This window comes from Rhineura floridana, chromosome 3, assembly GCF_030035675.1.
Source record: "Rhineura floridana isolate rRhiFlo1 chromosome 3, rRhiFlo1.hap2, whole genome shotgun sequence".
Classification (NCBI taxonomy): domain Eukaryota; kingdom Metazoa; phylum Chordata; class Lepidosauria; order Squamata; family Rhineuridae; genus Rhineura; species Rhineura floridana.
Window position 1 is genome coordinate 187,343,796 of NC_084482.1, and position 117,418 is coordinate 187,461,213.

General features: G+C 42.8%; 2 protein-coding genes across 9 annotated transcripts in view; both read left to right on the forward strand.

Moving 5' to 3' along the window:
- The first annotated feature begins 5,870 nt into the window (after positions 1-5,870).
- On the forward strand, positions 5,871-103,490 carry FAM107A (family with sequence similarity 107 member A). 8 transcript variants are annotated; one of them, XM_061618759.1, is made up of 5 exons: positions 5,871-6,577; positions 49,994-50,057; positions 73,646-73,820; positions 90,579-90,735; positions 98,471-103,490. In XM_061618759.1, exons 1-5 carry the CDS (start codon positions 6,554-6,556, stop codon positions 98,576-98,578), a joined length of 528 nt encoding a protein of 175 aa, XP_061474743.1. In that variant the 5' UTR covers positions 5,871-6,553; the 3' UTR covers positions 98,579-103,490. The 8 variants fall into 8 exon arrangements, with proteins under 8 accessions (XP_061474743.1, XP_061474748.1, XP_061474745.1 ...); XM_061618764.1 differs by lacking the exon at positions 5,871-6,577 and adding an exon at positions 21,459-21,476; XM_061618761.1 differs by lacking the exon at positions 5,871-6,577 and adding an exon at positions 46,875-46,937.
- Positions 103,491-107,282: 3,792 nt separating this feature from the next.
- The window catches only part of LOC133380776 (zinc finger protein 883-like), a 17,246-nt gene continuing 7,110 nt past the window's right edge, over positions 107,283-117,418 (forward strand). The window contains exons 1-3 of the mRNA XM_061618768.1: positions 107,283-107,882; positions 112,233-112,419; positions 114,732-114,876. Coding sequence (XP_061474752.1) covers positions 112,345-112,419; positions 114,732-114,876 — 220 coding nt within the window. The 5' untranslated portion in view covers positions 107,283-107,882; positions 112,233-112,344. The remainder of the gene's footprint in view (positions 107,883-112,232; positions 112,420-114,731; positions 114,877-117,418) is intronic.

A 117,418-nucleotide genomic window follows, 5' to 3' on the forward strand; every position in this document is an offset into this window, starting at 1 on the left:
TCCTTTTTGCAATTTAAAGCTGAAAATAGGAAGAGAGCAAATTTTAACCTTTGCTCTTAATATTGTCCCTTCCCCGGATATAAATCTAATTGTTGTTGTTGTTAAATAATAATAGTAGTAGTAGTAGTAATCTCCTTATGCCCTTTTAAAAAATATTTACTTATTTATTCAGTCAGCATTTCTTCTCTCTACTGCCAACAAGAAGAATAAAAAATTGTCCCGGAACAGCTTCAAATAAAGTCTCAAATGAGAAAACTCCAATGAAGCCCCCCAAAAGGCATCCTAAAAACATCAGTCTGGAATCAGCAGCCAATAAAACCTTTTCCGAACAATCCAGTTTTAACCAGCTAATGAAAAGTTAGAAGGAAAGTAGCCGAGTGCATCTCCCATTGCCACTTCCTCTTCCACATACCAAAATAATGCCCCAGTGGCCACATCATGTGGTTCCCTTGGCTGTGTAATTTCTATCTTTTGGTAAATGTTTGAGCTATTACAGCTGCTCATTTCTGTGAGTTTTAATTGTGATGGCACTATCAAACAAAACTCCTGCTGCACACATGCTTCTGCCTCCCAGCCATAGACTGCTTTTCTGGAAATAACAAAAGTCACTTGGAAATGGATTGGGTGTTTGGTAACAAACATTCCCATCCTCTACCCTGAAGACAAAAATTCTCGGGGTATAGTGACAATTATTCAAGAAGACACCGTTTTATCTTCTAACCAGCAGATGGAAATCTCCCCTTATAATGAAATAGGAACAGAGCAAATGTTAAAACTTTTGTCATAAGTAGATAGAAACATTTTCTCTATTTTTGTAAAATCACCAGGCATCTTGCTTAAGACAATGTAGGCTAAAGAGAAGCAGCTCATTCAGTATTAAGCATGTTTCTATCCCATTTATTTAAACAGGAAATAAGTAAGCACATACTTAATTCTCCCACTGAAATCCATGGAACTTATACATATTTTGCTTATATAAATCTTTATGTGCTACTTCATTTTATTTATTTATTTATTTATTTTATTTAATTAAGCTTATATACCGCCCAACTAGCAACAGGTCTCTGGGCGGTGAACATTAAAAATACAATAAAAATAACACAATACAGTATATCACAATACAAAACTGTACAAAAAACTGTACAGTCTAAAATCAAAATATAATAATTTAGAATTAACAGGAATTAAAATGCCTCAGAGAAGAGAAAGGTTTTAACCTGGCGCCGAAAAGATGATAGTGTCGGCGCCAGGCACACCTCCTCGGGGACACCATTCCATAGTTCGGGGGCCACCACTGAGAAGGCCCTAGATCTTGTCACCACTCTCCGGGCTTCCCTATGAATCGGAACCCGGAGGAGGGCCTTCGTAGTAGACCGTAGTGTACGGCCGGTTCATATCGGGAGAGGCGTTCCAACAGATATCATGGTCCCGCGCCGTATAAGGCTTTATAGGTAAGTACCAACACTTTGAATCTGGCCCGGAAGCATATTGGAAGCCAGTGCAAACGGGCTAGCACAGGTGTTATATGCTCAGACCGCTTAGTTCTTGTTAGCAGTCTGGCCGCCGCATTTTGCACTAGCTGTAGCTTCCGAATCGTCTTCAAAGGTAGCCCTACGTAAAGCGCGTTGCAGTAGTCCAGACGCGAGGTTACCAGAGCATGTACCACTGATGTGAGGTCCTCCTTACTCAGATAGGGACGTAGCTGGGCTACCAACCGAAGTTGGTAGAACGCATTCCGAGCCACCGAGGCTACATGAGCCTCAAGTGAGAGGGAAGAGTCTAAAATTACTCCCAGACTACGAACCTGCTCCTTTAGGGAGAGTGTAACCCCATCCAGGACAGGGTATATATCCACCATCCGATCAGAGAAACCATCCACCAACAGCATCTCGGTCTTATCAGGATTGAGGCTCAGTTTGTTAGTTCTCATCCAGTCCATTCATCTACAGATGGGGATGTGCAAAGTGGCTCACAGACATAACTCCCATATGGATTCCCCATATTTCTCTCATCACCCCCATTAGCTTCTGATTATTTCCTTCAGAAGCCCCCTCCTCCCATTCCTCTCAGGATACACCACCAATGGCCCCCATCACATCCCCTAATACTTCCCTCAGGACATTTCCCTTCTCCCCACAAAACAATCCCCCTTTGACATGTCAAAGACTCCTCTTAAAATTTCTGTCAGGAACCCCAAGCCCCATTCTCCTTCCATTGCTTCGTTTACGTGGTAACGCCAGAAGCCTTCAACTTGCATGGGAAATATTCCTATGGTTGGTCACCATCATATGTTTGTGGTATTCGTACACCTACTATGGGCCAGTGGCAGCTGGTGGCTCCATGTCAGTGGGGCAGTGGAATCCGCTCTGGGTTTTAGTCTGAACTTTCAAGGAGCTGTCCTTGAAAGTTTGGACTAAAACCCAGAGCGCATTCCACTACACCACTGCCATGGAGCCACCACTGCCATGGGCACGTGGAACAGAACTGTGGAGGAGCCACTGGGATGTGCGTGGAAGAGAGACTAGGGCCAATGGAGCAATGGAGGCATAATTCCTTCTATGCCCCCAGTACTATTACCATTTTATTTATTACAGACATTTCTGTACTGGCCTTCAATAGAAATTCCCAAGGCATTTCAAAAAACCAATTAGGATACAGGTAAAACAAGGTGAAACTATCATGAAACAAAGACTGAAAAGGTTACTAGAGCCAGTTGTGTGTGTGCAAGGCTAAAAGGTCTGGGGATTTCCTCCAAAAAAGAAGTATTTCCCTGGTGCCAAAAGAACAGCAGAGTAAGAGTGCCAAGTGGGCCTCTCTGGGGAGAGCATTCTGTATTATTGCAAGGTCTCTTCCACAAAATGTGTGAAAGTGGCCCCACACAAGTTTCTGTCAACAGTAGAGAAAATTTGCCTTTAATAAACAATAAATATGAAAGGCCCCTCAGAATAACAGGAGGCAATGAAGATCCACATGTGAAGAAGCAACAAAATATTATGTAATTACACTTAGGAAAAGGCCAGGTAATAAGGACGAAAATAAATAAATAAATAAATATTTTAGTGGGCCACACAAGTGCCCCAGCAAATAAGTTTGCTATGTGGGAGAAATCTTAAGGGGCATTTAAGGGGCAATCTCAAAAGAAACCAGTCACATCCACACCATATATTTAAAGCACATGGCTTCTCCCAAGGAATCCTGGGAACTGTAGTTTACCTCTCACAGAGCTACAATTCCTAGCACTCTTAACCAACTACCATTCCCAGGATTCTGTGGAGAAGCCATGTGCTTTAAATGTATGCTGTGGATATGCAAAAGTCTTTGGCTTCACTGCCTCTTTCCATACCACCCTGCCCACTCTGAAAGATCAAAAGGAGAGGCCCTTCTCTAGATTCCATGTGGAAGAGAAGCATGTTTGATCAAGACAAGAGGGAGGAGCTTCTCAGACCACATTCAAGCCATACATTTATTCCACTATTATTCCACTTTAAACAATCATGGCTTCCCCCAAAGAATCCTGGGAACTGTAATTTGTGAAGGGTGCTGAGAGTTGCTAGGAGACTCCTATTCCTCTCACAGAGCTACAATTTCTAGAGTGATTTAGCAGTCAGTCCCTCTTCCCAGAGAACTCTGAGAGTTCTAGCTCTATGAAGGGAATAGGGGTCTCCTAACAACTCTCAACACCCTTCACAAACTACACTTCCCAGGATTCTTTGGGGGAAGCCACAACTGTTTAAAGTGGAATAATAGAGGAATAAATGTATGGTGTGATTATGGCCTTAGTGACTGCACCCAGATTGTGAAATGCCTTGCCCTGTGAACTATAGTCAGCCCCCGCCCGCACTGTTTTTCATCGCTTTGTAAAGACCATTTTATTCTAACAGACTTTTGCTGTGTGTAACAGATAATGTTTTTGTGCTTTGATTTAACTGTTGTTCCTGGCTCCTTGGCTGGCTGCTTTATATCGTTCCTATAATATAATTAAGCTGCCTTGGGTGATGCTTTTGTACCAGAAAGTTGGGACATAAATGTTTTAATAAATGATACTTAAAAACTAGATTAGGGGCAGACAAGGTGGTGCCATCCCAGAGTTGTACTATTGAACTCCATCGTTCCTGACTATTAGCCATACTGGCTGTGGATGATATGAGCTGTTGTCTAACACTATCTAGAGAACACCACAATGGCTACCTCTCACTTAGATAGGAGGCCAAGTTCAGGGGAAAGGTGCCAGTTATGCATTGCCCCAAAAGAAGATATGTATCACCAAAAACAGAGATCAAAAGAGGGCACCAATTTGCATAAAAGTTGCATATGGTTTGCCTAGGTGCAAATTTAGAAATCATGAATATCATTTAAACAGAAATGCAAAACATCCCACCATAGCGGGGAAGACACCAGGTGACTTGTGTGTCTGCTCAGTCTACTGACCAGGTGCTACTAACTGCTGATGGGCAACTTCACTCTTTTTATGGTTCCTTATCTTTAAACCAGACTTGGACGGGACATCCCTAAAGTAGAGGACATCTTCAGATAGAGGGCTGTTCTTTTGCAGCCCTACAAAAAAGAGGACTGTCATGTATAAAATAGGATAGGTGGCCACCCTACTTAAAAGGTACATTATTATTTCTCATTATTATTGATTAAATTTATATCCCACCCTTCCTCCCAAAGGAGCCCACTACTGGGGCTAGATCAAAATTTGGCCACTTTAGTTAAGTGTTCACAAAGAGGTAGTGTACTATACATAAAAATGGTTTCCTGGATTTGGCTGTTCAAGGGACACAGGTATATGCACTTGGAGAGGACTTCTTCTGCCTCCCCTGCTAAAACATTTGATGCCCCATTCTGCCATGGTTCCCAGTGGGAGGGGGATACTGATCACTTACAGACTCCTTTAGCTCTGTCTTATCTGCCTTTCCCTACATTCCATGTACATTGTGACTGGTAGGGCAAAAGGCAGATAGGTCCACAGTAGGTGAAGCTAGAGCCAATGATTGGGGGAGCCAACTACTTGTAGCATTGTCCCTTATCCTTCTCCCTGTTGAGTTTTACAAAGACAACACGGAAATTCAGGAGAAGGAATCTGACAGGCAGTGCCAACCCCTGGAGTGGATGTAAGTAAGAAGGCAGGCAGGATAGGCACTGGCTGAGGCCAGGCAGAAGTTGGTGGGACACTGCCCTGTGCACCCTAATGGACCAGCCTCCACTGTGAATCCACAGTAAGGGAAGAGGGAGCTGGCAAATGCCCAGTATATTGCTGAGTGGTGGGAAACACCTACACAAACACATTAGGGACTTCTAATGGATCCCTAATGTGTCTGGAGCCCTTAACTTTTGCTACAGCCCCCTGAGGTACCATTTTTGAATGCATTAGGGGAGAAGTCAGGGGTAGAGCTTTTGAATGTGATTAAAGGTTCCTTTTCCTCCATAATTTGAGCACTGGGACAAATAATGTTTATGGCTGAGGTCCAGCTTAGAGCACATGCTTTTAATCACTATGCCGCATTAGTCCTACCATACAGCATGGGACTATGAACACAGTTAGCTTGCAATCCTTTACCCAGTTACCTAGGAATTGAACCTTCATAGAACTCCACAGGACTTTCTTCTGAGTAGACAAGCATAGGATTGTATGTCAAAACCACATTCAGTAGAGAGCTGTGTCAGTCCACTCAGGCTGCATTGCTCTATGGCTGTGGCTTGCTTGCTGCCTTCATGTTATGCAACTCCACACTTTAAGCTTCTCTGTGGCAGCAGCAAGAATTTGGGGGTGGGGTGGGTAGGGAGAGAGTTCAGGAACCGCTTGGCTGTCGGATCTCTTATACGCCAAGTAGTGGCTCAGACTTGATCCAGCAGTAACCCTTTTTCTTGTATTTCTCCAGAAGTGGGTCTCAACGTGTTTCTTTCCCAGAGTCTCTTGCCAAAGCTTCACTGAAGAAGTAAATGGAGGGAGGGGAGAGGGAGAGAAAATAGCACAAACCCCCCAAGCAAGAAAAGCACTCTTGCTGCTGGGGCCCAACTGTGCTGTGCAGGTTGAATTCCTTCCCAGCTCAGCTTTGCATTCTGTGACATCTTGCTGTGTCAAGTCTGATTACTCTAATCTTCGACAGGCTTTTTCAAAAGAAGGAACTCTGCTTAGAAGCTGGGCATGATCAGCATGAAAGCTGCCTTTGTGTGTAGCCTCTGGCAGTGTGCAAGGCAGTTGTTAGGTATATGAGAAAAAATGAATTCTTTACATGCCAGAGTAAACCATCAAGGGAAAACTTTTCTGCTCATCACCTTGAAGATCCTGCTGCTGCTGCCACTGCTGCTGCTTCTCTGCCTCTCTTTCTCTGTGAGTGAAATGGGAGTGCAAGGCGCTGCATGTCGTCAGCACTATCTCCGGCATGGGACACAGGATGTGTCTGTCCACACATAGTGGCATTGACAGCATGGCACAATTATAAGGATCCACTAAAAAACTCCAGTACTGTGTCTTTTGCTCACACACTGCAAAAAGCCAGGAGAGTTAAATCAAAATCACTGCGGAGGACGACACAGAACTCCTAAAATCATGGGAGCAGCTCATGGGAAAAAGGTAATACTTTTGTGCTTTGTCAACATAGTTTTTAGATGAGACGGCTCTGCTTAGCTAGCCTTTACTGGGACTGACGGACTGAGATGGTCGTATTAGCATGACTTAAGTGCCAAACTAGTTGTTACTTTAATTCCATAGTAAGCAGCTATGTATGTGGGATTTTTAAAAATGTAATCACAGGTGCAAAAGAAGGTGACTATCATCAGGTTCATGAGAAGGGGAGGTTTATCCCTTCCTTCTCGTTCCCAGCAATGATCTAGATGGATGTCATCCCCCTGCAGCACAACAATGAAGCTTAGGGGAAAAGCTCCCATTTGCACCAATTGACGGGGTGGGGGATGGATAACTGGGTGCTGCAGTACTGGCCTGATGGCGTTCTCCCTCTGCGCCTGTATTAAAATAAAGAAAAGGCGCAGATGTAATTGCACACTACACAGTAAGTTTGGCCTTAAGGAGCAGCCACTATATGGAATCTAGTCACACCTAGGACCCTGCCAGACATCCTTTTAATTGTGCATTCGTGATGACTTGCGTACATGATGCTGTTGGGGCGGTTATATGTGATTTCGCTTTCAATAGTTTGTGCCTGCAAATGTTTTGGGGCAAACATACTGCTTCGTTTCCAGTCAGTGCATGTCCCATAATTTCCTCATGAAATATTGTGATTTTGAGTATCACAATTGTTCCAGATTGTTTCTTGTAGACAGCAATAATGCAATAACTTTGAGGAAGCATTGGAGAACAACTAAAAATGTGGAATAATGTATGGATGGTCGAGTACAAATCCACTGTTAATGTACTGTTATGTAATCAGCAGAGCTTGGAAGATTACTTTTTAAAAGTAATAAATTACAGTTACAATTACTTGGCCAAAAAAGCAGTAATTACAGTTACAATTGCTCTGAAAGTAACTGATTACTTTACTTTTTCTCAAAAGTAATCACTACAATTACATTTCAGTTACTTTTTAAAAAAATGCCTACAAGGTGCTGGCCTTGGCTGCTTCACATCTAAGTAGCCTAAAACAATATTAAAACTAAACACACACACACAGGGGGTAGTAGAAGGGTTCGAATCCCCACATAGCCATGAAGCTCATTGGGTGACCTTGGGCCAGTCACTGCCTCTCATGAAAACCCTATTCATAGGGTCACCATAAGTCGGAATCAGCTTGAAGGCAGTACATTTATTTTTTATTTTGAAGATGATGATTATGATAATGCAGCATTTCAAATTAATTCTGTATGACAAGCATTCCATGCCAAGCTTGGAAAACCAAGGAGGAGGTATAAAATGTAGACAAAAATACTTTTGACAAAATGCCGTTTATCCTTTATATCTATATCTATAAGTAACAATACAGCTGAATGATGTATGTAAAGTATTTTTTCTCTTTCCCTTTTTTATTAGTATTTTAGTACTACTGCTAAAGTTCTGATAAAATAATAAAGCATTCATTAGCCAAATTCAAATGATTAGAACACATCACATAAATTCCACTGAAGTTGGAGTTTTTGCCATAGAAAAGGCAAAAAATACATACCCTATGATAGCCCAATAGACAATCAGAACTAATATAAAACCCTATTGCTTCTCATTTGCAAATGTTGCAAGATCTAAGGTAACTCTAGATCATGTGAGTTCAGGTGATGCATGTTATGTAAATTTGTATAGATATTAGCAGAGATTGTCAACAGTCTGAGATGTGTGTGTGCCAATGTGTGTGTTTACCTAAGTGGCAGGCTTTTACTCTGCACTGAGATCACTGAGACTTAAGACTTAGTAAAATAAGAAAAACTATTTTATTTATAGAAATACATAGTAGATGGGAAAGGCATACCTAGTTCTAACTAACTTGGAGGCGCAACACTCAGGTTTGGGAGTTGCCCTCCTGGCTCAGGAGGGAGAGAGCAGAGACAAAGGTGTCTCCTCTCTCTTGGATTACTTTATTGCTTAACTGCATTCTGTGTTTGCCTCTGTAATTCTCACTTTTTTTACCCACTGTTTGAATGTCTTTTGGGAATGCCTACTGATTATTTGTTATCATTTTGGGCTGATTACCTTCAGCTATTATCTCACCAAAGTTGCATACACATGACAGATTTAAAGCACATTTCCACCACCACCCCAAAAAAGAATCCTGGGAACTGTAGTTTGTTACGGGTGCTGGGAATTGTAGCTCTGTGAGGAGTAAACTACAGTCCCCAAGATTCTTGGGGAAAAGCCATGTGCTTACATGTATGGTATCTACTGGGAGAAGTAAATCCTATTTACTGCTATGGGAATTACTTCCAAGTAAGTATGCTTGGAATTGCAGCTTTTAGGTCATTTTTGAGCAGGGGAAAAATCTTAGCTCAAGCATCTCAAATTGCTTGTGCATTCGCTTTAAATTGAGATGGGAAACCCGTGGCAGTTCAGATGTTGTTGGACTTCAACTTCCATCATCCATGACTACTGGCCATGCTGGCTGGGACTGATGGGAGTCACAGTACAACAACATCTAGAGCAGCCTTTCCCAACCAATGTGCCTCCAGATGTTGTTGGACCACAACTCCCATCAGCCTCAACCAGCATTACCAATGGTCAGGAAAGATGGGAATTGTGGTCCAACAACATCTGGAGGCACACTGGTTGGGAAAGGCTGATCTAGATGGACACAGGCCTCCCATTCCTGACTTACAACATTTTTATTATTATTATTATTTAATTATTTAATTATTACCACTTATTCTGCTAATGCACTCACTGTTTAAAATAGGGCCTTATTACACAAGATGAAAGGGGATGGAAAGGAAAAAAGAAAATAAACACAAATCAGGTTCCTTGGCCATATAAGGAGGCAGTTTAGGAGAGGGAAATCCAATTGGCAATTGGTCCTAGCCAACAGAGTGGGGCAGGGTGTCTGTCTCACTACTCTTTGTGTGTCAGCCAGATGAAATGGCTAATGATGGAGACAGTTCTGGAAAGGGAGCACAAGCAATTTAGGACGTTTCCCAATGATCTGTTGATTGAGAATTCATCCTGATTTGTTTGCAGGGAGTTTAGATGACATCAGCCACTTAATGAGCATTCATTCCGATTTGTTTGTGGGGACGCTAGATGATGAATCAAAGCAAGAATTATCCCACACTTTCCAGTTCATTTCCTCAACTCTTTCCTTATCATAAAAAGTCTAATCTTTTGGGGAAGTGAGTTTTTTCACAAGACCTCTCAATCAACAATAACTGTGCTACCTGAACTTGCTGATACATGACTGAATCCCACCCCAAAATAGTGACAGCCTGGAAGTGCTCTTAGTCCTAGCCAGATGGAGGGGGGCCTGTCAGTGGCGTCACTACAGGGGTGTGGGGGGTGCAGACCACACCAGGTGACACCATCAGAGGGGGGTGATTCTCAGCTTTAATTTTCAAAAATTAAGTTTCTAGGTGGTCCGGTTCTCGAGATAGACATAAAAACATCAGCCCACCCATTAAATCTTTTTTTAAACTACTGTATAGCACTTCATAGCTTTAACCCTGCCCGTTCAGGATTGCAGCCAATCAGTGAAGTGTTTGTTTGACCTGTGGCAGTGTCTAGTAAACCTCATTGCAAGGCCAGGAAATGGTGGTTTCCCTGCCCCCGTTTATCTGAAAATCTCATAAATTGGGTAAGTATATACATTTCAGTTTTTCCCCCTCTTGTGTGTAGGAGTCAGATCCTGGGCAGTGTTTTGAAAACCTTCCCAATACTTGCTTTTGTGGGAGTAAAAGCATTGCTAATCCCATATCTCCAGAGTAAATCCCATTGAATTCAATAGGATTTACTTTTGAGTAGACATGGTTATGAATGTGCTGAAAATCAATGGGACTTTGGAGTGAATGTAAAAAATTGTGTTTGTGTTCTCTTTCTGTCCCCCCCCCTCCAGTCCTATTTTAAAGCAAGTAGGCAGAGCTTACTTAGGTATTACCGTTTATATTCTGTAGGAAACGAATACTGATTTTTTTAAAACTAATACTGATTTTTCTGCAATGACCAACTGGTTTGACAATAAACTATTATATGGGCTGTATGTATTTATACATCTGCAGTGTGTGTGTGTAGTCTTTCCAACAACCCTGTGAGGTAGGGTTGGAAACCAAGGCAGCTCACAACAAGAAATAAAGCCATTTAAAATCCAATAACCATAAAGCAAGAATAAACAGTTGGAAAACATCCTAAAAAGGCATGATTCTGAATTTTGGGTTGGGTGAATGAAGTTTATTTATTTATTATTTGATTTATATCCCACCCTTCCTCCCAGCAGGAGCCCAGGGCGGCAAACAAAAGCACTAAAAGCACTTTAAAACATCATAAACACAGACTTTAAAATATATGAAAACATCTTTGAAAATATTTTTTTAAAGTTTTAAAAAAAATTTTAAAAAAAGAAAAGGCTTAAAAACATTAAAAAGCAATTCCAACACAGACTCAGACTGGGATAAGGTCTCAACTTAAAAGAACAAGTTGAAAGAACAAGTTCCTTATCACTTGAGGCTGTAGTTCTCTGCACACTTCCCAGTTTGAGTAAGCCCCATTGAATACATTGGGACTTGCTTCTGAATAAACAAACATCAGATTGCACTATAAATATATTTACAGATTGTGTAATTCATAAACATATTTGAGAGTCATGTTTATGTTTTGCAGTGTTTTGCACCGTCTGCAGCATGTATGACTATCTGCCTGTTGGACAGAAGTCGTGGGTGTGCTCTCGGTGCAATGAGCTCCTGGCTCTCCGGGAACGACTTCATTTCCTTGAGGCCAAGGTAGCGGACCTGGAAAAGCTGAGAGAGGCAGAGAGGTGTGTGGAGGAGGCCTTCAGGGACGTTATAGCCGTGTCCCACTCCAACGATGATAGCTCTCCTGCTATCATGGAGACGATGGTCTCAGGGAAGGAGAGCATCCAGCTGAGGAAGAGGGAAACGATCCCTTAGAAGGGACCCATTCCTTGGGGGATGAGCAGCTATCCTGTCGTGCTGAGGATATATCTCCAGGGGGTGGAGGGATCCTTGTAGTGGGTGATTTGATCATTAGGAACATAGACAGTGGGGTGTGTGATGGGCGTGTAGACCGCAAGGTGTTTTGCCTGCCTGGTGCAAAGGTTGCGGATATCACCCGTCATTTAGATAGTTTGGTAGACAGTGCTGGGGAAGAGTCAGTGGTCGTGGTGCACGTTGGCACCAACGACATGGGGAAATGCAGCCGTGAGGTCCTGGAAGCAAAATTTAGGTTGCTAGGTAGGATGCTGAAAGCAGGACCTCCAAGGTGGCTTTCTCTGAAATGCTACCGGTTCCATGCGCAGGACCAGCCAGACAGGCCCAGCTTTGCAGTCTCAATGCGTGGATGAGACGATGGTGTCAGGTGGAAGGGTTTGGATTTGTTAGGCACTGGGGAACATTTTGGGACAAGCCGGGCCTGTACAAAAGGGACAGGCTCCACTTGAACCAGAATGGAACCAGACTGCTGTCACTTAAAATTAAAAAGGTAGCAGAGCAGCTTTTAAACTGACTGAGGGGGGAAACCCGACAGGAGCTGAGGAAGGTCCGGTTCAGAATAAACCTCCCCCCTGGGATAAAAACCAAAGAAATGATGAAATTTTAAAAGGGGTAGGCCTAGAAGTAGGCATTGTGAGAGCAGGGGCACAGGATACAGAAGGGCACAGGATACAGGATACAGGGGCACAGAAGAGCAAAATTACCACAGGCCAAACCACAAGTGCCAAAGACACTTGAAGAGAGACACTGCTTACAAGTGCCTGTACGCTAATGCTAGGAGCCTCCGAACCAAGATGGGAGAACTGGAGTGCTTGGTCTTAGAGGAGAGCATTGATATAGTGAGCATAACGGAGACCTGGTGGAATGGAGAAAACCAGTGGGATACGGTTATCCCTGGATATAAACTATATCGGAAGGACAGGGCAGGACGTATTGGTGGCGGAGTCGCTCTATACGTGAAAGAAGGCATTGAATCCAGCAAGATCGAAACCCCAAAAGAGGCAGACTCCTCCACAGAATCGCTGTGGGTGGTGATACCATGCCCCAGGAGGGACTTAATACTGGGAACGATCTATCGTCCCCCTGATCAAAATGCTCAGGGAGACCTTGAGATGAGATATGAAATTGAGGAAGCATCCAAACTAGGAAATGTGGTAGTAATGGGTGACTTCAACTACACAGACATAGACTGGCCGCATATGTGTTCCAGTCATGACAAAGAAGCAAATTTTCTAGATATTCTAAATGACTATTCCCTAGACCAGTTGGTCATGGAACCAACCAGAGGGATGGCAACCCTGGACTTAATCCTCAGTGGGGACCGGGACCTGGTGCGAGATGTAAGTGTTGTTGAACCGACTGGGAGCAGTGACCACAGTGCTATTAAATTAAACATACATGTAACTGGCCAATTGCCAAGAAAATCTAACACGGTCACATTTGACTTCAAAAGAGGAAACTTCACAAAAATGAGGGGATTGGTAAAAAGAAAGCTGAAAAACAAAGTCCAGAGGGTCACATCACTCGAAAATGCTTGGAAGTTGTTTAAAAACACTATATTAGAAGCACAACTGGGATGCATACCGCAGATCAGAAAAGGTACCGCCAGGGCCAAGGAGATGCCAGCATGGTTAATGAGCAAAGTCAAGGAAGCTCTTAGAGGCAAAAAGTCTTCCTTCAGAAAATGGAAGTCTTGTCCGAATGAAGAAAATAAAAAGGAACACAAACTCTGGCCAAAGAAATGCAAGAAGACAATAAGGGATGCTAAAAAAGAATTTGAGGAGCACATTGCTAAGAACATAAAAACCAACAACAAAAAATTCTATAAATACATTCAAAGCAGGAGACCATCTAGGGAGGCGATTGGACCCTTGGATGATAAGGGAGTCAAAGGTGTACTAAAGAACGATAAGGAGATTGCAGAGAAGCTAAATGAATTCTTTGCATCTGTCTTCACAGTGGAAGATATAGGGCAGATCCCTGAACCTGAACTAACATTTGCAGGAAGGGATCCTGAGGAACTGAGACAAATAGTGGTAACGAGAGAGGAAGTTCTAGGTTTAATGGACAATATAAAAACTGACAAATCACCGGGCCCGGATGGCATCCACCCGAGAGTTCTCAAAGAACTCAGATGTGAAATTGCTGATCTGCTAACTAAAATATGTAACTTGTCCCTCGGGTCCTCCTCCGTGCCTGAGGACTGGAAAGTGACAAATGTAACGCCAATCTTCAAAAAGGGATCCAGAGGGGATCCTGGAAATTACAGGCCAGTTAGCTTAACTTCTGTCCCTGGAAAACTGGTAGAAAGTACTATTAAAGCTAGATTAACTAAGCACATAGAAGAACAAGCCTTGCTGAAGCAGAGCCAGCATGGCTTCTGCAAGGGAAAGTCCTGTCTCAGTAACCTATTAGAATTCTTTGAGAGTGTCAAGAAGCATATAGATAGAGGTGATCCAGTGGACATAGTGTACTTAGACTTTCAAAAAGCTTTTGACAAGGTACCTCACCAAAGACTTCTGAGGAAGCTTAGCAGTCATGGAATAAGAGGAGAGGTCCTCTTGTGGATAAGGAATTGGTTGAGAAGCAGAAAGCAGAGAGTAGGAATAAATGGACAGTTCTCCCAATGGAGGGCTGTAGAAAGTGGAGTCCCTCAAGGATCGGTATTGGGACCTGTACTTTTCAACTTGTTCATTAATGACCTAGAATTAGGAGTGAGCAGTGAAGTGGCCAAGTTTGCTGACGACACTAAATTGTTCAGGGTTGTTAAAACAAAAAGGGATTGCGAAGAGCTCCAAAAAGACCTCTCCAAACTGAGTGAATGGGCGGAAAAATGGCAAATGAAATTCAATATAAACAAGTGTAAAATTATGCATATTGGAGCAAAAAATCTGAATTTCACATATACGCTCATGGGGTCTGAACTGGCGGTGACCGACCAGGAGAGAGACCTCGGGGTTGTAGTGGATAGGATGATGAAAATGTCGACCTAGTGTGCGGCAGCTGTGAAAAAGGCAAATTCCATGCTAGCGATAATTAGGAAAGGTATTGAAAATAAAACAGCCGATATCATAATGTTGTTGTATAAATCTATGGTGCGGCCGCATTTGGAATACTGTGTACAGTTCTGGTTGCCTCATCTCAAAAAGGATATTCTAGAGTTGGAAAAGGTTCAGAAGAGGGCAACCAGAATGATCAAGGGGATGGAGCGACTCCCTTACGAGGAAAGGTTGCAGCATTTGGGGCTTTTTAGTTTAGAGAAAAGGCGGGTCAGAGGAGACATGATAGAAGTGTATAAAATTATGCATGGCATTGAGAAAGTGGATAGAGAAAAGTTCTTCTTCCTCTCTCATAATACTAGAACTCGTGGACATTCAAAGAAGCTGAATGTTGGAAGATTCAGGACAGACAAAAGGAAGTACTTCTTTACTCAGCGCATAGTTAAACTATGGAATTTGCTCCCACAAGATGCAGTAATGGCCACCAGCTTGGATGGCTTTAAAAGAAGATAGACAAATTCATGGAGGACAGGGCTATCAATGGCTACTAGCCGTGATGGCTGTGCTCTGCCACCCTAGTCAGAGGCAGCATGCTTCTGAAAACCAGTTGCCGGAAGCCTCAGGAGGGGAGAGTGTTCTTGCACTCGGATCCTGCTTGTGGGCTTCCCCCAGGCACCTGGTTGGCCACTGTGAGAACAGGATGCTGGACTAGATGGGCCACTGGCCTGATCCAGCAGGCTCTTCTTATGTTCTTATATAAATATTTCTTCATACTGTGTCCCAATAAATATTTGATTTCACACTATGGTTGTAGATGATTTTTTCCTCTACATTTTAAGTGTGCCCTTCTTCCTGAGGGTGGTCATTGTTCTCCGTTGTTTTCATCCTGAGGGGAGGATAGGCTGAGAGACGGTGAGTAGCACATTTAAGGTCTCTTCACCTCCCCCCCTTTTTTATTTGTATTTATTTTATATTTCTCCAATATCTTCCCCTGTCTGTTTTTATGTATTCTAAATATTTTTAGATTAAATCAATAGGAAATCATAATTGTGAACCTCCCTAAAAGCAATTTACCTATCCTTATGTTTTGGCAAAGTGATGGTGTAAAGGCATGCTGGTAGAACAAAAGACCATGTTTGAGGCATGTTACAAGGTGTTTGAGGCATGTTACAAGGTGTTTGAGGACTTTGTGACACATTACTTTTTGAGACCTGTAGATTCATGTTGGAAAGAACACATGCACGTATTGAATGGTGGCTTGGGTGCTGTTTTTTCTGTCTACGATGCATGCGTAGGGAAGGTGATACATCATCTGGCAGCTAGCTTCATAACGTGAGAATGAAAAACATTTGGATCACCATTCACTTGTTTACTTTTCTCACTATTGAGACCACTTCATATATTACTTTTTCATACACAGAAATTTAATCTTTGTATAGGAAAAAGTATTTTGTAAAATGTGAAGGACAGTGGCTGCCCAGTCAGTATAACCACTGTACAAGATCTACTCAGCAACTGTAATTACCTTTTTGTTTTGAGTGCCCTTTTGTCTGGGTCTTGGTTCAGGTGTGTATCCAACTTTGATGTGCTTATGGAAGGGGTGTGCAAGTAGTGCCCCCCCCCAAGTGTGGAGGCTTGGACAAACATTGTGTTATGGAAAACCAAAGTCTGTGTGAAAGTACATATTTGGGAATGCCATCAGTGTAATCCTAAACACACTTAATAAATAGTATCGAACTTGCACGTCACAAAATATATTACGGTCATGTCCATAAGCACCAGGAGGGTAGTCACCCAGGGGATCTTAGTCCCTCTGCTTTTTTGGGAGCAGGGTCCCTATGTCTCCAAGTATCCTACAGTCAGCATGAAAAGGGAGTGTGTTAGTCACTGAGAAGAGTCTTCTAATATGCTTCCTTGCCTTTCCTGCTGATTGGAGCCAATCAGAGTGAAAGGAGGTGAGTCAGCCACTGAGAAGACTCTTCTCAGTTGCTAACGCTCTCCACTTACATTCTGATTGGCTCCTAGAGATGTTTGTTGTTGTGAGAGAATGCATTAACAAAGATTTCATTCTTAATCCAGGAGTAAAAAAGGGTGTATGTGGCTGCAACTATCATGAAGGGACTCTGCACTTCTGAATTTTCTACTAAACAACTGATAAATACCTATGTAACTTTGTGTCTGGAGACTTATTATTAAGAATCACTTTCCATAATTGTAAGGAGGTATGTCCACACGCATGCATCCCAGGCACCGAAATGAGGGGTGAGAGCAGCATAGGGACATAAGCAGATGTCTTACACCAAGGGTTCCCAAACTTTTCTTCTACATAGACCACTTGAAAATTGCTGAGGGTCTGAAAGTATCTGAAAATTTACTATGGGCATATGCAAGATAATTAACTCCCATTAGTGATAAGAGCAAAAATTTGGACTGTGCGTATGATATTGTAATTTAAAGGTGTAATTTTAATTTTGCTAGTTGTTTATGTCACTACTATTGCCATTACATTCAGTGATATACAGGAATTACGATTTACGAGTAACATTAGTACAAAAAACATTACTAGGATTCTGTATGGTCTGGTACGGGAGGAGGTCCATGGGGGTGACACCATGAGTTACCGCACTGGGTGACACCAACGCTAGTGACGCCACTGGGGCCTGTCTTCCTGTCTCATCTCACTTTTTGACTTTTGCTATGTGCTTCCCATTTCTCCAAGCAGTGTGAAGTACTAAGGGCAGGTTCACATGGGTCATGGTTTCCTTTGAGGGACAGAACGGTAGAGTGATGACATTTTTGTAATATTTGGATGATTTACAAATAGACAAGTAAAGCATGGGTGGAGGCAAGCCGCTCACATACTCCCACTGAACCTCAGATCTACCACCCCACATCCAATATATCAGAAATACCTGCACCACCACCACAGCAGGATACCTGCACATACACTCAGTGCCTTCAGCTAAACAGTTCTCTCTGACTGCTCTGTCTCTATCTTACTCTGTCTCCCCAAAACTGCTTCTTTGGTTAGTTCACATGCAGAGACCTTATCTCCACCCTCTCCCCTCAGCTGGAGTGGGTTGGTGGGAAAGGTATTCTAAACAGCTCCAAATAGAGTGGAGGCTGGTGTGCATTGGGACTGGTGGGGTGGAAGGTAGGGAGGCCAGCAGTAGATGGAGCCAGAGCCAATGACAGGAGAAGCCACCCCCTGACTGGCTGTAAGAAAGAAGGCACGGCAGGTGGGGTCTGGCTGAGGGCAGACTGAGGCTGATGGGGCAGCTTCCACTACCCAAATGTAACTTTTCCTCATAGACCAGTTCATCTGGTGGTGAGAAGGAGAAGCAGGAGATGCCACTGCTGGCTTGCTCCTTGGCTCTCCACCTGGCAAGCAAAACAGGTGGTAGCTATTCTGGAGCAGCCGGTGACAATGGTGGTGGGGAGGTACACTCAGTAAGGCAGCAGGGCCCATAATGGGTGTCTTGCCCAAAGGCGGCACTGGATCTCTCCTTTTAAAAAAACTGCTCTTAGCCCTTTACCGTCATTCAGCTTGCCTCCTTTTTATTTTGAGGGAGAGAGTTATTTTAAACAGAAGCCTATTAGCGGAGCCTGCCATCCTGATCCGACCTAATCCCATTGTCTGGAGTCTTCGTTCTTTCTTAATACTGTTTACCTGTCAGAGACTTGAAGGACTTTCATGTACTCTCAGTGCATCAGCCCTGGTGGGATGCCCCTGCAAATTAAATTGTTTCAATTACAATTGACCTATAAGCAGATCAGGACAGAGAGAAACGTTTTTTTTGGTTTGTTTAAGTTGGGCAGATGTGGCCTCCAACGAGTTTTAAAAACCCCAACAAGCGGCTTGCAAAGTGTTGGGGCACTGGGCTACTGAAGGGTAGGGGAGGCATCCTTGATGGTGCATACACCATTTGTAAACATTTAAAGGTAGATGATGTTCCTGTACTGGAGTTATGCTGTGAAAGACAATGGTAGCCTCCAAAGAATGTGAAAAGCTATGGAAAAATGGAAATGGACTGCCTTCAAGTCGATCCCGACTTATGGTGACCCTATGAATAGGGTTTTCATGGTAAGCGGTATTCAGAGGTGGTTTACCATTGCCTTCCTCTGAGTCTGAGAGGCAGTGACTGGCCCAAGGTCACCCAATGAGCTTCATGGCTGTGTGGGAATTCCAATCCTGGTCTCCCAGGTCATAGTCCAACACCTTAACCAAATAAAAACAGGTCACAAATTGCATGGGCATGTTAGGGGACACTTAATGTGTCACATACACAAAAATCCATCTGGATGCCAGTGACATGCACCCAATCATATTCCACAAAGCAGTGAATGCACTGAAAGTTTTGGGGTAGGGATGGGGTGGAGTATTGCATTTTGGGGGGGTCTGGACTCTAGATACAAAGTACTGAAATCCTTGGCGCCAATGTTGGTTTCCCTCCCAGGAAAAACAGCAGGTTCAGATGGCAATTTCTGATCAAACAGCAGTTCCTCAGTCCCAATCTTTATCCAAGTTTATGCACCTGTTATTTTTAAAGAAAAAAAGACATATTAAATGAAAAACAATATTGGGAGGGGTTGGTCTCAATAACTGTCAGAATCACTCCTCCAATCCTTTGATTCTCACTGTTAAAAGAGACTGCTAAAGAAGTCAAACAGAGTGGACAAGCTTAGCCTGGGAGACTCCTTTTTGTTGGATGGATGAGACTTTGCATAACTAAAGAGATGGCAAAGTACAAGGGATATTTTGCCACAGAAACTAAATAGTTGGACATGTTGGAAGTGGGGCAAGAGCAACTCCTGTTTTGTTCTTTTGTTTGTGTTCCAGAAGGGAGATAGAGTTAGGGTCCTCCAGATGGCTAGGCTTGCCTACCTTTACCTGTGATGCTCTGACTGACTTCCTTCTGTCGCAGACTGATATGTCTTCAGGAGCTTATCTGCCCCTCCTCCTTCCGCCCTTTCCTTTTTTCTCTTCTTCGACTGTCCAAGAGAGAGGAGACACCTTTGCCTCTGCTCTCTCTCTCCTGAGCCATGAGGGCAACTCCCAAACCTGGGCGTTGCGCCTCCAATTTAGTTAGATAGAACTAGGTATGCCTTTCCTATCTACTATGTATTTCTATAAATAAAATAGCTTTTCTTATTTTACTAAGTCTTAAGTCTCAGTGATCTCAATGCAGGGTAAAAGCCTGTTTTCTTAGATAAACGCACATACACTGGCACACACTGACACACAGCATCTCAGACCGTTGACAGTATCTACTAACATTTATACAAATTTACACAACAGGACATCCTTCTGGAGGGAACCTGACTGGAGGGGACGTCACCAAAGTGTATGTGTATGTGTGAAAGAGAACAATAGACTGGCAGTCCTGAAACTGCAGTCTGGAAAAGACACATGGAGGCCAAATTTGTTCTCTGTGATGAATCCAATACTATGGCATTGGGGGCTCCCCTAGAACTTGAAGGGAAGAGCAAGATCTATTGAAATGTTCATTTGCTTGCAAACAAATTAGAACTCTGCAAAGCACTTTGTAACACAACTCAGCTGCTATGTGAACCCAGGTTGCACTAAGCAGGGCTGTAATGATGTTGCTTTGAGCACCTATGGGAGAATGTCATCCTCCCAGTATCCTGGATCCAGATCATTTGGAACATTAATGGTCAAAACCAGCACTTTGAATTGGGCCCAGAAACAAATTGGTAACCAGTGCAAATGGAATAATATCAGAATTTCATGCTCTACACAGTAACCCCCCGTGAAAAGTCTGGCTGCTACCGTTTGGACGATTTTCAATATATTTTGCAAAGCAGCCCCACATTACAGTAGCCTAATCTGCATTCATTGTTACTATGCCGTGAAGGACTGGCTAAATCATTTTCATTCATCTAAAGAGAAAAATGTTTATAATTTCCTTAGGGATGGGAGAGAATTTTGGTTCAGTTTGCATTTAAAGGAGAACCAACCTAATCTGCACTTTCCAAAACAATAAGCAACACCCCTCAAAATTCAGATTTCTGAGGCTTGCGTTGCAATTCTCCAGCCAAGTAATGTGTACAAAAATGCATATATTAGGGTGAAGTGTGCCTCAAAATGCATTGTATTTGGGAAAAACTGCTTGCAAAAATGTGTAGGAGAAATGCACACTAAAATGCTGATAAATTTTCATGATGAGCTTATTAAAATAAATATAACAAACTGATATGGAACTGTGGAGAACAGAAGGTAAGATTGTAAAAATGAGAAACAGAGAAACCGAAACAGACAGATTCACCCATACCAAAGTTTCTTTTACCACAGCCGCCCTGGAGTTATTTTCAGTTATGTAAGTAAGTAGTAAGTAAGTAGTAAGTTTGTGTGTATTTTAGACTGGTCTCTGACTGTAGTAAATTACTTACTTACAGTTACGTAGCATTCTAGCCCTTTTATCAGGAGGAACACGGTAAGCTGCCTTATCCAAAGTCAGACCATTGTGTCAGCTCTGCACTGAGTCAGCAGTGGGGGTTGGAAATTCCTGGGTCGTTAGCAGGGAAGGGAAGTCCTTAGCCGGCAGACTGGTTGTAAATCTGCCAGGCCAACGAGGAGGGAACCTGATAAGGGCCAGGCCTGCCTGAAGCTTACTTGCCAAGTCAGGAGTCCAGAAGCGAGGTCAGTAGAGGTCTGGGATCAATTGCCAAGGGGTCAGTCCAAGAGATGCTGCAGGGAAACTAGGTATACACGAGCCACGCCTGATGTTGCAGTCAGCAACAAGCTGCAGCCAAGGTGTGCCTTATAAAGAGCAGGGTTGACAGCAGGTGTGAGCCCTCAGCGTTTGGGCCTCAAGGAGACACGCCTGCCTCTCTTCTGCCTGACCTTCTGCTGTCTACGTTCTGCAGGTGAGGGGGGAGTATCCTGTTCACTGTCTGTGTCTGGCTGCAGGGCCTCTGCTGTATCTGGGGTGCTCTGCAGCTGAGGGGGAGAAGAAGCTGGATTCTCAGGAGTCTCCTCCGTGTCTCCTTCTGGGTCTGCTGCTCCTGGGTCTGCTGCTGTTACTCCTGAGTCGTCCTCATCTGAGGAGTCCTCTGATGGGGCCATGACACATTGGTCCATCTACCTCAGTCTTGTCTACACTGACTGGCAGCAGCTCTCCAAGGTTTCAGGCAGGAGTTTCTCCCAGCCCTACCTGGAGATGCCGGGGATTGAACTTGGGACCTTCTGCATGCAAGGCAGATGCTCTGCCCCTGGGCTATGGCCCTTCCCCTTATCATCTTTCAATTTAAAAAAAAATTGGTCTCTCTTACTAAACAGAAAGGAGAAATAAAACCAATGATACAAAAGTTGAACATTTTCACCCCAACTACAGGAATGCATGTTCCTTATTTGGGGGGGGGGGGTAAAAGCAGACAAGACCAGTGTTTGTGGCAAGCAAAACAGAAAGGCCTCTTTTCATTCAACGGAGCAGGCAAAGGGGAACCCTTAATGTTTCCAAGGGATTAGCTTGTAATGCCAGCCACTTAGACAGCTTGGTCATGAGTTTTGTGCCAGAGTTTTGGAACTTGGGACGACGTTACTAAAAAGAGAAAACAAAGAGAGATCATTACTTAAAAGGCTGAGCCATTCATATGCCCTTCTTTTAACTTGCTTTATATAATTCGCGTCTGGAAAGCAAAGACTCAACAATGAGGAAAGAGCTCCCCAAGTTAGGAAGGTGGGCAGACCATGGATCTTCAGCTTGAGTGGATTGGTTTGGCTTCTGCTGAGCATCTGGCATGGTGGGAATATTATTGCGGGGACATAGCGACAGGTAGGATCAGCAGCAGGAGCTGAGCAACATGGGCAACTGCCCAGAGTTATTACGCTGTGAAGGGGTCTGCTCCAGTAGCTGCTGCCAGCCAGAGAGCAAGTGCTTCATTTTATTTTTGTTTTTCTCTAGAATCTTAAATTATAAGGATGTAATCTTAAATCTTAAATTACATTCATGGTGGGTAGCTTGGAGGGTAGCTTGGAAGCTCTGGGTAGCATGGGACTAAAATCCTGGAGAGCTTCAATTCATGGGAAATGATCTATGAGTCTGTTATTTGGATGGTGGTGGTGTTCTTGCTTAGATGAAAGTATTTACCATATATGCATTCATAGGAATCTAGGAGTCATCTTTTCAAACCTGACCCAAATACCTGCAGCATTCCAGCTTAACTACCTCTGCAGTTGCCAGCCTACTCTCTTCCTTGGCTTTGTGAAACTCCCTCCCCGCTCCATAAAAGATATTTATTTATATATGTCCCACCCTTTCTCCCAGAAGCAGCCCAGGGCGGCAAACAAAAACACTAAAAGCACTTTAAAACAACTTAAAAACAAAAGACTACAACATATTAAAACAAAACATCTTTAAAAAACAACTTTAAAAACATCTTTAAAAAGCAATTCCAGCACAGATGCAGACTGGGATAGGGTGTCTACTTTAAAGCCTTGTTGAAAGAGGAAGGTCTTCAATAGGCACCAAAAAGATAGAGATGGTGCCTGTCTAATATTTAAGGGGAGGGAATTCCAGAATGTCAGTGCCACAACACTAAAGATCCGCTTCCTATGCTGTGCAGAATGAATCTCCTGACAAGATGATATCTGCAGGAGGCCCTCACCTGAAGAGAACAATGATCAACTGGGTATATAAAGGGCAAGATGATCTTTCAGGTATCCTGATCCCAAGCTGTGTAGGGCTTTGTACACCAAAACTAGAACCTTGAACTTGGCCTGGTAGCTAATGGGCAGCCAGTGCAATTTTTCAGTGGGGAGGTGATGTACTGGCGATACCCTGCCCCAGTGAGCAGTTGTGCCACCACATTTGGCACCAGCTGCAGTTTCTGCACCAACCTCAAGGGCAGCCCCACACAGAGCACATTACACTAATCCAACCTGGAGGTTACCAGTGCATGGACAACAGTGGCCAGGCTATCCCGGTCCAGAAACGGCCGCAGCTGTCTTACCATCCAAAGCTAGTAAAAGACAGTCCTAGCCACTGAGGTCATCTGGGCCTCTAATGACAGAGATGGATTCAGGAGCACCCTCCAGACTATGAACCTGCTCTTTCAGAGGGAGTATGACCCCATCCAAAGCAGGCAATTGACCAATTATCCAAACTCGGGAACCACCAACCCACAGCATCTCAGTCTTTCTAGGATTCAGACTCAGTTTATTGGCCTTCATTCAGCCCACAACCATGTCCAGACACCAGTCCAGGGTAATTTATCCATCTGATTAGGGACCCCTACAGACTAGGGATTTTTGCAGGTTTATTCTGCAACATGCCATTCATGGAATAATAGTGCATTAGTGGTGGATTTATACTGGACCATTCTTTTCTAGTTGTTCTGCAATGCTTCCCCAATGATGCTACGTTACTGCTGTCTGGCGAGTCACTGTTGCGCTACAGCACAACAAGAGCAGGACAAAAAATAAACAAGAACATTTGTGGGATGAAAAGTTACAGGACTTTAGTCAGAAGCTATGGGACATGCACTGATTGGAAATGGAGCAGTATGTCCACCCCAAAACCTTTGCAGTCTCAAACAGTACTGAAAAACAGGATCACACATATCCATCCCAAAGCATCATGAACACAAATCATGAATGCATAATAATAATAATGATGATGCAAATTAATCCAAGCTGCTTACAGCAATGGTCCTCCAATTCTGAAGAACGTATCTCATATTTCTACTTCTTGCCAACAAGCAGCCCCCTGCACTTCCAGAGGGTTCCCAGTCCCTCAGGAATGGCTTTTCAGGGAGAGAAAAGGGCTGCTGTTTGGGAAAGGAGACACAAAAATCTGGCTGTATGAACTGAGCTCTACTAATGGCCTCCATGGCAGGCATAAAATAAAAGGTGTACTCATTTATCCGCTCCGATGTCTGAAGGCCTGCTAGCGATGCACAGCCAGCAGATGGCAGTGCAATATTTTTATTGTTTCCATATGTCTGCTGGCATGGTCAGTTGCATTGCCCGGGCAATAAAAATGTGTCCAGCAGATAGTGATGGATTCCTCTCCCTCAGGCATGGAAACAAAACAAGGCCTGGTGGGGTCACGCAGAAGCCACACACACAATGACAGACATATACTTACTTGTGCTGCAGTAATATGGGAGAGACGTCTTGGTGGGGGTACCCCAGTTTTGGAATCTGAGTTATGGCTGGCACCCATTTTTTTAACCGTTTGATGCTACCTGAAGACCCATACATTCTGGTGTGTGTTTTTACAGAACACAGTATTCTTTAGCCAAAGCTTATCAAACCAACATCCAAAATACTTGTACTCTACTGGTCTGGCACCCACGGGGACAATGTAAAAGGAGAAACTGGCCAGGGGGCCAAATGGCCTGTTGGCTGTTAGTCATGGCACATGTTGTGACACCATGGTAACATAATACCATGATGAAGCTCATTAATGAGGCATTGTGTCTGCTGTTAATGTGAAATCATAACTTTTCTGCTATTAAAAACCATTTAGGCTTGTTGTTCATTTTGCTAAGCCCCGCCACAAACTTCACATGAGCATTACTGTTCCCAGCTTGTCCTCTCTTGAACTTGCTTGCCCTGTTACTTCCCAGCATGCAAATTATGGATTTCTCTCTCTCTCTCGAAAAATTAGAAGATCAGTAATGCAACATTACAATAACAAGCACTCAGTGCTTTGAAGAACATTGTGCCATGTGATATCAACTGAAAACTACTGCGTGTTGAGGTCAGGGAATATAGGTAATATCTTTATGCATCACTTAAAATATAAGCAGATGCCTCACTTACACATCTTTGTATATGGAGCAGGAGACAGGAAGGACAAATTGGAGACACTGCAGCTGGCTGACAAAGGGAAAAATCTATGAAGGGCTTAAAGTCAATGTGAAGAAAAGAAAGACAACTGCACGAAAATGGGCTTCAAAACTTCACCATGCTATTTGTAGGCGGTGAAATGGGGGTGGGTGGGTTTTGCTGAATATTCTTGTGAGGGAAGTGAAATTCCCTTAGTTTTTCTCAGAAAATTCTTCTCTGCGAAATTTCAGTTCATATTGGCTTAAATGCTATTATAGTTCATGCTGGTACACAAATGGAGCAATGGGTTAAGAGAGGATGGTTGGAGAGAGTAGGAGGCCAACCCCATTGTTTCCTTCAATGTTGAAAATGATGGGTTGTATTCATCTAACTTATATGCAGAGTAGACCCATTGAAATTAATGGACCTAAGCTGGCCGTGGTAATTACTTTCAGTGGGCCTACTCTGCGTATACTTATACGAAGTTAGATGAATGCAACCCATTGGCTTTGTGGGCACCAGCCAGCGGGGAAGATCTGAAAAGTGTCATTGTGTCCAGGGTGCCACACTGGCAACCACTGGGCTGGAACTGATGGTGTCAAACTGGAAACTGAAAAACAAACATACTTTAAACTTAAGTGACGGAAATTCATTTTGTAGTTAGCACCCAAATAACCTGTAGCATTTTATATACAAAAAAAAAATGAAAAGGTTAAAGACACTTACTACTTTGTGTGTGTGTGTGTGTGTATGTGTGTGTGTTTGTTTTGGTCCTAGCTCACTGCAGGCAGTAAACCTTCAGCTGAGGAGCCAGGGAAATCACCCAGCATGCCCACTCCTAAGGCCCTTCCTGTCCTTTAAACTTGGAATTGCCTTTCTTTTAGGGTTGCCAGGTCCGTGGCCTGAGACTGATCCTTTAGGAAAAGAGAAAGTCAGCCAAGTGCAGGTGTTCTGTAATGAGAAAAACCACAAGGTGGAATTCTCCCTTCCCCCTGAACAACTTTTAAAGATACAGAAGACCTTTTGAAGGCCGGGCCTGGCAACCAAGAGGTCTTCTGTATCTTTAAAAGTTGTGCAGGGGGAAGGGAGAATTCCATCTTGTGGTTTTTCCCATTACAGAGTTGCAAGAACACCTGCACTTGGCTGACTTTCTCTTCTCCTTAAGATACAGGATCAGTCTCAGGCCAAGAACCTGACAACCCTACTTTCTTTCCATTAGCATCATCCTCTTTTCCCTTCCTTTGCAATATCCCGCCCTGTGCTAAGGATGTCTCATCCATGTTGTGACATGAAGCCATTTACCTGTTTATAAAGCTGGAGAGAACTTAAAGGAGCTGAGTGAGTGTGAGCAGTCAATGATTTGGCAGTACTTATAACCTGAGAAGCTTTCCGGCTGGGTGCCAGGTCACAGATCTTGCTGCCAGATGTTGATGGCTTCTCTCACTAAAAATAAAACAACAAACTCCTTTGAAGCCATTGCCACAGTAGTGACATAACAGCCCTTGTATGTTAGAGGGCTTCAAAGCTACTCACCAGCACTTGGGTTAGGATATCCATGTTTTGGATCTCACAAGTTCTTAGCCTGACACCCAAGAGATACTCATCTTTTCAGTGGTCTTGTGTAGTGATGCATTCTGAGAAATCATCCAGGATCTCATGTGTACACAGAAATACCTTTGGTTTCAAATAGGGGTGAGCTGAAATTTCTCAGAAAAGCATTTTCTGACAATTCTTTTAAAATCATGTGTGTATGTATTTATAGGATTTCTCACCTGCCTTTCACCATAAGGCCTCAGGGTGGGTTACAACAGTAAAACAGTAGAGTAAAACAGTTACAATTATTAAAAAAAGGAAAACCTGTTCCTATCAAAATAGAACAGTATGGGGGGAAATGAAAAAAAATTAAAAAATGAAATGGAGTGCCTTCAAGTCGATTCCGACTTATGGCAACCCTATGAATAGGGTTTTCATGGTAAGCGGTATTCAGAGGTGGTTTACCATTGCCTTCCTCTGAGGCTGGCGCAAGATCACCCAGTGAGCTTCATGGCTGTGTGGGGATTTAAACCCTGGTCTCCGTGGCGCAGAGTGGTAAGTGGCGGTAACGCAGCCGAAGCTCTGCTCATGGCCGGAGTTCGATTCCAATGGAAGGAGGAAGTCGAATCTCCGGTAAAAAGGGGTCAAGGTCCACTCAGCCTTCCATCCATCCGTGGTCAGTAAAATGAGTACCCGGCATATGCTGGGGGGTAAAGAAAGGCCGAGGACGGAACTGGCAATCCCACCCCATATATATGGTCTGCCTAGTAAACGTCGCAAGACGTCACCCTAAGAGTCGGAAACAACTCGCACTACAAGTGCGGGGACACCTTTACCTTTTACCTCCCAGGTCATAGTACAACACTAACCACTAAATATAGATATGGTACAGATTCACCATAAGTCGTAATTGAGTTTAAGGCATATAACAACAATGTGTGTGTGTGTGTGTGTGTGTGTGTGTGTGTGTGTGTGTGTGTGTGTGTGTGTGTGTGTGTGTGTGTGTGTGTGTGTGTGTGTGTGTGTGTGTGTGTGTACACACTATGAATCAGTGACCTCCAATAGCATCTGTTATAAACCATGCTGTTCAAATCTTGTAAGTTCAGGTCTCTGGCTTCCTTTTTGGAATCAATCCATCTCTTTTGGTCTTCCTCTTTTTCTAGTCCCTTCTGGTTTTCCCAGCATTATTGTCTTTTCTAGTGAATCATGTCTTCTCATTATGTGTGCAAAGTATGATAACCTCAGTTTCATCATTTTAGCTTCTAGTGACATTCAGGTTTAATTTGTTCTAACACCCAATTATTTGTCTTTTTTGCTGTCCATGATATGTGCAAAGCTCTCCTTCAACACCACATTTCAATAATTGATTTTTCTCTTATCCGCTTTTTTCACTTTCCAACTTTCACATCCATACATAGAGATCGGGAATACCATGGTCTGAATGATCCTGACTTTAGTGTTCAGTGATACATCTTTGCATCTGAGGACCTTTTCAAGTTCTCTCATAGCTGTCCTCCCCAGTCCTAGCCTTCTTCTGATTTCTTGACTATTGTCTCCCTTTTGGTTAATGACTGTGCCAAGTGGTATTGATAATCCTTGACAAGTTAAATGTTCTCGTTGTCAACTTTAAAGTTACATAAATCTTCTGTTGCCATTACTCTAGTCTTCTTGATGTTCAGCTGTAGTCCTGCTTTTGTGCTTTCCTCTTTAACTTTTATCAATATGTGTTTCAAATCATTACTGGTTTCTGCTAGTACTATGGTGTCTGCATATCTTAAATTGTTGATATTTCTCCCTCCAATTTTCACACCTCCTTCATCTTGATTCAATCCTGCTTTCTGTATGATATGTTCTGCATATACATTAAACAAACAGGGTGATAAAATACACCCGTCTCACACCCTTTCTAACTGGGAACTAATTGGTTTCTCTGTATTCTGTCCTTACAGCCTCTTGTCCAGAGTATAGGTTGCGCATCAGGACAATCAGATGCTGTGGCACTCCCATTTCTTTTAAAGCATTCCATAGTTTTTTATAATCTACACAGTCAAAGGCTTTGCTGTGATCTAGAAAGCACAGGGTGATTTTCTTCTGAAATTCCTTGGTCCGTTCCATTATCCAACATATGTTTGTGATATGATCTCTGGTACCTCCTCCATTTCTAAATCCAGCCTGGACTTCTGGCACTTCTCGCTCCATATATGGTAAGAGCCTTTGATGTAGAATCTTGAACATTACTTGCAGTAAGGCAATAGTTCAATAATTATTGCATTCCCTGGGATCCCTTTTCTTTGGAATTGGGATGTATATTGAATGCTTCCAGTCTGTGGGCCATTAGTTTCTTTTCCATATTTGTTGACAAATGTTTGTCAAAATTTGAACAGATTCAGTCCCAGTAGCTTGTAGCAACTCTATTGGTATGTCATCTGTTCCTGGTGATTTGTTCCTTGCAAGTATTTTAAGAGCAGCTTTCACCTCACAATCTAAAATTTCTGGTTCTTCATCATACAGTTCCTCCATGAATGAATCTGTCATCCTGGCATCTCTTTTATAGAGTTCTTCAGTGTATTGCTTTCATCTTCCTTTTATTTTATCTTGGTCAGTCAGTGTGTTCTCCTGTTGATTATTCAACATCTCTACTCTTGATTTAAATTTCCCTTTAATGTCTCTATTTTGGAATAGGGCTCTTGTTCGACCCTTTTTGTTGTCCTCTTCTATTTCTATACAATAACTATTATCATTATTATTATTATTAGCATTTATTAGTTGCTTTTTTCCAAAATTAGGACTCAAAGTGAAGTACAAAAAGGAAAACAAAAACAGATTGCATATGAAATAGCTTACAGCAAGTCAAACAATGGCAAAAACAATTTCAAGCAAAATAATACAACAATCAGAGCTTGGAAGATTACTTTTAAAAAGTAATAAATTACAGTTACAATTACTTGGCCCAAAAAAGTAGTAATTACCGTTACAATTGCAATTGCTCTGAAAGTAACTGTTTACTTTACTTTTCCTCAAAAGTAATCACTACAATTACATTTCAGTTACTTTTTTAAAAAAACTCCTACAAGGTGCTGGCCTTGGCTGCTGCACATCTAAGAAGCCTAAAACAATATTAAAAATAAACACACACACACACACACACACGGGGTAGTAGAATAAAAAAATTTATCCATAAGATTAACATAATGGCATAACAGAATCTCACATCCCCCCAAGCAATGAAGATACCCCAACTCTTGAAATCAAATTTTACACTTGAAATGCTTTTATAATATGTTTCTATTATGTCTCAAAAGAACAAGATGCTCAAAGAGCATGTCAGACAAGGAATGTCTTTTTACAGTCATTACGTTGCCACCAGTACTGAACAGGCGTTCTACTGCGGCGCTTGAAGGCATGCCTGTGTTGTGCTGCAAAAAACACCGCAGCAGACGTGGAAAGCCATGGAGTGATGACACTTCCCTGCTGGGAGACCTCAGGTACCTCACCAGTTCCTCCTCAGCAGTGTCCACTGCTGACTTCTTGCCCTGGGGCAGAAAGTTAAAGAAGTCATCTTCTAAGTCATCTCCTTCCTGGTCTTGATCTGAAGACTGATCACTGTCCTCATTAAGTACACCCATCTTTATTTCAGCTTTCAACAAGTCTTCCATTGTGTATCTAAGAAAGAGAGAGGATATGTTAACACATATATGTTAGGAAACCATCATCTGCTCTTCATTTCCTGATGCTTGTCATGTCCCCTGGTTCAGGGTCCAGCCTGAGCCTGTGGATGATGACATGGAAGGTAGGAAGGTGACCAAGTCACCACACTCATGGGGCAGCACAGCAGACCCTTAAGGATTACCTGCAGCAACCCAAGGTTGTGATGAGGAGCCCCAGGAAGAAAAGGCCCAGCCCCTGCCTACCACCTTAAGCCCTCTGATGCCTCCCTTGAGACAACGTTTCCCTTGGAGTAATCCACCCAAAGGGCTTCCCTAATGTTCTTACTTGTTGGTATGGGTGGTGGCCTGACACGATTCCAGCCAATCTAGTTTGAAGCGAGGGTGTAGGCAGGCTGCCAGAAGAAGCCTCTTGTCCTCCCAGATAGCTGCAAACTGCTTTCTTAGGGCTTCGCGCACACCTCTCAGCAGCTGAAAACAGTATATGTACATCTCTGGTTTGTTTTCCAGTCCTTCTAACTTGCGGTCCAGATTGCAGAGCGTTGGTAGCAAATACCCCATGAACATGCCGTTCTCCCGTTGCAGGATATCTAGGGACTGGGCTAGTGGCTCCATAATCTCTGTGTATTCCTGTACCACTTCAATCTCAGCAGCTGTGATCCTGGACAAGGAGCAGCAGTCCATTATGGCATGCATTTTTAGTGGCACAGTTGACAGGAGCTCATGTAGTTGCTTCAACGCATCAAAGGTGGAATTCCACCTGGTCTTATTCGGTACCTTCAGATACACACCACATTGTGCATGGATATACTCAGCAATCTGGGCTGACTGGTTCTGCTTGGACCACAACTTGCTGCACTTTCCCATCAAGGAACGAAATTGTTTCTTGAAAGGACCAAGAAGACTACTTTTGGAGGAGTCAGAAAGCATGGCCTCTATGTCTTGTGTTGCCACAAGGTTGAGGGTGTGGCTAGCACATCTCTGGTGTGGTAGTAAAACAAAATCCTCTCCTGAGTCTGCAGCTTCTTCCTCTGCCTCAGGTCCTGTGTCCAGGATCTCACAGATAGGCACAAACTCCACCTCAGCCTCCTCCTCCTCCTGGTTATCACCATGATCGTCACTGGTGCCTGCAGCTTCCACTGGTTCTTTGGCCATGAAAACTCTGAACGCTTTCACAAAGTTGGAGCCATTGTCTGTAGTAGTGCACATAACTTTGTTGTGGATCCTGTACTGCACATGTACATCATGCAGTGCTTTTGAAAGGACATCGTATGTATGGCGCCCCTTCAGACGCTTACAAGCCAAGGCCCCGACCTCACGTTTCAGGGTAGTTGGGTTGATCCAGTGGGCTGTTACCCCAAAGTAACTCTTCTTGCCATTGGTCCAACAATCTGCAGTGGTTGCTATATATGCCACAGCACCCATTCGGTTTGCAAGAGTTTCTCTCATGTGGCATGCTCTCTTCTCAATTCTGTCTCTCAGAGTCTTGGCACATATGATGGTGAGATCTTTGGGGAGTCCAATGCGAACCAGATTAATGAATGATGGTTTGTCCACAGTCTGAAGTGGTAATGTCTCCTCTACAATGAAATCAATGATTCTCCTGTCGAGATTGCTCTGGGTGACAGGCTCCCTGCCAGATCCCCACCTCTCAAGGGTTGTCTGCTGTTGCTTCAGCATTTTGGGAGGAGGGGTGTCATGCATTGGTTCAGGAAGGCCACATCTCCTTGCCTTTATTGCTTCTTCAATTGCTCTCAGCTTCTCAGGGTGTGCTCTCTGAGGAAGAAGAACAAAGCATGAATCCAAGAAAAAATGGAAGAGGAACTTCACAATTTAAACATAAATAGACAATGGACACTCTTTGAGGACCAGCATGACAAAGGCTTACCTCAAAATGTTTCTTCACATTGGATGAGGAGGAAACAGCTGATCTCAGATTTTGGATCCTTGGAAGGCAGTAATTGCATCGTACAACAACATTTTTCCCACTCTGGCTCACAAATGTACAAGCTTTCTCAAAGCCAAACCATGGTACTTGCTGTTCTGCAGATGTGGCTGTGGGCAACTGGCACTGCTTCATGCCCTCCTCCTTCTCATGCACAGGGCCTCCTTTCTGAACCTCACTTTCTAGTTTTGCCTCCTCAGGATCAACAAGCTGTGACTCAAGTGGCCGCACTAACTGACTGCTGCTCTCAGCAGCAAAACCTGCAACAGGCGTCTCTGTAATAAACAAGAGATAATGCTCCTATATGGGTGAACTTCAGCTGTGATGTGCCCCCATCTCTTCCCCATGCTGCAAGATCCCCCAGTCAGAGCGGAAGTAAGCAGGTCGATAGCACAATTAAAAGAGATCCTATTTGCATCATTTTTGCTCACTGAATAACCCTGCCTGGGCCAGTCTAACCTACTATCTCACAGGGTTGTTGTGATAACAAAATTAGACTAGGGTTCAAATCCCCACATAGCCATGAAGCTCACTGGGTGACCTTGGGCCAGTCACTGCCTCTCAGCCTCATGAAAACCCTATTCATAGGGTCACCATAAGTTGGAATCAACTTGAAGGCGGTACATATATTTTTTATTTTGAATATGATGATTATGATAATAAATATGCAGCATTTCAAATTAATTCTGTATGAGAAGCATTCCATGCCAAGCTTGGAAAACCAAGGATGAGGTATAAAATGTAGACAAAAATACTTTTGACAAAATGCCGTTTATCTTTTATTTCTATATCTATAATTAGCAATACAGCTGAATGATGTATGTAAAGTATTTTTTCTTTCCCTTTTCTTTTTTATTAATATTTTAGTACTACTGCTAAAGTTCTGATGAAAGAATAAAGCATTCATTAGCCAAATTCAAATGATTAGAACACATCACATAAATTCCACTGAAGTTGGAGTTTTTGCCATAGAAAATGAAAAAAGCATATAACCTATGATAGCCCAATAGACAATCAGAACTAATATAAAACCCTATTGCTTCTCATTTGCAAATGTTGCAAGATCTAAGGTAACTCTAGATCATGTGAGTTCAGGTGATGCATGTTATGTACATTTGTATAGATATTAGCAGAGATTGTCAACAGTCTATCTCTCTCTGGGACTGGGAATCTCTCTCTTTCTCACAGAACATGAGTTTGAGAGCTGGGGGACTGAGAGGAGGAGCTGCAAGGACCCTACTTCTCACCTCATCTCTGCCAAGAACAAAAAAATCAGCCTTAAGCCATTTATTATACGCCTAATGATTTTTTTTATTATTATTATTATTACTGAGACAGTTTTTGTCCCACATACAATTCAGTCTTGTGATTAAACAGGACAAAAATACAAATAAAAAGAAAGATGGAGTTCAAATAAATATACAATAAAAAGCTAGCCGGCATTTTAAAAGGCAGGAGTGCTCTGTCTGGATAAATACAGCACACAGGTATGCATAGGAACAAGGGGGAGAGTTCAAAAAGGGGGGGAAGGAAGAGAAGTAGCCAGAGCTTGGAAAAGTTACTTTTTTGAACTACAGCTCCCATCAGCCTAATCCAGTGGCCATGTTGCCTAGGGCTGATGGGAGTTGTAGTTCAAAAAAGTAACTTTTCCAAGCTCTGAGTAGGCCAAAGTTTCAGAAGTGCCTTGTGATTGATGGAGGGGGCGGCAACGAGGCAAGGAGAGGCAGGGGGGCAGAAGAGGCCATGGGGGGTTGGGGGGGCAAAAATGCCACAGGGGGCGGAAGGGGCTGCGGGGGGGCACGCACACACACACACACAAATCATCGTCACTCACCTCCACAGCTCTTCGCCGTTCTGCTGCTGCCTTCTCCGTTGTCCTTGCCCTGGCTTTTTCCTCCGGCGTCCATTTTTTCCTCTCAGACGCTAGCAGGCCCTGCCTATTCACCTCTCCCCTCATGCCTCCTAACACAGATCACGAGGGAAGAGACAGTCTGCGCAGAGGTCCAATCAGTGTGAGGCACATGTCTTGTGTTAACCAATCACAGCCAGGAGCTGACTTCCCCTTGTTCCCGCCCCCAAGTAACGTCCAACCTAATGTGGAAACGTTAAAGTTGCAGCTGAAAAGTAGGGAAATTACTAGTTGTTCCGTTACTTGCCAAATGTAATGGAATTACCCACTCATTTAAAATTGTAACGAATTACAAGTAACTCGTTAAAAATAACGAGTTACTTCCAAGCTCTGACAACAATAATAGAGAAAAAACAAATGGCAAATATAACAGCAACACAAAAACCATCCCAACACTATAAATATAACATAACACATTGTAACAATCCTATTACACAACTAGTCAATATGGCAAAAGTAGAAAAGAAGTAACTATTGTAATAGTTCTCTTTGTCCCTACGTAATAGTTGCTGCATTGTTACATTTAGGGTTCTAACCATGTTTCCATCTCCTTTTGCTGTTGCTTTCCTTCTCTCTTTAACCATTTTAAGAGTTTCTTCAGTCATCCATTGAGGTCTTTCTCTCTTTTTAACTAGAGGTATTGTCTTTATGCATTTTCCCTGATAATGTCTTTGACTTCAATCCATAGTTCTTCTGGTTCTCTATCAATTAAGTTTAAAGCCTCAAATCTTGATCTTTATATTCTTCTGGGATGCTATTTAAATTGTATTTTGGCATTATGATTGCTTTGTTGGTCTTCTTTAGCTTTACTCTGATTTTCAATATTACCAGTTCATGATCTGTACTGCAGTCTGCTCCTGGTCTTGTTTTCACAAAAAGTATGGAACTTCTCCATCTTCTGCTACCAATTATATAATCAATTTGATTCCTATATTGACCATTTGGTGCTGTCCATGTGTATAGTCCTATTTTTGGTTGCTCAAAAAATGTGTTTGCAAGAAACAAATTATTGGCTTCACAGAATTCAATAAGTCTTTCTCTTGCTTCATTATTATCCTTTAAGCCCCATTTCCCCACAATTCCTAGTTCTTCTCTGTTCCCTACTCTTGCATTCCAGTCCCCCATGATTATCAGCACATCTTGTTTTGGTGTGTGATCAATTTCTTCCTATACTTCTGCATAAAATCTTTCCAATTCCTCCTCTTCTGTGTTTGCTGTTGGAGCATAGACTTGGATGATGGTTATGTTAATAGGTTTCCCATTAAATCTCATTGATATAACTCACTCAGACCTTGCATTATAGCTCCTAATTGCTTTTGCTACATCATTTCTCACTGATAAAGCAACCTGTTACTTCTTAATTTCTCATTTCCTGCATAAAATATTTTGCAGTTGGCTGATTGAAAATGTCCCATTCCTGTCCATTTTAAATCACTGACACAAAGTATTGTAATGTTGATATGTTCCATTTCTTGCTTGACAATTTCCAACTTTCGCTGGTTCATGCTTCTCACATTCCATGGTCCTATTGTGTGCATCGTACAACTCCGGACTCTCCTTTCACATCTGTGCGCATCAGCCTCTGGGCTTCCTTTCGGCTTTGACCCAGCTGCGTCATTAGTCACAGTGCTACTCATACTTGTCCTTTGTTCTTCCCCAGTAGCTTGCTGAGTGCCTTCTGACCTGGGGATCTCATCTTCCAGCACTATCTCAAGTTGCATTTTGGATACTCTGTTCATAGGGTTTTCGTGGTAAAGGTATTCAGACGTGGTTTACCATCACCTTCCTCTGAGTTTGGATGCATCTTAGTCTGGTGTCTCAGCTTTGACCATTCCTCCATGGGTGTCCCTGCTAGGAGTCTAGCCTCTTGGTCTAGACTCCTGACGGCATTGCTCTCAGCTTCTTTGACACTCCCCTCACCACCTTACGGTGGGCATCATGTGTGTGTGTGTGTACATGGACCACTTTGAAAAGACTGTATAGGAAAACTCAAAGTGGAAAAGAGAACAATTACTAAAAAAGGGCAATTAACATAAAATTGACTTCTTTATATGCAACAATGTGATTAATGCTCCTTTTTTCTTTTGTTGTGTGTTATGTATTATTTTATACTGTTCTGATATTTGTATGGCAAAGAAGAAATAAAATGTTAAAAAAATAAAGGTAAAGTAGTGTATATTTAGCATATGGAAGAAGCTGTGCAATGAAGATGTTAGGTGCATCTTTCTGGGGAGGGAGTTTCACAGTTCTCAAACTGCCATTTCACACTTCTTGGAGTGGCAGAACTACCACTTTTTTGAGTATCTTCTGAATGACAATTCCAGTCCTTCCTTGGAAAATGTAAGAAGGAGAACATCAAAAAGAGCCTTGCTATATCAGGCAAAAGGACCAACTAGTCCAGCTTCCTCTTTGTACAATACTCAGCAAAATGGCCTCCTAAGTTTCTTCATTTATGAATTTTGGACACAATGTGGATCCATTTTAGTACTGTTCAATAGTATATTAATATCATTGAAGTAAGAAATTGGTTTGTTCCCTACTCCTTCCAGCCCTCCAGTTTTTCCACTCTTTAGTGCATCCCTTCCTTCATCCACCAATGTGATCCAAAAATAGAGTTTCACATTCCACACCAAGTAAGTCACAATTTCTCAGAAGAGGGTTTTCTGAGAAAAACTGTTAGAGAATGTCATCTCCTCCCCCAAGAATATTCAGCAAAATGTCCCACCACCAATTTTGCCACCCACAAAGAGTGTGATGAATTTTGGGAGGCCATTTTAATGTATCCTGGTATCAAACAATCAACAGACATATTCCATGTTAGTATGACATTTTTAAAAAATATTATACATTATCACTTCCCAGGAAATCCTGGGAATTATAGTTGAAAGAGGGACTAGCAATATCTGGGATAATTTTCAGCATCTACTCAGTCTTGAGGTGGGGGAGAGCCATGATTGTTGAACTGGCATAAAACTGATTGTATTTGTAGCACAGATACACCCTGAGTAAATAGTGAGGATATAAAGATAGTTCAGCCATGTAGAATTGACCACTTGAGTAGGGTGTGTCCGCTGCCCTCCCTGAGGAGGGGCCATAACTTACTAGATTGTAGAGCACCTGCTTGGCATGCAGAAGGTTTCAGGTTCCAGACAAGTTAAAGAAAGGTTCAGGTAGCAGATGATAGGAGAGACCCTGAACAGATTCTGGCAGTCAGATTAGACAATACTAGGTTCAGATGGACAAAGTCTGCACTGGTATAAGACAGCTTCCTATGTTACTGCTCTGCATGCATTCACTGCAGCCGGGTGAACAGAGTCTATTCATGTACAAGATGTTCAAGAAGAGGAAAATTGATTTTTAAACTACTCTGGAAATTGTAGCTCTGTGATGGGAATAGGGGACCCCTAACAACTCTCAGCACCCTGAAAAAAACTACAGTTCCCAGGATTCTTTGGGGGAAGCTATGACTGTTTAAAATGGAATAACAGTGGAATAAATGTATGGTGTGAATGTGGCCTTTTCTACTTAGAAATAAGTCCGGCAGTTCCTACTAAGTCCTACTCAGAGTAGACCCATTGAAAATAATGATCCTAAGTCATGTCTATCAACTTCAGTGGGTCTACCCTAAATAGGACTAGCACTGAATACCACCATAAGTCTCCTTCTGGCTAGTAATGTAAGCTGCCGTTGTATACCTACTAACCTGGGAATAAGTCCAATTGAACTCAATGGGATTTACTTCTTAGTAGGCATGCATAGGATTGCAGTGTTATGCACCTTAACACAGTAATACCTCAGTTAACAAATCCTCCAGGATGGAAGTTCCTTTTAAGGAAGCCTTTTTTTAAGGTGAAACACATCAGCTTTGCTTTGCAATGAATAAAGGTTGGAGCCTGTGCCTTTGCTTTAACCTGAAACTGAACAGATTCTGTCTTTGCTTTGCTATGACTAAAGGTTCAAGCCTGTGCCTTTGCTTTAGAGTGAAACTGACCAGACTGTGCTTTGCTACAATAAACTTGTGCCTTTGCTTTGCTGGGGTGGAACTGATAAGCCTGTGTGTTTGCTTTGCATTAAAGAGATCTCTTGCTTTCTCCAAGGGCTGTGGACGGAAAGATCCAATAGGATTCAGAGGAGGAGAAGGAGGGGAGGGGGTGCCAGGTAGGCACCCTTTAAAGCCCCTGTTGAACTTGTTCCCACCATCTATGAGTGGGTGTAGGAACCTAACCCCTATTCTTTCCATGTTATTCCTATCTCTGATACCAGAGTTTCTATTAAAGAAGTAATGTCCAGGAATGCATCTACTTTGTTAACTGAGGTATTACGGTACTTCTTAATCTCCACAGTCTATCTGCAGTTCTTTTCCCAGTTCATGAGATCAGATTTTGAATAGCAGCATAATATAGTTATGACAACTTATTTTATATGGGCCTGAATCTATTCAGAACACTCCTGCCATGGAGCAATGAAGTCTGCATTATTAGTACTTAGATTATGTGCAGAGTGACAGCTGGCTTTATTGAAGCAGTCTCAATCAAAGCAAGAATGCAAGCACAGATTACTGACTGCATTCACTGCATTGAATGGTGACTATGCTAGCCAGGTGTACGACAATTATCATATGATTAATACTTAGTGTAGGGGAGGCGGCATAAAGCTTTGGCAATGGCATCACACACTCTCTTTCAAGAAAGACATTAAGGCATGAATTTGTGTGGAACATACATTTTGCAGCTATTGCTGCTGGCAAAAATGAAGTGGAAGGAAAAAGAAAAATGAAGAGGAAAAGAGGTTGCCAAATATTTACTGCTGTTAGTCCAATGTTGAAACAGAACTGAAATGAAATTTTGGCGAACTTTGGAATGCAAAAATTTCCCACATTTGAAATTATTGGATTAATTCCTGAGATTCTTAACAATCCTTCTTTGCTTATTGGCTTCCCCCAAAGAAACCTGGGAGCTGTAGTTTTGTTAAGAGTGCTGAGTATTGTTAGGCGACCTTTATTCCCCTCACAGAGCTACAATTCCCAGAATCCCCTGGGATGAGGGGCTGATTGTTAAACTACTCTGAAAACTGTACAGTTCCCAGGATACTTTGGGAAAAGTCATGACGATTTAAAGTGATGTAATACTGCTTTAAATGCAGAGTACAGATGGGGTCTCTGTCATTTAAAGGAACCTGATATGCAAATGTTTAGCAGGTGACTTTTTCTTGGAATTGAGATAGTTGGCGGGAAAAACTGTTAAAGGTCTTAGGAGGAAGGCCTATTAAGATCCCGGTAAGCTTAATCACAGGGGAGTTAGTAGGGGGCATGTAGAAGGGAAGGAGGGTACTTAATTTGGCCTGCTTGTAGGTGTGAAGTTTTCTATTCAAGCAGAAGTTTATACTTAATCTTTTTCATATCCCATCTTTCTGTATTTTCATATAAATAAGGTGGCTGATAGAAAACAGTAAAATAATTACATCATGAATTGGGGAGGGAGAAATTGCTAAAAGAACTTCTAAAAGGCTTGCTGAAGCAATACAGTCTTTACTGCTTTTCTAAACACAGGCAGATGCACCACTCTTGGGAGGCTGTTCCACAATCTTGGTGCCACAACCAAAAAGTCCCTTTACCAGGGCCAACCCAAGATATTATGCTCCCTGAAGCAAAAGGAGCAGATGCCCTACCCCACCCATTTCACAGCTTAGGGGAATCGAGAAATAGTGGGGAGATGACTGCCACCCCTGGCACCTGCCTCATTTTGCCTAATCATAGGGCCAGCCCTATCTTTCATACACATTCATTTCAGGTGGCAGGGAGATAGAGAAGCAGGCCTCAATGGTTGAACAGATTTCTCAAGCAGACTCGTATATCTGGTCCCAGGCTATTTAGGGCTGTGACCCTAAACACACTGACTAGGGAGTAAGCCCCATTTAGGCACAATTTCTGAGTAAATGTGGACAGGATTGCAGTGTCAAAGATAACAACCATCACCTTGAATTGAGCCTGGAAAGAGACTGGTAACTGGTCAAGTTCGAAAACGATCAGCTCTGATATGTATGTGTTACCATTTATTTATTTAGTGAGTCAGTCATCAGGCACAAAAGCTGGGAGATGTAATATCTACTTCAAATAATAATATCTTGTTCATCTCCCCACTGTACTCTTAGCAGCAAATACAGTCAAGACACACACACACTCTCTCTCTCCTCTCACTCTCACACTCACACACACACATCACAGGAGCACATTTTATTAAATTCATTGTAATATCCTGATTTGAAGCTAGTTAATTAACTTGCTCCGGGGGGGGGGAGTTGTCATTCACTGCAACAGTTTTAAGCAGATGACTCAGTGGTGTCACGCCACCTCATGTCACGCTGTATCCTTCTCTACAGGAAATTTGAAACGTTCATTCTCAGAAAAACAAGTTACAAGATCATTTTTGATAGAAGAGAATAATAAAACGGTTGGGTGCTCTCCACACATGCCCACCATTGTCCTTGTGTTTCATTAACTTTGTCATAGGTCAGCCCCTTCGGTATTTATTTGTGTATTTAAAAAGTCTAGATCACCCTTCCATATAAATATACCTAGGGTGGCACACCATAGTAAAAATAATAGACATGGATAGATTTTAAAACTTGCAGCAATAAACTCATCACAGTTTTTAACAATTTAAGTGCCTGGGGAAATAAGATCTTCACCTGCATCAGGCAAGTGTCCCTTGGGACAGTATTTCATAAACGGAGAGCCACTACTGAGAAGGCTCTTTCCTCAGTCATCACCCACCTCACTCGTAGCAGCAAAAGCACTCAGATGGGGGGGGCTCAAGTGGTGATGAGGATCTCAGTATATGGACAGACTGTTCTGCAAGAGGTAGGCATTTCTTCACTACCCACTACCCACTACCACTACCCTGGTCCCAAGACATGTAAGGCTTGAAAGCTAAGCATCAGCGCTTTGAACTGTACTCAGAAACAGACTAGTAACCAATAATGTAGCCGTTAGCCAATATCGTAGCCTAGGGTTTGCCAATCTTTTTTGAATACAAGGGCACATTTAAAATTTTGTGAGAGTGCTGGGGCACCAGTCACAAAATAGCTGCTATGGGGCATGGCATAACACAAAATGGCTACCATGGGGGGCATGGCATCCAGAGCTTGGAATAGTTACTTTTTTGAACTACAACTCCCATCAGCCCCAGCCAGCGCCATGCTGGCTGGGGCTGATGGGAGTTGTAGTTCAAAAAAGTAACTTTTCCAAGCTCTGCATAACACAAATGTATTTATTTATTGTTTAATTTATATCCTACCCTTCCTCACAGCAGGAGCCCAGGGCGGCAACTTAAAGAAAAATTATGGTGAAGCTTTTCCCATTATTTGTTTGTTTGTTTGTTTATTTCCAGCCCTTCCTCACAGCAGGAGCCCAGGGCGGCAAACAGAAATGCTAAAAACACTTTAAAACATCATAAAAAGTCCTTAAAATACATTAAAACAAAACAACGTTAAAAACATTTTTAAAAAGCTTTAAAAACATCTTTAAAAACAAAAAGGGTTAAAAACATATTATTAAACAAAACACAGACACAGACAAATACAAATAATTGTATTTCCATACTAGAAAAGGCTTGATCTGTCAAATTTCTGCCTGGCATGCTGCTATTAAAGGCACAAGAATGCTGTTGTTTTCCAAATGCCAACCCTAAACCAAAACCTAAGCTGCCTTCCTGCACCCACTTACCTGGAAGTAAGCCCCATTAAACACAAGGAGACTTACTTCTGAGTAGACATGTAGTGTAAGTTAACAATACAGTGAATTCTTAATGAGTCCCTGATCTTTAGCTCCTGCAAAGCAGAAAGCATGCCTAAATCTCTTTGCAAAATTTTCACATTTTCCTGCTAGAGGGAGGAGGATTCTTTAACATTCACCCACACTTATTGTGTAGTAGTATTTGCAGAAAAAAAATTCTAGGCACTACCTTATTTCAGATGAACCCATGCATTCTGGTTGCTAGGAAAAACAGAAGAGCAAACAATGGAGATTCCAAAGACTACTAGGAAAAAGACAAAAGCACGAAAAGTGCACGAAAAGGGATTGCAAAACAGCAGCTGTTTAAGATCCCAGGATTTCCTATTGCCTGGTGTCCAAACAACTCGCTTATCAATCACAGCTTTGACTTCACTCATTGGTTAATAACACTGACAAACAGAAGGCTCATTTTACAGAAATTACTTTGAAGGGTACCTGCACATTTTGCTCCATACCCTTTTTTCCAGAAGGATTAGAGACTTACTTTTTTACATTTTGCTCCATACCCTTTTTTCCAGAAGGATTAGAGACTTACTTTTTTACAAAAATGGAAGTTCAGATTCTGGGCTACCTGCAGGGCATGCCATTGAAGGCCTTTGTGAGCACCATGGCATCCATGGGAAATGGGTTGGGGACCCCTGATCTGTGTCATGCAACTCTCTTTCCCAAAAGGTGTGTGTGGCATCTTCACTGTGCAGTTTTTGGTGAATACTAAATATGCACCTCTTTACCCTGGCTTTTGACACCCGTGTGTTTTCAGGACGCACCCTATTCCTATGATTGTAATTTGTTTTAATTGTTTTCAATATTGAATTTTAAACTAAGCTGCTCTGGGACCTGCTGGTGAAGGGCTGGTAATAATAATAGTAATATAGAAAGGCCTAAAGGACTAAATGTGGCTCCCAGGACTGAGATTCTCCACAGCTGACCTAATGGTAAGGCCAGCCATGATTCTCTCCTCTCCCTTTGTTTCCCACTCAGTTGAATGGCGAGTTTCTCAAGGCACATATGTGACCATTTATGGTGCTCTAAGAACAGCAAAAAATAAATCACATCCACTCTCTCTATATAAAGCACATTTAAATCACATGGCTTTCCTACCCACCCACCCCAGAATCCTGGGAACTGTAGTTTACCTTTCACAGAGCTACAATTCCTAGCATCCTTAACAAACTACAGTTCTTTGGGGGGAGCCATGTGCATTAGATGTGCTTAAAATATATGGTGTGGATGCGACCTTAGTTCACCTAAACTCAGGATCAGTTTCTGTGTTGCAGAGAGGAAATTTTTGGCGTGCTTTTACAAGCAATGTGTATATTTCCTTCGGATATGTGGTCTGAAACTGATAAAAAGAAATGGGCATGAGATGTCCTCCTCCATGGAAACAGCTATTCTCATTGTGCTGAGATATTTAATAAAGATACAAATAGGGCCAGAAGCACTGTACAAAGTGTCTTTCAGCCAGCAAGCATTATTCAGCAAGCCAAGTGAGACCCTGCACTCTACCTGCAGATAATAAGGGAAGTCCTAACAGGGGGAACATGCTTCTGTTTTGTCACAATATTTGGTGTTGGTTTTATAAATCACAAATATCCATATTCAGGAACCAGCATTCCCTGGGCCAAATCAAACCTCACCTTTTGAGGGTTGCTTCATCAACCCTGATTTAATCTTTTTAGTTAGTAGCTGTTTTAATTAGTAGTGTAGTGGCCAAATCAGAAGTGCAGGATCCCTTCATGATAGTCACATCATGCCCCCTCACAACCACGCCCTCTTTCCCTCATGTCCCTTATTCTCCATGTTGTCTCCATCCCAAGAAGCCAATCAGCATGAAAGGAGAGGCTGTGTGTTAGCTGGCTGATTAACCTCCTTTCATTCTGATTGGCTCCATCTGCATGAAAGGACAAGAATTCTTCTCAGTGGCCAACATGCTCCCCTTTCATGCTGATTGGCTCATACATAGGGATCTGGCTGGAACCCTGCTCCCAAAAAAGTAAGGGGTCTATGCCCCCCCCATGACCCTGGATGACTACACCCCTGGTTTTAATTGTTTTAAATATGTTTTGATTACTTGCTTTTAACTGTTTTATTGATAATTTTAATGTTTTTTGTAAACTGCTTAGAGGTCTTTTCCATCTATTCCAAACCTCTTTCAGCTCAGTCACATGACCTGGCAACCTGGGAGAACTTATGCCAGAGTGGGTAATCAAACTCTGTTTTACAGGGTTCTTTTCCCGCTGCTAGGCTTGGGCTGGCTCAGCCAGTAGTAACCCTGCTCCTGAACTGTTTGGAACAGGGGTAAATTATGCCAGTTGTTGTAGTGGTTAAGGTGTTGGACTACGACCTGGGAGACCAGGGTTTGAATCTCCACACAGCCATGAAACTCACTGGGTGACCTTGGGCCAGTCACTGCCTCTCAGCCTCAGAGGAAGGCAATGGTAAAATCACCTCTGAATACCGCTTACCATGAAAACCCTATTCATAGGGTCACCATAAGTCGGTATCGACTTGAAGGCCGTCCATTTTCAATTTAATAAAGTACGCTGGCTTCCTATACTTAGGATTTCTCTGTGAGTCTTTTTTTAAAAACTTTTCTCCATCCCACAGGCCTTTATCTTTTCATTTTCTCTCACCAATGCTCCCATAGCTTTCTCTGTTGCTCCAAATGGCTGCTGGTGCCCCAGTTCTGGCTCCTATGATTCTATTTTGATATTGCTGTAATGGCAAACATGCATATAAAGAGACATAGTTGGGCTAGGGCTCCACCCCAACCAGAAGTACCATGTGAATGGGACTGTCGATGGCACTTTGTTAATAGGTCAGGGAGTGAAGGTGGCTCACCCCAACATTTAGCAGTGTAACATGACTTGGGCATTAATGGACAGAACTCTCTTGACTTGGAAGAAATGGACGAGTCGAAAAAATAGAAGTTTGCCTTGATAAGGTCACCATTCCAACATCATCACTCTTTGTTGACCTGAAAGTAATTGGAGCAGCCTACCACAATCAGGTGCCTTCCAGGGAGCTGTAGTCCAAAACATCTGGAGGGCTGAGTTAGAGAACCTTTGATTAGGTACTCTTAGGTGTGAGTCAGAGCATAAGCATCTGAAGAAAAGAGGATGTCTATCAGGTAGAGGACCTTTTTTAGTTACGGCACCTTGCTTGTGGAAAGCTCTCCCTGGGTAGGCTTACCTTTTGCCCTTGCTAATATTTTTGGGCACCAGGCAAATATCTTTTTCTTTCCCCAAGCCTTTTAACCTCTGATGACCCCTGCCATCCCCACTGTGATTGTTTTTACCACTGCCTTTCTGGATTTTTATTAGTTATTTTTAAGTCACCCTGGAAATATTATTATTATTATTGTTGTTGTTGATGATGATGATGATAATAAAGCAGGAGCCCAGGGCAGCAAACAAAAACAGTAAAAACCCTCTAAAAATAGACTTTAAAACATATTAAAACAACACATCTTTAAAAACATCTAAAAAAAGCAATTCCAGCACAGAGGCAGACTGGGACAAGGTCTCTACTCTACTTAAAAGGCTTGTTGAAAGAGGAAGGTCTTCAGTAAGCACCGAAAAGATAACACCAATGGCGCCTGTCTAATATTTAGGGAAGGGAATTCCAAAGGGTAAGTGCCTACTATTGGCCCTTTGAATCAAAGGGGATGGGATAGAAATGTTTGAAATAAATAAACAGAAGCAAACAAGCAGAAAGTGAGCAAAGAAATGACAGAATTTTGGGCAGATTACAGGCTTGGGAAGGAGTTCACAGAAGAAGGAGGGGCAAGGGAAAGCAAAGGGGAAAATAATCAGGGGAGATTCAGCAATCTAGAGCTCAGAATTGTACACTATTATGGAGCCATTGTGGCATTTGTAGCATAGTGGTTAAGAGTGCTCGAGTAGGAATCTCCACTCAGCCATAAAACTCACAAAAGGAACCAGGAACCAGCATTTCTCACTCAGCCTAACCTACCCCACAGGGTTGCTGTGAGTATAAAGAGGGGTGCACTACGTACACCATCTTAAGCTTCTGGGAGGAAAAGTGAAATATAGATATAATATAACAGCAAGAGCTTCTGACATAGGGTGACCATGCATCCTCCTTTAGAGAGGAGAGGAGAGAGCAGGGGTGTTGACGTTGTCCATCAACAATTAGCACCTGAATAGTAGATGGAGCAGGCAGAGCAGGTCACCTGGTCACAGTCTCCCCCACTATGATGAAATGTATTGCACTTCTATTTAAACGATAGTAATTATTTCTCAATGTGCATCTATACATATGCATTGGCATATGCAAATTGGGACCCTCTTTTTGTGTGTGATGCATTGACTCTTTTTTGGCAATGTATATTCTGGCTGCCCTGGAACCAACCTCCCCTTTCTGCTTCCCTTTACAGATGCTTCTGGAAGGCTTAAGCTAATGATGCCTGGGCAGTCCAGTTAGTTCAGCTGTGCATCACCCAGTTTCAGCAGGGCAACCTTGAAGCTTGGTTCCCAATAGACTAGCAGGAGCAAGGGTAAAGTAAGGGATTGATTGTTCAGTAAATGAACGGGACTGTCCAGATCTCCCCAGCTTTCTAGGACCAGGCCTATGAGAACCTACGTGTTCCCTTCATATCTCAGGATAAGAGGATTGCACTGCCTGTGATATTAAGTTGCAGAATTCCTGTGATTTGAAAAGAAACTTTTATGGAACATGACATGCCTGGTAAGTCAGCAGGGAGAAGGAAAAAAAAGGTTTGCCAAGGTTGCTGCAACCATCTTAGGAGTGAGCAGCAGTATTTGTCTCAGGGTATCAAGTGCAAAAATTCCAGTTTCATAAGTACTATTGCAGGAAGAAAAGTCCTCTAACCATGAACAGCATTGTCCACAGGAATAGCTCCCGATAAACATCACCTAGCAACCAATAGCACTGACACACAGTAACCTTCAGGGAGTCTTGGAGAAACACAAAGCCTTTTTGTCCAGAAGTCTTTAAGAGCATAGGTTGGAATTGTTTTCCTAATTTAGATGCCAAAATGGGGTCTTAGCTCATGTAACTTCTAGAAAAACAGGTTTTTTATGTGAAACCCACCCCTGTTAACTCCTGCTCAAGGTTAAAAGGGCTGAGGTCACATTCCTTACCTTGTTTACTCTGAAGCAGCCATCCCACATAAATAAGTGGAATTAATCTGGTGTATGCACAGAGGAGAATTAAAACTCCTTTCTCTCTCTGGAATACTGACAATGGCTTAGGATGTCCAATAAATCGGGTGAGCTACAGACATTGCCTGCACCAGCTCCACCCACCAACATTTACATTTACACACACCCTTCTGGAGACTTCCTTTATAAATAGCAAGCCCTCCATCTGATAGTACAGGAGTTTTGTGTTAAGTAAACTAAGACTTCCTAGTACAAGAAATTGGGTCTGAAACAAAATGCTGCAGCATTAAGTGCTCCTGTTCAGGGTTCCAGCCAGCCAACCAGACCCTGTTTCAGAACGCTCCATTCCATTTCTATGTCCCCTCCCTAATGGACACATAAATGTTCCATTACTACTGAACATACTCAGTCCTCAGTGGACTACTGGGAGGGTCTCCCCATAAGCTCCCCCCACCCAATTTTGTGCATTCAATGTAGTGGGCCCAAGGCTGCAGAACTTCCTTCCAACTGAGTTTAGACAGGCACCCTCCTTGTTAAACTTCAGGCATGTGACTAAAACTTTCTTAGTCCAGCAGACAGTTTTAAGATAGTATTTGTTTTTATTATGATTTTATTGTTTTATTGCTTTTTTTCTGTATGGCTTCTTTTTATGTACACCACTTAGAAATGCAAATGATTAAGTGGTATCTAAGTGTCTTAAATAAATAAAAATAAAATCATTTCCCAAATACTTCTGATACCTCCCTCTCGTGTGTAGATGGTGCTGTTTTGGCCATATCAGAACTAGGCTGGGCCTGGCAACCAAGAGGTCTTCTGTATCTTTAAAAGTTGTGCAGGGGGAAGGGAGAATTTCACCTTGTGGCATTTCCCATTACAGTGTTGCAAGAACACCTGCACTTGGCTAAATTTTCTCTTTTCCTAAAGATACAGAATCATTCTCAGGCCCTGAGCCTGGCAACCCTAATCAGAACTGACATATGGAAAATGAGTTTGCTGTTAGTATACACAACAATGAACCAGATACAAGCCTCTTCCTTATTTTGGTACCATGTCAAGGAATTTTTGAAAAATTATGGCTGCAGTCCTAAACACTCTTAGTTGGGAGTAAGCCACATTGAATACAGTGGGATTTACTTCTGAGCAGATATGCATAGGGTTGCACTATAAAGCTGTGATTTTCAACACACTCATAGAATAATAAATCTCACTGACCTGTGTAGGACCTCTGAGTCAACATATTTACTACAGTAATACCTCAGTGAACAAATCCTTCAGGAAGGGAGGTTCTTTTAACAAAGTCTTTTTAAAAAGGTGAAACTGACCAGCTTTGCTTTGGTATGGATAAACTTTCAAGCCTGTCATGCCTTTGCTTTAAGATGAAACTGACCAGCCTGTGCCTTTGCTTTGCTAGGGTGAAACTAAAAAGCTGGTGTGTTTGCTTTGCATTAAAGAGATCTCTTCATTTTTCCCAGGGCTGGGGAGGGAAAGATCCAATACCATTCAGAGGAGGAGTAGGGGAGGGGAGCGGGTGGGTGCTGGGCAGGAACCCTTAAAAGGTCCTGTTGAACCTGTTCCCACTATCTATGAGCGGGTGTAGAAACTTATCCCTATTCTTTCCATATTATTCCCACCTCTGGTACCAAAGTTTCTGTTAAAGAAGTAACATCCAGGAACACATCTGCTTTGTTAACTGAGGTATTACTGTGTTGCTCTTTAACTCAGGTGTATGACTTTTACGTACAACCCAGAAAGCATACTTTGCATAGCAAGTACATCATATGTATAAATTAGGGCAGGAGTAACCTTTGTGGTGACTTCCAGGTGTTGTTGGACTACAGATGGGAGCATTAGTCCCAAAATGTCTGGAGAGCTCCATGCTGATTATCATTGAATTAGGTTTCCAAGTAGGCATGGGTAAGAATTTCAATTCAGTTCATATTTGAAAGTGAATCTATCAAATTTTCCATTTCTGAAACAATATGGGAACTGAAACACAGCCATCCTTCAAAATCTGCACTTATTTGAATTTTGCGATACAGTTTGCCAGCCAAACAATGTTTACAAAAATGTATATATTAGGGGAAAGTGTGCATAAAATGAATATATGAGTGAAAACAGCATACAAAAATGAATTATATGATGAGAAATGGCTTGCAAAAATGTGTATACTAATCAAAATTGCTGGCAAAAATGTGTTTATCAGGAGAAATTTGCACTAAAATCATTGGGATTTTTTAATTTAAAAAATCACAAATTGCTACAGAAATGTGGAGAACTGAATTTGAGACTGGAAAATGAGAAACGGAGAGAACTGAAATTGACTGATCTTTCCATCCCCAGTTTCAGGTTTTGATTCACTTAAATAGAAACCCCATAAAGCCCCAAATGGTTTGGCGCTACAGACTTTATAGTCTGATGCCCTCCTCCCCTATTATGTCTCTCCAAGATTCTTAGATCTAGCAAGAATGTTCTGTGGATTATATAACATTTGGATCAAGCGTATACCATGACAATGATAAGGATACTATTTAAGTTGTAATTCATCTCCCAAGGTTTGGGGTAGTACTAAGAATTTTAATAAAATAATAGACAAACTGCATTTCTCTCTCTTTTTTGTAGAAAGAATACTCTCCTCAGTCCAAAGGTCATAAGAAAAATGAAAAACATGTTATCAATGGTTCAGGTGAGTATTTCAGATACTTTGAGTCTAGGTCATGGTGGCTGCAGCTGCATCTGGGCCAGAATTTCTCAAGAAAACAAACCTGAGAAATTTTCTGAGAACTTTCTTTTTTAAAAACATAAAAAGCATAAGAATTGCCCCCTTTCCCCGCTGAAAGCAACACAGGAAGCTGCCTTATACCAAGCCAGACCATTGGTCCATCTTGTTCAGTATTATCTACACTGACTAGCAGAAGCTCTCCATGGCTTCAGCAGGGGGCATTCCCAGCCCTGCTGGAGATCGGAACATAAGAAGAGCCTGCTGGATCAGGCCAGTGGCCCACCTAGTCCAGCATCCTGTTCTCACAATGGCCAGCCAAATACCGAGTATTGAACCGGATACCTTCTGCATGCACAGCCAATGCTCAGCTTTTGAGCTGCAGCCCTTCTCCATTCACAGCACTATGCCAGAGGTGCAAAATTCCATTGGTCCTATACCAGTTTGCAGTTAAGAGGAAAAACTGGATTGAATGGCAAGGGAGGATTAGGGCCTTAGTCAGAATCCTGTGCTCACCCAGGAATTAGTCCTGCCACTAACAAATGTGTAATGTTAGGTCTGCAAAAGAGGCGGTGTAAGTTTAAACTCTATTTCTTTCAATGGAAAACCCAAGGTGCCTGTTATACCCACAGCCGCAACAGAGAGCAAGATTCTGACCAGTGGTACAACCAACCATCTGACACCACTAGGGGCATATACACTCTAGCTAGGGAACATTGAGCTTATATCAAGCACTAGTGCAGGGGTAAGCAATGTGCTGCCCTCCAGATGTCATTTGAGTACCTTGGCCATGCTCTCTGGGGCACAGGTGACTTGGAGTCCAGCAAACATCGGAAGGTACCCCACTAGTAGCTTGTGTCTGGTTTATTCCTAGAACCCCTACTGTAAATTTATTCATTTTTACATCATTTCTTTCCCAGTCTTCCTCCATAAGTAGTTCAGAGCAGCGTACAATAAAGAAAGAAAATATGAAATGACAAATTGATAGTAACTAAAATATCTATCGAGGTCAAATGCCTCATTAAAAGGTATAGTTGTGACTGCTCCCCTAACTGTAAGTCATGAAGGAGCCGTACCCATCTCCCCGGGACATTAGAAGCAGGAAGCCACCACAGAAAAGGCCCTCCAGCATGTCGTCACCTTAGAAGGACCTCTGAAGAAAATCCTAATTCTTGGGCAGTGTTATATAGAGGAAGGCAGCCCAAGGAAGGCAGCCCATCAGCTAACCGTGCTGTTTAGGACTTTATAGGTAAAAAAAAATCAGCATTTTGAATTGAGCTCGGAAACAAATAGGCAGCCAATGGAGTTGGTACAATAGTAGAGTAAATGCTTCTAAGCCAGGGGTGTAGGACGTGTACCCCCCAACACAGAGGATGTTTTTGGATTCCAACTCTACTGGCTGGGACCAATAGTCAGGGATGATGGGAGTTGTAGTCTAATAACAACTGGAGTGACACAGGTTCACAGCCCCTGCCCTCTGCACTAGGGACGGTGGGACAAAGTCAGTTTGGTTCACATTTTCACTCAAAACTACCTAATTTGCATGCCTGATAGAATAATACAAACCAAAACACAGCTGTCCTTCAAAATTCACATTTCTCCAAGGGGAAATTGTGGATAAAAATGCATGTGTTTATGAAAATGACATATAAAATGCATAATTGTAGGGGAAACTGCTTGCAAAAATGTGTATGTTAGGATATATGCACACTAAAATATTAATGTATTTTTGTGAGTTTATTTTTTTAAAAAAAACATTGCAAATTGATGCAGAAATGTTGCAAAGCTGAATTTTAAAGACTGGAAAAAATTAGGAACTGAAAGAAACCAAAATCAACAGGTTTGTCTAGCTATACTCCATGTTGTAGGATTTACACAGGAACACCAGGTCAGAATATTTGTCCATTTATCCCAGTGTTATCTACTCTGTCTGGCAGCAGCCTTCCAAGATCTTAGACCAAAAAGGGTCTTTTCGATCCCCTGCTACCTGAGCCTTTGAACTAGAGATGCCCAGGATTGAAACATTCTACCACTGACCTGTGATTCCTTCCCTACTATTTTAACACTAAACTACCACTGGACAAGCAGTTTCCAGCACTGAAAATAACCACTAGAAAGATATAGCAGCCAGCTGTTTCTGCCTCTCATCAAATGCTTAGAAGGGGTCAGTGCAAATAGTTCTGGATCAGAATGTGATGAGTTCTGTCCTCTGGAAGGAGAAGTAACTATGTGGGGTATCCTTTCCAAAGTCCATAATATAATATAGGTAGCACTTTTTCTGTCTGTTTCAGCATAGAGGCAAACAAAGAAGGACCAGCGGTACTTTAATCCCCACTGATAAAGGAAGCTGATCGATACAGAAGTACCTCAATACTTGTTAGTATGAGAATAAACTCTGTTTGAAAAGGTTGACTGTATGCACCCAAAGTCAGTAGAGGGGCTGTGGTTCAGTGGTAGAGCACATGCTTTGTGTGCAGAAGGTCTCAGGTTCATCTCCTTTTCATCTGGGCATCTCCTCTTGAAAGGATGTCAGATAGCAGGTGCTGTGAACTGCCTGAAACCCTGAAGAACTGCTGCTTATCAGAGCAGGCAATGGATGGGTGGTCTGATTAAGAAAAGGTGACTTCATCTCTTCATAAGCAGCTGCTGACCTTAGTTGCAGAACATCAAATGTTGAGCCTTGGTCCCAGATGTTCGTTAGGGAGTTTCTTGAATCATATAGTATAATGACTTCACTCCCTTCACAGCACAAGCCTCTGTTTATTTTATTTAAAACATTCATGTGCTGTTTTCCTTGGAATGATCAGTGAGGCTTGCACACACATAAAAACAATATCAACAACTATAAAACCACAACCCAGTAAAAATCCACATTTCTGCTAAAAAAACCAAGCAAACCCCAACCTGAATTACTGAAAGCCTTTTGAAAAAACAGTGGCTCTCAGTGTTTTCTAAAAGCAGGCAAAGATAAGTGAAGGCGAGCCTCTGTCAAGAAAACAGTTCTATCAAGATGTGAGACTGCCACACAAATGTAGTTGCTCAAGGTTCTAGTACAGTAGAACCTTTATAGCAGTCTTCCACAATCTGTGGTCCTCCAGATGTTGCGGCACCACAATCCTCATCGTCCTTGACCATTGGCCATGCTGGCTGGGTCTGCTGGGAGTTAGAGTTGAACAACATCTGGAGGACACAACATGGGGCCAACTTTTGATTTATTTATTTTTACTACATATGACACTTTCCTTCTCTCTCTCTTCTTCCATTTTTCTTCTTCTTCTACAACAACAGCAGAAGCAGCAGCAACAGAGAGAATGTACAACCCAGTTGAGGTCATAACCCACCTACTAGTTGCAGGTGATGGGAAAGACCCTGCTTAAGACTCTGGAGAGCCATTACTAGTCAGAGTCAACAACAGAGATGTGTTAGAATTCCAGATTTGGTACGGAATTTTCCATTAATTCACTTATGCTCAGTCGCTGAGGATTGGATTTTAATGTAGTGAATTTCCACTGCTATTTTTGAAAATGGACTTTTTTTAAAAAATCCACCTTTAAAACAATTGTAAAAATGATAATTTATCAATATTTCCTTTTAAAATACCATTTCATTCAAAATATCAATATTCCTTTCAAAATATTGATATTAGTATCTATATTTTTCCGAGCGAAAATAACCACGGATTGATGCCAATGTTAGGTTGTTGGAATGCTTTTGAACTGGCACCGGCCAACAGATCCCATCCTAGTCAGCAATACCAGGTTTGATGAACTAACAATCTGAGCTGATATAAGGCAGCTTCCTATGTGCTGCCTGGATATCATGCCATCCTTGTGGGTGGTACCTGAGCTCTTAGATCGGAGTGGCTAACCTGTTGGCCCTCCAGATGTTGTTGGACTCCCATCAGCTGCAGTTAGCTTGGCCAATAGTCAGGAATAATGGGAGCTGCAGTCCAACAACATCTGGAGGGCTCAAGGTTAGCCACGCCTGCCATAGACAAGTGAGATGCTCCCCAGGTGATGGATGGCTATGGCCACATAACGCTTTGTAGGTCATCACCAGCACATCAACAGAGCTTCAGAGCTACCAGGTAGATAATGAAGCCAGTACAGAAGCATTTATATGTATTGTTCTGACACCCTAAATTTGCACCTACGCAAATAAGTTATCATGTGCAAAATTGTGTCACTGGCCTGCACCCAAATTCTTTTAAGTACCTAGCAACACTCCTACTCAATGTTCAGTGGGTTACAGCCCAGAAGCAGGGACTCATCAGCTTAGTCCAGTCTGACTAACAGCTGTTAAGGCCTGTTCAGTGGCAGAGCACAAGTTTTGCATGCAGAAAGTCCCTGGTTCAGTCCCTGGCATCTCCAGGGAGGACTGGGAGCAACCCCTACCTGAAACCTTGGAGAGCTGCTGCCAGTCAGTATAGACAATACTGAGACAGACAGGCCAGTGTTCTGACTCAGGATAAGGTAACTCCCGATGTTCCTATTGGCCTCTCTGTCAGGATGGGGTTTATCGGGCATCTGTAAGGAAAGCAATCCCTGGCTGCTGCGACCTGGGTGCTAACTCTGATGCTTGGGTTGACCTGGCATCTGCTATTGCAAGCGTAGGAGTAAAGCTGCAAATGTTCCTGTCTAAATTGCGATTCCAGCAACTCCTTGGCTCTTTGGAAGCTGGCTTCTTATAACTCATTCTTTTGCACTACGCTACCCACTTGCTATTTACCCCCTCCCCCACTCCAAAACCCCCACAAAAATATTCCTGAAATGAATTCAGAACACATTTCTTCAGTGCGGCAGGTGAGATTGCACATATTTATTTATTTTTAACAACGTTCGCAGCATGGACGACAAACCTGATGCAAAAGGCTCTAAAAGGCCCCCTTCTTAAAGGTGTGGGTTGACGCATTTGTGCACAGTAAGTAATGCAATATATTACAGGATCTGAGGGGAATGGTTTTGTTTGAGCAGAATGTGCTTGTCAGCAGGGGAGGGCAGCAACTATACAGCCACTCGCAGGGTCATGTGACTGCTTATTCTCGTTGCCTCTGAAAAGATCTGTACAGAAGTGAAAGAGCTTAGCTGTATACTGCCAAAAAGTCATGCACACTTAGAAACATGCAGAGGTACAGAAAACAGGGAGAGGATTAAATCAGCCAGAACAGTGGTAGAAAGTTGAGAGACGGAGACCTGAAAGGCTTTCATGACTCACAGGATGGAAGACCAGGTGAGAATCCCACCTGAGGCCACTGGACTTTACAGAGCAATGCTAATCAAATCAGGTAAGCACAATCCTTGAGGATGGTTTGTGGGCAGTACAGCACAAGAGATTTGACACTGGACTTGCAGTAGAGCACACACAGACACATATACAAACACCTCTTTTCTTTGGCAACAGGGATTATAGATTTCACTACCTTGGAGATTCCCTTCTTGAGTTGCAGGATCCCTCTTATGCATGTTTTTCTTCCTTGCAATTCTAGCCATTCATTGGAGAGTTTTGCTATCCTGAGATAGCAAATTAGCTGTATTATTTGGTAGAATTATCTTTTTCTCTTAAACCTTTCTCGGCTCCAGAAGATTCACTGTTCTTGTTTCCAGAATCACAACCTGAAAACTATCAGGCTACTGGTGGTGTTCTGAAAGAAATTTTTCCATCGGAAAGTCTGCCAACAAATAAACCCACGTTGACCTTTTCATAACCATTTGCAGCACTGTCAGCTAGGGCAGTGCTTCTGTGATGTGTCTAGTTAGTTATCTAATTAATGATATTATAATTATGCAAATAATTAGTTTTTGAATAGTTTTTTGGCACCTATCACTACTTAACAAAAATAAATAAATTGTGGTCTTGAGCATTTACATTTTATAGTATTGTTTCATACAGTTATTAGCAGTACCGGAGAGAATTGTTATATTGATACACTGGTTTTTGCAAAACATTTTTAATATTGCTGGCTACTGGGGTGGTTTTTGTGAACAGCAAAATGCTTGACATTTTGGAGAGGCATTTTAAGTGATTCACTGTGTTTGTTCATTGAGGGAGGGACAAATATGTAACTTGGCATATTTATCTGACAACAGTATTTTAAACAAAATATCCTTTGCAGTCCCAGTCAAGGAAAGGGAAGCTCCCCACTCCCTTAAATAGGAAGTTGGATTGCACTTGGATTAACTAAGGGTGAGTTTCCATGTATATAATCTGGCTTCAGACAGGTGCATGTGCACTGGAGTTTAATCTTCCTTTACTTAGAGACCTGCTAAAGAGGAGTAATGATGACCTAAGATTAAGTCAGCCTCAGCTTCAGATGCCCTGTTGCATTATGAATACAGGTAAAATAGACTTGGTCAATTATTTAATGTTTTAGATGCAGACCACACAAAGGGGGCTTGGCTCCTCCTTTTAGAGTGTTTGTTCCTGAAAAGTGCATTGTCTGGCATTTGGGTGAGTGATAGGAGAGCAAATGGTGTCCCATCGAGAAGTTATGCTACATTTTCCCCGTTAGTGGCAGCTACAGCCATGGTTCAGGAATTTCTGCATAAGCCAAACTCCCACAAGTTGCTGACGTGAAAGTTCTATGATTAAAGGAATAGCACAGAGTCACAGTCGGCTTAAATGGGCATATTATGCAAGGAGTTTGGAGGTGACTGGGTAGATAATTAATTACAGAGGCAATTGCTGGAAAAGAATTAAGAATCATCAAATTGTGTGTGGTTCTAACTTCTAATCCTTGAGCACATGCAGCTCCAGTGCTTGCAAGAGTCTCTATTCACTTCATTAAGAAGTGCTTATTCTTGTGCAAGGTTGGACAAGAATTTAATTGCAAGGTGAAATCTACACATGTGGGATCTCTGGGAAGACACTGAAAGCACACAGGGCTTTGGACTGGAGTCCATGTGGTCCAGTTCACAGGTGTGGAATCTGACACTTGGTTCAGCAGCTGTCCTGAGAATCAAAATTTTGGCTTTTTTAAAAGAAGAAATAAATCAAGTTTCTAGCCCTCATGATTGCAAAGAAATATTGTATATAGGGCTGGAAGGAACTGTCCATTTAGGTTCTCTCCATTTTTCATTTTTCCAATCTTAATTTCAGTTCTCCACATTTCTGCAGCAATATGTTTTTTAAAAAATCCTCATGAAAATTCTTCAGCATTTTAGCGTGAATTTCTCCTAATAAACACATACTGTATTCAGTTTTGACTAGTGCACACATTTTTGCAAACAATGTTTTCTAATATAATGCATGTTATTTTCACGAATATATTCATTTTTGGCACATTTTCCAATAACGTGCATTTTAAAACACTGGTTTGAGAACTGCAGTACAAAATTGGGATAAATGTGCATTTCAAAGGATGGCTGTGTTTTGGTTCTCATATTGTTTGAAGACTGTAGATTTGATAGTTTTAGCTTTAAACATGAACTCAATTGAACTGCATGGTATATAGTTAGCAAAGGTTCCAAAACTAGAGCAGGAATGTGTCAGGCAGTACTGTTTCCCCTAGTCTTTTATCATTCTCCCATAAGTGCTGTTGATAAATTATCTCAATCTCCCATGCCTTCATTTCCATTCTGTCATCCGATTTCTTTTTAAAACAGGAAGCTCAAATTTTTGGTGGTGCAACAGAGTATGTAAAAAAACAAAACAAGCACATTTATGCAAATATTTTTAATTTGCAAAATTGTACTTGGTTTGAAAATTTCAGATTGGCATGGTTCTGAATGTAATTCTGTTCATCACTTTGAGCTATTGCCTTCCACATTCAGATTTGTATGCCTGTAGCAGATAACAGTTTTCCAATCGTGTTCTCAACTCTTCTATCAGCTCCTTGCATCTGACTTTGCAACTTCCATCCTGACACCTCCTCACACTAGCTGCACAGGTTACAACTATTACATGCATTTTAATTAAGAGCATAAAAAGAGCTCTGCTGGATCATACCAAAGGCCATCAATTCCAGCATACGGTTTCCCTCAGTTGCCAATCAGATATCTTTTGGAAGCCCTCAAGCAGGTCTTGAAGGCAATAGCTCTTGCCAGCTGTTGTTCCCCAGCAAGTGGTAATAAGTGATGTATTACTTCTGAGCATGGAAGTTCCATTTTGTTGTCATGACTGATAGCCATTGATAAGACTTATCTTCCTCCTTCATTCATTCGTCTTTTTCCCTTTTAAAGCCATTGAAGCTAGTGGCCATCACGTCTTGTGGCATCAAATTCCATACATTACTTTGAAGATGACATGGCAACATAGGGTGCTGCCATATACCGAGCCAGACCATTGATCCATCTAGCACAGTATTGTCTACACTGACTGGAAGTGGGCAGCTCTCCAGGATTTTCAGGCAGGAGTTTTGGAGATGCTGGCCATTGAACCTGGACTGTTTTGCATGCCAATCAGATTACCACTGAGCCACAATCCATACAAATCATTCCACAGGGCTGCTGTCTCCACATGGTGTTAAGTAGCTCACCATGCAGATCGAAGGACTTTTCAGCATGTCACCGCAGAGATGGTGCTCTTCTAGTTTTTGCTTTAATTAACTACTTTAATTATGTTGGGGAAATGGTCTTTTTCTCTGTGTTAAGCCTGCTGAAAGTGCATACTAGTAGTATGCCGGGTGGAGAGTAGCCAACCACCATGTGAGGCAGTTTTAATATGAACTTCAGGTGAGATAGAATCCCTCTCTCATGTTCTTTTCACCTGTCCGCTATATAATAAAGAAAGGGATCTGTATATTACACCCCTCACCCAAAGGTATCCAAATAGGTCTCGACAGCATTGGATGCCATGGTTTCTCTCTGGCAATGACAGTATTTATCTGATTCCAGCTGCTAAGTTTTTTGATGCAGTTCAACGTATCCATTTGTTATATATTTCTAATCTCCCCCCATAGCCAATTTATTGTTAATTCCCTCTTCTGTGTAATTTAGTCAATTGACTGTAATTGCCTGTAAATTTTCTTTGATGGGTCGCTGACCGCAATAATAAAGATTTGATTTGATTTGAACTTCAGGTGGCAGCTGTGATCAGATAATATTGTGATAAGTGGAAGTGAATGAAGAACAGGATAGGAAAAGGGGATGAAGCAAAATATCTATCTGTTTTATGCATTTCATGTTTTTGGACCCAGCACCCAAATTAGCCTGCCTGAAACTTCATACACAGCCTGAGATAAAGCAATGGTGTTACATAACCCTGATCCTTTGCTTTGGGCCAGCTTTCTCCAAATTGGTGCCCTCCAGGGACAACTCCTGTCAGTCCTTCGCATTGGCCATGCTGACAGGAGCTGGTGGGAGCTGGAGTTGAACGGTATCTGGAGAACACCAGGCTGGGGAAGGCTGGGGCAGTTTTTTTATGAGCATGTCTAAGACATGAAGCCGAGTATATAAAATGCCGTGTCTCCATCTAACAATGAGTGCCAATTCTCCCTCTTCCAAATTGCAGGTTATTTCATCTTTCTCTCCTTCAATATCCTCAAAGCGACAGCAATACTAAGCCTTGGGTATTTACATCATTGTATGTAAATTTAATCAATAAAAAGCAAGGGTGATTAATCAATCAAAAAATATTTTCTTGGCATAACACTTTAGTCCTATTCTTTTGAAAATCCAAATCTCTTCATTTGCTGATCTGTAAATAAAATTGGGCTGCAATCCTAAACACATTTACTCAGCAGTAAGCCTCACTGAACATGGTGCATAGGATTTCACTGCAGAAACTGCTAAGTGTAACCTCTGGTTACAAAAGGGGGGGAGGAAATGGTGTGCTGAAGTTTGCTTCTTTTGTGTTTGGTTTTTGGAATGGAAAGCAAAATAAATTATCTGCAAGAAATCCTGACACGGTGGAATGTGCATCCCGTTTGCAGAAATGAAAATGTGTCATATAAGTCCTGGTCCACTTAGGGTCCCTAAATCATATGGATTTTTATCACCATCCGACACAATAACCCACTAGTCTGCCAGAGCCAACCCATGAATTTTTGCTGCCTGAAGCAAAAGACAAGATGGCATCCCCTCTCTATTCAATGTACAGAAGCCAACAGGACTGACAGTTGAGTCTTATTTCAACACTGGTGGTGGATTAGTGGCCTCCACTGCACCTGGACTACCTAGCTTGATTAGAGGGTCCAGGAGAGGCCATCTGTCAACAGAGGAGAATGGCTGGGGAGGGGAGTCAGAAGGAACAGCCGGGGGCTGCTGCTTCTAGGCATGGGGGGAGAAATTTGATTCAGTTTTGCACTTAAAGGTGAACCTGCCTAATTCACACTTTCCAAAACAATGCAAGAACTGAAACTGTCATCCTTTGAAATTTTTACTTACCCAGGTTTTACAATGCAGTTCGCCAATCAAACAATGTTTACAAAAATACATATATTAGTGAAAATAACATACAAATTACCTTATATTAGGGGAAATTGTAGATTAGTCAAAACTGCATACAAAGATGTGTTTATTAGGAGAAATTTGAATTAAAATGCTGAAGAACTTTTTAAAAACACACACACACACAAATCACTGCAGAAATTTGGAGAACTGAAGCTGACAGTACTGAAATTGACAGATTCGACCATCCCTAGCTGCTAGTATCCCCAGGGTCTGCCACAAGAGACACTCATGCTGGTGATTGCGCTGGCCTATTCAGCCACCACCCACATGATCCCAACCTACTAGCTGCTCACCCCATGGAGTGTGAGAGACTAAGCTGCTAACTAAACCAATGTGGAGTAAGCCTCATTGAATTCAATGGGCTGTATTCAATATAGCACTAAACAAATTGTTCTGTCAGTGCAAGCTTGCCTGACAAAATTATCTTTTCTCTTGTGCCCCTCCCCCATGCACTGTTCTGGGAGTTCTTCCAGCCCTCTGGAGCAGATTTTGGGAGGGTATGGGAACCAGGGGCAGGAGTGGTGGAAGTCCTGCTGCACTAGTGGGAATCCTTCTGCTGGCTTCTACTAGTGCGACGAGTTAGTTGAATGGAACTTGCTTCTGAGTATATATGGTTAGGATTGTGTTGTCAGTCAGCCATTCCTGATTGTAACTGAGTTGGTTTTCAGCAGAGTTTTAAAATAGTGTGATTCTTGTTCTCCTTGAAAATGCATCTCGGAAATCTCAATGCCATTTAGTTTTATGGCTTTTCAAGTCTGTTCAGAAATAGAGATGTTATGTTTCATTCTCCCTGCACCCCTGCCCCCCATGCCATAAAATGGAGATAAGGTGTGCTTCATTCTCGTGCTCCTCATTGAAAACATTTCTAAATAGCAATTTTAGTAGGATGAGGCTTTTTATGAGGGAGGGGACATCATTTCTTTCACAAAAAGTTTATTGGACAAGAGTTTGGAAAAGATCAGAGTTGGGCACCAAAACCTTGAAAGGGAGGAGAGAGAGTTCTAGTTGGCATGGAAACTCTTTTGTATTCAGTATCTGTATTTTGGCAGGCAAAACGTTAGTCCACGGTAATGTTAGCTTCTCGGAGGCACCAAATGCATTTGTGAAGGAGAAAAGATTCCAAGTCTCCCTTCTCAGGAACATTTATTGTATCTGCATTTGAAGTATGTCCTGTTCTCTGGAAAGTAATATAAGACCTTCATTTTGCTGCTACAGAGCCATGGGGTCACCATGAGTTGTAAGACAGCTGGGTACAGGGCCGGTTCTAAAGGGTGGCCAGGTTGAACACTGGCCCAAGGGCCCGGAGCTACAGAAGCCCCTGAGGGGCCCCTGAGGGGCCCAGAGCTCCCCTTCCGTGATCTGCACCCCCCCATGTCCCCCACTTACCTGTCAGCCGGCTTTTTAGCATTGCCCTTAATGAAGATGGTGGCCGCAGCTTCCCTAAGGTACTGAAGCTGCTGCCGCCATCTTATTTGATGGCAGAGATGTGCGAGCGTAGCATGCACGTGTGCCATCAACAAAGATGGCGGCGGAGGCTTCATTCCCCTTAGGGAAACTGCTGCTGCCATCTTCATTAAGGGCAATGGTAAAGACTAGACAGGTAAGGGGCTGTGGGGGGGCCACACACATGCGCATATGCGCACGCGCACACACCCACACACCCACCGGGGGGCCAGGGCAAGCTGATGCCCAAGGGCCCCCGCATGCCTGGAGCCGGCCCTAGCTAGATGGACTACTAGTATGACTTGGTATAAGGCAGCTTCTATGTTCCTAAGGCACTAGAGTGTGATCTGGAAATTATATATTCTGGATTTGCCATAAAAAAGTGAGTAAACAAAATGTAGCAGTTCTAGAGAAAGGTTTAGTGTTGAAGCGACCTTAGTGTCACAGTGCAAAATCCTGGTCAGCAGCACACCTCTAAAGAGAACAGTAGAGCTGGAGAAGGCATGGTTTTGTTTAATAGCTGAAAATATAAAAGGAATTGATCATCCTCATTAAAAAAAAAGCTTTAAAAAGCTGACACCTTTGGCTTAGATATAGACGTCTAATGATGAGCTATGAAAGGTTTATGAATAGTACACATGAATGGTGTAACAAATTAGCTGAGGAACATTTTTCATTTTCTCTGTCAAAATTATAAGGACTTGTACTCATCTAATACAATTATTAGGCAACAGCTTTAAATAAATGGCAATACTTCTTCATACAACCTATTGTTATCTTACGGTTATTGATTGCCACACACATGGAGATGGCCTCTCGCGTAAAGCTTGTTTTTAGAAGGTCAGAAAAATTCATGGAGTTTACATTCTAGTGGTTTTTTTTAAATGGGTCTGTGTCCCTGCTCCCACACCACCCACCTCTCCCTTTTCCACTCACAAAAGCCACCCACCCTCACCCATTACGCCTGCCTGCCTGCCTGCCTCAGTCTCCCTCCTACACTGGCCCAGCAGCTCTCAGAAGTCTGTTGTCACACTGTAGTTCACAGAGCCACCAGTTGGTGGCCCAGCAAATTTCTCTGTGATGACATTCTTCCACAAATATAGAATAGGAGAAATGGACAGTCCGTCATCTACCACATCTTAGGTTGCTTCCCACATCTGCAACTCCAAGCCTGGGGAGACACTGTGACATTATTTATTTATTTAATTGATATCCCGCCCTTCCTCCCAGAATCATTCATGGATCAGGTTAGGGCACATCACTTCCAACACCTTGTTATATGTATGTGTGTGCCAGCATGCAAAAGCATGACAGGGCTTTAATTCAGCACATGACAGTGTGCCTTTGCAATATGATGCTGAAAGCTCTGCACAGATTTCTCCCATACCTACCACATTGAGTGGCTGTTGAGTGAAGGACCTGGACACACACATATTACATCTGTGCTGAGGGAACTGCACTGGCTGCCAATCAACTATCACGCCATGTTCAACAGGCTCGGTGCCAGCAGATGGCCAGGTTGGGCCCTGACTAAGGACTCCTGCAGCCCAGAAGGGCCCCTCCTTAGGCTGTGAGGGTGGAGCTCCTGCTCCTCAATCCGCACCACCATCTGGTTGCAGGACCCAGTGACCCAACACTGCTATGGATCACAGAGAGGGAGCTCCCAGGCAACACCCCCCCAATACAGGCAGGGTAGACTTAAATAAGCCTGCCTGCCCCACCTACCTGCCACATCAGCACTTCAGCGTGCATGCCCTGCATGCTGCATGCACATGTCTACCATCCCTCAGGGGTTTATGTCCCTGCTGCCATCTTGTATGATGGCAAATGTGCACATGCAGAATGTGGGGCATTCGCACCAATGTGGGTGGTAGGTAGGTATTTAAGCCCTGTTCCGCCTGCATTGGGAGGGGGTGTTGGGTAGGATGACCCTGCAGGCTTGGGGCAGGCTGGTGCCCAAAAGCCCAATCATGCCTGGTGCTGGCTCTGATGTTCAAGGTCTTCTTGTTAATATACAAAGTCCTAAACAACATGAGAAAAGGTTACCACAAAGACTGCCTGCCTCTGTATAGACCTGTAAGATCACTTAAATCAACTGGAGAAATGTTATTTGTGGAACCACATCGTACAGAATATCATAGGGCAGTGACCTGAAAATGGGCATTTTCTGCTATTACCCCTGTGCTAAGGAATGCCCTTTCCTCTGCCATACATGAAGCAGGAACCATCAGTTGCTTCAGACATCATGTAAAGACTTTTTTTTTTTGCCCAGGCTTTTCCTGACCCATAAAAGTGCACCTTGTTGTATGTATTTGAATCCCCCAAATTCCTGCTTTTATTTGTTTTTACATGCTTTTATGTTGCATTTAAGTTTTAAAGATATTGTTTGCTTTATACTGTGCACTACTTAAGAGATTTTTAAAAAAAATATTAAGCAATTTAGAAATGCTTTTAAATAAATAAATAACTACTGAGGTTCTTGTTGTTGTTATTATTATTATTATTTGTAATTCTAGTACATTTATATTTCATATTTTCTCCAAGGAGCCTAAGGTAGCATGCATAATTCTCCCTTCCCCATTTTATCATTGCTACAACCCTGTGAGGTAGATTAAGCTGAGAGACAGTCATTGGTCCAAGGTCACCCAGTCAGGTTCATGGCAGAGGAGGGATTTGAATCCTGGTCTCCTGAGTCCTAGTCCAACACTCTACCCTCTTTACTACATTGATGCAGAACAGGCTCAGAAATTAGGTCACAATTGGTCCATGCACCAGTGTTGGGGAGCATTAGGAAAGGGATTGAAAATAAAACTGTCAATACCATCCTGCCCTTTTACAAATCTATAGTGAGACCGAACTTGGAACTCTTTGTACATTTCAGGTCACCAAACCTCAGAATACGTATTACTGAATTGGAGAAGTTTTTTTTTAAGGCAGCCAAAATGATCAATGGGGTAGAGCAACTCTCCCCCTATGAGGACAGATGATAACATTTGTTCCTCTTTAGTTTAGAAGAAAGGCAAGTAAATGGGAGACATGATAGAGATATATATTATGCATGGTTTGGGAAAGTGGATAGGCAAACGTTTTTCTCCCTCTCTCATAATATTGGGGGAGGGGATCCAAACAAGCTAAATGTTGGAAAATTCAGTAGAGACAAAAGGAGGTACTTCTCCATGGAGTACATAGTTATATCATGGAATTCAAGATGTAGTGGCCACTAACAGTAGTATAATGGCAAATTCAGAAGTGCAGGATCCCTTTATGAGAGTCACAACCATGTCCCTTTCTAAGATTATAGAATAATCTGGCCAGGCTTGAAGACTGCTTTCTGCTTCACTATTACTGTCACTATTTGACTGTCCTTTCTCACTGTCAGACATACTGCTCGAATTACTGGATTCAGTGTCTACATGTCTGCTCGATGCTGCCACCAAACTAACTGATGCTGATGTAGATGGGAGGCTATCATCAGGATTCACTGTCTCTTCTTCTGCAGTTACAGAATTCTCACTCTTCACAACTTGGCTTTTTGAACTAGGAACAAACAGGAACTCCATTCACTCTCACTAGCTCCAATCAGCAGGAAATAACAAGGAAGCAATTTAGAAGATTCTTTTCTGTGGCCAATACACTCCCCTTTCGTGCTGATTGGCTCATAGGACACTGGAAACATAGGGACCCTGCTGGGACCCGGCTCCCAAAAATGTAAGGGGTCTAAGACCCCCTGAATGATAACACCTCTGGCCCCCAGCTCAGATGGCTTTAAAAGATTACACAAATTCATGGAGGATAAGGCTATCATTGTCTACTAACCATGGTGACTGTGTTCTCCTTCTACCATCAGAGGCAGTATGCCTCTGAACACCAGTTGACAGGAATCGCACGAGGGGAGAGTGCTGTTGCAACTGGGTCTGGCTTGTGGGCATTTGCAAGAACAGGATGCTGGACTAAATGGGCTTTTAATTTGATCCAGCAGGGCTCTTCTTATGTTCTTATGCCAACAGGCTGCATTAGGAGTGTCATTAATTGCTCAGGAAAAACAGAGAAGCTCCGATGATCTGGCAGTCCAGCTGAGGTCAATGCAAAATCATAGCTGCATCAGTTTAACCCTCATTATCAGCCAATGTTTCCCTAATAGAGATTGTTTACGTTTTAACATGCTTTTCTCTCTCTTTTTTTCCGTCTTCTGTTGCCTAGGAGTTTAAAATGTTACCAAATACCTCAAACGGATTGTAAATGATTGCCAATGTGATTAATCTAATACTATCAGATGTGGTCAGAGACTAGTTTAAACTGGAACTGGCTTCACTATCTCTTGTCATAGATCAGAATTGTCTGTTGTCTTGATTTTGCTCTTATGAAACTGGGGCATCCAGTTGGCTATGGAGACTTGTTGCCATCTTGGTCCAAGAGACTGTGAGATGCCAAGTAAGAAAGGTCATTGATATATCTGTTATGAGACTTAACATTCAGTGGTGAAAAGGATAACAGGACTGTTGTATAAGGAGAGAAGAACTGTGGGACACTTTGTACCATAGTGTTGTAGCAAGAACAATTTTATTCCATTTGAAACTGTGGGACACTTTGTACCATAGTGTTGTAGCAAGAACAATTTTATTCCATTTGAAAAGCATACCAGCTCTTAGACTAAGGCTGCATACAAACTGTACATGTAAGGCACTGTTATGCCACTTTAATGGTCATGGCTTTCCCCAAAGAATCCTGGGAACTATAGTTTGTTAAGCATGCTGGAAATTGTAACTCAGTGAGGGGGACTCCTAACAACTCTCAGCTCTATGTGTTTACAAGTTGAACCTATCCAGTAAGCACTGAAATCAATGGAACTTACTCCCAGGAAATGATGCATGGGATTACAGCTGTGCTGAACTTAATAGACTGGGTATTGTGCTATGTACTGCTACTCTTTGCTGTGTGTACAATGTACATACATACACACACAGTGGATCAACACAGCTGGCTGCATTTTTGGATGCTCTTTGGGGGTATGGTTATAGAGGCTATCATAAAGAGCTTCTGCATTTCAAAAATTCCCACTATGCCACTGCCTATTGATCATAGAATCATAGAATAGTAGAGTTGGAAGGTACCTACAAGGCCATCGAGTCCAACCCCCTGCTCAATGCAGGAATCCAAATCACCTTGTGGTTAAGGGCATAAGCTATGAGGTGGAAATTCTGGATCCAGATGCCAAATTCAAAATGTTGATGAATAAAAAATACCATGGCCTAGCTGAGGTCCTAGTTACTGAGTGTTAGGTGACCTGTTAGCTTTGCCACGTTGATATTGTTCCTTTTGTTTTGAAAAAGAACTATGCATTACTCACTAAGCTTGTGATTTTGCAAGGTGTGATCCAGCAAAAACCTGCTATATGCCTCTTTTTTATAAATACCTGAGTAAATATTTATCTAAAAGTCACTCAGCTTGTTGAGCGTGTTTGTGCTTCAGTCATAGTGAGCTTGCAGTGATCCATACAATCTTCCTGGCAATCATTCTCATCAAAATTCGCCATCAATCCAGGCATTTAGAGTAATGTTTGGAATTGCACTGTGCTGCCTGTGCTGTCCAGGGCCAGCCTTACCATTACACAGAATGAGGTGGCCTATCTTGGTGGCAGATGCTTGGGAGTGGCAGTGAGGTGCTGGGGGACCAATCTGTGTTTTCCAGCCCACAAGTGGCATAAGAGTGCTTTAAATGTACCGTTTCTACAGCTCACTATGCATCCTCTAAGCCAGCCTGCTGCCCTCAGGTATGGTGGAGGCTGCTGTTTATCTTGCTGAAGTAAGATTCAACAGTGAGTCCAGTCAGTGTCTGTACCTGGAATGGGAGGTGGTGCCATTCTGCCTTTTGCCACAGGCCTCAAAATGTCTTGGGCAAGCCCGATATTTTTCCAGGGTAGGACAACCTACCTGTCAATCACCTGACACCATCATTACATCACATTCTTGACAGGTGAATTGCCGTGAACCATAGTGCAAGGGGCTTGATTAGCCCTATGTTCAACACTTGGGAAGCTCTGAGCACAGGGCTTGCAGAGCACTTTGCACAGTGCTTCCCAAATGCCTGACTTCCCAAGGGCTGATCATAGGACTGAAAAAAGCTGCTTTCTGCAGGGATCAGTTTCACAGGGAACTCTGTCACGCAGCCAATCCAGCCATATATCCACCTGCTGCTCACCTGATGTCACATATGACAAAAGATGTGGAGCAATGGGCACGATTTGGGGGAAATGGCCTTGCTGGTCAAATTTGGCCCGTGGGCTGCAGGTTCCCCATCCACCCCTGCTATAGTCCTCATGTGGCATTTGTGCCCCACTGGTTTTGCCCCAAACCACATAGGCAGCCTGTGGCCAAAACAAAAAGTCTGTAAACCACAATGCTTTGAAATATGTGTCTTTGAGCTGGTCCAGATGTTGTGGGCATTTCCAGACTGTTGATATTTGGGGTGGCATCCAGTCACGTACTGGCAAATTCAGGTTCCACAATTATAGTCAATGGGGACATTTTGTACAACAAACCCACTTCCCCCAAAGATCTGACTTTTTGCTATAAGGAAAGTGATGGGAAAATGCACTGGAAAGGATGGGATTAACACTTACTTTGACGCAATGTCATTGAATGCTCCTTAAATAGCCAATGTTGCCTAATCTCCCTGCAAACACTTCAGGATGAATGCTCAGTTAACAGGTCCTCTGGAAGTGGATCAGGAACTGGCTAGGAAACAGAAAGCAGAGAGTAGGAATAAATGGACAGTTCTTCCAACAGAGGGATATAGAAGGTGGAGTCCCCAAAGGTGACATACATGGTACAGGGGAAGGGCTGCAACTCAGTGGTACCTGTGTTTTTTTACTTGTTCATACACAGTTTAGAGTTACCATTGAGGTGACCAAGTTTGCTGGTGATACTAAAGGAGCTAAAGGGTTACATAAGAGCAGAGAGAGGGAGAAAGAGAAAAATAACAACAGAAGTAGTTCCTTTCTCCTGACTGAGTGCCCAGGAGCTGGCATCTCTCTGAGCCTCTCATTTTACTCTCAGATATCCGAGTGGGAACACTTATTTGCCACAAAGAGCGAGGGATCACAAAATAAAAGGCTCTCCAGCTTCTCCTTTCCCTTATTTTTCAGAGTAAATTAAAGTTGTTTCAGGGTTGTTTCTTTCTCTTCCCCTTCCCCCCATTTCAAAACATTTTAAAATTGATTTCAGTTACTAATGATATTTTGCTTTTTTTTTTTTTTGTCAGAAACCAGTTACTGGAGTTCAACGCCAGGGTATTACTATAGTGACAGCATTTTATTTGGCAAAAAGGCTTTTATAAACTAGAGAGGCGGTGTGGTGTAGGGATTAGCATACCACACTAGGACTGGCAAGATCCAGATTCAAATCCCCACTCAGCCATGAAGCTCACTAGGTTACCTTCCCCTGTCTTTAATCTCAGCCTACCCTACCTCTCAGGGTAGTCATGAGGATAAAATGGGGGGGGGAGCATAGGAAGCTGCCTTACAGTTGGATAGACCCATTGGACCATGTAGCTCAGTATTGTCTACACTGACTGGCAGCAGCTCTCCAGGATTTTAGGTAGGGGTCTGTCCCAGCCCTACTGTAAGATTCTGAGGATTGAACCTGAGACCTTCTGCATGCCAGGCAGATGCCCTACCACTGAGTTGCAGCCCTTCCCCTGTACCATGTATGTCACCTTTTTGTTGGAATAAAGGTGTAATATAAATGTTGTAATCATATATATCACAAGGAACAGAATACGTTCTTCCCTGGTGTCATACAAGGAAGCAGCTCCCAACAAAATCCACTGAACTGGGGCCAAGCAAGCTTTTGTGCACTGATCTCCTAGGTCCTGACCAGGTATCTCTCCCTCTGTCTCTGTTACCTGGTCATAGTATCCCCAATATAGATAGCAGCAACATTCTAGCTTTCAGCACTATTGGAATACTATTAAACATAAGAACATAAAACTTCTACATTTTTATGAAGACTATTATTGGGCCCTATTAAGTCATTATTTCAGTTCCTGTGCATAAGCCTTCATCAATTGTTACTTCCAAGTTTACATCTCCCTTCCCTGTAGGATTCAACTTAAAGCCCTCCTGATGAAGTTCTCCATGCTGTGGCCAAACACATTCCTCCAACGGATGAGAAGAAAGGGATAGGTGTCAGTAGGTTTTATGAGTGATGGCAACTGTTCGGTCACATCTCTCATCTGTCCTCCAGGCAGACACAATACCTTGCAAGTCCATGGGTCTTCTCGGCATACTTGAGTTTCAATCCCACACAGTAGGGAGTCTCCCACTAATACTACTCTTCTCTTCTTGTTGTGGGACATGGTTTCATTAGCTCTGCTTGACTGAGGTCCATCCTCTCACCCACTGTTGCATGAGGTCTTCTGTAATTCCTCCTCAGCTGGGTGTCCTCCAGTCTCATCCTCAAGTGCCTGAAATGGGTTCCATAGTTCCACCAGTGCAGAGTGTCTTCTAACTCTTCTGCTCCTGTCATTCTTTTCCACAGAGTTGCCTCTACGTCATTGTTCCTCTCCTCAACACTCTGCTCTTCTGCTTCAACATGCTATTGTTCTTCCACCTCCTCTACTTCTCTTTGCTGCTGTTGTTCCAGCATCCTGTCAAACAATTCTTTGTCTTCTCTTATACTCTTCAATGTGACCACCTGCCACTCCTGGCCTCTCACTTTTTCTTTCACCAGCACCACCAGCTTGCACCTGTTGCACGTGTACACCATGTTGTTCTCAGGCAAGCAAACAAACATTGCACAGACCTTGCAGGTCATAACCATTATCGCTATTACCTTTGGTTTCTTTTTTTCTACTTGTATTGGAATGGCCTGTGCTTTGTCCTGTCCTCCTTGAAGGTTAACAGGAGACTCCCACTGGTATGTGGTGCACACTACAATAATTTTTTTTTGTTAGGGACCTCCCCCTTGACCTCCCTGCTCTGCTGCCAAACGCTTGTTAGCTCTCCCTGTTTGCTTACTCTCTGAGAGCTGGCTTGCTTGTATATCCTCTGGACCAGCTGAGACAGCTCCCTCTGCTCTGCTCAGTTAGGAGTCAGAAAACAGAATGAAACTCTCAGCACATATAGCTGCTGCTCGTTGCACTCAGCAGTTATCAGGCCACACCCCTTCAGTCACCAGCTATTAGGACACACCCATTCCACTCAGCTTCTTTGGAGGTCCAAGAGTTCTAGTGTTATGAGAGAGGGAAAAACACTTTTCTCTATCCACTTTCTCCATGACGTGCATAATTTTGTATGCTTCTAACATGTTACTTTTACTCATCTTTTCTCTAAACTAAAAAGTCCCAAATACTGCAACTTTTCCTCATAGGGCAGGCATTCCATCCCCTTGATCATTTTGTTTGATTGTTTCTGAAACTTTTCCAGTTCTACAATATCCTTTTTGAGGTGAGGTGACCTGAACTGTACACAGTATTCCAAATGCGGTCACACCATAGATTTGTATAATGGCATTATATTGGCAGTTTTAATTTCAATACCTTTCCTAATGATCTCTAACAAGGAATTTGCCTTTTTCATAGTTGCCACACACTGGGTTGACAACCTGACATCCTCATTGAGCTATCCACTACAACCCCAAGGTCTCGTTCCTGGTCAGTCACCGCCAGACCAGACCCCATGAGTGTATATGTGAAATTAAGATATTTTTGCTCCAGTATGCATAACTTTACATTGGTTTACAGTGAATTGCATTCGCCATTTTACTGCCCATTCACTCAGTTTAGAGAGGTCCCTTTGGAGCTCTTCGCAGTCCCTTTTTGTTTTAATAACCCTGAACAATTTAGTATAATTAGCAAACTTGGCCACCTCACTGCTGACCATGTATGAGCACTTTCTGAAAACCATGTATGCACTTTCTGAAAAAGCTCCATTGCTCAGACGAAACAGCTGTTTAAAGGATCAGTCCTAGTTATGGAGCTGAGATAAGCAGGTGCCTCTTATGTTGTAAGAGGCTAGGATGGGCCGTAGCTCAGTGGTGAAGCATCTGCTTTGCATGCAGAAGATCACAGGTTCAATCTGCAGCATCTCCAGGCAGGACTAGGACAGAATCCTGTTTGAAATCCTGGACAGCCTCTGCCAGAGTTCAGAAAATACTGAGCTAGATGGACCAAACAGTATGATTCGGTGTAAGGCAGTTTCCTGTGTTCCTATGATGAAAGTTTCGTAATATCAACAATGGAGGCCAATCTAAACAAAACTAGCCAAATGGGTTTTCTGACTCTCATACATAATAATTTGGTGAAAGCAGTAACGTTCTGCTATCCTGTGTTTAATTGTAGCACTGAACTCTTCACCCCAATTATGCTGACGTAATCAGTTGGGATCTGTTTTTCTCCCCTTCCCTTCTCCCCCTCTGCCTCCCCCCAATCCCGAGCCAGTGGGGGACTGGTCCTGTTGGCATGCAATGGGAAGCTGTTCCAACACTGTGGATTCCCTTTTTACATATATGGATTTGATCTGATTGTAGTTCACTTAAGACTGCCTTGCTTCCTCTTCTCTTTCATGTTGACTTTTGAAATGTTTCATACAAATCTGTTCAGCAAACGTCACTAGGCATGCAGGACATAGGCAGTCACAGTAGAGGAGGCAGAAGGGGGAGAAATTGAGTTTAAGCTGAATCCTCTAGGGCAGGGGTAGCCAATGTGGTTTCCTTCACATGTTTTGGACTATAACTCCCATCAGCCACAGCCACCATGGTCAATGGTCAGGGACGATTGGAATTGTAATTTAACAACATTTGGAGGGCACCATGTTGCCTACCCCTGCTGTAGGAACATTCAAATGAACACCACACATGTGTTGAAGGAGGGAGTGGCATTGCGCACTCCCACTACATCCACTGGCAGAATCAGCACTACTGGGGAGTTCAGCAGCTGTATGATGTGAGGAGAGTGGAGGCAGGTAGCTACGACGTCAGTGGGGCAGTGAATGGACTTCAGGTTTTACTCTGAACTTTCAAGGAGCTGTCCAAGGTGCTTTCAGCTTGAAAGTTTGGACTAAACCCGGAGCGGATTCACTGCCCCCACTGACATTGGAGCCACCAGCCTCCATTGCATGAGGACTTTACTCATGCACACAAATAGAGGTCTTCCATGCAAAGGAGAATCCTGGGCCAATCAGGATCCTCCTTTGTATGTGGGTAGGGGGGAGCTCTATGTACAGGGGAGGTTGATGCAGGGTTTGGGTGTGCACAACAGCAGGATATCCAGCAATGCTGTGAGCCCACTATGCATTCTTTCAAGAAGTGAAGGAGTTTCAGTGGCCCTCCCCCCTTCAGAGTCAAAACACCATACATTTAAAGCACATGACTTCTGCCAAAGAATTATGGGGATTGTAGTTTGTTAAGGGTGCTGGGAATTTGTACTCTGCAAGAGGAAAATCACAGTTCCCAGGATTCTTTGGGGGAAGTGATGTGCTTTAAATGTGTGTTAGATGTGATTTAAATATATGGCGTGAATCTGCCAAAAGCATAGAGAGGCAAGCTAGAGTGCCTTACAAGAGGTCCAACGCAAGTTTCTTTCTTTCTTCAGGGGTACAAAACTGCCCCAATGTTAATTGTAATCCTAATAGCAAGGCACAGATTTGAGATTCTTTAAAATCATTCTCTGAAAATGTTATTTCATTAATCCAGAAAGCTTCTCTCTCTCTCTCTCTCTCTCTCCTAGCATCTATGTACTCTGAAATACAGAGAGAGAGGCCTGATATTGGAAGTATCGTGGCTCATCCAGATTACATTGATGAAAACCCTGATCTTATCAAACCTAAAAAACTCCTCAATCCTGTAAGAGCCTCGAAAAGCCACCAAGAACTTCACAGAGAGCTGCTTATGAATCATAAGAGGTGAGGAAAAAAAACACCCAGTTGTTTACTGTAGCCAAAGTGTATAAAATTATGAACTAAGAAAGTAGGTTCCATGTTTATACACGTTTACACCACTGACCTGCATAATTTATTTCACTTTCAATGTGTCATATCCTTCCTTACTCCACATTATGGATTTTTTCTTTTCCCCAGGGCCTTGCTCTGTAGTCTAGAACGAAGCTTGGATTTTTAAGGGTCTAGAGGTCCATTTTTGTAAAAGAATTATGGGACAGGGGCCCAGATTCAGGAACAGGCAGGTAACTATTCACTCATAGGCAAAATAACCTTATGGTTTAAGAACATACTCATGTGTCTAGTTTAAATTGTAACCCCCTTGTCATTAGGGATGGACATGTCTGTCCATTTGTTTTCCAAGTTTTTCATTTTCCCACTCATTTTTCCATTCAGTAGTCTACATTTCAATGCAGCAATTTGCAAATTATTTCTTTTTAATTACACATAAAAATTGTGAATTTCTCCTAATAAACACATTTTATATGCAGCTTTGACTAACATACACATTTCTGGAAGCAATTGTCACTAACAGAAAGAATTTTTTATATTATGTTCACTAATGTATGCATTTTCAAGCACATTTCCCCCTAAGGATATGCATTTTGTACATATTGTTTGGTTGGAGAACCAAATTGCAAAATTCAGAGAAGTGCACATTTTGAAGGGCAGCTGTGTCCCAGTTCACATATTGGTTCAAGAGTGCAAATCATGTCGTTCCTCATGCAAATGCAAACAAAATTGAATTTCTCCTCCATCCTTACCTGCCATTCCTGTTTTTTTTAAAGTGTACATAGATGGTGCTTTATAAATAAATAACAACCTAAATTGTGATTTATAGAAAAATCTTCCCTTATCTCAGATATGGTGATCAGAAAGGCTCTGGCCACAGCAAAATTCATTCTGTACATTGGCAATCCTTAATAATAGAGGAAGCCTCATTGGGCATTATGTCTGAGTAACTATGTCTAGGATTGTGCTGCATGGCTGCAATTCTGTGCACACTAGACTGGGAGTATGTCCCACTAAACACAGTGGGACTTCCTTCTGAGTAGAGATGGCTAGAATCTAGCTTTTGTTGTTGTTATGTGCCTTCAAATCGATTACGACTTATGGTGACCCTATGAATCAGTGACCTCCAAGAACATCTTGTCAAGAACCACCCTGTTCAGATCTTGTAAGTTCAGGTCTGTGGCTCCCTTTATGGAATCAATCCATCTCTTGTTTGGCCTTCCTCTTTTTATACTCCCTTCTGTTTTTCCCAGCATCATTGTCTTTTCTAGCTTTTACCAAGAGGAATTTTCCCAAGGTGAATTCCCATGCCACCTGGTGTAAGGTCTCCATCTGCAGTTGGCTCTGATGATATCCAGGCAAAAAAGGACGAGGAAGCAAATATTGTGAGGGAGTTGGGGGATGGGTAGAACTCTTCCTAATGCGTCAGACCCATGTTTGAAGTTACATTAAGCTGCAGACACAGCTTCATTTTTCACTATAGAGACAAACCACTGCAAAATGCTGGTAACTGTGGAATCAAAAAGATCAAGCAGAGTTTCAGCTGCATGTGACTTCCTGTCTTGCATGAATGTCTTTACCTTTGATCCCTGCCAAGAGAAGCAAGTTTAAAATAAACATGTAGATCAGACAGATCCAGCATATGCAAATATGTGTGTGAAATTATATATGACCATGCTGGAATTGCTTGGTTCCATGGTGTGCTGTGCCAAAAATGTTTTTTAAAAAAGTAAATTAATGAAAAAAGTAATTGCATTCATGGGGGGGAATGAAATTTTGGTGAAATTCTCATGGGTTGGGAGCAGGATTTTGGTCATGCCTATCTTACTTTTAAGGTGGCCAAAGGGTGTTTGTGTGTGTCCTTTCTTTCATTCTGCAAATCATCTCACCAATAATCTGCACTGTGCAGCCTTCCCAGGCACCTATGTATCTATCAAAGTCCAGGTCCAAAGGTAATTCTTTCCAGGGGCTTTTTCAGATCAGGAACTCCAGGCAGCCAGGAAGGCTACAGCATACTGCAGAAATGCTTACAGGAAAGAAAAGTATCCACTCCGTGTTTTGCCCACTTTAAAAGATAATGTAAGCTCAAAATTCCACATCTATCAAAATTTTAAATCTAAAGTGCCCTGAAAATGAGTAAGAAAAATAGAAACCTCTTTCACAAGGGAACAAACTTTCCAAAAAATATTTTGGCACAGATTTTGGCACAGCACTAGTTCCACGCAGAACTTCCAAGTCTTTTTCAATCTTAATTTAAAATCAAAAAGCCTAATTGAACACATACTCCTCTAGTTCTGTCCTGGAGCAGAAGCCTGCATATATTTCACAATCATCTCGTGGGTTCCTATGGTGTTAACAGAGTCAAAAGAATGTCAACCACAGCCCAAGATTTCCCAAAGCCCTGCAAAAAGTTACATATATTTATAGATGAAAGGAAGACAGGGAACTTGTAAAGATTCTTCTAGATAAAAAGAGGCAGAGGAGCTGGTAAATATCTTGTTTCCCAGCCACATCCGCTAGCTTTGTTTTATGAAGCATGAATCTTGTTTGAAAAGGGCAGGCAGTGGTCAGTTAGGATATGGAGTGAGCTCTTCAGATCTGATAACTAGCATATTTATTCATGTTTTCGTTCATTTATAAATTTATACTCCACCTTTCATGGTAAAAAACCCTCCCTTGCTGATTTACAAAATTTTAAAACAAGAATAGTAATTTATGATGGATGGATGGAGAAGGGCCATAATTCAGTGGTAGAGTGTCTGCTTTGCATGCAGAAGGTCCCAGGTTCAATCTTCGACATCTCCAGGTAAGGCTGGAAAAGATCCTTGCCTGAAACTGGACAGCCATTGTCAGTCAGTGTAAACGATACTGGGCTAGATGGACCAATAGTCTGGCTCAATATAAGGCAGCTTTCTACATCCCAATATTATTATTATTATTATTATTATTATTATTATTATTATTATTAATAATAATAATATACCACATTTTCCACATATACACATGTGCACAAAGCGGTTCACACAAATAGTCTAAATGCACTAGCACAACACATAATAAATTGTATAATCACTACATTAAGAAAAATATACATATACACATATATAGATATAAAGATACAATTAAGACAATCCAAATACCAGATAGCAGCAGCTAACAGCACTTACCTGTGAGGGAGCAGCTACTTATAATTCAGGCTGTGTTTATTGTGCATGCTTCCATCTGATAAGAAGGGGATCTGGTCCAGAATTTAGCATCTTAATAATACCTAACTATGAGAGCCAGTGTGGCATAGTGGTTAAGGTGTTGGACTACGACCTGGGAGACCAGGATTCAAATCCCCACACAGCCATGAAGCGCACTGGGTGACCTTGGGCCAGTCACTGCCTCTCAGCCTCAGAGGAAGGCAATGGTAAACCACCTCAACCCCATTCATAGGGTCACCATAAGTCGGGATCGACTTGAAGGCAGTCCATGCTACAAACATATTGGTTTTAATACCAGTTTGTTATAGCTTCCCCTAATCAGTCCCAGGAATGAAGAAAGTTAGCATCGATTTAAATATGTCAGAGATATCAGAGAGAAGAATGAGGTTATCATACTTTGGACACATAATAAGAAGACATGATTCACTAGAAAATACGATAATGCTGGGGAAAATAGTAGAAAAAGAGGAAGGCTAAACAAGAGATGGATTGATTCCATAAAGGAAGCCACAGACCTGAACTTACAAGATCTCAAGAGGGTGGCTCACGACAGATGCTATTGGAGGTCGCTGATTCATAGGGTCGCCATAAGTCATAATCGACTTGAAGGCACATAACAACAATCAGAGATTTGCAGTTGCCTCACTAGGTAACATGCCGGATCTGAAGAGATCTGCAGACAGGTGTCGCAAGATTTGATCCATGTCTCAAGGATTAAAATCCAGGCCATATTGTTGAGTGTCCTCGCTTTAGGACCAGGTTTTTGCTATCTTCTTCTGTGGGTCCTTAGCACCTGTTTTTGGCTGTACGCATTTATGGGATTGTAAGGAGAAGCCACAACAATTAAACTTGTATTAAAAACAATGTTTGTAGCATAGATAGGTATTAGAATTGGTAAGATTCCGAATTCTGGGCCAGATCCCATTCTTATCAGATAGAAGTATGCAGAACACCACAGCCTGCATTATAAGTAGCTTCGCTCACACAAGTAAGTGCCCTGGTTGTTAGCTGCTGCTGCTACTACTACCTGGCTTCATTTATTTCATTTTTATCCTGATGCTACAAGTTGGTCAACAGGGAATAGTCTGCCTCAGGCTAACTACCAAGCATGTTGTAGCAGTGGACTTGCTGTATCATCCAATGTTTAGATTAGATGACCTCCCAAGCGCTCTCTGACTGTATGAATCTATCCTGCTCTTCCTCCAAGGTACTCAGGACACATACCTGATTCTCCACCATAAAATTAGGAATTGTACAGAAAGATGTAGGAAGACAGGTCCTGCCAGGCCCGGCACCAGCAGATAGCCAGGTCAGACACTGGCTGAGGGCCCTGGGGCTGGGAAGGTAAAGCTCCTGCTCTGTGATTCCCATCAACATCAGTTTGCGGTCCATAACCAGATGGTGGCACAGATTGCAGAGTGGGAGCTCCACTCTCCCAGACGACATCACCCCCTTGAATGCATGCAGCTGGCACAAGCTTAAATACACCTGGCTGCACCACCTCTTGTATTACCATATCAGTGCACTGAGCACACATGCCTGCCATCACTCAAAACAGCAGTGATACGGTGACATGGCAACTCAAGAGGTGGTGCAACAGGGCATATTTAAGTGTGCATACACACACACACAGGGGGGAGGCAGGGGCCATGGTAGGCCAGTGTCCAAGAGCCCATGGCAGGCTGGTGCCAGCCCTGGGTCGTTTCCAATTAGACAATACAAAGAAAGTTCAAAAGAATTAAAACTAGTTGAAATTAAAACCATAAGGACTTAGTTGCAGGCTTGCTGAAATAGATGAGCCTTGAGATTTTTTTTTTAGAGGGGAACTGAGTTAGCAACTGAATATCAGCTGATGCTCATTCAATAAATAAGGAGCAAGAAGGGGGAAAGGCATAAAAAGCATTAACATAAGAACATAAAATACAAGCTTTGACACAGAGGAACCTTTCTAGGCCTCTGCTCTATAGTACCATCACCCTTTGATCTTCTTTCTCTTTTCTTTTGTGTGGATTGGCACTTAAGATGTTTTCAAAGCACCCCTAAAATGTGAAGTGTAAATGTGACAAGCACACATTCACAAAGGTATCATCGGGGATGTTTGCCAGCTGTGCATTCAACAAGAGTCAGAATGGCCTCTATGTATTGTTTTGGGTTTGGGGGTTGAGATGGATAATTCCTATAAGTCCCCTTCCAGCCTCCAATTTGGAATCCTGTGCCTTGGGGTGAGAAACTCGCTCTGCTGGTCAGATGAGTTTCTTTTGTTAATCTAATTGAGTGGCCAGCTGGGTTAATGGGTCTATCAGGTGCCCATCAAGTGGTGAATGGGCCAGAGAGATGCTTTTGTCATTGAAACTCCTCAGGAGAGCCTTCTCCCCCCCCCTCCCGTCCGAGGAGAGGCTTGTGTTTTCAGTTGTGTCTGAGAAAGGCTGGGAACTGGAGGCAGGCAGAGAGACTGGCTCTCTGCACCATGGCTTTGTGGTGCCTCCTGTAACCCTGATGGAAAAGCTGGATATTGGACTGCTGATGCCTTGAACCCCTCCATCCTAAGCTCAGGTTGGAATGTGTGCAAATTAATAAACCATTTTTCATAAAGACACCACAGTCTCTGCTGACCTTCTTCCGAAGGAAACCAAACCCAGGGCAAGCGCAGGGACCCCTGGAAATCTCACCGCTCGGAGATTGGGGTGGCACACAACACTGGTGGTAAAAGTGGGATTGAATTTCCTGGAAGAAATATTGGGAGCAAAGTGTGTCTGAGTTAAAATGGAGGGAGAAACAGCAATCCTCCTGGAACAGACAAAATTGATGTTCCAGCAGCAAGTAGAATGGATGGAGAAAGATCACCGGGAGGACCAGCAGCAAAGGCAACGAAAGTGCCAGGAGGACCAGCAGCAAAGGCAACAAAAGTGCCAGGAGGACCAGCAGCAAAGGCAATGGGAACTCCAGGAGGACCAGCAGCAAAGGCAACGAGAGCGCCAAGAGGAATGGCAGCACTGGCAACGAATGAGGGAGATTTTTGGAAACTTCATTGGAGAGAAAAAGGAGACCCCATGTGGGGAAGTGAGAGCCCTGCCTGATCAGCCACTACAAGGGGTCAAGAGTGACCCAGGAGTCCAGCTGCAGAGCATCCAGACTGGGGTGGCTAAAGAGATCCAGAAAGTGGATGGGCAGCTGGAGGGTTTGGACTGTGAGGAGTTGCAGTCAGTAGCAGAGAAAGAAAAAGAAGCTTTGATTGTCCAGGAGCCTGCCAGGGGGGAAGACACCAGAAAGCTGGAAGTAAAGCCCCAAGAATTGAAGGAGGACAGGCTGGAAAATGAAGAGAAAGATGTCTCGGAAGAAAGGAGGGTAGAGCCTGAAGAAGAGATGCTGCTGATAGATTTCTCTGCTCCCTGTGTGCCTGCTGTTGAAGAAGTAGTGCAGGAGGAAGAAAAGGCCTTGGAGAAAGGTAAACTAGAGGCTGGAGAAGAACAGCTGTTAATGGATTTCTTCGCCCCATGTGTGCCAGCTGTGGAAGAGAAAGTGCAGGAGGAAAAGTTGGAGGTGTGTGTGTGAAAGGAGCTGCCAGTGCCTGGAGAAATGGCTGTGGAAGAAAAAGTGCAGGAGGAGAAGCCTGAGGTGGGAGTGCAAGTCCAAGAGGAGCCCCAAGCACCTGGAGAGATGGGTGAGATAAAATCCCCAAGTGACTTTGCCCCTTGGGTGTCCCATAATGGTCTTATAGTATGGAATGCAGCTCCTATGATGAGTGCAGTCCCTGAGCCAATTCCAGCAGTGAGAGGCACCCAGCACACTGTGAGTTTGGAGGGCAAGAGGCACTGGGAGGGTTACCTGCCTCTGTTTGGGCCCATATTTCACACTGGAGATGGTGAGGGAGAACAGAGAAGATTTCTTTCTGCCAACTTGGGTGGGTTAGGCCAGCTAGTCCTGACGAAGATACCCCAGATAAAGACTTGTGGCAGGACTTTGATTTGGAGTTTGGGGCAGGAGATGAAGTGGACTGCCTTAAAGACTTTTCCCAGAGCAGAGAATGGGAGGAAAATGGCTATAGTCTGCCATGTGCTGATGAGGAAACAAGTCTGTTCCTGGAGAGCAGTCCCAAGACCCTGCAGGCAGCAGCAGGGATCAGCTGGGACTGGGAACTCCATTTAGCCCCAAGACAAAGGGCCATGAGAGCAACTGCATGGTTTGGGGGTGGAGGTTATATATATGGGACTGTGTACTGATTTGCTGTAGGAATTCTTCTGATGGGTTTAGTATTGCCTTTTGAAATGCTGTTGATTTGTGCTTTTTGCATGCCTGTGGGAGGATATGAGCTGTTTAATGATTTTGTAGGAATTATGTTGATCGGTTTTTGCAATAAGGTTTTAATGATTAAGATTTACTATTCCGTGTCTGTTAGATTGTGGGTGGGTGTACAACTGTTTGGGGGAGCAAGGGGAAAATGTGCATGCGGTTGAGGGCTGCTGTGCTGCAGTGGCACAAGGCAGGACAAAGGAGCTCCAGTACCGAGGCTGTAATATTGCTTAAACATGTCGGGATCTCACTATCTTGGGCACTGCCAAGTATGAGGACTGGGTAAGCGGTTTGGATGCAGAACTGTGCCTGGGGGCTCCAAGAAAGAAGAGGAAGCCTAAAGAGATAGTAATTGATTGAGAACTTGCTATAAAGGGATGGAAAGGTGAGGAAATGCAACTGTATTTCTATGACTGATGTATATTTCAATGTCTTACTAACCTGTATCTGTTTTTCCTTAGTAGGAAAAGCTGTTATTCTGTTGTTTTTCTGCAGGTCTGGGACAGACCTTTGTCAGGGAAGGGAGTAGTGTTATGGGTTTTGGGGCTGAAATTGATAATTCCTATGAGTCCCCTTCCAGCCTCTGATTTGGAATCCTGTGCCTTGGGGTGAGAAACTCACTCTTCTGGTCAGATGAGTTTGTTTTGTTAATCTAACAGAGTGGCCAGGTGGGTTAATGGGTCTATCAGGTGCCCATCATCTGGTGAATGGGCCAGGGAGATCCTTTTGTCATTGAAACTCTTCAGGAGAGCCTCCCCCTCCCCCGCTCCTGGGCCGAGGATAGGCTTGTGTTTTGAGTTTTCTCTGCTCCATGGCTTTGTGGTGCCTCCTTTAATCCTGATGGAAAAGCTGGATATTGGACTGCTGATGCTTGAACCCCTCCATCCTAAGCTCAGGTTGGAATGTTTGTAAATAAATAAACCATATTTCATAAAGACGCCACAGTCTCTGCTGACCTTCTTCCCAAGGAAACCAAACCCAGGGCGAGCGCAAGGACCCCTGGAAATCTCACCACTCAGAGATTGGGGTGGCGCGCAACAGTATGTACTTGATGTACACTTAACAGAATCCCTCATGTGAGTAGAGATCCTAGGCCAGTGAGCATCTCTCCTCGCCTGGAGGTCTGTTCACATAAGTTGGTATGTGCATAGGGACCCTTCCCACACTCACCAGATGCTCTGATCCCAGGGGCATGGCTGGCAGGCACATTGGGTAACAGCAGGACTACCAGTATGGCTTATTAAGCCCTCACATACTCTTTTAATCTGTGAGGAAGATTGTCTGAACCTCATTGTTCATATACAGTCATAAGAACATAAGAAGACCCTGTTGGATCAGGCCAGTGGCCCATCTAGTCCAGCATCCTGTTCTCACAGTGGCCAACCAGGTGCCTGGGGGAGTCATCAGGGAGTCATAATGTCACAATTGGTTGCTGGTCCCTGTTGAGAAGGGTTGGGGCAAAATTGATTCGGTTTAGATTCAAATGTAAACATACCTAATTCACATTTAATGAATGAACTACAACCATCCTTCAAAATGTGCACTTCTCCAAATGTTGCAGTGCAGTTTTCCAGTCAAGCAACATTTATAAAAATGCATATACTAGGGTACAGTGTGCATAAAAATCAATATATTAGTAAAAATAACATACAAACATGCATTATATTAGGGAAATTTGCTTTGCAAAAATGTGTATACTAGGCAAAATTGCATATAAAATGTGTATATTAGGAGAAATTTGCACCAAATTGCTGAATTTTCATGAGGACTTTTTTTAAAAAAAAATAGCAAACTGATGTGAAAATATGGGGAACTGAACTTAAGACTGGAAAAATTAGAAACCCAAATTGACATATTCACCCATCCCTACTGTTGAGTGCAGGTGACATTGCACATTGTGATCAAGGAGTAGGAAAAGAGGTCAGGAATACCTTTGCGTTTGTCCATCAGCATCAGCTTATGCCCCTGTCAGGGATTCCCCTGGTCCCTCAGCCTCTCTTCTTGTAAAACAGACTTCCTTAACCCTTTTGCTGCCATCAGTTCCCACAGAATATCTCTTTCAACCCAGCTAGTAGCATGTATGGAAGGCTTTAGGAAGGGAATGGCACCACTACTGAGAGTTATTATAAATGTCAAACCATGTTGTAGGTTTATTAAAGGGATATTATTTACAAAAGGGAAGAGGATTACTTATTTTGGGATTTTATAGGTGCTTGCTGATGGGTTCCAAAGGCACCATTGCTGTCACCAGCCTATGTGGCTCTCCCTTCAGGACAATTTCCATAAACTTCCACCCCAGCCAATTATCTCCACAACCCAGTCCAACTACTGGGGCCATTGTGCCTCTGTGTCCCCTAAGCAAAAAAGGCAAATGCTATTTTAGGCTGCATTAACAGAAGTATAGTTTCCAAATCGAGTGCAGTATCAGTTCCCCTCTATGCAGCACTGGCTAGGCCTCATCTTGAGTACCTGCATCCAGCTCTGGAAACCACAGTTTAAGAAAGATGCAGACAAACTGGAACAGTTTCAGAGGGCAACAAGAATAATCAGGGAACTGGAAACAAACCCCTATGAGGAGACTGAAAGAACTGGGCATGTTTAGCCTTGAGAAGACTGAGGGGAGAAATGATACCACTCTTCTAGTACTTAAGAGGTTGTCACACAGAGGAGGGCCAGGATCTCTTCTCAATCATCCCAGAGTGGAGGACTTGGAATAATGGACTCAAGTTAGAGGAAGCCTGATTTCAGCTGAACATCAGGAAAAATCTTCCTGTTAGAGCAGTACGACGGTGGAACCAATGACCTAGGGAGGTAGTGGTGTCTCCAACACTGGAGGCATTCGAGAGGCATTTGGACAGCCACCTGTCAGGTATGCTTTGATTTGGTTTCTTACATTGAGCAGGGGGTTGGACTCAATGGCCTTGGCCCCTTCCAACTCTGCGATTCTGTGATTCTAAGCTCCTAGTTGTGGTTCATGGCTGTGGGACAGTAGCCAGTGTTATAACCCCACTTGTGTCACTTCCCTCTGGCAAGGCCTTGCCTCAGGGCAGCCTCTCAGACTAATTTAGTCACTGGCCCCCTTCTGATCTTCACCAGCCAGCTATTAGTGACACCCTCAGTAATAATATGCAGGACTCAGTTCTTCCTATTCTCACCAACATTCTGACCAACCCTAACTGTCCTTTGTAACTGCTAACTCCTGACTGACTGTTAACTCAGTACTACCTGGAACCTCCAGCCAATCAGAAACAATTTACCTGATCAGGCCCAATCTCCTAGAATCTTAAAGCGATCATGTCTCTCTCCTCTCAGAACCTGTCACTAAGCCACAACTGCCAGGCTTGCAACAATGTACCAAAACAGGGCCTCATGGCAGCCACAGAGATCATACTATATTTTTAAAAACACAAACACACACATATACAGCATTTCCCCACAGCCCCCTTCTATGCCTACGTTGAGCCAGAAGTGTTTGAAATGTGTGCCCTGATATAGTGAGCATAACCGAGACCTGGTGGAATGGAGAAAACCAGTGGGATACGGTTATCCCTGGATATAAACTATATCGGAAGGACAGGGAAGGACGTATTGGTGGCGGAGTCGCTCTATACGTGAAAGAAGGCATTGAATCCAGCAAGCTCGAAACCCCAAAAGAGGCAGACTCCTCCACAGAATCGTTGTGGGTGGTGATACCGTGCCCCAGGAGGGACTTAATACTGGGAACGATCTATCGTCCCCCTGATCAAAATGCTCAGGGAGACCTTGAGATGAGATATGAAATTGAGGAAGCATCCAAACTAGGAAATGTGGTAGTAATGGGTGACTTCAACTACCCGGACATAGACTGGCTGCATATGTGTTCCAGTCATGACAAAGAAGCAAAGTTTCTAGATATTCTAAATGACTATTCCCTAGATCAGTTGGTCATGAAACCGACCAGAGGGACGGCAACCCTGGACTTAATCCTCAGTGGGGACCGGGACCTGGTGCGAGATGTAAGTGTTGTTGAACCGATTGGGAGCAGTGACCACAGTGCTATTAAATTAAACATACATGTAACTGGCCAATTGCCAAGAAAATCCAACACGGTCACATTTGACTTCAAAAAAGGAAACTTCACAAAAATGAGGGGATTGGTAAAAAGAAAGCTGAAAAACAAAGTCCAGAGGGTCACATCACTCGAAAATGCTTGGAAGTTGTTTAAAAACACTATATTAGAAGCTCAACAGGAGTGCATATCGCAGATCAGAAAAGGTACCGCCAGGGCCAAGAAGATGCCAGCATGGTTAACGAGCAAAGTCAAGGAAGCTCTTAGAGGCAAAAAGTCTTCCTTCAGAAAATGGAAGTCTTGTCCGAATGAAGAAAATAAAAAAGAACACAAACTCTGGCAAAAGAAATGCAAGAAGACAATAAGGGATGCTAAAAAAGAATTTGAGGAGCACATTCCTAAGAACATAAAAACCAACAACAAAAAATTCTATAAATACATTCAAAGCAGGAGACCATCTAGGGAGACAATTGGACCCTTGGATGATAAGGGAGTCAAAGGTGTACTAAAGAACGATAAGGAGATTGCAGAGAAGCTAAATGAATTCTTTGCATCTGTCTTCACAGTGGAAGATATAGGGCAGATCCCTGAACCTGAACTAACATTTGCAGGAAGGGATTCTGAGGAACTAAGACAAATAGTGGTAACGAGAGAGGAAGTTCTAAGCTTAATGGACAATATAAAAACTGACAAATCACCGGGCCCGGATGGCATCCACCCGAGAGTTCTCAAAGAACTCAAAGGTGAAATTGCTGATCTGCTAACTAAAATATATAACTTGTCCCTCGGGTCCTCCTCCGTGCCTGAGGACTGGAAAGTGGCAAATGTAACACCAATCTTCAAAAAGGGATCCAGAGGGGATCCCGGAAATTACAGGCCAGTTAGCTTAACTTCTGTCCCTGGAAAACTGGTAGAAAGTATTATTAAAGCTAGATTAACCAAGCACATAGAAGAACAAGCCTTGCTGAAGCAGAGCCAGCATGGCTTCTGCAAGGGAAAGTCCTGTCTCAGTAACCTATTAGAATTCTTTGAGAGTGTCAACAAGCATATAGATAGAGGTGATCCAGTGGACATAGTGTACTTAGACTTTCAAAAAGCTTTTGACAAGGTACCTCACCAAAGGCTTCTGAGGAAGCTTAGCAGTCATGGAATAAGAGGAGAGGTCCTCTTGTGGATAAGGAATTGGTTAAGAAGCAGAAAGCAGAGAGTAGGAATAAACGGACAGTTCTCCCAATGGAGGGCTGTAGAAAGTGGAGTCCCTCAAGGATCGGTATTGGGACCTGTACTTTTCAACTTGTTCATTAATGACCTAGAATTAGGAGTGAGCAGTGAAGTGGCCAAGTTTGCTGACGACACTAAATTGTTCAGGGTTGTTAAAACAAAAAGGGATTGCGAAGAGCTCCAAAAAGACCTCTCCAAGCTGAGTGAATGGGCAGAAAAATGGCAAATGCAATTCAATATAAACAAGTGTAAAATTATGCATATTGGAGCAAAAAATCTTAATTTCACATATACGCTCATGGGGTCTGAACTGGCGGTGACCGACCAGGAGAGAGACTTCGGGGTTGTAGTGGACAGCATGATGAAAATGTCGACCCAGTGTGCGGCAGCTGTGAAAAAGGCAAATTCCATGCTAGCAATAATTAGGAAAGGTATTGAAAATAAAACAGCCGATATCATAATGCCGTTGTATAAATCTATGGTGCGGCCGCATTTGGAATACTGTGTACAGTTCTGGTCGCCTCATCTCAAAAAGGATATTATAGATTTGGAAAAGGTTCAGAAGAGGGCAACCAGAATGATCAAGGGGATGGAGCGACTCCCTTACGAGGAAAGGTTGCAGCATTTGGGGCTTTTTAGTTTAGAGAAAAGGCGGGTCAGAGGAGACATGATAGAAGTGTATAAAATTATGCATGGCATTGAGAAAGTGGATAGAGAAAAGTTCTTCTCCCTCTCTCATAATACTAGAACTCGTGGACATTCAAAGAAGCTGAATGTTGGAAGATTCAGGACAGACAAAAGGAAGTACTTCTTTACTCAGCGCATAGTTAAACTATGGAATTTGCTCCCACAAGATGCAGTAATGGCCACCAGCTTGGATGGCTTTAAAAGAAGATTAAACAAATTCATGGAGGACAGGGCTATCAATGGCTACTAGCCGTGATGGCTGTGCTCTGCCACCCTAGTCAGAGGCAGCATGCTTCTGAAAACCAGCTGCCGGAAGCCTCAGGAGGGGAGAGTGTTCTTGCACTCGGGTCCTGCTTGCGGGCTTCCCCCAGGCACCTGGTTGGCCACTGTGAGCACAGGATGCTGGACTAGATGGGCCACTGGCCTGATCCAGCAGGCTCTTCTTATTGCTAGGAAATTAAAGCATGCATGTCTACAGGAATGTTTTGGGGGGAGGGGGTAAAGGGAGGAGCAGGATAGTTTCTCACCAAAAATTAAGAATAGTGCCTATATTTTTTGTCTCACCTATAAGGTTCTATAAATGCTACAAACGTGCTCTCTATTTTTAAATGAAAGCTGGGGATCTGGGGGTAGTGGTTCATCCAGGGAGCACAACTGCTGCTTCCCCTTCCCCCGCCTGTCCCTGTGGATGCCCAAGTTGTAAGCAGCCTCCCCTCACTGAAGCAGTGGGCATGTCTGCAGTAGAAAGAAGAAGAGCCTTGAAATAGCCAACTGCCACAGTGGCCCATTGCAAGGCATCAGAGCATTAGAGAATTGTTCAGTTTTGTGAAATAATTTTATAAAAGTGTCATGACAATAGCTATTTCACAGAGGGGAAGGATTCTTATTAATTGACCCAACATTTCAAAAGTCAGTATTAAGGCCATTGCATGCAGTTCTGAAGAGTGCATTGAGAAGGCAAAGAGAGAGGTGCAGGAACCATCTGCAGGAAAAACAATGCCAGAGGTATTTAGCATAAGATTATTGGTTGAATTACTCCCCCTGCTGGAGGACGGGAAAGAAGGAAGCTGAGATATGTTGTAAATTGGTCAGATGTAGAAATTACTTAATAAAATAAATGATTTACTTAATTTTTTTTACTATTACTATTAATCATTGTTTCATACCATTTTAAGGGTACACCCAGTTGATTACAGAGAGCAACAAGGGATAAAAATCATTTTGGATAACGCTTTTGGACTGATGCATGGCTCATATCAAAAGATGCCTAACTGATCAAACCCAGAATGGGACCTTAAGAGGATTAGGACCTTTTTAATTCCCATCAGTGGTGCTGTTGAGTAAATTTAGACTGTGGACTTAATGGTCTTATGGGGGAGGCAGCAAAAAAATTGATAACCGTACTCCATATGGGTGAGTACTGTCACAAAAAAGGCCCTGACACTGTGTATTACCTAGCTTAATTTAAAATGTGGCAAGGCAGTCCTGCTGCATTGGGGTGGGGTGGCTCCTCTCATTCTGCTCAGCAGGGCCCTGGTCTTCTGCCCTAATGCCCTGCCCTGCCAGCACCACTGATTCCCATCACTTTCTTTCTGGAGAATGGAAAGTTTCCTGTGCCCAATCAGCCGGAATCAATACTCGAGCCCTGCCACTTTCTATCATAAGCTTGGCTGAGAAGAAGACCCGGCAAATGTTTGATCATACAACTCCTCAACACTTTTCCATTTTTTAGGGTGGCCAAATGAAAAAGGGGAGAGGTTCCTGAACCACCTTTAAGTTATAACTATTATCTCTTTCTTAAAAGTTGAAGTTATAACTATTATCTCTTTCTTAAGTTAAGTTCTTAACTATTAAGTTATAACTATTATCTCTTTCTTAAAAGTTGAAGGAGCCCCATCCATTTTTTTTCCCTCCTGGTAGTGGCCACCCTACCAATTTCCCTGGCCATGTTCCACCAGTGCCTTCACAAGTTGAACCGTATATAGAAATTCAGCAGGTGAAGCTATCTGTGGCTTATAGATGTATACTAACTTTCTGTTGCAATACAGATGATGGTAGGCATAGGAACCTCATAATTTGACACACACACACACACACACACGGATGGATGGATAGGCAAATATATACACATATATCTTGCAATGGCTGCCTGTATGTTTCCGAGCTCGATTCAAAATGCTGGTTTTAACCTATAAAGCCTTACACGGCTTGGGACCACAATACCTGATGGAACGCCTCTCCTGACACAAACCCACCCATATACTACACTCAACATCAAAGGCCCTCCTCCGGGTGCCTACTTGGAGGGAAGCTGGGAGGATGGCAACTAGGGAGAGGGCCTTCTCAGTGGTGGCCCCCAAATTATAGAATGATCTCCCTGACAAGGTGCACCTGGCACCAACACTGTTATCTTTTCGGCGCCAGGTCAAGACTTTCCTCTTCTCCCAGGCATTTTAGCATGTGTTTTTAAATTGTTTTTTAAAATGTGTTTTAAAATTTGTATATTTGTTTTTAATGTTTTTAATTGTTGTAAACCGCCCAGAGAGCTTCAGCTATGGGGCGGTATACAAATGCAACAAACAAACAAACAAACAAATAAATATACACCACCCATCAACATCTTAGACTAGCGAATTATACAATAAAACACATAAGTAAAATAAAGCAGCAGAATGAAACTTTCAAAAAGGCTAATAACAGCATAATCAGCAAACAGTCTGCATCTGTGCTGGAACTGCTTTTTAAGGTGTTTTGTTTCAATTTGTTTTTAAAGATGTTTTATTTTCATATGTATAAAAGTCTTCTGTTTTTAAGATGTTTTGAAGTGCTTTTAGTGTTTTTGCTTCCTGCCCTGGGCTCCTTCTGGGAGAAAGGGCAGGATATAAATTTAATAAATAAATAAATATCTAGGTACATAAAAACATTTGTGTGTGGCACCTAAAAGATAGCAGTGTTGGTACTAGGCAACCCCCTTTATGGAGATCATTCCATAGCAGAGGCACTATTGTACTTAATTGTTATACCTAAGAAATACAAGATGGCAGTCCTATACCCACTTACCTGGGATCAAATGCCATTGAACTCAATGGGACTTAAGTTTGAGTAGATGTGTATAGGACTGAACCATAAGGCTGAACTCAGTGGGACTCACTTTGGGGTGCACATCTGTAGGATTGCACTGTTTATTTTGCTGCAGTATGCATTGCACTTACAGTTTAGCCTTAATCTGCCCTCCTCCCCATCCCCCACATCCATTCATAGAGGACTGGGAGTTGAGAGCAAGCCAGAACTTCAGCGAGTCCTGGAGCATCGGAGACGAAACCAGCTGATCAAGCAGAGGAAGGAAGAAGAAGAGGCAAAGAAATTAAAGTCTCCATTTGAACAAGAGCTCTTGAAGAGGCAACACAAGCTGGATCAGGTAGTATACAGTTATGAGATCTGTTGCATTAAACAGCTTTAAAACTGCACATAAATCCAGCAGACAGGATGTGTCTACACTGCATTTATTATAAACAATTCTATGGTGTTCTTCAGTTTGCAAGGGGCTTTCCCCTCACAAACGACTCAGTATGGTAGGTTAGGAGGAGGAACTGGGGGGTGTGATGCTCCTGTTGAGCTGCATACCTGAACAGGGCTTTGAAACAGATGAATCCATCAGCATTCCCAAGGTTCTGTCAGCTGCACCACAGTGGTGCCAGAGTGTCTAAACCAGGAATGTTTTATGGCCAAAGAACATTATTATTCCTATTGTCCACTGTTGTCTATGCACTGGTAACCTCCAGGCTGGATTACTGAAACACACTCTATGTGGAGCTGCCCTTGAGGTTGGTCCGGAAGCTAGTGCAAAATATGGCGATGCGATGCGACTGCTCACTGGGGCAGGATATCGCCAACATGTTGAAAGAATTGCACTGGCTGCCTATTAACTACTGGGCCAAGTTCAAGGTGCTGATTTTAGTGTACAAAGTCCTATGCAGCTTGGGACCAGGACACTTGAAAGATAGCCTCACCCCTGATATATTTAATTGATCACTACACTCTGCAAGTGGCCATCTTATTATTTATTTATTTATTTATTTATTTATTATTTAATTTGTATCGCACCCTTCCTCCCAGCAGGAGCCCAGGGCGGCAAACAAAGTGCTAAAAACCACTTTAAAACATCATGAAAACAGATCTTAAAATATAATTTAAAACAAAACAGCGTTAAAAACATTTTAAAAACAACAACTTTAAAAAAGGGTTAAAAACATTATTAAAAAACATATTAAGCAATTCTAACACAGACGCAGACTGGGATAGGTCTAAACCTAAAAGGCTTGTTGAAAGAGGAAAGTCTTCAAAAGGCGCCGAAAAGATAGCAGAGATGGCGCCTGCCTAGTATTTAAAGGGAGGGAATTCCACAGGGTAGGTGCTCCACACTAAAGGTCCGTTTCCTATATTGTGCAGAATGAACCTCCTGATAAGATGGTATCTGCAGGAGGCCCTCACCTGCAGAGCACAGTCATTGACTGGGTATATAAGGGGTAAGACAGTCTTTCAGGTATCTTGGTCCCAAGCTATATAGGGCTTTGTACACCAAAACTAGAACCTTGAACTTGGTCCGATAGCAAATGGGCAGCCAGTGCAATTCTTTCAACATCGGGGTGACATGTTGGCGATACCCTGCCCCAGTGAGCCATCTCTTATCAGGAGGTCTGTTCCGCACAACATAGGAAGCGGACCTTTAGTGTTGTGGCACTGACACTTTGGAATTCCCTTTCCTTAAATATTAAGCAAGTGCTATCCCCGTTACCTTTTCAGAACATATTGAAGACCTTCCTCTTTCAACAAGCATTTTAATTAGAAACCTTATCCCAGTCTGTGTCTGTTGTGATGTTTTTAAAGATTTTTTAAAATGTTTTTATTTTATTTTTAAAATGTTTTTTAAGAAGTTTTGGTTTTGAAATGTTTTAAGATGTTTTTAATGTTTTGTCCTTTGTTTGGGAGGAAGGACAGGATAGAGGTTTAAATAATGCTAATACTAATACTGATGATGATAATGATGATGATGATAAAAAAAATTATTTTGATGTATTACCCGCCCTTCACCCCAAGGTCCCAGGGCGGGCCACAACTGTTTAAAATACAACATTAAAAACAGTTTAAAACAAATTACAATCACAAGTATATCCTAAAAAATCTAAAAATATACATCTCAAGCATCAAAGGCCAGAGTGAAAATGTGTGTCTTCAGCACATGATGAAAGATGTATGGTGAAGGTGCTAGGAGCATCTCTGTGGGGAGGCAGTTCCATAACGTAGGGGCTGCCACAAAGAATGCCCTCTGCTGGGCTACCACCTCCTGAGCTTCTAAGAGCAGTAGTGAAACTGCCAAGAGCCCCATCACCACCACCACTGATCTTAACACCTGAGAGACTCAGGCGGGAAGGAGGCAGTCTTTCAGGATATTCATCCTGGGCCAACACTCTGGGGACCACATGCCAGTAATGGGTATGGCCAAAAGTGTGTGTGGCCACCCTAAACTTTTGCATGCATACACACAAACATATATACAGGACAAAAGCAGAGACACACAGTTTCCCCCAGCTGATCCGCACCCCCTCCCCACTCACCAAATGTTCAATTGGATCATCAGCATGATGAAGAATTCTCGGAACCACTGTCAATTATCTTTGCAAAATCATGAAGGATGCGTGCAATGCCGGATGATTGGAGGAGGGCTAATGTTGTCCCTAATTTCAAAAAGAGCAAAAATGAGGAACCTGGGAACTACAGACCACTGTCTCACATCAATCCTGAAAAATTCTGGAGCATATTATAAAGTGGACAATCTTTGAAAATAATGAAGTGATTACTAGAAGCCAAGTCAAGAACAAATCTTGCCAGACTAATCTTACCTCAATTTTTTTGATCGGGTAACCTCCCTGGTAGACTGTGGAAATGCTGTGGACATAATATATCTTGACTTCAGCAAAGCTTTTGACAAAGTGCCTCATGATATTCTGATTAGCAAGCTAACTAAATGTCGGCTGGATGGAACAACTATCAGGTGGAGCCACAGTTGGCTCCAGAATCATATTCAAAGAGTGCTTATCAATGGCTTCTTCTCAAACTAGTGGGAAATAATGAGCAGGGCTCAGCTTGGATGAGAAGGTGCAGAGAATGCTTATCAAATTTGCAGTTGGTACAAAATTGGGAGGGATAGTGAATACCCTGGAAGACAGAAACTAAGTTCCAAGTGATCTTGATAGGCTGGAGCATTGGGCTGAAAACAACATAATGAAATTGAACAGGGATAAGTGCAAAGCTCTACACCTAGGAAAATGAAACCAAACACAGTTATAAGATGGGGGATACTTTGCTCAGCAATATTACATGCGAAAAGGATCTTGGAATTGTTGATCACAAGCAAGTATAGTTTCCAAATTGCATGAAGTACTAGTTCCCCTGTATTCCACACTGATTAGTCCTCATCTTGAGTTCTGCATCCAGTTCTGGACACTGAAGGATGAAGGCAAACTGGAACAGGTTCAGAGGAGGGCAACAAGAATGATCAGGGACTAGAAACAAAGGCCTATGAGGAGACACTGAAAGAAGTGGACCTGTTTAACCTTGAGAAGAGAAGACTGAGGGGAGATATGATAGCACCCTTCAAGTACTTGAAAGGTTGTCACACAGAGGAGGGCCAGGATCTCTTCTCAATTGTCCCAGAGTGCAGGACACAAAATAATGGGCTCAAGTTGCAGGAAGCCAGATGTTGACTGAACATCTGGAAAAACCTCCTAATTGTTAGAGCAGTATGAAAATGCTACCAATGACCTAGGGAGGTGGTGATCTCTCCAACACTGGAGGCCTTCAAGAGGCAGCTGGACAACCATCTTTTGGGTATGCTTTAATTTGGATTCCTGCATTGAGCAGGGGGTTGAACCCAATGGCCTTATAGGTTCCTTCCAACTCTACTATTCTATGATTCTAGGAAACTGGGACGGGCAGAGCTTTTATCCTCTTCACCCACTCCAGCACCATGCCATCTTTGATTTTTTATTATTTTTGGTCTTGGGGGAGTCAGAAAAATCTGCTTGGGGAGCCAGATCAGCACCCCCCATCCAGCTGGATGTTACCCACTACTGGTCTATACCAACCAAAGTGGGGGAGGTAAATAAACCTCCAGGCTTTAGGGAACACATTTTCAAAGGTCACAAAAGGCACCCTTGAGGAATCTGACTGCTATCCTGGAAGTTCATTTAATGCTCAAAGAAAGCCTTGTCTTTGTGGTTCTCAAATATCCTTACATGCCAGCTGTGCTTCCAAGGATGCCCATTTGAATTTGAAGTGTTCACGGCCTATTTCCAGTGCATTATATTGGAGTTTTTTGTCTGGAACAAGCATGATGAGAGCCAGTGTGGCATAGTGGTTTGAATGCTGGACTAGGACCTGGGAGACCAGGGTTCAAATCCCCACTTAGCCATTAAGCTTGCTGGATAATCTTGGGCTAGTCACCATCTCTCAGCCTAAACTACCTCACAGGGTCATTGTGAAGATAAAATGGAGAGGGAGGACCATGTATCTCACCTTGAGCTTCTTTGAGGAAAGGTGGGATATAAATGTGTGTGTGTGTGTGTGTGTGTTGTGTGTGTGTGTGTGTGTGTGTGTAATCACAGCAAAGGGAATGCAGGGATTCCAAGAGAGCTACCAGATTCTGCACTGTTCCCAAACTAACCTATCAAATTATAGTGCAACATACATTCTTTTGTTGCATGGGACATTTTCCTTCAAGGAAGCACAACTACTATTTTCAGAATATCATATTTTCCCCAAACTCAAATTGGAATATATTTTTGGTGGGAAATTGTCATTCTTTCCCTGAGACCAAGAACTATTGTTGTAAGGAGTGTCCTGTGAATATGCCTGCATCCCAGGCATTTATTCAGCTAATTATTGGGGCTTGGAAAGCACTGCCTGTTGGGCTATGTGTACCATGACAATCAGCTGACAGTCAGATGTAGAGCAAGGCAGGTGTAGAGCAGGTGGCTCTTCCAATTGTATTCACTGGATTGATTTGCATCCCAGACATGGGATAAATAAGTGAACAGCAACTTCCACTCCAGTTTTGGCCAGAATTCCCAAATTCTGCACAGGGCAACTCTACTCCTCAATCCATTACTTGGTGTCGTACGCCTTTGCTAAAGAATATGCCACAAGCTTTCCGCTGATGATCTGGATAAACCATTTCAATCTATGTTCTGCCCTCTGTGATATGATTGCAGTCATAAGGATGCCTAAGCCTCCTGCCTGGACAGCAGTATTTTCTAGCCTTACTTTAATCCACTTACAAACTCTTCAATCCCATTGAAGTCACTCAGAGCTAGAGATGGGTGAGAATTTCAATTCAGTTCACAGTTCAAGCAGAATTTAATAAATCCTCACTTTCCGAAACAATATGGGAACCGAAACACAGCCATCCTTGAAAATGTGCATTTATTAGAATTTTGGTATGCAGTTCGCCAACTAAACAATATTTACAAAAATGCATATGTTAGGAGAAAGTGTGCATAAAAATGAATATATGAATGAAAATAATATGCAAAAAGGCATGATATGATGAGAAATGGCTTGCAAATATGTGTACCTTTGTCAAAACCACCTACAACAATGTGTTTATTTGGAGAAAATTGCACTAAAATGGTGAAGAATTTTCATGAGGATTTTTTTTAAAAAAAATTGCAGATTGCTGCAGAAATGTAGACGACTGAATTTAACATTTGAAAAGTGAGAAACTCAGAGAACCAAAATTGACAGATCTTTCCATCCCTACTGAGAGCTCTAAGCTTGTCAACAGTTCCAGGATTTCAGCTTTTAAATGAGCCCAACAGGAATAGGGATTGCCCACTGCACTCTTACCAGATAGAGATCCTAATTAAATTTTCAGTAAAGTACTGCACACATCTCCTGAAGGCACAATTATCAACATGTTGCCATGTTAATTCTTCTTGTTTTCATTAAACAGGTAGGTTCCTTCTTTTACACTATCTAATTGCAGACACTTCCAAACAATGCAAGACAAGCTATAGTGTAGGGCATGTTCCATGGCTTAGAAATTGGAAGACACATAGTGTAAACTTAGCTGGAAAGCTGTGATTAAGCTCTTTTATTAAAAGCCATACTTCAAGACCATTTAAATGGAATGCTCTCATCCTAATTTAATTAAGAGTTCTTAACTTCCTTTCTTTTAAAGCTTCCTGATTATAATGCTTATTGATTACTGTTGTCTCAGCTCAACCTTCTTTTTAGTAATTTCCTAATTATTCTGACTTATTTGTGATTAAAACTATTTGTGAGACACAGGATCCAAGTATTCCCCCCCCTTTAGCTTAAAGCTTTTAACAGCTGCCTCTCATTAAAGAAAGTAAGAAAGTGTAGATAGTGCAAGAGCGAGACATCAAATGGGAGATCAAAATGCAATCTCCTCATAGCTAAGAACATGAGAAGAGTCTGCTGGATCAGGCCAGCGGCCCATCTAGTACAGAAGCCTGGTCTCACAGTGGCCAACCAGATGCCCATGGTAAGCCCGCAAGCAGGATCTGAGTGCAAGAGCACTCTCCCCTCCTGTGGCTTTCAGCAACTAGTTTTCAGAAGCATACTGCCCCTGACTATGGTGGCAGAACACAGCCATCATGGCTAGTAGCCATTGATAGCCTTAACCTCCATGAATTTGTCTACTCTTCTAAAGCCATCCAAGTTGGTGGCCATCACTGCCTCTTGTGGGAATGAATTCCACAATTTAACTATACTCTGTGTGAAGAAGTACTTTCTTTTGTCTATCCTGATCTTCCAACATTCAGCTTCTGTGAATGTCCACGAGTTCTAGTGTTATGAGAGAGCTCAGTGATAGAGTGTCTGCTTTGCATGCAGGAGGTCCTGGGTTCAGTCCCTGGCATCTTCAGGTAGGACTGGGAGAGACCTAGTCTAAAACCCTGGAAAAACATTGCCCACTCATTGTATACCAGGGTTCCCAAACTGTGGTCCATGGACCACCAGTGGTCTGCGGGCTTCATTCAGATAGTCCATAGTATGTCCACATTAAATATTCATATTGATTTTTAGTTTAATTTTATTGCTTCTTTTATTTCTTAGATTGTATTTTATTGTATCAGTCTGAAACTTGAGATGTGCTCTTTCAGGTGGTTTTGGGTCCATTCTTTTAGTTTAGCCATTTCAAGATATATTGTGTTGTATACATGGAAAGCATCATAAAATAGGGTGTGTGGAATTTCCCTAGGGGGAATTCTGGGGAAACTTTGGGTGTGATTGAGCTCATCTTCCTGAGCATTTTATTGTATGCTTTGCTTGTGTTGCAATAAGTTGCAATACGTTTGAGGGGAGAAACACACTCATTGTTCTGCTGGTTCCAGCGCGTCTCTACCTCTCTCTTCTGAAAATGGGGGCACATGGAGCTAGTCAAACCCTGCCTCTTTTTACTGTAAAACCTGGTGGGAGCAGCTTGAGTGCATTTTAAAAAAACAAACCAGCTTCAAAGAGATTTCACAACTGACCAGCAGATCAACCCGTTCCCTCTTCAGGAAACTCTTTGCTGTGGTGTCTAGTGTGTTCACAGCCTGTGATTAAACACATTTCTAAGCCAGACTGACGAGTCTGTTCAGGGGCTAAGGCACCTTCCCTCATGAGAAACCTTCTAGGGGCTGCGTGCCACTGGTGGGTGGGGCCAGAGGCAAATATGGGCAGAGCAATGGATTGATTCTTATCTTTGTACAAGTAGGCATCATTTCAGCCACACAAAAGTCAGAAGACATCTCTCCACCCTCCATTCAGGCAAGCAGGAGGTGTTACTATAGTTCAAGGACACATTCTGGCCAGGCGAAAGCACCTGAGTAGGGTACAGTGCAGGGGCGGCAAGGCGTGTGGCCTGGGGAGAGGGTGTGTGGCCTTGACTTCTTATTTTTAGTGATCTGTGTTGAACTAGAAGCCTCTTCAGGCTGAAAAGTGGATTAAAGATTCTTTAAAAAAAATAGGGAGTGTCCTGAGGGCCTGATGAAGAGGCCTGGAGGGCCACATTCTCCCTCACACACACCTAAGGTTCCCTACCCCTGATCTGATTCATGTATATCCTGCCTTTTTTCTTCTTCCATCAGCTGGAGAGGGAACAAGAAAAGCAAGAAGAAAATGCACCAGAATTTATCAAAGTAAAAGAGAGCCTGAGGAGGACATCGACATTCACTGGGACAGAGAAGGTTGCATAGCAGACAGTAGCAGTAGCAGCTGAACCATAAATGGAGGAGGACCTTCTGCTTGGTTGAATACCTACATGCTGACATTTTCGTATATGGTGGACAATCACAGTCATGTCTTTGGGGCTGCTTACTGTTTATTAATTCTTGCTCCTGTAGAAATTCCAAAGTAGTTTTTTTGTTTTACATCCAGGAAAGAATAACAGCCAGAAGGAAAGAAAGAAAGAAAGAAAGAAAGAAAGAAAGAAAGAAAGAAAGAAAGAAAGAAAGAAAGAAAGAAAGAAAGAAAGAAAGAAAGAAAAGTATTTGGATGGGAACATGATGAGGGAGTGCAGAATAATAATAACCTAAGCCTTCCTCTCAAGTAATGGGACAATAATAGTGCCCTTTCTCATCCCTTATTAACCCTGGGCTTAACCCTTGGAGACACAACATGTGCTCAGCTCAGGACAGTAGAGCTTGCAGAGTGGGAGATGGAGATGGTACAGTATATGAAGAGCAGGCTATCATTAAATGCCAGGATTTCAAGTCATTCAGTAGCAGAACATTTCTGTGGCTGGTTGTAAAGGAATTCCATTTCAGTTGAGCTAACTCTTGGAATAGCTTGTTGGAAAGCCAGAAAAGATGGCAAAAAAAGGGAAGAGTCTGTCAGCAGGGAAAGCACCACCAGTTACAGCTCGCTCATCTAGATTTTCATGATATTATGCTGTCTCTGCGTAACACTCCCCAGCATATGGAATTATATCAAAAGCGTATGAGTTTCTGTAGTTTAGTGGTCATCACGGTCACCTAACACACAAAAGATTCCCAGATCAAACTTTAGGAGAAACAGCTAAATCTTTGGGGAGGGGCTGTCACTCAGTGGTAGATCAATAGCTTTGTATACATAAGACTCCAGGTTCAATCCCTGGCATCTCCACATAAGGATGGGAAAGACCCCTGCCTGAAACCCTGGACAGCTGCTGCCAATCAGTGTTGATAATACTGAGCTAGATAGACCAATGGTCTAATTCGTATTAGGAGGCTTCCCATGTTCCCATGTAATACACCCCTGGGAGGTGGGAAACATGTATTGTGTCTCTTTGTTTATATTAGGATGTGGTGGTAGCCCTTTCCTAGGTTCAGTCATAAAATAGTATTTTAGTTTCTTTTTGAAACTCAACATCCCTTATAGCTGGTCAAGTTACTATGAAAAGAGCAGGCTGGGTTCTTTCATGTGGCAAGATGCTTCCCAAATTGTACACAAGCTTTTCAATCCCTGTACTCTGAAATGAGCAGGATAGAGTGATCATATTGCAGAAGGGACCTTTAGGAGCTGTATGGAGGGTAGATAAAAGCCACACCTACAAATCTTGTGCTGATTTTGGAATATGATTTTCCCTCCCAAGACCAGGAATCAGAAAATGAACCAGGAGAAATGGGTGAGCAGGCTAGAGCTGCTACTGCATTTTATTCTTTTTTTGGCTCAAAAATCAGGTCTAGAAAAAACACAGGACAACATAGAAAACCAGAATGCAATGGACTGTCTGGATGTTTCATAATTAATAGGTGTACAAAGAATGACAATGCCAGAGACAAGGGACAGTGAGGAAGCAACCCCATGGAGCAGGGGAGATGGGTCTGTTATGCAGATTATGGACAACAGGTGCTCTTCACAGGTGGATCTGCCCTGCCCTGCCCTCTTCAAGGGACATTGAAAATCTGGACAACAATTTTTAAAAGCTTTCCTTTGGCCAGAATATAGTATCACGGAAACACAGGATTCAGTCACTAACAGGAACAATCTCTATTCTCTACTTGCAGGTGGAGTTTTTTGTGGTAGTTTGCCTCTATGGAAACACCAGAGGGACAAACTAGGGCTGACAATTATATAACTCCCTAGTGGTGTTTTCATATATTGCATCATAGCACATTTACAACATTCCCCCCTCCCCCAAGCATTCAGTAAACTACTAAAAAAATACTAGAAACAGAACAATAGCCACAGCCAGTGGAGGCTGATGGTTCCTATATCAGTGGAATGGTGAATCATCACCAAGTTGAAAGTTCAGACTAAAACCTGGAGCACATTCACTACTAGGGTTGCCAGGTCAGAAGCATCCCATACCCTGATATTTGGGGGGCAGGCCCAAGTGATGTCATGGGGTGGGTCCAAGTGATGTCACAGGGTGGGTCCAAGTGATGTTATTAACCATAATACATTAGGCATCAACCACAGTAGCTTGGTGCATACAGTTCATAGAAAAACATTTCTCTGGTTGGAAATTAAGATAGAAATCTTAGCTAAAAGATGGAGCCTGGGTAGGGAACATTTAATCTAGCCAACTCACTTCTGGCAAAAAGAGTTTAAGTGCCCTCAGGTCAGCCCAGTCACCAGAAGGCCATTGTAGGAAGAAAGGAGCCTAGTGTTGTGGAGATGTTAGATGGGAGCACTCAGGAGTACATATGGATGCCCCTGAAGGGCTGCAGTTCTAAATACACTAAGGGACTAAGCCCCATTGAACTCAAGAGGACTTACTTCTGAGTAGATATGGTTTGGATTGTGTTGTTGGTAAAGCCTGACTAAGGATCCTCTGCAAAAATATCCATATCCAAGTAGGGTTGGCAACCCCCTGCCTGGAATGTGCCCCTATCTTTTAACATGGCTGCTCCAAACTTATTTGACCCTTCACTTCAGAAAGAGATTTGAGAAATGAGTAAGAGTAAGAAGATTCTCTACCTTTTCCTGCCTCCTCTGTGGGCTGCTATAAACTCACTTTGACAGCTAACCCAATTCCAATGAATAATAATTGACAGAGAGAAAACCCACCTAGTTTGATCTACTTTCACAGACAGCAGCTTGGGAACAACAGCAATTGCAGCCACACTTCCCAGTATGTGAAATCTCTTTTACCACTATCGGGCAAGAAGCAAACCATCATGCAAACAACAAGGTGCTTCATCAGTGGGTTTAAGGGGATTGAGCTGAGCACATGGAACCACTGTTGTTGCTTCTATGGATGAAAAGGAGTGAGGATTAAGGTAAATGAAATGCAAATAGAAAAAGAAGAACAAAAGACAGTGATGATTTCTTAAATGCAATACCATACCAAACACAACAAGATTCCTACGAGTAAGGCAAAAACCTAAGCATCTCACAACCAGTCAGGATTCCTAACCAAAAACCAAAACTATGAAAAATGAAGAAATATTTGTATAAGCATGACTATCAAATATATTTATTTACACAACCTGTAAAGACATTTATAGTGCAATCCTACGTTTATTTATTCGGAAGCAAGTCCCAAGGTATTCAGTGGGGCTTACTCAAACAGGGACAGAACTGCAACCTCAAATGATAAGCCACTTTGAGCTGTTTTGCAACTGTTTATACTTGTTTTTATGGTTATTGGACTTTAAAGGGATTTATTTCTTATTGTGAGCTGCCTTGGTTTCCAGACTGCAACCCTACCTCATAGGGTTGTTGGAAAGATTCCCATACACACACACACACTGGAGATGTAAAAACACATAATCCCCATATAATAGTTTATTGTCAAAACCGGTTGATCACTGCAGAACGTTAAAAATTCAGTATTAGTTTACTACATAATATAAACAGTGATACCTAAGTAAGCCCTGCCTAATTGCTTTAAAAATAGGGTTGAAGGGGGAGAGAAAGATATACAACACAAACACAATTCTTTCCTATGTTCACTCAAACGTCCCATCACTTTACAGCACAATCCTAACCATGTCTACTCAAAAGGAAGTCCTATTGAATTCAGTGGGGTTTACTCTGGGTACGATTACTCTGGAAAAGCAAGTACTGGATTAAAGCTTCAATTTGGGAACTTTGCAAAACACTGCCCTCTTCAAATTTTAAACCTGTCTGACTCTTACACACAAGAGAGAAAAAGACTGAAAGCTTATTTATTCAATCTGTGAGATGTTCCGAAAAGCAGGAAAAAGCACGTGTCTGAACCTTGGGCCAGTCACTGCCTCTCAGACTCAGAGGGAGGCAATGGTAAACCCCCTCTGAATACTGCTTACCATGAAAACGCTGTTCATAGGGTTACCATAAATTGGAATAGACCTGAAGGCAGACAATTCAATTTGACTCTACATTTTTGGTTCTATAATTCCTTGTCAATCACAACCCTGATTTCTTATTGGCTAAAAACCTGAAAGGGCAGGGATTAGAGCAGAACTTAGTGCAACTAAGAAGTTGTGGGGGGGCAGCTGACGTTTTGGTGTATATCTCTGGAACCAGACCAACTAGAAACTTAATGTTTTTAAAAAATGAAAGCTGAAAGTTCAGAGATTAAGGTGAGTTACCTGGAGACCTGGAGGGGACCCCCAAAAACCAGAGTCTGGCTGAAAAACAGAGGTCTGTAACCCTATTCACTACCCTACTGACATCGGAGCCACCAGCCTCCACTCACTACAGCAAAAATAATACTAATACAAACACCACCACCACCACCACAATGGCTTTATACAGCATAATCTTTCAGATAAGCAGATGGATGTCTCTTGCATAGCGAACATTTGGGTACTTTCAGCTATTAGGAACTCCTTCAGTGGGCTTGTATTGTCTGGAACTACTGAGGCAGTGTAGCTCATCCTGGTAGGCACAACTGGACATGCAGTCTCCTCCATGTTCTTACTAGTGTCCATTGCTGGCTCTGAAAGAGATGTGGCTGGATTATTCAACATTGAGGGAGAAACCTGTTGTGCTGTGGAAAACCCTTTTCCTGAGTCCTTATAATTTTCTAAAGCATGGAGACTCTGCCTCTCAACTGGTCAGCATGCCTGTGAGCAATCCCCCATCTTGTAAGGTGACGGAATAAGAGATTGTACCTGTAATTTTTCCAGTAATAGCAGGTATCCAAACTGGTCCTGAGCCAAAATTCTTAGCATAAACTATGTCACCTTAAAAATATGTTTCTTACCATATTTGTCATGTTTTTGTTTCTGGAGACCTGCTTCTGTTGCTTTTAATGCATATGTCCAGTTAGGTAGGTAATACACAGTACAAAAACTTCATATATATATATATATATATATATATATATATATATATATATATGGATGTAGGTTCACCATTTGTATAGACCACAAACCCCTAATGCCATTATTTAATGAACTGGAAGGAGTACCAGAGATGGCTTCACCATGTATTCCGAGGTGGGCTGTGACATTGAAGGCCTATGAATACTGTACAGTACACAACCACACATAGAGCAGGGAAGGAACGGGGTCATGTAGCAGCAGAGTCAACTGCCATTGCCAGAGACTCCTACAGTAGCACAAAATAAGGACCAGGTACTATTGATGAATTGCATTGCTGCTTCCCCAGTGACAGCCATACAAATGAAGTCATGGACTGACATAGGTCTGATGTTGGCCAAAATAAGAGAATTTGTTTTAAGGGGATGGTCCAATGCCTTAGAAGATGAGAAATCAGCACCATATTACCAACATCGCTGGGAACTGTGTGTACATGATGGATGTGTATTGTGAGAAGCCCATGTGGTACTTCCAATACAAGGACATGAGACTATTTTAAATTATCTACACCAGGCCAATTCTGGAATTACCAAAATGAAAAGATTAGCTAGAAGCTACATGTGGTGGCTGCGAATGGACTTGGAGACTGAATGCAAGGTACAGACCTGTGAAGTGGGGGATGCCCCCCTTTAGCTCTTGGGATAGGAGATACCCTCAAAATGTTCCCTTCCAAAAACCTCCTCAGGCTACCACATGCTTCCTGACTGGCACTCATCTCAGGGCCCCATCCCACTGTCTCTCTCCAGAGTCCATTATTAGACCAGCGTTCCCTCCCTTTTCATCCTCAATAAATGAGGTCCCTGGACAGGAGCTTATCCAGTCACTTTGGGGCTATATTAACAGGGCTTTTAGTGTTGGGGGATCTTTCCTCTGGAATGTGCTCCAGGTGAACATTAGGCAGAGCTTACAGGAGTGGCATTGAGGCACCTGTTTAAAAGCTATTTGTTCACCCAGGCTTTCCATGAGGGATGATCCCCTTGAGTTACTCATCTGCTTTCACTGATATAGTTTGTGTTTTTTTCTTTTTAAATATATTCTATTGATTTTATCCATAGAAATATGCAAAGAAGATAGCTTAAAACATAAATAAAACTCAGTTCCAGAGACTAATAATAACAGCAAAAATCACACAAGAATTACCCTCTACAAAGTACAGTACAAAGTTAAAAAATATTGCTATTATTTGTTTTTATGTAATTTTATTGATGTTTTTATGCTCTTCACTGCCTTGGGTTTTTTTTAAAAAAACTGTAAAAGTATTTGCAAATAAATAAGTAAATACTCCACCCTGCCACATACACACTGAGGATTAGGGCAACAAAGAGCATTTGTGAGTCTCCCACAGGTTCTCCTTCTTTGACCATTGTCCTTTTCCATAGAAAGTTGATACTTTTAAAGAGGGATCTGGGTGCCCTCTTGTAAACTATGCATCATGTTAGTTCCTGTAGTCCAATGCACACACAAGTCCTAGGACTTTCATATTACACTAAATTCTCCTTCAAGCTTAGGCTATGAACTAAAACCTCAGACTTACTGGAGAATCAGTCTGATGATCACCTGGCTGCAGAGGTTTACTGACCACTACCATTATCTTTGTGGTGGCCTAGGCCGAATGCAAATACCGCATTATGACATAATGCACAATGCCACAAGCAGGATAAGCTCCAAATCTCAGCACAGCAAGAGACAATTAATAGTCAGGCCCCAGCTTAATGCTCTCAGGGTGGATCTTCATGACAGATAATGAAAAAGTAAAATTTAGTGCTACATTAACTTTAAACATGGGAAAGGTTCTAGAGCGATTTGCAGAGGAGGGTTCACATAGTCCATACCTGTATATGTTGTCAACAAAATAGCAGCCATTTCTACAATTGGGTGCCCTTCACATCTAATGTTCTGCTTGTGTTATTTTGTGTGCTTCAGTACAAAATGAAAGACCTTTAAAAATTGCAAGGAGACAAAAAGAGGAGGTGGTCATGATCATATGTAGGGCCCAAATTGTTTAGGGCTTGAAATGTTAATATCAGAGCATGTTACACTCTAGCACAGGGGTTCCTAAACTGTGATCCACGAGGTTCATTTGGGTGGTCCGTGGTGTGCAGGGGTGTAGTCATCCAGGGACACAGGGGGTCATAGACCCATTAATTTTTTGGGAGCAGGGCCCCAGACAGGTCCCTATGTATGAGCTAATCATCATGAAATGCAAATGTCTTAACCACTAAGAAGAGTCCTTGTCGGTTCATACTGACCAGAACCAATCAGAGTGAAAGGAGGTGAGTCAGTCATTAGCTAATACACAGCTTCATCTTTCATGCTGATTAGCACCTAGAGACGTCTGTGACAGTGGAGTGTGGACTCATTACACGGAGAACAAGGGAGATGAGGGAAAGTGGAAAGAGGGTGTGGCTGTGAGGGGGCATGGCTGGGATGAGGTGTTATGTGACTATCATGAAGGGACCCTGCACTTCTGAATTTACCACTATGTTACTGGTGGTGTGTCTGTGCATTTGTGGTTGAAGTACAATGAAATACAATATATATATAAAAAGCAATAAAAATCATTTCAATGTTTTAAATGAAAACATTTATACACCATCTACAATGCATTACAGTGGCTTCAACAGGCACAAAAATCATTATGTGGCCCTCCAAGACCTGCAGCAATTTTCAAATGGGAAGAAACAGTTTGGGAACCACAGCTCTAGGAGGAATATGGACATGCACACTGGGGCCATTTGCTCTTGGTGACACAATGCTGCTTCTCCATCCAGCCTCCAGCTGGCAGAGTTGAGGAACGTCTATTGGATGGGCTTGGACTGATTGTGTTTTGCAGCTGATTTTATGAAGCATTTTGTATGGAGCAGAAATGTGCCAAATATTTGCTGCTAAGGATGCAAACATTTGTGTTTTTAGCTGTGTATCTTTCCGCAGTGACTTTGTCATCTGTAGGTCATCTCTTGTTGTGGGTCCATCTCCTCCACATTGTCACTCCCTGGTCCCTCAGTCTACATTGTGAACTGTTATTCATTTAAATGACTGAAGTGAGCATATCAGGCAGCAGATGCTGGTGCGGAAGCTTCCTGGCTCTTCCTTCTGATGCACACCTCACCCCACCCTTTCCTTGCCACATAGCCTGTATTGGTCCCCCTCTAAACTACCCTGCTGCCTCAGGTGCTACCCTGACTATCCTAAACATAAGCAATGTACATGAATCAATCCTCTTTTTAAAAATAAGCTTAATACACTTAATACACTTAATACAAGGGAGACTACACCTTTTGGGTTCATGCTTGTTCGTCCTGTAAAACTCCACCTGTTGCTCAATTTCTATGGCCACTTATGCATCACCAAAAAATAGGATATGTACCATCAGAAAATAGGAGAAAAGATTACACCTAACTGCATAAAAGATGTGTGTGCTAGTTTACATGCATAGAAAGAACTGCTAAGATACTCCAGGCATCCTTAAAAATTTTATCCAAGTTTCATAAAATAAACACTGAAAATATATAAGATACAAAATGACTTTATCAAATTGCAGCACCAGTTGGTTTATAAAAAAACGCTTGTAACTCGGCGCTCAGTGGAGGGATCTGATATTTTTACACTATGTGTACACAATATCAAGGCTGAACTTTTCAACGAAACCAAGCAAGTTAAGGCAGACACCTGTGCTAAACCAGCTTGACAAAAATTACAACCGTGATGTGTTAGATCACAGGCAAGAGGAACTTAACACCACGGGCAAGAGGAGCTTAACACCGATTTGCATCAAAACAAAGGGCATCGGCGAGCGGGGAAAAGGGCAGAACTTGTGTTTTTGTAAAAGTCCACCTGCCTTCTAGACACACCGCTGTTGGTACAGCTGGTAACTTCAGTGGAGTTCAATCTTTCTGAAGCCGTTGGAAGCAAAGCCATTAGGCAGAAAGGCTCCGGCTGTGCAGACGAGAATTGCTCGTGAACCCCAGAAGAGGAAGAGCTGGAAATGCCAGGCTTTCTCGTCAAACGGTTCCCTCGACTGATGCGGTGGGAGTAGAAAATCTTTAGCTTGCGGAGAAGGAAAGGGACGGGGAAGCAGGTTCTGTCACTCAGTCCTCCTACGGGTAAAGGCACTGAGCTCGGATTCCTAGAGAGGCAGGAAGTAGCAATCAAAAGGAAGGGAAGAGCGATTATTGAAGGAGGGGAGGGGGGAAATTTCATTGATGTCCAGGGAAAAGAAATAGGTCTGGAGAGGAGGACGCTGGAGTGTGCGGAGAACAAACAGGTACAAACGGGGGTGGGGGAAGGATTTGTTTGTGTTGTTTTTGTGCCCCAGGGCTGGGGTGGAGGATTTGAAACTGACTAGCCTCTTAATAGTCTTCGAAGGAGTCTCAAGGCAGAGACTGGAGAAAATAGATGTCCCCTCCTCAACTGGACTTGGAAAGGAGCTTATCGAGACCTCCCCTTGGGAGTTTGATGGAGGTAAAGAGAAAAGCTTCCGGGTGGGTCGCAGCTTCTCCTGCAGGATTGGCCCAGTTTAAGGGTGTTGGGGCCTTTTTCTGCTGGTGCTGCCAGCCTAGCTTCTGCCCGACCTCACCACTTGCCTTGGAAACATCCACATTAGCAGGAGGGCCTGACAGTATTATAGAGGATCATAGAATCGTAGAGTTGGAAGGGGTCTATAAAGCCATGGAGCCCAACCTCCTGCTCAATGCAGGAAGCCAAATTAAAGCATACTTGACAGGTGGCTGTCCAGCTGCCTCCTGAAGGCCTCCAGTGTTGGAGAGCCCATCATCTCCCTCCTAGGTAATCGGTTCTATTGATGTGTCATCTAACAGGAAGTTTTTCCAGATGTTCAGTCGAAATCTGGCTTCCTGCAACTTGAGCCCATTATTCTGTGTCCAGCATTCTGGGATGATCAAGAAGAGATCCTGGACCTCTGTGTGACAACCTTTCAAGTACTTGAAGAGTGCTATCGTATCTCCCCTCAGTCTTCTCTTCTCCAGGCTAAACATGCCCAATTATTTCAGTCTCTTCTCATAGGGCTTTGTTTCCAGTTCCTTGATCACCCTGGTTGCCCACCTCTGAACCTGTTCCAGTTTGTCTGCGTCTTTAAAGTGCAGTGTCCAGAACTGGATGCAGTACTCAAGATGAGGCCTAGCCAGTGCTGCATAGAGGGAAACTAATACTTCAAACGATGTGGAAACTATACTTCTGTTAATGTAGACTAAAATAGCATTTGCCTTTTTTGCAGCCACATGTTTGGCACATATTCAGCTTGTGATCAACAATATCAAGATCCCCATATTTAGTATTGCTGAGCCAAGTATCCCCCATGTTATAACTGCATTTGGTTTCTTTTCCTAGGTGCAGAACTTTGCACTTATCCCTGTTGAATTTCATTCTGTTGTTTTCAGCCCAATGCTTCAGCCTATCAAGATTACTTTGAATTTTGTTTCTGTCTTCCAGGATATTAGTTATCCCTCCAAATTTTGTATCATCTGCAAATTTGATAAGCATTCCCTGCACCTCCTAATCCATGTCATTAATAAAAAAGAGCACTGTCCAGGACTGAGCCCTGTGATACCCCACCCATTACCTCCCCCCAGTTTGAGAAGGCGCTATTGATAAGCACTGAGTATGATTCTGTAGCCAGCTGTGGATCCACCTGGTAGTTGTTCCATCCAGCCCACATGTAGCTAGCTTGCTAATCAGAATATCATGGGGCACTTTGTCAAAAGCTTTGCTGAAATTGAGATATATTATATCCAGAACATTCCCACAGTCTACCTGGACAGTTACCTGTTCAAAAAGTGAGATAAGATTAGTCTGGCAAGATTTATTCTTGATAAATCCATGTTGGCTTTTAGTAATCACTGCTTTGCTTTCAGGATGCTTACAGACTGACCACTTTATAATCTGCTCTGAATTTGTCTAATCCTCTTTTAAAGCCATCCAAGTTGATGGCCATCACTGCCTCTTGCGGGAGAGAATTCCATGGTTTAACAATACGCTCTGTGAAGAAGTACTTTCTTTTGTCTGTCCTGAATCATAGAACCATAGGATTGTAGAGTTGGAAAGGGCCTATAAGGCCATCGAGTCCAACCCCCTGCTCAATGCAGGAATCCAATTTAAAGCATACCTGACAGGTAGCTGTCCAGCTGTCTCTTGAATGCCTCCAGTGTTGTGGAGAGCCCACCACCTCCTTAGGTAATTGGTTTCATTGTTGTACTGCTCTAACAGTTAGGAAGTTTTTCCTGATGTTCAGTTGAAATCTGGCTTCCTGCAGCTTGAGCCCATTATTCCATGTCCTGCACTCGGGATGATCGAGAAGAGATCCTAGCCCTCCTCTGTGTGACAGCCTTTCATGTACTTGATGATTGCTATTATATCTCCCTTCAGTCTTCTCGAGGCTAAACATGCCCAGTTCTGTCAGTCTCTTCTCATAGGGCTTTGTTTCCAGTCCCCTGATCATCCTTGTTGGCCTTATCTGAACCTGTTCCAGGAACCATTGATAAACACTCTTTGAGTATGATTCTGTAGCCAACTGTGGCTCCACTTGACATTTGTTCCATTCAGCCCCCATTTAGCTTGCTTGCTAATCAGAATATCATGGGGCACTTTGTCAAAAGTTTTGCTGAAGTTGAGATATATTATGTCCACAGCATTCCCACAGTCTTACAGGGAGATTACCCAATCAAAACATGATATAAGATTAGTCTGGCAGGCTTTGTTCTTGATGAATTCATGTTGGTTTCTAGTAATTACTGCATTGTTTTCAAAGTGCTAGCAGACTGACTGCTTTATAATCTGCTTGAGAATTTTTCAAGGGATTAATATCAGGCTGACTGGTCTGCGGTTCCCAGGTTCCTCCTTTTTGGAGATAGGAACAACATGATCAGTTTCAAGCTGCAGTCCTGCCCCTTCAATTTCACATTTGCCAGGAGGGTCATAGACTCTCTTCTGGGAGAAGACTAAGCCAAAGTAGGCATTGAGCACTTCTGCCTTTTGCCTTCTGTTATCATTTTGCCATCCACATTGTGTAGCAGTGCCACCATTTTTTCCCTCTGCCTTTTACTATGGCGGTAGAAAGCTTTTTTGTTGCTTTTGGCATCTCTCGCTAACCTCCAAAGTACAATACCTAGGCAATAATCACAACAATCCTATAAGGTGGGTCAAGATAAGAGCCTGTATATAATGTGGATAGAGTAGGGGTGGGTAATGTTCTTCAGCCAGAGGGCCAGATTTACGCATGACCAACCTTCTAGGGCCATTTTACAGAGGTGGGTGGGGCCAGGGCCAAATGTGGGTGAGGTAATTTATGCAACTCTTACCTTTGGACAGTAGAGCAGGGGTGCCTGTGAGCTTGATTCAGATGAAGAACATTTACAATTTGAATTCTATAGAATTCACACACCACTCAAGAAAGGTTCAGATCACTGGGTTTACACCTTGTGAGGGTGCAAAACGTTGTGTGCCACTCTAAATTTGGGACATTCACTATGTGCAATTGTGTGTGTGTATATTATTATCAGAATGACTTGCCATTTAATACTGAGCTATGTCCCAAGGGACCCAGATTCAAATTTCTGCTCAGGAGTTAAGTTCAGTTGGTGGCCTTGGCTCAATGTCAGTGTTGTTGTGAAGACAAAGAGAAGAGGGGTCAAAATATGTTTCCAGCTGTGAACTTATTAGAGGAAGGCCTTGGTCAAAATATAAAAATACAATAAACTATGTGGATAAAAATATAATAAGTAAATAAACTTCTTACCTCACAGACCCAAAGTACAGCCTTATAAGGTAGGCAAGAATGCTGTTAATCTTTCCACCTTGCACACCAGTTGCTCAGTGTGGAACACCATTCAGCAATCTGCACCCTCCAGGTGGTGTTGGACTGCAACTCCCATCAGCCCCAGTCAGCATGGCCAATGGTCAGGGAGGATGGGAGTTAGTGTCCACAGATTACATGGGTGGATAATGCCGATAATGTGTCATGTTGGTTTTTAAAGTCGACTTGTTGCAAGTAGTTCTTTGAACCCTGTTCATTGGCCAGTGGGCCGAACCGGGCTTAATGCAGATCAGTATTCCTCTCCCTGTATTTCCAATGGAAAGGATGCAGGCTTTCCGCATCCCCAGGGAGCTTTGAGATGGAGTCATTTGACCGAATCCACTCCCACTATTTCTTTACAGTATGTGCAAAACCTTTTTTCTGCCAACGTTCATATCTGCAGATTAACTTTTTAATTATATGCATAAGACTTGATGAAAAGGGCTAATTAACAAAGCCTGAAATCATTCACAAGTTGGTGGAGAAACTGTGGTGGGCAGGCAGGAAATGCTTTGCGGAAGCAGGAGTGGAGATGAAATGGCTGGATTGATTGAGGGTGGCAAAGGATGCGAGAGCTTTCCAGGTAGGGAGAACAGTGTGGAGGAACCTGGGAAGGGGTCTGAAAGAGATTTAGGGCCTGACTGTTAAGGCCCTTTGCATGAAGGAAACGGAGCATGAAGGAGAACAACACAGGGAAGGGACATGCCATTTATTTGTTTAAACTGAGGCAGGTTTAATCTCCTGAAACCCAAATTTGAATCAAGGATTAAATTCTTCCCATCCCCTGTCTCTCTCTCTCTCCTGCAGGCACTTGAGAGCAGCTTCATACTTTAAAGTGCCCTGCGGCAACAGCTGTGAGAGTCCCAGAGGTGGTCTACTTTACGCCTCATCCTCCTTCATCTTCCCCACCAACAGCACAATGGCCTCAGAGGCGCCGTCTGGATTCTCTCTTCTCTGGGATAGAGTGGAAAGAGCTGCCGGGCAGCCACCTCAGGTAAGGGGAGGATCATTGGGGGAAAGACAGAGGGGGCAGCTTGGGCACTTCTCTCTCTGTTTAGTGTGGAGAGGCTCTGCAATCATATGCTTTTTTGTCTCTACTTTTGACGCTACATAAGAAGAGCCTGCTGGATCAGGCCAATGGCCCATCTAGTCCAGCATCGCGTCCTAACAGTGGCCAACCAGTTGTCTGTGGGAAGCCTGCAAGCAGGACCTGAGTGCAATAGCACTCTGCCCACTTGTGATTTGGATAGGCGTGTATCAAAGAACACACATGTGCGCACATAATTCTTAAACCACACTCTTAGAGAGAGGCAGGATCTTTTATGGGAGTCAATTTTGTGCTGCCCTAAAAAATATGTCTAACCAGAAGTAAATACCCATATAAAAGCAGTCTTTGGATGCATATGTGAAGCTTCCATTTCTTACAAGAAGTAGCAAAAAAAAAAATAGTCACAAATTTATTAATGCAGTGCAGGACATATATAAGTCGCAGGTGTATTCAATGTAATACCCTAACACATTCATAACCTAAATTAAAGAGTAACTATATAAGTGTGACTCTGTTGATTCTCCTTGATCTCTCAGCAGCTTTCGATACCATCAACCATGGTATCCTTCTGGGGAGACTAGCTGAGTTGGGAGTGGGAGGTACTGCATTATGGTGGTTCCTCTCCTACTTGGCAGGTCGCCTCCAGAAGGTGGTGCTTGGGGAACATTACTTGGCACCATGGACTCTCCAGTATGGGGTTCCGCAGGGGTCAGTTCTGTCCCCCATGCTGCTCAACATCTACATGAAACCGTTGGGTGCGGTCATCCGGAGCTTTGGAGTGTGTTGCCATCAGTATGCTGATGACACACAGCTCTATTTCTCCTTTTCATCTTCTTCAGGTGAGGCTGTCAATGTGCTGAACTGGTGCCTGGCTGCGACAATGGACTGGATGAGGGCTAATAAACTGAGGCTCAATCCAGACAAGACTGAGATGCTGCTAGTGGGTTGTTTTTCTGACCGGATGGTGGATGTCCAACCTGTTCTGGATGGGGTTGCACTCCCCCTGAAGAAGCAGGTTCGTAGCTTGGGGGTTCTCCTAGAACCATCTTTGTCACTTGAGGCTCAGGTAGCCTCGGTGGCACAGAGTGCCTTCTACCAACTTTGGTTGGTGGCCCAACTACGTCCCTATCTGGACAGGGATAACCTGGCTTCAGTTGTCCATGCTCTGGTAACCTCCAAATTAGATTACTGCAATGCACTCTATGTGGGGCTGCCTTTGAAGACGGTTCAGAAACTGCAGCTTGTGCAAAATGCAGCAGCCAGATTGGTAACAGGGACCAGACGGTCCAAACATATAAAACCGATTCTGGCCCACTTGAATTGGCTGCCTGTATGTTTCTGAGCTCGATTCAAGGTGCTGGTTTACATGGCTTGGGACCACAATACCTGACAGAACGCCTCTCCCGATATGAACCCACCCGTACACTACGTTCAAGATGAAAGGCCCTCCTCCGGGTGCCTACTCCAAGGGAAGCTGGGAGGGTGGCAACAAGGGAGAGGGCCTTCTCAGTGGTGGCCCCCAAATTATGGAATGCCCTTTATGACGAGGTGCGCCTGGCGCCAATGCTGTTATCTTTTCGGTGCCAGGTCAAGAGTTTCCTCTTCTCCCAGGCATTTTAGCATGTGTTTTAGCATGTGTTTTAAATTGTTTTTATATTGTTTTAAATTTTAAAATTGTGTTTTAAATTGTTTTTAAAATATGCGTTTTAAATTGTTTATTTGTTTTAATGTTTTTGATTGCTGTAAACCGCCCAGAGAGCTTCGGCTATGGGGCGGTATACAAGTGCAATAAATAAATAAATAAATAATAAAGAAATTAAATGAAAAAGGGGGTGGAGCATGTCAGCTGGCATGAAACTCAGAATCAAGCAGTTTCTGGGTTTAAAATCATGTCATGAAATGAGAGAGGGCCAGGAAGAGAGTAATCCCAGGATGCTGCTATTACACTATGAAGCAAAGTGTAGCTGCCACGTGCCTGCTATGTTCCAATTCCCAGCAACTGGTGTTCAGAGGCATGCTGCCAGCAGTGGTGGTAGAATATAGCCATTGTAGCCAGTCACCTTCTCCTTCAAGAATTTGTCCAATCCTGTTATAAAGCCATCCAACTTGACAGCCATCACTGCAAGATCTCAGAGCAACCTAGGTACAGGGGTTGACAAATCAATAAAAACTCACATATAAATACCCTGTTATCCCTTCCCCTTTCAGACTGGGAGAATGGTGCATGTTGGAGAAATTACATTTTCTTCTTTCTCCAGGGTGTGTTGACCTTCCAGGCTCTCTTGACCTTCCAGGAGGTGGCTGTGTATTTCACAGAGGAGGAATGGGCTCTGCTGGATCCCAGCCAAAGAGCTCTGCACAGGGCAGTCATGGAGGAGAATTATGAGATGGTCTGCTCTCTAGGTAAGTATCCTTGCTCTTTCTTGGCTAATAGATGTTGAAGGAATGAATTCACTAGGCCCCTCTAGACATCTTTTTTTTAATTGAGCATTCATCTGACGTTATTCAGCAGTTAAACATAATCACCTTTTCAATTCCATTTGTGTCTGCAAAAGTTTTTTATTGTGCTATAGCAATGGCCTGACATGAATCTACATATTTCTCAGCTAGCAGGAAGTTTGCACTATTGGGCCACTCCCACATACTTTCTGTTGATGCCATACGGCAAACATCCTCATATCGTGCACGAGATACCAGCATTCCTGTGTTTTTTTCTGAAAAATGAGCAACTTCAGTATGATCATAAAACTTAAGATTCAGAAGTGTGGTGAAATGAAATGAAAAGTGAAATGAAAGGGAAGTGTGTTGGCATAGCGGAAGGAAATTGATGATTGCTTGAAACAGTGGAATGGGTGGAGTTAAAATGGAAAGCATGGATGCAATCAACTGGAACTTTGGGGAAGCATTGCAGAACAACCAAGAAGGCAAGATGATGAGGGACAATCCAGTATACATCCAGTTCAAATACAGTGTTAACACATGTTGCTGCATACACCCGGAAAAAACAAGTCTGGAGGAAACCAGCATTTGTGTCATTTGTTTATGTACTGCACGGATGTTGTTATGGAATTGGATGTTTAGACCGTGTGCCTTGGATGTTTTGGGGGCACTGCACTCAGTGGAAGAGCACTTGCCTTCCATACAGAATTTTGTTCTTGTTATGTGCCTTCAAGTGGATTATGACTTATAGCGACCTCCAATAGCATCTGTCATAAACCACCCTGTTCAGATCTTATAAATTCAGGCCTGTGGCTTCCTTTATGGAATCAATCCATCTCTTGTTTGGCCTTCTCCATTTTCTACTCCCTTCTGTTTTCCCCAGCATTATTGTCTTTTCTAGTGAATCAGGTCTTCTCATTATGTGTCCAGAGTATGATAACCTCAGTTTCATCATTTTAGCTTCTAATGATGGTTCTAGTTTAATTTGTTCTAACACCCAGTTATTAGTCTTTTTCACGGTCCATGGTATCCACAAAGCTCTCCTCCAACACCACATTTCAAATGAGTTGATTTTTCTCTTATCCACTTTTTTCACTGTCCAACTTTCACATCCATACATAGAAATCGGGAATACCATGGTCTGAATGATCCTGACTTTAGTGCTCAGTCATACATCCTTGAATTTGAGGACCTTTTCTGGTTCTCTCATAGCTGCCCTCCCCAGTCCTAGCTTTCTTCTAATTCCTTGACTATTGTCTCCATTTTGGTTAATGACTGTGCCAAGGTATTGATAATCTTTGACAAGTTCAATGTCCTCATTGTCAACTTTGAAGTTACATAAATCTTCTGTTGTCATTACTTTAGTCTTCTTGACGTTCAGGTGTAGTCCTGCTTCTGTGCTTTCCTCTTTCACCTTCAACAGCATTCGTTTCAAATCGTTACTGGTTTCTGCTAGTAGTATAGTATCGTCTGCATATCTTAAATTATTGATATTTCTCCCTCCAATTTTCGCCCCTCCATCTTGGTTTAATCTGCTTTCCATATTGTTATGAGCATGTGGGTTGGGATGGATGATTCCTGTGGGTCTCCTTTCCAGCCTCTGATTTGGAATCCTGTGCCTTGGAATGAGGAACACTTTGCTGGTCAAATGAGTCTTTTTTTAACCAAATAGATTGGCCAGGTAAGATAATGGGCCGATCAGTTGCCTAGCAACGGTGAATGGGCTGGGGAGACCCTTTTGTCATTGAAACTCTTCAGGAGAGCATCCCCCCCGCCCCGGAGCCCAGCAGAAGCTGGTAGTTTGAGTTATGTGGAGAGAATTGCTGGTTACTGGAAGGCAGGGAGAGAGACTGGCGCTCTGCACCATGGCCTTTGGGGTGCCTCCTGCAATCCAGATGGAAAAGCTGGATATTGGACTGCTGATGCCTTGAACCCCTCCATCCTTGAGCTCAGGTTGGAATGTGTGTAAATAAATAAATCATATTTCATAAAGACACCGCAGTCTCCGCTGACCTTCTTCCCGAAAGGAAACCAAACCATGGAGAAGCGCTGGGACCCCAGAAATCTCACTGCTTGCAGATTGGGGGAGGTGCGCAACAATATGATATGTTCTGCCTATAGATTAAATAGGATAATAAAATCCACCCCTGTCTCACTCCCTTTCTGATTGGGAACCAATTGGTTTCTCCATATTCTGTTATTACAGTAGCCTCTTGTCCAGAGTATAGGTTGCGCATTAGGACAATCAGATGCTGTGGCACCCCCATTTCTTTTAAAGCATTCCATAGTTTTTCATGATCTACACAATCAAAGGCTTTGCTGTAACCTATAAAGCACAGGGTGATTTTCTTCTGAAATTCCTTGGTCACATCACACCAGTGTTGTTCGACCTACACTGGCTTCCAGTTGTTTTCCGAGCCCAATTCAAGGTGTTGGTATTGACCTTTAAATCCCTATACGGTTTCGGCCCAGTTTATCTCACGGAGCGCCTTCAACGCCACCAATT

Coding starts and splice junctions, on each gene's coding strand:
- FAM107A (XM_061618759.1), top strand. CDS start 6,554: ATGGGAGCAGCTCATGGGAAAAAG. Junction 6,578..49,993: donor GAGCAGCTCATGGGAAAAAG/GTAATACTTTTG, acceptor TCTTTTTTGTAG/AAAGAATACTCTCCTCAGTC. Junction 50,058..73,645: donor ACATGTTATCAATGGTTCAG/GTGAGTATTTCA, acceptor TCTCTCTCCTAG/CATCTATGTACTCTGAAATA.